Source organism: Cibotium barometz, chromosome 52 (genome assembly GCF_041138505.1).
Source record: "Cibotium barometz isolate CiBa-2024 chromosome 52, ASM4113850v1, whole genome shotgun sequence".
Classification (NCBI taxonomy): Eukaryota; Viridiplantae; Streptophyta; class Polypodiopsida; order Cyatheales; family Cibotiaceae; genus Cibotium; species Cibotium barometz.
In genome coordinates this window covers 37,914,145-38,058,323 of record NC_141097.1, presented here as the reverse complement: position 1 = coordinate 38,058,323, position 144,179 = coordinate 37,914,145, and positions in this window count along the sequence as shown.

Sequence of the window (144,179 nt, the reverse complement as noted above, 5' to 3'; positions counted from 1 at the left end):
GATCCCAATGATCCAAGTGCAAGTTTCTTCCTTGATCCGACCGAGTATCTTTATAGGTGCAGTCGGATCAGCGTGATCAATAATGATCTTGACTACGTTAGAGGAAAAAGTTATCCTGGTGGAATCGCCCGTGCTTTCCGAGTAAGGGAAGTTTTTTCGGATTTGATTTTGGAAAAACCGACGGATTAGTCTCTTGTCCGGATATCCGTTGGACGAGACCCCGAGTGTGGGTCCCTGCTCCTGCGTATGAAGTGCTACTTTCGCTGCTAGTACCATGAATCCGTCGCATGGTGGGGATAGGGATCTCACAGAATGTGGATTAAGTAAAGTGGATTATGGAGGGATAATGTAGAAAGACAAGAGTTCAATATAGAAATTGTATTTTATGACTGATTGTAAATGACTGTTTTATGTCAAGAATGCTGGGGAAGCATTTTGACCGTCTTGTGGATTAAGGTCATGGAGACCTAACTGATAAAGTTGCAACTGCTGAACGGAGAGTCAATGGAGGACGTCTCGCATAGTAAGGTCGGCTGAGGTCTTGACCCAGCCTCGGTTCGATTTAAATGGTGAGCTTTCGGCACGGTGGATTAGGGACCAAGGAAGCGGCCTATGAGTGAATCGCTAGGTATCCTGCGAAGGATCCTAGAGGGTGCTGAACCATATGGTGCTCGGGCTCTGGGTCGCCGAAGATACCCACACGTGGATTAGGGACCAAGGAAGCGGCCTATGAGTGAAGCGCTAGGTCACCTGCGGCGGTGGATTAGGGACGGTGGATTAGGGACCAAGGAAGCGGCCTATGAGTGAAGCGCTAGGTCACCTGCGAAGGATCCTAGAGGGTGCTGAACCATATGGTGCTCGGGCTCTGGGTCGCCGAAGATACCCACACGTGCATCGTGGAAGATATTAGAACAAAAGGGAAGAGTTGTTTTCTGAAACCGGGCATGGATCTCGTTGATTGACCTTGCTGGTCCTCAACGGATGAGTCCATGGCTCTTTTATATGGATCTGTGGGTTGATCTTGCTGATCTTCCACGGAGATTCCATTCTATTATATGAATATATTGCCAGTTACTATGAGCTAGGAACTATGGAAAAGGCCCCTGAGCGAACAGGTGGTGAGCGTTCTGGTTGCCAATGATGCCATAAGTATACCGATGAATGAATGACTGGAAATAAGGATTCAACCAGAGACTGAGGACTGTCATCAGTGACATAATGGTTTCATTAAAGGATTGTTTTAAAGTTAGATGATGCTAAGAAAAAGGCAATTTCATATTGGGTGTGTAAGTGGTGTGACTAGTTTTATGTTTGCATGAACTTCTAGCTAGGGGGCCTTGGAACTCTTTTCCTTGGTACCTGGGACAAAACCTAACCAAATTCTTAATTGGATCCCATCACTACAGTGGTTGGGCAGTTGGCTAACCCATGGGGCTGGATGGGGTTAGGCTGGACTGATAGATCCGTAAACCGAGATTTAAATTCTATTATTACGATAGATGAAGTAAATCCCTGATAGTAATTGTTCTATGGATAGGAATCAACGGATGTGCCTCTTGATGGGGAAAAAAACGTTGATCCCAATGATCCAAGTACAAGTTTCTTCCTTGATCTGACCAAGTACTGTTAGAGGTGCAGTCAGATCAGTTTGATCAGTAATGATCTTGACTACGTTAGAGTAAAGAGTTATCCTGGTGGAATCGCCCGTGCTTTCCAGGTAAAGGAAGTTTTTTTCTCGGTTTCGGTGTTGGATAAACCGACGGATTAGTCTCTTGTCCGGATATCCGTGTGGGCGAGGCCCCGGCGAGTGTGAGACCCCTGCCCGCGCATGATGTGCTACTTCCGCTGCTAGTACTTCGAATCCGTTGCTTGGTGGAGACCAGGATGGTATCAGAGCCAGGTTGAAAGCTAATAAAGATAATTAAATTCTTATCTGAAACTGGTAATAAGAATTCAGAAACAGCATTCTCATAATGTATTTTCATTCCGTAAGCTTCTTTAATGAAGAAATTTTAATCAAAGAAATTATTTTTATAGATGGAAGTTCCCCATTTATCTGGTATTCCCGACCTCACCCAGTCTCAAGATATGATTGCATTTGCCTTCGAGCATCTCATCTCTTCCGCTTCAACTCGAACAAGCCGAGCAAGACTCGCACGCCATTTCGAGGAATTATATTTTCCTAACCTAGTAGTGGAGAGACAACAGCATAAGTGGTTTGTAGGGCTATATATCCACGCCTCTTGCAACCGGCAAGCAATGCTGAGGTAGAACCTCTCATTGGCCATGATTTTGATAAAGCTGAAAATGACGCGTGGTGTCATTCTATATCATTCAACGCCTCAAAATTTTAGACTTGCTTGCCGAGTTTATAGACTCTGTAGTCGATTTATCCCTAAGGAGAAAATAATAGCTCCCTTTGCAATTAGAGAAATTATGTAACAGGGCATGACTATGGCCCAGTACCGTCGTCTTATGCGTCTCTCGAGGAGATTTTGAATTTTGGAGCCAAGCCACTCTATGTACTTATTGCAACTTGTATATAAATATACAAAGTGATTGTTTACGGACGATCGGATAAAGAAAAATTTGTTTATCAGACTTATGTCATAGATCTCCAATAAGATCAAGTGAGGAGCCAATTTTGTCAAAAGTTATCAAGACGCACAAAAAGGTTGTAATTGTGTGATATAATTCATACAAATTGTTAATTCAAATTGAAATTTGTAAATTAGTAATTGGGTCTTCAATTGGAAGTACCGCAATTGTAGGGAACCCTGATTTGCTTGAGGCCTAGACATGATGGTATTTACCTTATAGTTTCGAGTATCATGACTATCCGTATATACCGAGGGTATAACTGCAGCTCTTTATCGGCAGTATATATACGAGTAAATCCAAGACTTGAAATTATAAGCATTAATGCTATCCAGATGATGATTTTGAATGTAGTTGATATGATTTTTTAATTCTGTTTGAGAACTGATGAGTTGATTTGGATGTTGATTGAAAAATGATGATCCCTGAAAATGGATTGAAATGTAATAAACTGAGCGAAACCTCAATGTGGATGATTGGGACGAGTCTCTGTGATGATATTCATAACTAGAATGATGATAATGAATTCAGCAAATCACTATGAGATTAGTGGATTGTGCTGTCAAATTGCTACTGTTAACACTTGACACGGTAGATCAAGTTAAGGGATGATAAATTGAGAACGAACTTAACTGAAATTCCAGTGGAGGAATGATCAGAAGGAAATTTTTCGGTCTAATGGACCATTATCGTATGAATGATATGATCTAAATGAACTATTATTTAATAATGAGTTCTATATAAGGAATATTTATCCCAATATTCTGTTGGGTTGACCAGAATATAAGGAACCCAGAATAAATTGGATCTTAAGAAAAATAGTTGTCCTCTACTTTGCGAGATGAGGACATCTCGCACCTTTTTTAAGTGGGGTAGAAGTTTGTAAGATTCCTCCCCCCAACCTTCGAGGTATACAGGAGTAAGAATCTCTTTTTCTGATCTTATAATTATTCCCTCTCTAAATAAAAGAAAGATTCTGTTTAAAAAGGGAAGACACTTTACCCAGAATACCTTCTCAGGAGCCCACCTGTTTTAAAGATTCAGAATGATGAGTTCAAAAGTGAGAACCAGTGTTTTGGATGCCAAGGTTTTGACCATCAGTTAAAAGATTGCCCGACTCCTACCATGAAAAGGGCACAGGGAAGTCTAGAACCCAAATTCAGAGACCAATTCCTTCATACCAATCCCGTCTCTCGGACAAGATTGCTTAACTCCATTAACTAGGTCCGACCCATTGATTAGGGTCGAGATGACCAGTCAAATACTTGGCAACTTAGAGCAACAGATAGGATCGACGACAGAGATAATATACAGATAATGGGAGGACAATTAGAGAATTCAAAGAAGCAGTTATAGTCATCATTGAATACGGACCAAAAGAATTTCTTTATCTCTAGGGGAGTATAAGTAGTTATCCCCCAGATATTGTGGACCAAAGAAAGTAAATGACTTAGCCTATGAACTTCTTAGAGGGTGCTGACCATACGGTGCTCAGGCTCTGGGTCACCGAAGATACCCACACGTGCATCGTGGAAGATATTAGAACAAGGAGTAAGAGTTGTTTTCTGAAACCGGGCATGGATCTGGTTGATTGACCTTGCTGGTCCTCAACGGATGAGTCCATGGCTCTTTTATATGGATCTGTGGGTTGATCTTGTTGATCTTCCACGGAGATTCCATTCTATTATATGAATATATTGCCGGTTACTATGAGCTAGGAACTATGGAAAAGGCCCCTGAGCGAACAGGTGGTGAGCGTTCTGTTTGCCAATGATGCCATAAGTATACCGATGAATGAATGACTGGAAATAAGGATTCAACCAGAGACTGAGGATTGTCATTAGTGACATAATGGTTTCATTAAAGGATTGTTTTAAAGTTAGCTAATGCTAAGAAAAAGGCAATTTCATATTAGGTGTGTAAGTGGTGTGACTAGTTTTATGTTTGCATGAACTTCCGGCTAGGGGGCCTTGGAACTCTTTTCCTTGGTACCCGGGACAAAACCTAACCAAATTCTTAATTGGATCCCATCACTACAGTGGTTGGGCGGTTGGCTAATCCATGGAACTGGATGGGGTTAGGCTGGAGTGATGGATCCGTAAATCGAGATTTAAATTCTATTATTACGATAGATGAAGTAAATCCCGGATAGTAATTGTTCTATGGATAGGAATCAACGGCTGTGCCTCTTGATGGGGAAAAAAGCATTGATCCCAATGATCCAAGTACAAGTTTCTTCCTTGATCTGACCAAGTACCGTTAGAGGTGTAGTCGGATCAGTTTGATCAGTAATGATCTTGACTACGTTAGAATAAAGAGTTATCCTGGTGGAATCGCCCGTGCTTTCCGGGTAAAGGAAGTTTTTTTTCCGGTTTTGGTTTTGGATAAACCGACGGATTAGTCTCTTGTCCAGATATCCGTGGGCGAGGCCCCCAGTGTGAGACCCCTGCCCATGCACGATGTGCTACTTCCGTTGCTAGTACCCCGAATCCGTTGCTTGGTGGAGACCGGGATCTCACATCAATCGTGGGAATTTTGCTGGTAATAGATTTGCAAGAGAATGGACTCTTAGATTTTGCTATTTTCGTGATTTCTTGCATACTTTCTTCCTGTATTTTCTCGATATTGATGGGGAAGACGGTGTGGAAATACAAGATTCATCTTCATTTAGCCATGTTTCAGAGGTTTTTGTTCACGATTTGGGTCAATTTTTGAATTTAGGGACGAAATTTCTGGGTCGGGACCAACTTATTAAAAACATTGGGGGACCACCAGAATTGGGGGAAATGTTGTGTATACATTTTTGCTTCTTCCCTCTTCTTCTTTGAGACTTTGCATGGCTATGGAGCACATGTTTAGGGTTAGTTAGCTTCACCTTCTACAACAACCATGGGGCAAGCATGGAGCAGATTGTAAGCTTCACATCATGGAGCACCAACAAGCAAGCAAAAATCGCCATTTTTCAGCCGTGGGACGAATTTGGGTCGACTTCCTTTAAGATTTCGGTGTTGATGAAGAGGGTGTTTCAAGCATGGCAAATGATTATACAAGGTGTAAGCTTCTCAATGATACCGTCCATGCTTACTTTCATACAAGGTGTAAGCTTCCCAATGATACCTTCAATGCTTACATTTTCCCATTCCCCTCATAAAAGTCATCTAATATAGGTAAAAATCCCCATAAAGAAGTGCTTGTAAAAGCTCCATTGAAGTCTCCAAGCTCACGGCTTGCTAATCACAATTCTTTTTGGCATTAATCTTATCATTAAGATATGCGATTGGGATTAATTGAAGGTAGATTAGAAAATGGGAACTGGGTTTAGGGTCAAGAAGTCGTCACTTACATTAAAAACTCTTTTGTGTTGAGATTAGATACTGACCTTAAGTAGTACTCGAGTGTTAAGACCTTCTCAGCCGCCCTAAAATGACTACTTCATTTGTGCTTGAGAAGTTTAAAGGGGAATCCTTCCACACATGGCAAGTTAAAATCAAATCTATGTTAGTTAAGGCTATGGAGCATTGTAAATGGAAGGGGAAAATGTCCGGAGGGTGAAGGGGATGAAAAGAACATATGGTTTATCCAGAATGAAAAAAGGATTAGCCATCATTGCATTAGGATTGGGAGATGGATTTTTTCATCATATTGCATCGTAAGATACATCGAAGGGTGCTTGGGATGAGCTAGATAAATTTTTTGGGGCAAAATAAAAGAATTCAAAAAAAAACTTAAAAATATAATTCTTTGGCTTGGACATTAAAGATAGTGAATCACTTTCAACACACCTTAACAAAATGAAGAGCATGACACAACAACAATTGGTTGGCATTGGGGCACCAGTAGAGGAAGAGGATGCCATAGCCATACTGTTAAAAAGCATGACACTTGAGGAGTATGAGCCCTTAGTGGCTACTTGGAAGAACCTCCCAAGTCCCACCATTATAGGAGTGGAAGCAACACTCGCACAGGAGGAGAAGCGAACTCCGGGGAGGACAACCCAAGCTATATCAAGTGAGGAGAAAGCACTCTTCGCGAGAGGACGAGGATCAAGGACTAGAGAAGGAGCAAGGACAAAGACCTACCATCATAGTGGCAAAATCGATCACATAGAAAAGGATTGCTGGCATAAAAAGGGAGCCGAAGAAGCCAATGTAATGACGAAGAAGGAAGACAATGTGATGAGTCCTCCCACGATAGAGGCAACACGGAGCATCTTTTCTAGATGATATGATGTGCATGGCTCCTTACACCCAGTTATAACCTCACTCTCCCGATGTGTAAAATGTCAAGACCAAGCCAACATTGTAGCTCATAGAGCAACGTAGACGGACCGTGCCAGCCATATGAGTATGGAGTGTAGGCGGCCAGGTCAAAGCTAGGTGTTAAGACTCTCATCACAGGGGAGGTGTTGAGAAATGCAATGTGTCACGGTGAAACATGCGTAGAGCAAGGAGAGAATCATGCATATTATAAAAGGAATAGACTTAGGGAACATTGGCAAAGGTTGATTTGTATGATCATTCGTAAAAGTTGAAGTCAAAGGTCAAAAAGGTAGCACATGGAAAGTGCAAGGAGGCACATGGCACAAGGGTGCATATATGTATCTTGTGAGAGTAGGGAGCTCCATGAGATCTATAAAAGGATGTACCTACGTCAACTCTAATGGAATGCGGCTATGATGGTGTACTTCTTAATTGTTGTCTCATTACGTCAACTCTAATGGAATGCGGCTATGATGGTGTACTTCTTAATTGTTGTCTCATTATGTCAACTCTAATGGAATGCGGCTATAAAAAAGTACTTCTTAATTGTTGTCATTATCTTGGTACTAGCTTAATCATATTTTGTGTATTATCTTAATCGATATGCTTAATCATGTTCTCATATAGTTCTGATCCACCTTGAGCTTAATCATGCTTGATTTCTCAACAGAGTATTTGTAATGTACAACCATTTTATGTTCACTCAACAAGAACTTGATTACTTTATTGTTGATGAAGTGGGTTCCCCTATCGCTTACTAGTTCAAGTGGATATCCAAATCTAGTAACTATATCCTCGTAAAGGAATTTTGTTGTTGCCTATGTAGCATCACCCTTTAGGGTCACATGGGCCTCTACCCGCTTGATACAACAATATGTGAGGCAGAGATTATGATGAATCATGCTTGAGTACCATGGGCCACCGGAGTAATGGTCTAATAAAGTCAATTACCCCCTTTTCAAATGGTTGAAGAGACACTACAAGGTGGGGCATTTTATCACAGCAGTTATGAATACCAGCAAATCACTAACATTCATCGTAGCCTTTTACGAATTCAGCCGCCTCGCCAAACAATGTGGACCACCACAAGCCTACCAAGTAGAACTTTTTTAGCGTGTAGTCTCTGTCTGGATAAATATCCTCTAGCTACCCTGGAGTGGGCTTGCTCAAGGATGTCGACATATTTAAATTCTTGAGTGCCTCGTGATTGTACAATTGTCCTACAGTCAAGTAGAACTTTCTTGGCGGTGGTACCGGTCTGTAGAGAAATATCCTCCAAACCCCCCCCCCCCCAAAAAGTGGGCTTGGCTTGCCCAAGGATGTCGACATATTTAATTTCTTGAGGACAGTGCCTCATGATTCTGTCTTAGCCCAATCGTACAATTGCCCTACAATCAATTGGTATTGGATAGGTCAAAAAGCATACCTGCCCTATATGTATAAGTGCCCCATTTTGTGGTGGCAGATGGAGTTTTATGTTGTTCATTTGGGTCTTTTTTTACTTGGGTATAACCGGAGATCCCATGAAGGAAGCTGTATGCCTCCTTACTTGCTACTCGTTCTTCCAGCACATGCTCTATAAATGGCAATAGGTAATGTTCTTTCACCATGATTGCATTGAACTTTTAAGATTAACACAAAATCGCATCTTCCCAATTTTCTCAAGTACTATGACTATTAGGGATAGCCATTCCGTGTGCTCTATATCATAAATGAATCCAGCTTCAATGAGTTTGTCAATCTTCGAGTCCTTAACCATTCTACTAGAATACTTCATACCTTTATGCATGAAATTCAAATATGATAAAAGTCACACTTTTATAATAAAATAATCAACTTTTATGCATACCTCTATACATGAAATCTAATTATGCTAAAAGTAACACTTTTACATTAAAATAATAATCTTTTATGCATACCTCTATGCATGAAATCTAATTATGATAAAAGTAACACTTTTATGTTAAAATAATAATCTATTATGCATACCTCCATTAGGGCCAATTTGGACAAGAAAAGGGCTGTCTAAGGATCTAAAAAGGGGCAACTTAAAAAAGACCATGAAGATCTTACCAAAACTATTCAACATGGGTACTCATTGGATAGAGCTCATCAAGCGCCATCTGTGGACCATTTGAGCGCTAAATTTGGAGTTCATATGTAAAAGTTATGGCTAAAATAGTGCAAAATGTTCCAAAAGTAAGTGAAGGAGATCTTGACACGTGTACAAAAATGCCATACTTCTTGACACGTGGCTCCTCCTTGACCCTTAGATCAAGAATAGAGAAACCCTAAATAGCCCTTTTTTCATCCAAATTGGCCCTAATGTATGCATGAAAATCAATTATGCATAATATAAAAATCAATTTCTCTATGAATATCTTCAACTAATCTAGGATGATAATTCCTAGAATATGGTAGGAAGTCCTCTTTTCATGCTTTGAATGAAATTATTTTATGCGTAATTTTTATAAAAATTTTGCCATAGCTCCGTTGCTATGACTGATAAATCTCGAAGTAAAAATCAATCTTTATGCATCTTCCTATGCATAAATTCATTTTAAATGAAAATGTCACTTTTGAATTAAATTTCAATCTTTTATGCATTTTCCTATGCATAAATTCAATTTAGATGAGAATGACACTTTTGAATTAAAAACCAATCTTTTATGCATCTTCTTATTGCATAAATTCAATTTGGTAGGAATTACACTTTTAGAATAAAAGAATTTCTCTTATGCATCTAAGTTATGCATAAAATCCATTTATGATGAAAAATCACACTTTTAGTATAAAAAGAATATCTTTTATGCATACCTCTATGCATGAAATTCAATTATGCTAAAAGTAACTCTTTTATAATAAAATATTCATCTCTTATGCATACCTCTATGCATGAAATTCAATTATGCTAAAAGTAACTCTTTTATAATAAAATATTCATCTCTTATGCATACCTCTATGCATGAATTTCAATTATGCTAAAAGTAACTCTTTTATAATAAAATATTCATCTCTTATGCATACCTCTATGCATGAATTTCAATTATGCTAAAAGTAACTCTTTTATAATAAAATATTCATCTCTTATCCATACCTCTATGCATGAAATTCAATTATGATAAAAAACACTTTTATAATAAAATAATCATCTTTTATGCATACCTCTATGCATGAAATTCAAATATGATAAAAGTAACACTTTTATAATAAAATAATCAACTTTTATGCATACTTCTATGCATGAAATTCAATTGTGATAAACGTAACACTTTTATAATAAAATAATCATCTCTTATGCATACCTCTATGCATGAAATTCAATTATGCTAAAAGTAACTCTTTTATAATAAAATATTCATCTCTTATGCATACCTCTATGCATGAATTTTAATTATGCATAATATAAAAATCAATTTCTCTAGGCTTACAATGAATATCTTTCAATTAATCTAGGATGATAATTCCTAGAATATGGTAGGAAGTCCTCTTTTCATGCTTTGAATGAAATTATTTTATGTGTAATTTTTATAAAAATTTTGCCATAGCTCCGCTGCTATGACTAATAAATCTCAATTTTTCTAAGGGATAAAGCTTATCATTAAGGAAATAATTAGAATGATCCCTAATTGGATCATTAATCCATAATGGATTGAATCATCAATATTCATGAAATACATAAACTAAAAGCATAGAAAAAAGCCATTAATTTGACCTCAAGTATAGATTAATCTTGGATTAAGGATAAACTTTATGAAAAGCTTCATTTGGATTGAGAATGGGTCATGAGTATGACCATTTCTTGAGTGAGAGAGAGAAATTACATAAAAACCATTTGAATTAAATATAAATGGAAATTTATATAACTCTTAACTATCATTAATCAATTAACTTCAATAGCATTCATTAAATTATGTGACTCTTCACTACCATTCATCAATTAACTTCAATAGCATTCAAAAACCATTCCAATTAAGCTTCTCAAGCTTGAGAGGGGTTGAGAAGAGAGAAACCTTGAGAAATTATAGAAAAGATCAAAATTCACCATTTACCTTACAAATTGCTTGATTCTTTGTTTACGGGTAGAGGCCCCCAACCAATCAATTGGTTAAGTATGTTGATGGAGCCACCAATGGGGATTGAAGAAAGAGGGAAGCTCCAATTTCTTCAATTTGGAGAGAATTTTAGAGAATAGTAGAAACTAGCATTATTTCAGCATAACTCTAGTATAGTAAAATTCTTTCTTTTTTTTCAAAGGACTCATGTTCTATTTATAGGAGAGGGAAGCTCTAACCAAAGCTAACTGAATTCTAGAATTTTCTAGATTCAGTTTGGTTGAATTTGGACTAGATTTGGATCTAGTTTGGTTACTTTTTGATTCGGTTTGGTTCCATTTTGATTTGGTTTGGTTCAAGAGAGAGAAGAGATAAAAATATCACATTATTTTTTAGTTTAAAACTCATTCAAGCATGTGAAATATGCACCTCCTTTAAAGAACTCCCCTTCCTTACATATGTGTCAAAATAGAATCATTATACCCAAAATATCTCATATTTTTAATATTGCTCATAGTTTTTTTACTAATAAACCTTGTACATTTTCAACTCTTCATCTTGTGTGAGCATTTACTCATTTTTGGATACCCAAATATCTCATATTTTTAATATTTCTCATAGTTTTTTACTAATAAACCTTGTACATTTTCAACTCTTCATCGTATGTGAGCATTTACTCATTTTTGGATACCCAAAATATCTCATATTTTTTATATTACTCATAGTTTCTTACTAATAAACCTTGTACATAGTCAACTCTTCATCTTATGTGAGCATTTACTCATTTTTGGGTATCTTCTTTTACAAAATTAGATTTATCTCCTCCCTACACATGGATTGATGCTATTGGCCCATAGGAACCTTAATTGGACCATAATCCAAAAATTTCTGAAAATCTAGACCCTTAGGCTAAGGTCCTTCATACTCATTTCCAATTAATTCCAATTGCACATTGGAAAGTTCTTTTTGAATTTCTGTTTCAGGGGAACTTATTTTAATAAGATGAGAAATTTTTCTCTCTCTAGAATATTCTCTCTCTAAGTCAAAACAGTTAGAAATAAGGTCTTTTATATTTCTTAAGAGGGGATTGATTACAGGGGAAGATGCTAGACATTTTGAGAGGCTAGGGAGGAATCTTACATTCTCTCCCACTTGAAAAACGCGAGATGTCCTCATCTCGCAAACTTGGGATAATTTCGCAAGATGCACGAACATGAGACTTAGAGAAAAATTTAATTAAGATTAACCACCAAATAAAAAAGTCTCAAAGAGAGTAAGGGTCAAGACAAGAACAAGATTTAAACTTTATTCATTCTTGGAACATATACAGTAAAGATAGAAGAACTCTTTACACTTCCATAAGTCCGTCCATCATATGATCACAAAAGCAGCACTCACAAGCTGCGCACGTATAAGGTAACTCATCTATGGGAATAATTCTATTGGTTATTGCCGCACCTATCTCAGTGGTATGAGGTGATCTAACAAAAGGACCTCTGAGAGGCAAGCCAAAAACGGGGTAAAGACATATCTTCTGATGAGGAAGAAAACACGCCAGTAAGAAGACCCGCTCAGAAAACCCAAGATGTCTTGATCTCATGACGCAGTAGTATCGAGGACCCAAACCCAAAGCTTCAATAACCATGGCCAAGCGAACATTGTTACGAAAGTGCTGCTGGCCCCAGGGTGTTACCCTAGTTATGTCTTGATAGGTCCGCCATTTGGTCTGAGCTACAGAAGTTCCTAGGTGAGGAAAAAGTGAGCGCTCATACTGTTCTATAAAATTTTTCTTCACAGACTCGCTTGCATCTTGAAGGTGAGAAATCATCATGGATAAAACTAATTCTTGTTGCCAAGCCACGAAGAAGATTAAGAAGAAGGGAGATCGACGGAAGTAAGATCACTGTGAGCGATAGGTAAAAGTTACGACTTATATAAAGGAAGGAACTAGCGTAACTTATATAAAGTAAGGTTACTATGAGCTAGGAACTATGGAAAAGGTCCCTGAGTGAACAGGTGGTGAGCATTCTGGTTGCCAATGATGGCATAAGTATACCGATGAATGAATGACTAGAAATAAGGATTCAACTAGAGACTATGAGGACTGTCATCAGTGACATAATGGTTTCATTAAAGGATTGTTTTAAAGTTAGCTGATGCTAAGAAAAAGGCAATTTCATATTGGGTGTGTAAGTGGTGTGACTAGTTTTTATGTTTGCATGAACTTCCGGCTAGGGGGCCTTGGAACTCTTTTCCTTGGTACCCGGGACAAAACCTAACCAAATTCTTAATTGGATCCCATCACTACAGTGGTTGGGCGGTTGGCCAACCCATGTGACTGGATGGACTGATGGATCCGTAAATCGAGACTCAATTTCTGTTATTATGATAGATGAAGTAAGTCCCGGATAGTAATTGTTCTATGGATAGGAATCAACGGCTGTGCCTCTTGATGGGGAAAAAAGAGTTGATCCCAATGATCCAAGTGCAAGTTTCTTCCCTGATCTGACCGAGTATCTTTATAGGTGTAGTCGGATCAGTTTGATCACTAATGGTCTTGACTACGTTAGAGTAAAAAGTTATCCTGGAGGAATCGCCCGTGCTTTCCGGATAAGGGAAGTTTTTTCGGGTTCGGTTTTGGAAAAACCGACGGATTAGTCTTTTGTCCGGATATCCGTGGACAAGGCCCCGAGTGTGGGACCCTGCCTCGCGCTAGAAGTGCTACTTCCGCTACTATTACCCCGAATCCGTTGCGCAGTGGGAATAGGGATCTCACAGTATAATATAAAAATCAATTTCTCTAGGCTTACAATGAATATCTTTCAATTAATCTAGGATGATAATTTCTAGAATATGGTAGGAAGTCCTCTTTTCATGCTTTGAATGAAATTATTTTATGCGTAATTTTTATAAAAGTTTTGCCATAGCTCCGCTGCTATGACTGATAAATCTCAATTTTTCTAAGGGATAAAGCTTATCATTAAGGAAATAATTAGAATGATCCCTAATTGGATCATTAATCCATAATGGATTGAATTATCAATATTCATGAAATACATAAACTAAAAGCATAGAAAAAAGCCATTAATTTGACCTCAAGTATAGATTAATCTTGGATTAAGGATAAACTTTATGAAAAGCTTCATTTGGATTGAGAATGGGTCATGAGTATGACCATTTCTTGAGTGAGAGAGAGAAATTACATAAAAACCATTTGAATTAAATATAAATGGAAATTTATATAACTCTTAACTATCATTAATCAATTAACTTCAATAGCATTCATCAAATTATGTGACTCTTCACTACCATTCATCAATTAACTTCAATAGCATTCAAAAACCATTCCAATTAAGCTTCTCAAGCTTGAGAGGGGTTGAGAAGAGAGAAACCTTGAGAAATTATAGAAAAGATCAAAATTCACCATTTACCTTACAAATTGCTTGATTCTTTGTTCACGGTAGAGGCCCCCAACCAATCAATTGGTTAAGTATGTTGATGGAGCCACCAATGGGGATTGAAGAAAGAGAAAAGCTCCAATTTCTTCAATTTGGAGAGAATTTTAGAGAATAGTAGAAACTAGCATTATTTCAGCATAACTCTAGTCTAGTAAAATTCTTTCTTTTTTTTCAAAGGACTCATGTTCTATTTATAGGAGAGGGAAGCTCTAACCAAAGCTAACTGAATTCTAGAATTTTCTAGATTCAGTTTGGTTGAATTTGGACTAGATTTGGATCTAGTTTGGTTACTTTTTGATTCGGTTTGGTTCCATTTTGATTTGGTTTGGTTCAAGAGAGAGAAGAGATAAAAATATCACATTATTTTTTAGTTTAAAACTCATTCAAGCATGTGAAATATGCACCTCCTTTAAAGAACTCCCCTTCCTTACATATGTGTCAAAATAGAATCATTATACCCAAAATATCTCATATTTTTAATATTGCTCATAGTTTTTTTACTAATAAACCTTGTACATTTTCAACTCTTCATCTTGTGTGAGCATTTACTCATTTTTGGATACCCAAATATCTCATATTTTTAATATTTCTCATAGTTTTTTACTAATAAACCTTGTACATTTTCAACTCTTCATCGTATGTGAGCATTTACTCATTTTTGGATACCCAAAATATCTCATATTTTTGATATTACTCATAGTTTCTTACTAATAAACCTTGTACATAGTCAACTCTTCATCTTATGTGAGCATTTACTCATTTTTGGGTATCTTCTTTTACAAAATTGGATTTATCTCCTCCCTACACATGGATTGATGCTATTGGCCCATAGGAACCTTAATTGGACCATAATCCAAAAATTTCTGAAAATCTAGACCCTTAGGCTAAGGTCCTTCATACTCATTTCCAATTAATTCCAATTGCACATTGGAAAGTTCTTTTTGAATTTCTGTTTCAGGGGAACTTATTTTAATAAGATGAGAAATTTTTCTCTCTCTAGAATATTCTCTCTCTAAGTCAAAACAGATAGAAACAAGGTCTTTTATATTTCTTAAGAGGGGATTGATTACAGGGGAAGATGCTAGACATTTTGAGAGGCTAGGGAGGAATCTTACATTCTCTCCCACTTGAAAAACGTGAGATGTCCTCATCTCGCAAACTTGGGATAATTTCGCAAGATGCACGAACATGAGACTTAGAGAAAAATTTAATTAAGATTAACCACCAAATAAAAAAGTCTCAAAGAGAGTAAGGGTCAAGACAAGAACAAGATTTAAACTTTATTCATTCTTGGAACATATACAGTAAAGATAGAAGAACTCTTTACACTTCCATAAGTCCGTCCATCATATGATCACAAAAGCAGCACTCACAAGCTGCGCACGTATAAGGTAACTCAACTATGGGAATAACTCTGTTGGTTATTGCCGCACCTATCTCAGTGGTATGAGGTGATCTAACAAAAGGACCTCTGAGAGGCAAGCCAAAAACGGGGTAAAGGCATATCTTCTGATGAGGAAGAAAACACGCCAGTAAGAAGACCCGCTCAGAAAACCCAAGATGTCTTGATCTCATGACGCAGTAGTATCGAGGACCCAAACCCAAAGCTTCAATAACCATGGCCAAGCGAACATTGTTACGAAAGTGCTGCTGGCCCCAGGGTGTTACCCTAGTTATGTCTTGATAGGTCCGCCATTTGGTCTAAGCTACAGAAGTTCCTAGGTGAGGAAAAAGTGAGCGCTCATACTGTTCTATAAAATTTTTCTTCACAGACTCGCTTGCATCTTGAAGGTGAGAAATCATCATGGATAAAACTAATTCTTGTTGCCAAGCCACGAAGAAGATTAAGAAGAAGGGAGATCGACGGAAGTAAGATCACTGTGAGCGATAGGTAAAAGTTACGACTTATATAAAGGAAGGAACTAGCGTAACTTATATAAAGTAAGGTTACTATGAGCTAGGAACTATGGAAAAGGTCCCTGAGTGAACAGGTGGTGAGCATTCTGGTTGCCAATGATGGCATAAGTATACCGATGAATGAATGACTAGAAATAAGGATTCAACTAGAGACTATGAGGACTGTCATCAGTGACATAATGGTTTCATTAAAGGATTGTTTTAAAGTTAGCTGATGCTAAGAAAAAGGCAATTTCATATTGGGTGTGTAAGTAGTGTGACTAGTTTTTATGTTTGCATGAACTTCCGGCTAGGGGGCCTTGGAACTCTTTTCCTTGGTACCCGGGACAAAACCTAACCAAATTCTTAATTGGATCCCATCACTACAGTGGTTGGGCGGTTGGCCAACCCATGTGACTGGATGGACTGATGGATCCGTAAATCGAGACTCAATTTCTGTTATTATGATAGATGAAGTAAGTCCCGGATAGTAATTGTTCTATGGATAGGAATCAACGGCTGTGCCTCTTGATGGGGAAAAAAGAGTTGATCCCAATGATCCAAGTGCAAGTTTCTTCCTTGATCTGACCGAGTATCTTTATAGGTGTAGTCAGATCAGTTTGATCACTAATGGTCTTGACTACGTTAGAGTAAAAAGTTATCCTGGAGGAATCGCCCGTGCTTTCCGGATAAGGGAAGTTTTTCCGGGTTCGGTTTTGAAAAAACCGACGGATTAGTCTTTTGTCCGGATATCCGTGGACAAGGCCCCGAGTGTGGGACCCTGCCTCGCGCTAGAAGTGCTACTTCCGCTACTATTACCCCGAATCCGTTGCGCGGTGGGAATAGGGATCTCACAGTATAATATAAAAATCAATTTCTCTAGGCTTACAATGAATATCTTTCAATTAATCTAGGATGATAATTTCTAGAATATGGTAGGAAGTCCTCTTTTCATGCTTTGAATGAAATTATTTTATGCGTAATTTTTATAAAAGTTTTGCCATAGCTCCGCTGCTATGACTGATAAATCTCAAATTTTCTAAGGGATAAAGCTTATCATTAAGGAAATAATTAGAATGATCCCTAATTGGATCATTAATCCATAATGGATTGAATCATCAATATTCATGAAATACATAAACTAAAAGCATAGAAAAAAGCCATTAATTTGACCTCAAGTATAGATTAATCTTGGATTAAGGATAAACTTTATGAAAAGCTTCATTTGGATTGAGAATGGGTCATGAGTATGACCATTTCTTGAGTGAGAGAGAGAAATAAAAACCATTTGAATTAAATATAAATGGAAATTTATATAACTCTTAACTATCATTAATCAATTAACTTCAATAGCATTCATCAAATTATGTGACTCTTCACTACCATTCATCAATTAACTTCAATAGCATTCAAAAACCATTCCAATTAAGCTTCTCAAGCTTGAGAGGGGTTGAGAAGAGAGAAACCTTGAGAAATTATAGAAAAGATCAAAATTCACCATTTACCTTACAAATTGCTTGATTCTTTGTTCACGGTAGAGGCCCCCAACCAATCAATTGGTTAAGTATGTTGATGGAGCCACCAATGGGGATTGAAGAAAGAGAAAAGCTCCAATTTCTTCAATTTGGAGAGAATTTTAGAGAATAGTAGAAACTAGCATTATTTCAGCATAACTCTAGTCTAGTAAAATTCTTTCTTTTTTTTCAAAGGACTCATGTTCTATTTATAGGAGAGGGAAGCTCTAACCAAAGCTAACTGAATTCTAGAATTTTCTAGATTCAGTTTGGTTGAATTTGGACTAGATTTGGATCTAGTTTGGTTACTTTTTGATTCGGTTTGGTTCCATTTTGATTTGGTTTGGTTCAAGAGAGAGAAGAGATAAAAATATCACATTATTTTTTAGTTTAAAACTCATTCAAGCATGTGAAATATGCACCTCCTTTAAAGAACTCCCCTTCCTTACATATGTGTCAAAATAGAATCATTATACCCAAAATATCTCATATTTTTAATATTGCTCATAGTTTTTTTACTAATAAACCTTGTACATTTTCAACTCTTCATCTTGTGTGAGCATTTACTCATTTTTGGATACCCAAATATCTCATATTTTTAATATTTCTCATAGTTTTTTACTAATAAACCTTGTACATTTTCAACTCTTCATCTTATGTGAGCATTTACTCATTTTTGGATACCCAAAATATCTCATATTTTTGATATTACTCATAGTTTCTTACTAATAAATCTTGTACATAGTCAACTCTTCATCTTATGTGAGCATTTACTCATTTTTGGGTATCTTCTTTTACAAAATTGGATTTATCTCCTCCCTACACATGGATTGATGCTACTGGCCCATAGGAACCTTAATTGGACCATAATCCAAAAATTTCTGAAAATCTAGACCCTTAGGCTAAGGTCCTTCATACTCATTTCCAATTAATTCCAATTGCACATTTGAAAGTTCATTTTGAATTTCTGTTTCAGGGGAACTTATTTTAATAAGATGAGAAATTTTTCTATCTACAAATATTCAAAATTTGAATATTCTCTCTCTAGAATATTCTCTCTCTCTAAGTCAAAACAGTTAGAAACAAGGTCTTTTATATTTCTGAAGAGGGGATTGATTACAAGGGAAGATGCTGGACATTTTGAGAGGCTGTGGAGGAATCTTACATAGTTTTATCCATGATGATTTCTCACCTTCAAGACACAAGTGAGTCTGTGAAGAAAGATTTTATAGAACAGTATGAGCGCTCACTCTTTCCTCACTTGGGAACATCTGTAGCTCAGACCAAATGGCGGACCTATCAAGACATAACTAGGGTAACACCTTGGGGTCAGCAGCACTTTCGTAACAATGTCCGCTTGGCCATGGTTATTGAAGCCTTGGGTTTGGGTCCCCGATACTACTGCATCATGAGATCAAGACATCTGGGTTTTCTGAGCGGGTCTTCTTACTGGCATGTTTTCTTCCTCATCAGAAGATATGCCTTTGCCCCGTTTTTGGCTTGCCTCTCAGAGGTCCTTTTGTTAGATCACCTCATACCACTGAGATAGGTGCGGCAATAACCAACGGAATTATTCCTATAGATGAGTTACCTTATACGTGCGCAGCTTGTGAGTGCTACTTTTGTGATCATATGATGGACGGGCTTATGAAAGTGTAAAGAGTTCTTCTATCTTTACTGTATATGCTCCAAGAATGAATAAAGTTTAAATCTTGTTCTTGTCTTGACCCTTACTCTCTTTGAGACTTTTTTAATTGGTGGTTAATCTTAATTAAAAATTTTCTCTCAGTCTCATACTTGTGCATCTTGCGAAATTACCCCCAGTTTGCGAGATGAGGGCATCTCGCATTTTTCAAGTGGGAGAGAATGTAAGATTCCTCCCCAGCCTCTCAAAATATCGAGCATCTTCCCCTGTAATAATCAATCCCTCTTCAGAAATATAAAAGACTTGTTTCTAGAGAGAGAAAATATTCTAGAGAGAGAAAATATTCTAGAGAGAGAATATTCAGATTTTAAATATTTTTGGATAGAAAATTATCTCATCTTATTAAAATAAGTTCCCCTGAAACAGAAATTCAAAAAGAACTTTCCAATGTGTAATTGGAATTAATTGGAAATGGGTAGTATAAAGGACCTTAGCCTAAGGGTCTAGATTTTTAGAAATTTTTGGATTATGGTCCAATTAAGGTTCCTATGGGCCAATAGCATCAATCCATGTGTAGGGAGGAGATAAATCCAATTTGTAAAAGAAGATACCCAAAAATGAGTAAATGCTCACATAAGATGAAGAGTTGAAAATGAACAAGGTTTATTAGTAAAAAAACTATGAGCAATATTAAAAATATGAGATATTTTGGATATCCAAAAATGAGTAAATGCTCACATAAGATGAAGAGTTGAAAATGTACAAGGTTTATTAGTAAAAAACTATGAGCAATATGAAAAATATGAGATATTTTGGGTATAATGATTCCATTTTGACACATATGTAAGGAAGGGGAGTTCTTTAAAGGATCAGGTGCATATTTTACATAAGATGAAGAGTTGAAAATGTACAAGGTTTATTAGTAAAAAACTATGAGCAATATTAAAAATATGAGATATTTTGAGTATAATGATTCCATTTTGACACATATGTAAGGAAGGGGAGTTCTTAAAAGGAGGTGCATATTTCACATGCTTGAATGAGTTTTAAACTCATAAAAATTGAGATATTTCATCTCTCCTCTCTCCTCATTCAAGTCTAGTTCCAAAAAGTTAGCTTAATTGACCTAAAAATGGTCAAATATTGACCAAACTGATTTAGAAAATTCTAGAATCAGTTTTTTTGGTTAGGAGCTCAATTTTTCCTATAAATAGAAGCCTCCCCCTTGTTGAAAAATATATAGTGTTTATGCATCGTTACTCTACTCCACCTAAGCCAAGAACTGTGAATTCATTAATAATTCACTAGTTTTTTGGAGCTTCCCTCTTTCTTCAATCCCCATTGGTAGCTCCATCAACATACTTAACCAATTGATTGGTTGGGGGCCTCTACCGTGAACAAAGAATCAAGCAATTTGTAAGGTAATTAGTGAATTTTGATCATTTTCTATAATTTCTCAATGTTTCTCTCTTCTCAACCCCTCTCAAGCTTGAGAAGCTTAATTGGAATGGTTTTTGAATGTTATTGAAGTTAATTGATGAATGGTAGTGAAGAGTTACATAATTTGATGAATGCTATTGAAGTTAATTGATTAATGATAGTTAAGAATTACATAAATTTCTATTTATGCTTAATTTACATGGTTTCTATGAAATTTCTCTCTCTCACTCAAGAAATGGTCATACTCATGACCCATTCTCAATCCAAATGAAGCTTTTCATAAAGCTTTTCCTTAATCCAAGATTAATCTATACTTGAGGTCAAATTAATGGCTTTTTTCTATGCTTTTAGTTTATGTATTTCATGAATATTGATGATTCAATCCATTATGGATTATTGATCCAATTAGGGATCATTCTAATTATTTCTTAATGATAAGATTTATCCCTTAGAAAACATTCTCCTTAAATAGAATTTATGCATAAATAAATGTGTAAAGAAATCTTATATCAAATATAAGAATTCTCTTGTATTCTATAAACAGATATGAGATGTGATAGGATGTGATAAGAGGTCTTTATAAGATGTGATAAGAGGTGATAAGATGCTTATGAAATAAGTTAGGAGGTGATAAGATGAATTAAGATGTGTATGGGATGAGGTAAGAAGTGTATGTGATAGGATAAGATGTATATGGGTTGTGATAGGGCGAGAATGGATGTGATGTAAAAGATTAGATGTGAAGGCATATGGGGTTATATGAATGTGGGAATGTGGAAATGGATGTATGTATGTGGATGTGAGGATGTGGAGATGGGAGTGTGGATGTATGAATGTGAAAATGGATGTATGCATGAAGATGTATATGCATAGATGTGAATGTGGATGTAGATGTGGATGTATAGATGTGAATGGGAATGTGGATGTGGATGTATGTGAATGTGGATGTAGATGTGGATGTATAGATGTGAATGTGGAAATTGGATGTGGATGTGGATGTATGTATGTATGTATGTGGATGTAGATGTGGATGTATAGATGTGAATGGGAATGTGGATGTGGATGTATGTGAATGTGGATGTATAGATGTGAATGTGGAATGTGGATGTGGATGTATGTATGTATGTGGATGTAGATGTGGATGTATAGATGTGAATGGGAATGTGGATGTGGATGTATGTATGTATGTGGATGTGGATGTATGAATGAGGATGTGATAGTGGATGTATGCATGTGGATATGGATGTATGGATGTGGATATGGATGTGTATGTATGAATGTGGATATGGGATGTGGATGTATAAATGAGGATGTGAAAATGGAGGTAAGCATGTAGATGTGGATGTATGGATGTGAATGTGGATGTGGACGTGGATGTGGATGTATGGATGTGGATACGGATGTGTATGTATGAATGTGGATATGGGATGTGGATGTATAAATGAGGATGTAAAAATGGATGTATGCATGTAGATGTGGATGTATGGATGTGAATGTGAATGTGTATGTGAATTAATGTGTCGTCGATATGAGGAAATGGATGAGAATGAGTACACATTGAATGGAATGTGGAATAAGTAATGTGGACTAAGGAGGGATAATGTGGAAAGACGACAGTTCGATTTAGAAACTGTATTTTGTGACTGTCTGTAAATGACTGTTTTATGTCAAGAATGCTGGGGAAGCATTTTGACCGTCTTGTGGATTAAGGTCGTGAAGACCTAATTGTTAAAGTTGCAACTGCTGATGGAGAGTAAATGGAGGACGTCTCGCGTAGCAAGGTCGACTGAGCTCTTGACCAGCCTCGGTTCGATTTAAATGGTGAGCTTCCGGTACGGTGGATGAGGGACTAAGGAAGCGGCCTATGAGTGAAGCGCTAGGTCACCTGCGAAGGATCCTAGAGGGTGCTGACCATATGATGCTCGGGCTCTTGGTCACCGAAGATACCCACACGTGCATCGTGGAAGATATTGGAACAAGGAATAAGAGTTGTTTTTTGAAACTGGGCATGGATCTGGTTGATTAACCTTGCTGGTCCTCAACGGATGAGTCCATGGCTCTTTTATATGGATCTATGGGTTGATCTTGCTGATCTTCCACGGAGATTCCATTCTGTTATATGAATATATTGCCGGTTACTATGAGCTAGGAACTATGGAAAAGGCCCCTGAGTGAACAGGTGGTGAGCGTTCTGGTTGCCAATGATGCCATAAGTATACCGATGAATGAATGACTGGAAATAAGGATTCAACCAGAGACTATGAGGATTGTCATCAGTGACATAATGGTTTCATTAAAGGATTGTTTTAAAGTTAGCTGATGCTAAGAAAAAGGCAATTTCATATTGGGTGTGTAAGTGGTGTGACTAGTTTTTATGTTTGCATGAACTTCCGGCTAGGGGACCTTGGAACTCTTTTCCTTGGTACCCGGGACAAAACCTAACCAAATTCTCAATTGGATCCCATCACTACAGTGGTTGGGTGGTTGGCTAACCCATGGGACTGGATGGGGTTAGGCTGGACTGATGGATCCATAAATCGAGACTCAATTTCTGTTATTATGATAGATGAAGTAAGTCTCAGATAGTAATTGTTCTATGGATAGGAATCAACGGCTGTGCCTCTTGATGGGGAAAAAAGCGTTGATCCCAATGATCCAAGTACAAGTTTCTTCCCTGATCTGACCGAGTATCTTTATAGGTGTAGTCGGATCAGTTTGATCACTAATGGTCTTGACTACGTTAGAGTAAAAAGTAATCCTGGAGGAATCGCCCGTGCTTTCCGGATAAGGGAAGTTTTTCCGGGTTCGGTTTTGGAAAAATCGACGGATTAGTCTTTTGTCCGGATATCCGTGGACGAGGCCTCGAGTGTGGGATCCTGCCTCGCGCTAGAAGTGCTACTTCCACTGTTAGTACCCCGAATCCGTTGCGCAGTGGGAACAAGGATCTCACAAACTAATTCGTGTTGCCAAGCCATGAAAGAGATTAAGAAGAAGGGAGATCGGTGAAAGTAAGATTACTGTGAGCGATAAGTAAAAGTTACGACTTATATAAAGGAAGGAGCTAGCGTAACCTAGAAGCCAACGGTATCTTGCCACTGAAGTTTCACTGTCTTTCCATGATTTGGGTTTGGCACATATTTCTATAGAAGGCATTAAGAACTTCGAGATGAGGAGATAAAAGAAGTTCGTACGCTAAGTCACTTACTTTCTTTGGTCCACAATATCTGGGGGATAACTACTTATACTCCCCAAGAGATAAAGAAATTCTTTTAATCCGTATTCAAATGAAGACTATAACTGCTTCTTTGAATTCTTTGATTGTCCTCTTCTTATCTGTATATTGTCTCTGTCCATCCTGGGCAGCGTTTATATCTTTATGAATTGCCTACATCTGTTGCTCTAAGTGGCCAAGCATTTGACTGGTCATCTCGACCCTAATCAATGGGTCGGACCTAGTTAACGGAGTTAAGCAATCTTGTCCGAGACGGACCCTGATTAGATTAGTATGAAGGAATTGATCTCTGAATTTGGGTTCTAGACTTCCCTGTGCCCCTTTCATGGTAGGAGTCAGGCAGTCTTTTAACTGATGGTCAAAACCTTGGCAACCAAAACACCGGTTCTCACTTTTGAATTCATCGTTCTGAATCTTTAAAATAGGTGGGCTCCTGAAAAGGTATTCTGGGTAAAGTGTCTTCCCTTTTTTTTAAAACAGAGTCTTTCTTTTATTTTGGAGAGGGAATAATTTATAAAATCAGAAAAGGAGGTTCTTACTCCTGCATACCTCGAAGGCTGGGGAGGAATCTTACATTCTACCCCACTTAAAAAGTGCGAGATGTCCTCATCTCGTAAAGTAGAGGACAACTCTTTTTCCAATTTATTATGGGTTCCTTATATTCTGGTCAACCCAACAGAATACTGGGATAAATATTCCTTATATAGAACTCATCATTAAATAATAATTTATTTAGATCATATCATTCATACGATAATGGTCCATTAGACCAAAAAATTTCCTTCTGAACATTCCTCCACGGGAATTTCCGTTAAGTAAGTTCTCAATTTATCATCCCTTAACTTGATCTACCGTGACAAGTGTTAACAGTAGCACTTTGACAGCACAATCCACTAATCTCATAGTGATTTGCTGAAATCATTATCATCATTCCAGTTATGAATATCATCACAGGGACTCGTCCCATTCATCCTCATTGAGGTTTCGCTCAGCTTATTACATTTCAACCAATTTTCAGGGATCATCATTTTTCAATCAGAATCCAAATCAATTCATCAATTCTCAAACAGAATTAAAAATCATATCAACCACATTCGAAATCATCCTCTGGATAGCATTAACGCTTATAATTTCAAGTCTTAGATTTACTCGTATATACTGTCAGTAATGAGCTGCAGTTATACTCTCAGTATATACGGGTAGTCACGGCCCTTGGAATTATAAGGTAATTACCATCATGTCTAGGCCTCAAGCAAGTCAGGGATTCTATATAATTGCGGTACTTCCATTTGAAGACCCAATTACTAAATTACGAATTTTTTAGTTTGAATATCAAATTGTATGAATTATATCACACAATTACAACCTTTTTGTGTTTCTTGATAAATTTTTGACATATTTGGCTTCTCAGTTGATCTTTATTAGCCAATTGCTCTAATGATTGTATCTTGTGATGTTAAAATACTCTTCCAAGGCTTCCACCCATTTCTCCACAGTCTCGGCCAGGTTCTCCCCTTCTCCTTTGAAGGGTCCTGGCTGAGTCCTATGAAGAGCCTTGCGAACATCAAGTTCAAGCTCGTCATCTTCAGAGACAGGGTCTGGCTGATGACCACGATTTCCTCGTCTCATGATTCTGCCAAAATTTATATATTATTAAATTTTTATTTTGATATTATTCACGAGATCCTAAGACTTAAGAGTTCGGAAAACAATTTCTTATACAAGACAAGATCTTAATGGAGATCTATGACATATGTCCGATAAAAGTTTTTTTTTTTAAAAAAAAATCAATGTGGCAGGTCGTCCGCCATAAACAATCATTTATCCAACATGATTTTTTTAACGGAAAAACGTTTCTTTATTTATATAAAAGTTGCAATATGTACATAGAGCAACTCGGCTCTGAGTTCAAAATCTCCTCGGAAGACATATAAGAGGACCATACTGGGCCATAGTCATGCCCTGTTACATAAGTTCTCTACCTGCGAAGGGAGTTATTATTTTCTCCTTATTAGGGATAAATCGACTAAGAAGTCTATAAATTCGACATGAAAGTTTGAAATTTCGAGGCGTCGAATGATATAGAATGACACCACGCACCATTTTCAGCTTTAACAGGATCATAGTCAATGAGAGATTCTGCCACAGCATTGTACGGCGGTCGCAAGGGGCGTGGACATATTGCCCTGCAAACGACTTATGCTATATTCTCTCCGCTGGGGTAGGAAAATATAAATCCGCGAAATGGCGTGCGAGTCTTGCTCGGCTTGATTGAGTTGAAGCGGAAGAGATGAGATGTTCGAAGGCGAACGCAGTCATATCTTGAGACTGGGTGAGGTCGGGAATACCAGATAAGTGGGGAACTTCCATCTATAAAAACAATTTCTTTGATTAAAATTTCTTTATTAAAGAAGCTTACAGAATGAAAATACATTATGAAAATGCTGTCTCTGAATTCTTATTACTAGTTTCAGATAAGAATTTAATTATCTTTATTAGCTTTCAATTTGGCTCTGATACCAACTGTGAGATCCCTATCCCTACCATGCGACGGATTCGGGGTACCAGCAGAGCGGAAGTAGCACTTCATGCACGAGGCAGGGTCCCACACTCGGGGCCTCGTCCACGGATATCCGGACAAAAGACTAATCCGTCGGTTTTTCCAAACTGAACCCAGAAAAACTTCCCTTATCCGGAAAGCACGGGCGATTCCTCCAGGATAACTTTTTACTCTAATGTAGTCAAGACCATTAGTGATTAAACTGATCCGACTGCACCTATAAAGATACTCGATCAGATCAAGGAAGAGACTTGCACTTGGATCATTGGGATCAATGATTTTTTCCCCCATTAAGAGGCACAGCCGTTGATTCCTATCCATAGAACAATTACTATCCGGGATTTACTTTATCTACCGTAGTAACAAAAATTGAGTCTGGATTTACGGATCCATCAGTCCAGCCTAACCCCATCCCCATCCCATGGGTTAGCGAACCACCCAACCACTGTAGTGATGGGATCCAATTTGGAATTTGGTTAGGTTTTGTCCCGGGTACCAAGGAAAAGAGTTCCAAGGCCCCCTAGCCGAAAGTTCATGCAAACATGAAACTAGTCACACCACTTACATACCCAATATGAAATTGCTTTTCTCTTAGCATCAGCTAAGAGAAAAGCTAACCTTAGCATCAGCTAACCTTAAAACAATCCTTTAATGAAACCATTATGTCACTGATGACAATCCTCAAAGTCTCTAGTTGAATCCTTATTTCCAGTCATTCATTCATCGGTATACTTATGGCATCATTGGCAACCAGAACGCTCACCACCTGTTCGCTCAGGGGCCTTTTCCATAGTTCCTAGCTCATAGTAACCAGCAATATATTCATATAATAGAATGGAATCTTTGTGGAAGATCAGCAAGATCAACCCACAGATCCATATAAAAGAGCCATGGACTCATCCGTTGACCAGCAAGGTCAATCAACCAGATCCATGCCCAGTTTCAGAAAGCAACTCTTACTCCTTGTTCCAATATCTTCCACGACGCACGTGTGGGTATCTTCGGCGACCCAGAGCCCGAGCATCGTATGGTCAGCACCCTCTAGGATCCTTCGCAGGTGACCTAGTGCTTCACTCATAGGCCGCTTCCTTGGTCCCTCATCCACCGTACCGGAAGCTCATCATTTAAATCGAACCGAGGCTGGTCAAGACCTCGGTCGACCTTTCTACGCGAGACGTCCTCCATTGACTCTCTGTCCAGCAGTTGCAACTTTAACAATTAGGTCTTCATGACCTTAATCCACAAGACGGTCAAAATGCTTCCCCAGCATTCTTGACATAAAACAGTCATTTACAGACAGTCACAAAATACAGTTTCTAAATCGAACTGTCGTCTTTCCACATTATCCCTCCTTAGTCCACATTACTTATTCCACATTCCATTCAATGTGTACTCATTCTCATCCATTTCCTCATATCGACGACACATTAGTTCACATACACATTCACATTCACATCCATACATCCACATCTACATGCATACATCCTCATTTATACATCCACATCCCATATCCACATTCATACATACACATCCATATCCACATCCATACATCCACATCCACATCCACATTCATACATCCACATCCACATTCTCATTCACATCTATACATCCACATCTACATCCACATACATACATACACATCTACATGCATACATCCACATCCACATTCATACATCCACACTTCCATTTCCACATCCACACATCCATATTCATATTCATACATCCACATTCACATACATAGATACACATCCGTATCTACATTCATACATTCACATTCATACATACACATCTACATGTATACATCCACATCACATTCATACAACCATATTACATCCATTCTCGTCCTAGCACATCCCATATACATCTTAACACATCCTAACTCATCTTATTACATTCTATCACATCTCATACACCTCTTATCATATCTTATCGTATCTCATACACATCTTATCACATCTTTTCACATCTCATACACCTCTTATCACATCATATCACTTTCCATACGCATCTTATCACATCTTATCACATCTCATACACCTCTTATCACATCTTATCACATTTCATATCTTTTTATAGAATACAAGAGAATTCTTATATTTGATATAAGATTTCTCTACATATTTATTTATGCATAAATTCCATTTAAGGAGACTAACACCTTCGAAATAAAAATCAATCTTTTATGCATCTTCTTATGCATAAATTCAATTTGGTAGGAATTACACCTTTTAGAATAAAAGAATTTCTCTTATGCATCTAAGTTATGCATAAAATCCATTTATGATGAAAATCACACTTTTAGTATAAAAGAATATCTTTTATGCATACCTCTATGCATGAAATCCAAATATAATAAAAGTCACACTTTTAAAATAAAATAATCAACTTTTATGCATACCTTTATGCATGAAATTCAAATATAATAAAAGTCACACTTTTATAATAAAATAATCAACTTTTATGCATACCTTTATGTATGAAATCCAAATATGTTAAAAGTCACACTTTTATAATAAAATAATCAACTTTTATGCATACCTCTATGCATGAAATCCAATTATGATAAAAGTAACCTTTTTACAATAAAATAATCATCTTTTATGCATACATCTATGCATGAAATCCAAATATGATAAAAGTAACACTTTTATAATAAAATAATCAACTTTTATGCATACCTTTATGCATGAAATTCAAATATGATAAAGTCACACTTTTATAATAAAATAATCAACTTTTATGCATACCTCTATACATGAAATCCAATTATGCTAAAAGTAACACTTTTACATTAAAATAATAATCTTTTATGCATACCTCTATGCATGAAAAAGTAACACTTTTATGTTAAAATAATAATCTATTATGCATACCTCTATGCATGAAAATCAATTATGCATAATATAAAAATCAATTTCTCTATGAATATCTTCAATTAATCTAGGATGATAATTCCTAGAATATGGTAGGAAGTCCTCTTTTCATGCTTTGAATGAAATTATTTTATGCGTAATTGTTATAAAAATTTTGCCATAGCTCCGCTGCTATGGTTGATAAATCTCAATTTTTTCTAAGGGATAAAGCTTATCATTAAGAAATAATTAGAATGATCCCTAATTGGATCAATAATCCATAATGGATTGAATCATTAATAATTATGAAATACATAAACTAAAAGCATAGAAAAAAGCCATTAATTTGACCTCAAGTATAGATTAATCTTGGATTAAGGAAAAGCTTTATGAATTTCATTTGGATTGAGAATGGGTCATGAGTATGACCATTTCTTGAGTGAGAGAGAGAAATTTCATAAAAACCATGTGAATTAAGCATAAATAAAAATTTATGTAATTCTTAACTATCATTAATCAATTAACTTCAATAGCATTCATCAAATTATGTAACTCTTCACTACCATTCATCAATTAACTTCAATAACATTCAAAAACCATTCCATTTAAGCTTCTCAAGCTTGAGAGGGGTTGAGAAGAGAGAAACATTGAGAAATTATAGAAAATGATCAAAATTCACTAATTACCTTACAAATTGCTTGATTCTTTGTTCACGGTAGAGGCCCTCAACCAATCAATTGGTTAAGTATGTTGATGGAGCTACCAATGGGGATTGAAGAAAGAGGGAAGTTCCAAAAAACTAGTGAATTATTAATGAATTCACAGTTCTTGGCTTAGGTGGAGTAGAGTAACGATGCATAAACACTATATATTTTTCAACAAGGGGGAGACTTCTATTTATAGGAAAAATTGAGCTCCTAACCAAACAAACTGATTCTAGAATTTTCTAAATCAGTTGGTCAATATTTGACCATTTTTAGGTCAGTTAAGCTAACTTTTTGGAACTAGACTTGAATGAGGAGAGAGGAGAGATGAAATATCTCAATTTTTATGAGTTTAAAACTCATTCAAGCATGTGAAATATGCACCTCCTTTAAAGAACTCCCCTTCCTTACATATGTGTCAAAATGGAATCATTATACTCAAAATATCTCATATTTTTAATATTGCTCATAGTTTTTTACTAATAAACCTTGTACATTTTCAACTCTTCATCTTATGTGAAATATGCACCTCCTTTAAAGAACTGACATGGGTTTTACATACCTCACAAGCTCGCCCATCTTATAAATACATTTTTGCAAACTCTTATTTGCACAATGGTCGATGTAGGTAGTATGAATTGCGCACATAAGAGCACATGTATGTATGGTTTATGGCATTACAAAATTTAATTTCAACGTACAAGACTTGGAAAACACTTACTTGGAGCATCTTGTGCCAATCGTGGGACTTCAACCCATATAGTTGCTCAAAGCCTCTTTTCTTAGTGGTTGTAAAGGCTCCCTTCAATGATCTCATGCATCCAGTGGGAGTACGCAAAGTGGTGATGGCCTACTTTACCTGCTTCTCCTCTTTCTTTGATATAATCCATGGTGCAGGCGGAAGACGAACGTGCCCACCCTCCTCTCATGGCCAAGCTTGATGCATACATCCTGCGACCCGCGCAAGTCCTCCCATACGCTAACATTGTCTCGTTTATCAATAACATGTTCCCAAATACCAGGTCCCACATTCTTGAAGATGTGCATGGGATCAAGAAGATGGTTGATCTTAAGATGGGTCCAATTTGGTAGCCGAAAAAAATGGAGTACCTACACAAGGGATTGCTCTATGTGATCTTTAATCCAATTAGAGACTACACAAAACAAGATTGAAAAACATTACTATACCTGTTCATGCCATCCTACAGGAAGAATATTTGTAGACTCCCAAATACGCTTGCAATCTTTTGCACGAAGTGTTTGTGGAGGAATGTTACTCTTACTAGCAACATATTTAGGATGATCTGACGGGAGAAATCGATGATGATTATCGAATATAGTCTTACACAAACCGTCAGCATACTCATGTACTAACAAAGGGCCACAAACAGGACATGCATGTTTACCTGATGTTTTCAAACCTGTTAAAATATAAATATAAGTTAGAATAATAAAGTCAATAGTTATAATTAATATAGCCAATAGTATTAGAGTAGGGAGGTAATTAGAATTCTTACCAGAACAATCGTTGTATCCTGGAAAGTCATGCATTGTCCACATCAACACTACTTTTTTAAGTCGAAGTGTCGAGAGGAGGGAGGCCTACTAATGTCCACCACCACCGCAACATCTCTCCATAGTTCCTCCAACTCATCAATCAACGGTTCGAGATAAACATCCATATGCTTGACTTTATGTTTCCCTCGAATTAGAAGGGATAACATAAGATGTCCCTTCTTGATTGCCATTGATGGTGGAAGGTTGTAATTCACCAACACAACTGGCCACACGCTGTATGCGGTGCTTTTGAAACCAAATGGATTCACTCCATCCATACCTAGGCCAAGTCTCAAGTTTCTGGGCTCTATTTTAAAGCTAGGCCACTCATCTTCAATATGCTTCCAAGCAAGAGTGTCTGCGGGAATTATCCACATGCCATCATCCGATCGATGTGAGGAATGCCATGACATGAGCTCTGCTATGGATTTGCACTTGAACATGTGTTTGATGCGAGGAATTATAGGAAAGTGTCGCAAGACTTTACGAGGTACATCAAAACTCTTCACATCTGTTCTATACCTTGCTTCACCACAAGTGGGTCAATGTCGAGCCTCCTTATGCGTCCTACGAAAGAGAATGCAATCATTGACGCATGCATGTATGCGATCATAATCCAATCCTCCAAGAGATGTCACATAGCACCTCGTTATGTCTCTTGAGGTGGGTAGTCTATTCCCCTTTGGAAGCATGTTTGATAATAGCCTGCATCCAATATCATCAATTAGTCCTAAACCCTAAACCCTAAACCACTAGTTCAAATTTGCAAGTTAGAATGCTTACTTCAATAATGCGTCAAGACTTGCATTGCTCCATCCATAAATTGTTTGTATATTGAGTAGTTCAAGTGAAGCACGTAAAATAGAGAATGTGCACCCTTCAAAAACCAGTGTCGATGAAGCCTTGTAAAGATGCTCTTGTTCCATATCATCGTCGTCCATACCTTTGGGATCATCCCTAAAAAGATACCTTACCATATCATCAAACACTTCCTCTTCCACAACTTCGTGGGGTGCAGGGCTATTGTCATCCATTTCCCACTCATCTCTGACAATAGATCCGCTTTGTGTGCTCTCACTGCACGTAGGGCACCATGTTAGGGTGTGGTACTCCATCCTGATCCTGCTTCAATTACAGTATATATATTACAACTCCATTAATTTAATTCGGATACCATGACTCATGAGTCATTTGAATACTATCAATTTACATGTACTCACCTCTAAACCTATTTGATTCCATTATTCCATTCTCCATACATGGAAATGTGATTCAAGGTAATTCGACGCGCTTGTACAATGCATCCTTGACATCGATTACACATACACTTGATCCTTTGTGTCCCAACCACACATCGCGATTACGATGATGCATTGTCTCATCCTCACCAGAACTGCTTGAGGGGATTGATGACATCCTATGTACAAAAGAGCAAACACAAAATCATAATCAATTTTTAATGAAAGTATAAAAATTTCTATAAATCGCGTGTAACAGCGCATCTATATCCTTAAAATTGCGTGTATCAGCGCATCTACATCCTTAAAATTACGTGTATCAACGCGTCTACATCCTTAAAATCGCATGTATCAATGCGGCTACATATTAAAATCGCGTGTATAAACGCGGCTACATCCTGAAAATCGTGTGTATAAACGCGGCTACATTTTAAAATCATGTGTATAAATGCGGCTGATTTATTATACACGCAAAAATACATGTGCTGCTACACGCGACAACCTGTCTATACCTAAAATAACCTGCCTTCTCCAAATAAACATTTTCAAACTAAGATTTCCTCTCCTTCGTCGTCGCCTCTTCCAACAGAGCACTAAACCTAAGTGCAAGGAGCAGACAAGGGGCAGACACGGGTGAAGGAAACCAGCCAAAAAGAAGACTCACTTTTTCAGAGGTGAGTCACTTTGTCTTTTGTCCTGTCTCTTTCCTTCCATTTGTTTATGCTATTGTCTCTTTTCTTTATGAGATTGTCTCCATTCTCTGGTAGTACTTTTGTGAACGATTGTGACAATGGGTCTTTTTTATAAGGACAATTTGTCGGAGGTTGGTCGCTTTCAAAAATTTTTTTGCACAGGCCGCGTGTAGGAAAGCGTGTATGTCTGCGTGTATGCTGTTTTCATAGACGTTCACGCGCATATACACGCATTTTTGGACGGGTGTATGCACGCGACTGTGTTTCACCCATGCTTGTGATCCAGGTTCTTCAGAGAGATGATCCCATCTGCATATGGCTTGCCTTCACAAAATCATATGTGCTAGCTTGCATTTGTGCTTTGATGCAATCATGTATATACTTTTATTTTTACAGATTCTTCATGGATCCAGGTTCTTCATCCGATCCATTTGCATATGGCCCTTGGATGATGGAGATGCTAAATCATTTTGGGTGCCATCCTAGTCCAGTTGAGCTTACAGAGTACATGTATGCCCATCCCCTTCCTGGATTGCCTGGTATCTATACCCCCCCCCCCCCCCGAGTATCCATGTCACTCCACTGCTGTCTATGCCTATGAGTCCGACGAGACGGCATGCAGCTTCTCCTCTTCCACGCCCACCGAGGAGACATACCCCGCACACCCTCCCAGGCACCATCACGTACTCCCTCACAGCAGCCACCATCACGTACTCCCTCATAGCCACAGTCACGTAGACAATCCCCCAGTCATGACTCCACCCACAGTACAGAGGAGAGCAAACGTCGCAATAGGAAGAGTGGGAGTGGAGGATACGGCGGGTGCTTTGGTGGGGGAGGTAGTAGGGCACGCGGTGAGAGAGGAGATAGAGGGAGAAGAGTTAGAGGAGACAGTGAGGATGAGGAGGAGGTGAGAGAGGTGGAGGGAGTGATCTGCTATGATGTGACGGATAGGGGCGGGGTAGTGATGAATGCGAGGGGAAAAGAGGTAATGGAGTACATGCATGGGGTAGTATCAAACTTGTATAGAAATTGTTTTATTAGATTTAAAGATTAAAATAGCCGATTAGTTGGGGAGGTGATAGATGCTGTACATAGTCGGTACCCAATCCCCCACATGCGACATTCTCGGATGTATGGGGAAGGACGCAAATAAGGGAGATCTTAAGTAATAAAAGATCTCACCTTAAGAAACTCGCGTATGATGATGGGCTAAATGTAGCTACGAGTGGCTATCCTGCCGAGAAACCTGCCCCACTGCGCACAAACGCGAGTGGAAGGAGGCAAAGAAACGAGCAGAGGGTGGCGTGAAGAGCAAGCAGCATGTGGAGGCATGACGGATCCAAATGGAGACCATTGGATCTTCGCATTTCGGATCTGGCAGCGTCGAGTCATGGGAGGTAGAGTTCGTAAGTATCTTGCCACTTTATTTAATTGTTTACCTAATTCGTTAATTCTATGATTGTTTTAATCTTACAAATTGTGTTGATTATGATATAGCGACGGGTTATGGGGAGGAAGCCCATAGCCCACGATACTGGGTATGCTTGTCAGCATAGCAGACGTGACACGTGGACCCTCTTCAGAGCCGAGGGACGTATTACGGATGCGCAGTTTGAGATGGCCATGAAACCATACGGTCGACAGGTACTTGAAAACTCTAAACGAATGATTTTGGTGTATTGAATTACATATTTATATACTTATATACTATATATTACTTGAACAGGCACAAGCTGCTACTGCACCTACTGATGATCCTGCCGCCGTTGCTGATGATCCACCTGCCGCCCCGCCGCCACTGCAGAGGGTGGACGTGAGCACTACTCATCGGACATTCCGACCGATGTGAGCTCATTTGATCATGGAGGGAGCAGCGAGTCATCATCTGATCATGGAGGGAGCAGCTCATCTGATCATGGAGGGAGCAGCGAGTCATCATCTGGGTCTGAGTAGTACTCAGACTTATAGTATCACATTCCATATTGAGGATGTGGATGTATATATATTTTTGTAACTGAAGCCATGGGATACTTTGACATATGGACTCCCTTGTATATATGTGTACACATAAAATTTTGACAGTAATATTGAAACGTGAATTGATAGTATTGCATTCATGTCTGTCTTGAATCGTGTATTGACAATGTATGCATTCATGTCGTTCTTGTCTTAAATCTTCCTCGTGGATGGTGCAATGCACCCAAAAAAAAATCCAGAGAGTGCTATTGGGTGTTGGAATGCTGGAACAGCGTTCAGGTACCAAATAGCACTCTCTGGATTTTTTTTTTGCTCTCTATTCACGTGTATAGACGCGTTAACTCTGCAAAAGTCACGTGTATATACACGGATACTCTGTGAAATGTGCGTGTATAAGCACAGCTAAAATGATAAAACGTGTGTATACACCCTTGTATCAACACGTCTAAGCGCAGCTAAACTGACAAAACGCGTGTATACGCCCTCGTATCAGCACGTCTGACTGCTTCGATACATGCACTTTTACACGCATGTCTCTGGCTGCGATGATACACGTGCTGATACACAAGCCCGTTACTTTTTTTCCACAAGTCATTTTTAGCGGCTAGGAGCGCAAGTATGAGCCTGATCCCTTGTAGTGATCCTTCAAGCCAAGCCCACTTTGGGGGGGGGTGTTGGAGGATATTTCTCTGCAGACTGGTACCACCGCCAAGAAAGTTTTACTTGACTATAGGACAACTGTACAATCACGAGGCACTCAAGAATTTAAATATGCCGACATCCTTGAGCAAGCCCAATCCGGGGTAGCTAGAGGATATTTCTCCATAGACACTACATGCTAAAAAAGTTCTACTTGGTATGCTTGTAGTGGTCCACACTGTATGGAGAGGCGGCTGAATTCGTAAAAGGCTACGATGAATGTCAGTGATTTGCTGGTATTCATAACCGCTCGTGATAAAATGCCCCACCTTATAGAGTCTCTTCAACCATTTGAAAAGAGGGGAATTGACTTTATTAGACCATTAGTCCGGTGGCCCATGGTACTCAAGCGTGATTCATCATGGTCTCTACCTTTCACATACTGTTGTATCAAGCGGGTAGAGGCCCATGTGACCCAAAAGGGTGATGCTACATAGGCAACAACCAAATTCCTTTACGAGAATATAGTTACTAGAGATTTGGATATCCACTTAAACTAGTAAGCGATAGGGGAACCCACTTCATCAATAACGTAATCAAGTTCCTTTTTAGTGAACTTATGGTTGTACATTACAAATACTCTGTTAAGAAATCAAGCATGATTTGGATTAGAACTATATGAGAACATGATTAAGCATATCGCGATTACGATAATACATAGAATAAGATTAAGCCAGTACTACGAAGATAATGACAATAATTAAGTACACCATCATAGCCGCATTCCATTGGAGTTGATGCAGGTACATCCTTTTATAGCTCTCATGGAGCTCCCTACTCACCACAAGATACATATGTGCACCCTTGTGCCACGTGCCTCCTTGGACTTTCCATGTGCTACCGTTTTGACCTTTGACTTCACCTTTTACGAATGATCATACAAATCAACCTTTGCCAATGTTCCCTAAGTCTATTCCTTTTATAATATGCATGATTCTCCCCTTGATCTTCTACGCATGTTTCACCCTGACACATTGCATTTCTCAACACCTCCCCTCAGTGTGATGAGAGTCTTAACACCTAGCTTTGACGTGGCCTACAATGTTGGCTTGGTCTTGACATTTTACACATCGCGAGAGTGGGGTTATAACTAGGTGTAAGGAGCCATAATATCATCTAGAAAAGATGCTCGGTGTTGCCTCCATCCTGGGAGGCCTCATCACATTGTCTTCCTTCTTCGTCATTACATTGGCTTCTTCGGCTCCCTTTTTATGCCAGCAATCCTTTTCTATGTGATCAATTTCGCCACTATGATGGTAGGTCTTTGTCCTTGCTCCTTCTCTAGTCCTTGATCCTAGTCCTCTCGAGAAGAGTGCTTTCTCCTCACTTGATATAGATTGGGTTGTCCTCCCCCGAGTCTGCTTCTCCTCTTCTACGAGACCGAGTGTTGCTTCCACTCCTACAATGGTCGGATTTGGGAGGTTCTTCCAAGTAGCCACTAAGGGCTCATACTCCTCAAGTGTCATGCTTTTTAACAGTATGGCTATGGCATCCTCTTCCTTTGCTGGTGCCCCAATGCCAACCAATTGTTGTTGTGTCATTCTCTTCATTTTGTTAAGGTGTGCTGAAAGCGATTCACTACTATCTTTAATGTCCAAGCCAAAGAATTATATTTTTAAGCTTATTTTTGAATTCTTTTATTTTGCCCCAAAAAATTTATCTAGCTCATCCCAAACACCCTTCGATGTATCTTACGATGTAATGATGAAAAAATCCATCTCCCAATCCTAATGCAATGATGGCTAATCCTTTTTTCATTCTGGCTTAACCATCTGTTCTTTTCATCCCCTTCATCCTCCGAACATTTTCCCCTTCCATTTACAATGCTCCATAGACTTCACTAACATAGATTTGATTTTAACTTGCCATGTGTGGAAGGATTCCCCTTTAAACTTCTCAAGCAAAAATGAAGCAATCATTTTAGGGTTGAGAAGGTCTTAACACTCGAGTACTACTTAAGGTCAGTATCTAATCTCAACACAAGAGAGTTGTTAATGCAAGTGACGACTTCTTGACACTAAACCCAGTTTCCATTTTCTAATCTACCTTCAATTAATTGCAATCGCATATCTTAATGAATAGATTAATGCCGAAAAGAATTGTGATTAGCAAGCCATGAGCTTGGAGACTTCAATTGAGCTTGTAGGAGCACTTCTTTATGGGGATTTTTACCTATATTAGATGACTTTTATGAGGGGAATGGGAAAATGTAAGCATTGAAGGTATCACTGGAAGCTTACACCTTGTATGAAAGTAAGCATGGACGGTATCATTATGAAGCTTGCACCTTGTATAATCATTTGCCATGCTTGAAACACCCTCTTCATCACCACCGAAATCTTAAAGGAAGTCGACCCAAATTCATCCCATGGCTGAAAAATGGCAATTTTTGCTTGCTTGTTGGTGCTCCATGTGAAGCTTACAATCTGCTCCATGCTTGCCCCATGGTTGTTGTAGAAGGTGAAGCTAACTAACCCTAAACATGCTCCATAGCCATCATGCAAAGTCTCAAAGAAGAAGAGGGAAGAAGCAAAAATGTAGACACAACATTTTTTCCAATTCTGGTGGTCCAATGTTTTTAATAAGTTGGTCCGGACCCAGAAATTTGGTCCCTAAATTCAAAAATTGGCCCAAATCTCACACAAAAACCTCTGAAACATGACTAAATGAAGATGAATCTTGTATTTCCACCATCTTCCCCATCAATATCAAGAAAATACAGGAAGAAAGTATGCAAGAAATCAAGAAAATAGCAAAATCACAAATAAGAGTCCATTCTCTTGCAAATCTATTACCAGCAAAATTCCAACGATAGAGATCAGAGCTCTGAGACCAATTGAAATGGGTGCCTCACTAACGCCAAACAGGTCAACCTAGTAGGACCTGATGAGAGGATCCCAAACCTGTATACATTGGGAAGGGTAGGCATATCTCTTGAAGAAGAAAAAGACCTCATTGACGTAGCTACTCACAGAATTCCACGGTTGCTTTGCTTGGAAATATATGAATATGAACAGCATGCAGGGGTAGAGGTGGTTAAATCACACCATTCCCATTGTGGAAGGAGTGTGGCCATCAAGGCATAGAACCTACAAAATGAATCCAAAGTATTCTAGTAGAATGGTCAAGGACTCGGAGATTGACAAACTCATTGAAGCCGGATTCATTTATGATATAGAGCACACGGAATGGCTATCCCTAATAGTCATAGTACGTGAGAAAATCAAGAAGATGCAATTTTGTGATAATCTTAAAAGTTCAATGCAACCATGGTGAAAGAACATTACCTATTGCCATTTATAGAGCATGTGCTGGAAGAACGAGTAGCAGGTAAGGAGGCATACAGCTTCTTCATGGGATCTCCGATTATACCCAAATAAAAATAGACCCGAATGAACAACATAAAACTCCATTTGCCACAAAATGGGGCACTTATACATATAGGGCAGGTATGCTTTTCCACCTATCCAATACCAATTGATTGTAGGGTAGGTATGCTTTTCCACTTATCCAATACCAATTGATTGTAGGGCAACCGTACGATTGGGCTAAGACAGAATCATGAGGCACTATCCTCAAGAATTTAAATATGTCGACATCCTTGAGCAAGCCAAGCCAACTTTGGGAGGGAGGGGGTTGTTGCAGGATATTTCTCTGCAGACTGGTACCACCGCCAAGAAAGTTCTACTTGATTGTAGGACAACTGTACAATCAGGAGGCACTCAAGAATTTAAATATGCCGACATCCTTGAGCAAGCCCAATCCGGGGTAGCTAGAGGATATTTCTCCGCAGACACTATATGTTAAAAAAGTTCTACTTGGTAGGCTTGTGGTGGTCCACATTGTTTGGAGAGGTAGATGAATTCATAAAAGGCTACGATGAATGTTAGTGATTTGCTGGTGTTCATAACCACCATGATAAAATGCCCCACCTTGTAGTGTCTCTTCTACCATTTGAAAAGGGGGGAATTGACTTTATTAGACCATTAGTCCGGTGGCCCATGGTACTCAAGTGTGATTCATCATGGTCTCTACCTCTCACATACTGTTGTATCAAGCAGGTAGATGCCCATGTGACCCAAAAGGGTGATGCTACATAGGCAACAACCAAATTCCTTTACGAGAATATAGTTACTAGATTTGGATATCCACTTAAACTAGTAAGCAATAGGGGAACCCACTTCATCAATAACGTAATCAAGTTCTTGTTGAGTGAACTTATGGTCGTACATTACAAATACTCTGTAAAGAAATCAAGCATGATTAAGCTCAAGGTGGATCAGAACTATATGAGAACATGATTAGGCATATCGCGATTACGATAATACACAGAATAACATTAAGCCAATATCAAGATAATGACAACACTCACAAGATACATATTAGCACCCTTGTGCCACGTGCCTCCTTGGACTTTCCATGTGCTACCGTTTTGACCTTTGACTTCACCTTTTACGAATGATCATAGAAATCAACCTTTGCCAATGTTCCCTAAGTCTATTCCTTTTATAATATGCATGATTCTCCCCTTGCTCTTCTACGCATGTTTCACCCTGACACATTGCATTTCTCAACACCTCCCCTGAGGGTGATGAGAGTCTTAACACCTAGCTCTGACCTAGCCTCCTACACTCCATACTCATATGGTTGGTGCGGTCCGTCTTGGTTGCTCTATGAGCTACAATGTTGGCTTGGTCTTGACATTTTACACATCGGGAGAGTGGGGTTATAACTAGGTGTAAGGAGCCATGTTCCTCATATCATCTAGAAAGATGCTCGGTGTTGCCTCCATTCTGGGAGGCCTCATCACATTGTCTTCCTTCTTCGTCATTACATTGGCTTCTTCGGCTCCCTTTTTATGCCAGCAGTCCTTTTCTATGTGATCGATTTCGCCACTATGATGGTAGGTCTTTGTCCTTCCTCCTTCTCTTGTCCTTGATCCTAGTCCTCTCGAGAAGAGTGCTTTCTCCTCACTTGATATAGCTTGGGTTGTCCTCCCCCGAGTTCGCTTCTCCTCTTCTGCGAGAGTGTTGCTTCCACTCCTACAATGGTCGGATTTGGGAGGTTCTTCCAAGTAGCCACATTAAGGGCTCATACTCCTCAAGTGTCATGCTTTTTAACAGTATGGCTATGGCATCCTCTTTCTTTGCTGGTGCCCCAATGCCAACCAATTGTTGTTGTGTCGTGCTCTTCATTTTGTTAAGGTGTGCTGAAAGTGATTCACTATCTTTAATGTCCAAGAAGCCAAAGAATTATATTTTTAAGCTTATTTTTGAATTCTTTTATTTTTTCCCAAAAAATTTATCTAGCTCATCCCAAGCACCCTTCAATGTATCTTATGATGATGCAATATGATGAAAAAATCCATCTCCCAATCCTAATGCAATGATGGCTAATCCTTTTTTCATTCTGGCTTAACCATGTGTTCTTTTCATCCCCTTCATCCTCCGGACATTTTCCCCATCCATTTACAATGCTCCATAGCCTTCACTAACATAGATTTGATTTTAACTTGCCATGTGTGCAAGGATTCTCAGGTACTATGACTATTAGGGATAGCCATTCCGTGTGCTCTATATCATAAATGAATCCAGCTTCAATGAGTTTGTCAATCTCCGAGTCCTTGACCATTCTACTAGAATACTTTGGATTCATTTGGTAGGCTCTATGCCTTGATGGCCACACTCCTTCCACAATGGGAACCTGCATGCTCTTCATATTCATATATTTCCAAGCAAAGCAACCGTGGAATTCTGTGAGTAGCTACGTCAATGAGGTCTTTTTCTTCTTCAAGAGATAGGCCTACCCTTCCCAATAAATACAGGTTTGGTGTAAGATTCCTCCCCAACCTCTCAAGATGTCCAGCATCTTCCCCTGTAATCAATCCCCTCTTCAGAAATATAAAAGATCTTGTCTCTGCCTCTATTTTGACATAGAGAGAGAAAATATTCTAGAGAGAGAATATTCAGGTTTTGAATATTTTTAGATAGAGAAATTTCTCATATTATTAAAATGAATTCCCTTGAAACAAAAATTCAAAAAGAACTTTCCAATGTGCAATTGAAATTTATTGGAAATGGGTATAAAGGACCTTAGCCTAAGGGTCTAGATTTTCAGAAATTTTTGGATTATGGTCCAATTAAGGTTCCTATGGGCCAATAGCATCAATCCATGTGTAGGGAGAAGAACCCGGGGGGTGCACCTAAAAAAATGTAAGTGTAGCACGTGAGTTCATCAGGAGGGTTTTTTTAATTGACAAAACCTACAGGATTACATCTACAAGAGGGGGTTTTTTATTACACTTTTGAAAAAAACCCGTAGGTTCCTTAAGAAAGAGGGGTAATTTTATTCGTTGATAGCATGTAGATAGAGGGGGTTTTTTATTATCCCTTGAACGCACGTGATACATATGATTTCTTAGTGGTGGACCCCCCGAGGAGGAGAATTTTACTATATTAGAATTATGCTGAAATAATGCTAATTTTTACTATTCTCTAAAATTCTCTCCAAATCCCCATTGGTGACTCCATTAACATACTAAACCAATTGATTGGTTGGGGGCCTCTACCGTGAACAAAGAATCAAGCAATTTGTAAGGTAAATGGTGAATTTTGATCTTTTCTATAATTTTTCAATGTTTCTCTCTTCTCAACCCCTCTCAAGCTTGAGAAGCTTAATTGGAATGGTTTTTGAATGCTATTGAAGTTAATTGATGAATGGTAGTGAAGAGTTACATAATTTGATGAATGCTATTGAAGTTAATTGATTAATGATAGTTAAGAATTACATAAATTTCCATTTATGCTTAATTCTAATGGTTTTTATGTAATTTCTCTCTCTCACTCAAGAAATGGTCATACTCATGACCCATTCTCAATCCAAATGAAGCTTTTCATAAAGCTTTTCCTTAATCCAAGATTAATCTAGGCTTGAGGTCAAATTAATGGCTTTTTTCTATGCTTTTAGTTTATGTATTTCATGAATATTGATGATTCAATCCATTATGGATTAATGATCCAATTAGGGATCATTATTTTTATTCCCTTAATGATAAAATTTATCCTTCAAAATAAATTTAGATTTATCAGTCATTGTAGCGGAGCTATGGCAAATTTTTTATAAAAATTACACATAAAATAATTTCATTCAAAGCATGAAAAGAGGACTTCCTACCATATTCTAGGAATTATCATCCTAGATTAATTGAATGAATTTTATTGTAATCATGGAGAAATTGATTTTTATGTTATGCATAATTGATGATTATTTTATTGTAAAAGTGTTACTTTTATCATATTTGGATTTCATGCATAGAGGTATGTATAAAAGATTATTATATTAATGTAAAAGTGTTACTTTTATCATATTTGGATTTCATGCATAAAGGTATGCATAAAAGATTATTATTTTAACATAAAAGTGTTACTTTTATCATATTTGGATTTTATGCATAGAGGTATACATAAAAGATTATTATTTTAATGTAAAGTGTTACTTTTATCATATTGGATTTCATGCATAAAGATATTCTTTTTATACTAAAAGTGTGATTTTCATCATAAATGGATTTTATGCATAACTTAGATGCATAAGAGAAATTCTTTTATTCTAAAAGTGTAATTCCTACCAAATTGAATTTATGCATAGGAAGATGCATAAAAGAATGGAATTTCAATTCAAAAGTGTTATTCTCATCCAAATTGAATTGATGCATAGGAAGATGCATAAAAGATTGAATTTTAATTCAAAAGTGTCATTTTCATTTAAAATGAATTTATGCATAGGAAGATGCATAAAAGATTGATTTTATTTCGAAAGTGTTAGTCTCCTTAAATGGAATTTATGCATAAATAAATGTGTAGAGAAATCTTATATCAAATATAAGAATTCTCTTGTATTCTATAAATAGATATGGGAAGTGATAGGATGTGATAAGAGGCATATGAGATGGGATGTGATAAGAGGCAGATGAGATGGGATGTGATAAGATGTGTATGAGATGTGATAAGATGTGATAAGAGGTGTATGAGATGTGATAAGATGCATAAGAGATGAGTTAGGATGTGATAAGATGTGTATGAGATGTAATAGGATGTGATAAGAGGTGTATGAGATGTGATAAGATGCATATGAGATGAGTTACGATGTGACAAGAGGAGTTTAGATGTGATAAGATGTGTATGGGATGAGGTAAGAAGTGTATGTGATGGGATAAGATGTATATGGGTTGTGATAGGGCGAGAATGGATGTTATGTAAAAGAATAGATGTGAAGGCGTATGTGGTTATATAAATGGGAATGTGAAAATGGATGTATGAATTTGAATGTGGATGTGGATGTATGAATGAATGTGGATATGGATGTAGATACGGATGTGGATGTATACATGTATGTGGATGTGGATGTATGAATGAGGATGTGAGAATGGATGTATGCATGTAGATGTGTATGTATGAATGTGAATGTGGATGTGAATGTATGGATGTAGATACGGATGTGGATGTGAATGTATGGATGTAGATACGGATGTGGATGTATGTATGTGGATGTGGATGTATGAATGAGGATGTGAAAATGGATGTATGCATGTAGATGTGGATGTATGGATGTGAATGTGGATGTGGATGTGGATGTATGGATGTGGATATGGATGTGTATGTATGAATGCGGATATGGGATTGGATGTATGATGTGGATGTACGAACATGGATGTGTATGTAGAATAATGAGTGTGAATGTGTATGTGAAATAATGTGTCGTCGATATGAGTGAATGGATGGATCTGGTTGATTGACCTTGCTGGTCCTCAACGGATGAGTCCATGGCTCATTTATATGGATCTGTTGGGGGGTCGATCTTGCTGGTCCTCAATGGATGAGTCCATGGCTCATTTATATGGATCTGTTGGGGTCGATCTTGCTGATCTTCCACGGAGATTCCATTCTGTTATATGAATATATTGCTGGTTACTATGAGCTAGGAACTATGGAAAAGGCCCCTGAGTGAATAGGTGGTGAGCGTTCTGGTTGCCAATGATGCCATAAGTACACCGATGAATGAATGACTGGAAATAAGGATTCAACTAGAGACTTTGAGGATTGTCATCAGTGACATAATGGTTTCATTAAAGGATTGTTTTAAAGTTAGCTGATGCTGAGAAAAAGGCAATTTCATATTGGGTGTGTAAGTGGTGTGACTAGTTTTATGTTTGCATGAACTTCCGACTAGGGGGCCTTGGAACTCTTACCCGGAACAAAACCTAACGAAATTCCTAATTGGATTGCATCACTACAGTGGTTGGGTGGTTGGCTAATCCATGGGACTGGATGGGGTTAGGCTGGACTGATGGATCCGTAAATCGAGACTCAAATTCTGTTATTACGATAGATGAAGTAAATCTCGGATAGTAATTGTTCTATGGATAGGAATCAACGGCTGTGCCTCTTGATGGGGAAAAAAGCGTTGATTTTCCAATGATCCAAGTGCAAGTTTCTTTCTCAAACTGACCGAGTACCTTTAGAGGTGTAGTCGGATAAGTTTGATCAGTAATGGTCTTGACTACGTTAGAGTAAAAAATTATCCTGGTGGAATCGCCCGTGCTTTTCCGGATAAAGGAAGTTTTTCCGGGCTCGGTTTTGGAAAAATCGACAGATTAGTCTCTTATCCGGATATCCGTGGTGGTGGACGAGGCCTCGAGTGTGGGACCCTCCCTCACGTAAGAAGTGCTACTTCCACTGTGCTAGTACCTCGAATCCGTTGCGCGGTGGGAACAGGGATCTCACAGTTGGTATCAGAGCATTTGGTTAATGAGGATCAACCGAGAAGCCAAATATGTCAAAAATTTATCAAGAATCACAAAAAGGTTGTAATTGTGTGATATAATTCATACAAATTGATATTCAAACTAAAAATTCATAAATTAGTAATTGGGTCTTCAAATGGAAGTACCGCAATTATATGGAATCTCGAACTTGCTTGAGGCCTAGACATGATGGTATTTACCTTATAGTTCCAAGTACCATGACTACCTGTATATACCTGCAGCTCTTTACCGGCAGTATGTACGAGTAAATCTAAGACTTGAAATTATAAGCATTAATGCTATCCAGTTGATGAATTCGAATGTGGTTGATATGATTTTTAATTCTGTTTGAGAACTGATGAATTGAATTAGATTCTGATTGAAAAATGATGATTTCTGAAATTTAGTTGAAATATAATAACCTGAGCGAAACCACAATGAGGATGAATGGGACGAGTCCCTGTGATGATATTCATAACTAGAATGATGATTAATGATTTCAATAAATCACTATGAGATTAGTGGATTGTGCTGTCAAATTGCTACTGTTAACACTTGACACAGTAGATCAAGTTAAGGGATGACAAATTGAGAACTTACTTAACTGAAATTCCCATGGAGGAATGTCTAGAAGGAAAATTTTCGGTCTAATGGACCATTATCGTATGAATGATATGATCTAAATGAATTGTTATTTAATGATGAGTTCTATATAAGGAATATTTATCCCAGTATTTTGTTGGGTTGACCAGAATATAAGGAACCCCAGAATAAATTGGATCTTAAGAAAAAGAGTTGTCCTCTACTTTGCGAGATGAGGACATCTCGCACCTTTTTAAGTGGAGTAGAATGTAAGACTCCTCCCCCAACCTTCGAGGTATACAGGAGTAAGAATCTCCCTTTCTGATCTTAAAATTATTCCCTCTCTAAAATAAAAGAAAGATTTTGTTTAAAAAGAGAAGACACTTTCCCCAGAATACCTTATCAGGAGCCCACCTGTTTTAAGGATTCAGAACAATGAGTTCAGAAGTGAGAACCGGTGTTTTGGATGCCAAGGTTTTGGTCATCAGTTAAAAGACTACCCGACTCCTGCCATGACAAGGGCACAGGGAAGTCAAGAACCCAAATTCAGAGACCAATTCCTTCATACCACCCTAATCAGGGTCCGTCTCTCGGACAAGATTGCTTAACTCCATTAACTAGGTCCGACCCATTGATTAGGGTCGAGATGACCAGTCAAATGCTTGACGACATGGAGCAGCAGATGCAGGCAATTCATAAAGATATAAAAGCTACCCAAGATCGACAGAAACAATATACAGATAAGAAGAGGACAGTGAGAGAATTCAAAGAAGCAAATATGGTCTTCATTCGAGTACGGCCCAAAAGAAGTTCTCTATCTCTCGGGGAGTATAAGTAGTTATCCCCTAGATAATTGTGGGCCATATCTGAATTCAATGAAAGTAGGTGACTTAGCCTATGAGCTTCTTTTACCTCCTCATCTCAAAGTTCTTAATGTATTTCATGTAAACCTTCTATAGAATTATGTGCCAAACCCGAATCATGGAAAGACGGTAAAACTTCAGTGGCAAGATACCCGTTGGCTTCTAGGTTACGCTAGCTCCTTCTTTTATATAAGTCGTAACTTTTACTTCTCGCTCACAGTAATCTTACTTCCATCGATCTCCTTTCTTTCTTAATCTCCTTTATGGCTTGGCAGCAGAAATTGGTTTTATCCATGATGATTTGTAAGATTCCTCCCCCACCCCCTTTTTGATGTCTAGTATCTTTCCCTGTAATCAATCCCTCTTCAGAAATATAAAGACCTTGTTTCTAACTGTTTTAACCTAGAGAGAAAAAATATTCTAGATTATGAATATTTTTGGATAGAAAAATAACTCATCTTATTAAAATAAGTTCCCCTAAAACAGAAATTCAAAAAGAATTTTCCAATGTGCAATTGGAATTAATTGGAAATGTGTATAAAGGACCTTAGCCTAAGGGTCTAGATTTTCAGAAATTTTTGGATTATGGTCCAATTATTAAGGTTCCTATGGGCCAATAGCATCAATCCATGTGTAAGGAGGAGATAAATCCAATTTGTAAAAAAAGATACCAAAAAATGAGTAAATGCTCACATAAGATGAAGAGTTGAAAATGTACAAGGTTTATTAGTAAAAAAAACTATGACACATATGTAAGGAAGAGGAGTTCTTTAAAGGAGGTGCATATTTCACATAAGATGAAGAGTTGAAAATGTACAAGGTTTATTAGTAAAAAACTATGAGCAATATTAAAAATATGAGATATTTTGGGTATCCAAAAATGAGTAAATGCTCACATAAGATGAAGAGTTGAAAATGTACAAGGTTTATTAGTAAATAAATACATATGTAAGGAAGGGGAGTTCTTTAAAGGAGGTGCATATTTCACATAAGATGAAGAGTTGAAAATGTACAAGATTTATTAGTAAAAAAACTATGACACATATGTAAGGAAGAGGAGTTCTTTAAAGGAGGTGCATATTTCACATAAGATGAAGAGTTGAAAATGTACAAGGTTTATTAGTAAAAAACTATGAGCAATAAAATTTTGACACATATGTAAGGAAGGGGAATTATTTAAAGGAGGTGCATATTTCACATGCTTGAATGAGTTTTAAACTCAAAAATAATGTGATATTTTTATCTCTCATCTCTCTTGAACCAAACCAAATCAAAATGGAACCAAATCGAATCAAAAAGTAACCAAACTAGGTCCAAATCTAGTCCAAATTCAACCAAACCGACTTGGAAAATTCTAGAATCAGTTTGTTTGGTTAGGAGCTCAATTTTTCCTATAAATAGAAGCCTCCCCTTGTTGAAAAGAATATAGTGTCTTATGCTTTGTTACTCGACTCGACCTAAGCCAAGAACTGTGAATTCTTTAATAATTCACTAGTTTTTGACACTTCTCCCTTTCTTCAATCCCCATTGGTGGCTCCATCAACATACTAAACCAATTGATTGGTTGGGGGCCTCTACCGTGAATAAAGAATCAAGCAAATTATAAGGTAAGTATATTGAATTTTGATCTTTTCTATAATTTCTCAATGATTCTCTCTTCTCAACCCCTCTCAAGCTTGAGAAGCTTAATTGGTATGGTTTTTAAATGCTATTGAAGTTAATTGGTGAATAGTAGTGAAGAGTTACATAATTTAATAAATGCTATTGAAGTTAATTTCCATTTATGTTTAAATTCTAATGGTTTTTATGTAATTTCTCTCTCTCACTCAAGAAATGGTCATACTCATGACCCCTTTCTCAATCCAAATGAAGCTTTTCATAAAGCTTTTCCTTAATCCAAGATTAAGCTATGCTTGAGGCCAAATTAATGGCTTTTTTCTATGCTTTTAGTTTATGCATATTGATGATTCAATCCATTATGGATTGATGATCCAATTAGAGACCATTCTAATTATTTCCTTAATGATAAGCTTTATCCCTTAGAAAAAATTGAGATTTATCAGTCATAGTAGCGGAGCTATGGCAAAATTTTTATAGAAATTACACATAAAATAATTTCATTCAAAGCATAAAAAGAGGACTTCCTACCATATTCTAGGAACTATCATCCTAGATTAATTAAAAGAATTTTATTATGCATGGAGATGTGGATGTTTGCATGTAGATGTAGATGTATGGATGTGAGTGTGAATGTGGAGGTGGAGGTGGATGTATGCATGTAGAGTAGATGTATAGATGAGGATGTAAATAGAGATGTGGATGGATGCATGTAGATGTAGATGTATAGATGTGGATGTGAATGGAGATGTAGATGTATGCATGTAGATGTAGAGGTATAGATGTGGATGTGGATGTATGCATGTAGATGTAGATGTATGGAGGAGAATGTGGATGTGGATGTATGCATAGAGATGTGGATGTATGCATGTAGATGTGAATGTACGCATATAGATGTGGATGTATGGATGTGAATGTGCATGTAGATGTGGATGTATAGATGTGGATGCATGAATGTGCATGTAGATGTGGATGTGAAAATAGATGTATGGATGTAGATGTGGATGTATGGATGTGAATGTGGATGTGGATGTAGATATATGTATGGATGTGAATATATGATATGTGATGTGAAGGAATCTGAAGTGAATATATGTATGGATGTGAATATATGATATGTGATGTGAAGGAATCTGAAGTGATGAGATGGAAAATGATGTGATGGGATGAGTACACATATAACTGGAATGTGGAATAAGCAATGTGGATTGATGAGGGATAATGTGGAAAAATGAGAGTTAATATAGAAACTGTATTTTGTGACTGTTTGTAAATGTTGTTTGTAAATGGCTGTTTTATGTCAAGATTGCTGGGAAAGCATTGTGACCATCTTGTGATTAAGGTCGTGGAGACCTAACTGATAAAGTTGCAACTGCTGAGACGGAGAGTCAATGAAGGACGTCTCGCGTAGCAAGGTTGGCCGAGGTCTTGACCAGCCTCGGTGCGATTAAAATGGTGAGCTTCCGGTACGGTGGATGAGGGGCCAAGGAAGCGGCCTATGAGTGAAGCGCTAGGTCACCTGTGAAGGATCCTAGAGGGTGCTGACCATATGGTGCTCGGGCTCTGGGTCACCTAGGATACCCACGCGTGCGTCGAGCAAGATATTGGAACAAGAGTAGAAGTTGTTTTCTGAAATCGGGCATGGATCTGGTTGATTGACCTTGCTGGTCTTCAATGGATGAGTCCATGGCTCTTTATATGGATCTGTTGGTTGATCTTGCTGATCTTCAACGAGAGTCCATCTTGATAAGTGATTATATTGCCGAGTATTATGGGCTAGGAATTAGGAAACGGCCCCTGAGTGGACAGGTGGTGAGCGTCCTAGTGGCCAATGATGCCATAGATACTCTGATGAAGGAATGATGGAAAAATTAAGAATCAACTGGATAAATTGGAAGATGGTGATCAGTGATACTATGGTTTTATTAAAGGATTGTGTTAAATTGGTTGAATCTGTGAAAAGGCAATTTCATATTGGGTGTGTGAGTGGTGTGACTAGTTTTATTTTGCATGAACATCTGGCTAGGGGGCCTTGGAACTCTTTTCCTTGGTACCCGGGACAAAACCTAACCAAATTCTTCATTGGATCCCATCACTACAGTGGTTGTGGGCGGTTGGCTAACCCATGAGACTGGATGGGGTTAGACTGGACTGATGGATCCGTAAATCGAGACTCAAACTTTTGTTTTTACGATAGATAAAATAAATCCCGGACAGTAACTGTTCTATGGATAGGAATCAACGGCTGTGCCTCTTGAATGGGGAAAAAAGCGTTGATCCCAATGATCCAAGTGCAAGTTTCTTCCTTGATCTGACCAAGTATCTTATAGATGTAATTGGATCAGCTCGATCAGAAATGATCTTGACTACGTTAGAGAAAAAAAAGTTATCCTGGAGGAATCGCCTGTGATTTCCGGTAAAGGAAGTTTTTGCGGGTTCGGTTTTGGAACAACCGACGGATTAGTCTCTTATCCAGATATCCGTGGGTGAGGCCCCGAATGTGGGACCCCTTACCCGCGCGAGGAGTGCTACTTCTGCTGGCTAGTATCCCGAATCTGTTGCTCGGTGGGAACAGGGATCTTACAGTTGGTATCAGAGCATTTGGTTAATAAAGATCAACCGAGAAGACAAATATATCAAAAATTTATCAAGAAACACAAAAAGGTTATAATTGTGTGAGATAATTCATACAATTTGATATTCAAACTGAAACTCGTAATTTGGAAATTGGGTCTTCAGATGGAAGTACCGCAATTATATAGAATCCTTGACTTGCTTGAGGCCTAGACATGATAGTATTTACCTTATAATTCCAAGGGCCGTGATTACCCGTATATACCGAGAGTATACTGCAGCTCTTTACTGACAGCATATACGAGTAAATCTAAGACTTAAAATTATAAGCGTTAATGCTATCCAGATGATGATTTCGACGAATGTGATTGATATGATTTTTAATTCTGTTTGAGAATTGATGAATTGATTTGGATTCTGATTGAAAATGCTGATTGAAAATGCTGATTGAAAAATGCTGATTTTTAAAAATTAGTTGAAATATAATGAAACTACAATGAGGGGGAATGGGACGAGTCCCTGTGATGATATTCATAACTAGAATGATGATAATGAATTCAGCAAATCACTATGAGATTAGTGGGTTGTGCTGTCAGATTGCTACTGTTAATACTTGACCGGTAGATCAAGTTAAGGGATGTCAAATTGAGGACTAACTTAACTGGAATTCCCGTGAAGGAAGGTTCCGAAGGAAATTTTTCGGTCTAATGGACCATTATCATGTTAAAAATATGAATGATATGATCTGAATGAATTGTTATTTAATGATGAGTTCTATATAAGGGATATTTATCCCAGTGTTCTGTTGGGTTGACCAGAATATAAGGAACCCCAGAATAAAATTGGATGTTAAGAAAAAGAGCTGTCCTCTACCTTGCGAGATGAGGACATCTCGCACTTTTTAAGTGGGGTAGAATGTAAGATTCCTCCCCAGCCTTCGAGGTATACAGGAGTAAGAATCTCCCTTTCTGATCTTATAATTATTCCCTCTCTAAAATAAAAGAAAGTTTCTGTTTAAAAAAGGAAGACCCTTTCCCTAGAATACTTCTCAGGAGTCCCACCTGTTTTAAGGATTTAGAACAATGAGTTCAGAAGTGAGAATCGGTGTTTTGGATACCAAGGTTTTGGTTTTCATTCGAGTACGGCCCTTTTTAAAGAAGTTCTTTATCTCTTGGGGAGTATAAGAAGTTATCCCCCAGATATTGTGACCTCTATATCTGAATTCAATGAAAGTAGGTGACTTAGCCTACAAGCTTCTTTTATCTCCTCATCTCAAAATTGTTAAGGCCTTCTATAGAAAAATGTGTCAAACACAAATCATGGAAAGACGGTAAAACTTCAGTGGCAAGTTACCGTTGGCTTCTAGGTTACGCTAGCTCCTTCCTTTATATAAGTCGTAACTTTTACTTGTCGCTCACAGTAATCTTACTCCCATCAATCTCCTTTCTTTCTTAATCTCCTTCATGGCTTGGCAACAGGAATTAGTTTTATCCATGATGATTTCTCACCTTCAAGATGCAAGAGAGTCTGTGAAGAAAGACTTTATAGAACAGTATGAGCGCTCACTTTTTCCTCACCTAGGAACTTCTGTAGCTCAGACCAAATGGCGGACCTATCAAGACATAACTAGGGTAACACCCCCTGGGGTCAGCAGCACTTTCGTAACAATGTCCGCTTGGCCATGGTTATTGAAGCTTTGGGTTTGGGTCCGCGATACTACTGCGTCATGAGATCAAGGCATCTTGGGTTTTCTAAGCGGGTCTTCTTACTGGCGTGTTTTCTTCCTCATGAGAAGATATGCCTTTACCCCGTTTTCGGCTTGCCTCTCAGAGGTCCTTTTGTTAGATCACCTCATACCGCTGACATAGGTGTGGCAATAACCAGCAGAATCATTCCCATAGATGAGTTACCCTATACTTGTGCAGCTTGTGAGGACTGCTTTTGTGACCATATGATGGACGGGCTTATGGAAGTGTAAAGAGTTCTTCTATCTTTACTGTATAAGTTTTGAGAATGAATAAAGTTTAAATCTTGTTCTTATTTTGAATCTTGCTCTCTTTAAGACTTTTCTTGGTGGTTAATCTTGATTAAATTTTTTCTCTAAGTCTCATATTCGTGCATCTTGCGAAATTATCCCAAGTTGCGAGATGAGGACATCTCGCGTTTTTTAAGTGGGGTAGAATGTAAGATTCCTCCCCCAACCCGTTTTTGATGTCTAGTATCTTCCCCTGTAATCAATCCCTCTTCAGAAATATAAAGACCTTGTTTCTAACTGTTTTAACCTAGAGAGAGAAAATATTCTAGAGAGAGAATATTTAGATTATGAATATTTTTGGATAGAAAAATAACTCATCTTATTAAAATAAGTTTCCCTAAAACAGAAATTCAAAAGGAATTTTCCAATGTGCTAATTGGAATTTATTGGAAATGTGTATAAAGGACCTTAGCCTAAGGGTCTAGATTTTCAGAAATTTTTGGATTATGATCCAATTAAGGTTCCTATGGGCCAAAAGCATCAATCCATGTGTAGGGAGGAGATAAATCCAATTTGTAAAAAAAGATACCCAAAAATGAGTAAATGCTCAGATAAGATGAAGAGTTGAAAATGTACAACGTTTATTACTAAAAAAAAACTATGACACATATGTAAGGAAGAGGAGTTCTTTAAAGGAGGTGCATATTTCACATAAGATGAAGAGTTGAAAATGTACAAGGTTTATTAGTAAAAAACTATGAGCAATATTAAAAATATGAGATATTTTGGGTATCCAAAAATGAGTAAATGCTCACATAAGATGAAGAGTTGAAAATGTACAAGGTTTATTAGTAAATAAACACATATGTAAGGAAGGGGAGTTCTTTAAAGGAGGTGCATATTTCACATAAGATGAAGAGTTGAAAATGTACAAGGTTTATTAGTAAAAAAACTATGACACATATGTAAGGAAGAGGAGTTCTTTAAAGGAGGTGCATATTTCACATAAGATGAAGAGTTGAAAATGTACAAGGTTTATTAGTAAAAAACTATGAGCAATAAAATTTTGACACATATGTAAGGAAGCGGAATTCTTTAAAGGAGGTGCATATTTCACATGCTTGAATGAGTTTTAAACTCAAAAATAATGTGATATTTTTATCTCTCATCTCTCTTGAACCAAACCAAATCAAAATGGAACCAAACCGAATCAAAAAGTAACCAAACTAGGTCCAAATCTAGTCCAAATTCAACCAAACTGACTTGGAAAATTCTAGAATCAGTTTGTTTGGTTAGGAGCTCAATTTTTCCTATAAATAGAAGCCTCCCCTTGTTGAAAAGAATATAGTGTCTTATGCTTTGTTACTCGACTCGACCTAAGCCAAGAACTGTGAATTCTTTAATAATTCACTAGTTTTTGACACTTCTCTCTTTCTTCAATCCCCATTGGTGGCTCCATCAACATACTAAACCAATTGATTGGTTGGGGGCCTCTACCGTGAATAAGGAATCAAGCAAATTATAAGGTAAGTATATTGAATTTTGATCTTTTCTATAATTTCTCAATGATTCTCTCTTCTCAACCCCTCTCAAGCTTGAGAAGCTTAATTGGTATGGTTTTTAAATGCTATTGAAGTTAATTGTGAATAGTAGTGAAGAGTTACATAATTTAATAAATGCTATTGAAGTTAATTTCCATTTATGTTTAAATTCTAATGGTTTTTATGTAATTTCTCTCTCTCACTCAAGAAATGGTCATACTCATGACCCCTTTCTCAATACAAATGAAGCTTTTCATAAAGCTTTTCCTTAATCCAAGATTAAGCTATGCTTGAGGCCAAATTAATGGCTTTTTTCTATGCTTTTAGTTTATGCATATTGATGATTCAATCCATTATGGATTGATGATCCAATTAGAGACCATTCTAATTATTTCCTTAATGATAAGCTTTATCCCTTAGAAAAAATTGAGATTTATCAGTCATAGTAGCGGAGCTATGGCAAAATTTTTATAGAAATTACGCATAAAATAATTTCATTCAAAGCATAAAAAGAGGACTTCCTACCATATTGTAGGAACTATCATCCTAGATTAATTCAAAGAATTTTATCATGCATGGAGATGTGGATGTTTGCATGTAGATGTAGATGTATGGATGTGAGTGTGAATGTGGAGGTGGATGTATGCATGGAGATGTGGATGTATGCATGTAGATGTAGATGTATAGATGTGGATGTGAATGGAGATGTAGATGTATGCATGTAGATGTAGAGGTATAGATGTAGATGTCAATGTATGCATGTAGATGTAGATGTATGGAGGAGAATGTGGATGTGGATGTATGCATAGAGATGTGGATGTATGCATGTAGATGTGAATGTATGCATAGGATCCTAGAGGGTGCTGACCATACGGTGCTCGGGCTCTAGGTCACCTAGGATACCCACGCGTGCGTCGAGGAAGATATTGGAACAAGAGTAGGAGTTGTTTTCTGAAATCGGGCATGGATCTGGTTGATTGACCTTGCTGGTCTTCAATGGATGAGTCCATGGCTCTTTATATGGATCTGTTGGTTGATCTTGCTGATCTTCGACGAGAGTCCATCTTGATAAGTGATTATATTGCCGAGTATTATGGGCTAGGAATTATGAAACGGCCCCTGAGTGGACAGGTGGTGAGCGTCCTAGTTGCCAATGATGCCATAGATACTCTGATGAAGAAATGATGGGAAAATTAAGAATCAACTGGATAAATTGGAAGATGGTGATCAGTGATACTATAGTTTTATTAAAGGATTGTTTTAAACTGTTTGAATCTGTGAAAAGGCAATTTCATATTGGGTGTGTGAGTGGTGTGACTAGTTTTGTTTTGCATGAACATCTGGCTAGGGGGCCTTATAACTCTTTTCCTTGGTACCCGGGACAAAACCTAACCAAATTCTTAATTGGATCCCATCACTACAGTGGTTGGGTGGTTGGCTAACCCATGGGACTGGATGGGGTTAGGCTGGACTGATGGATCCGTAAATCGAGACTCAAACTTTTGTTTTTACGATAGATAAAATAAATCCCGGACAGTAACTGTTCTATGGATAGGAATCAACGGCTGTGCCTCTTGAATGGGAAAAAAAGCGTTGATCCCAATGATCCAAGTGCAAGTTTCTTCCTTGATCTGACCAAGTATCTTATAGATGTAATTGGATCAGCTCGATCAGAAATGATCTTGACTACGTTAGAGAAAAAAAAGTTATCCTAGAGGAATCGCCCGTGCTTTCTGGTAAAGGAAGTTTTTCCGGGTTCCTTTTTGGAACAACTGACGGATTAGTCTCTTATCCGGATATCCGAATGTGGGACCCCTGTCCCGTGGGAGGAGTGCTACTTCCGCTGCTAGTATCCCGAATCTGTTGCTCGGTGGGAACAGGGATCTTACTGTTGTACTTCCGCTGCTAGTATCCTGAATTTGTTGCTCGGTGGGAACAGGGATCTTACATGATTTCTCACCTTCAAGACGCAAGTGAGTCTATGAAGAAGGATTTTATAGAACTGTATGAGCGCTCACTTTTCCCTCACTTGGGAACTTCTGTAGCTCAGACCAAATGGTGGACCTATCAAGATATAACTAGGGTAACACCGTGGGGTCAGCAGCACTTTCGTAACAATGTCCGCTTGGCTATGGTTATTGAAGCTTTGGGTTTGGGTCCCCAATACTATTGCGTGATGAGATCAAGGCATGTTGGGTTTTCTGAGCGGGTCTTCTTATTGGCGTGTTTTCTTCCTCATCAGAAGATATGCCTTTATCCCGTTTTTGGCTTGCCTCTCAGAGGTCCTTTTAATAGGTCACCTCATACCAGTGAGATAGGTGTTGCAATAACCGGCCAAATTATTCCCATAGATGAATTACCTTATACATGTGCAGCTTGTGAGTGCTGCTTTTGTGACCATATGATGGACGGGCTTATGGAAGTGTAAAAAGTTCTTCTATCTTTACTGTATATGTTCCAAGAAATGAATAAAGTTGAAATCTTTGTTCTTGTCTTGCGTCTTGCTCTCTTTGAGACTTTTCTTGGTGGTTAATCTTAATTAAAAGTTTTATCTCAGTCTCATATTCGTGCATCTTGCGAAATTATCCCCAATTTGCGAGATGAGGACATCTCGCGTTTTTCAAGTAGGAGAGAATGTAAGATTCCTCCCCAGCCTCTCAAGATGTCCAGCATCTTTCCCTGTAATCAATCCCCTCTTCAGAAATATAAAATATCTTGTCTCTGCCTATTTTGACATAGAGAGAGAAAATATTCTAGAGAGAGAATATTCAGATTTTGAATATTTTTAGATAGAAAAATTTGTCATATTATTAAAATGAATTCCCCTGAAATAGAAATTCAAAAAGAACTTTCCAATGTGCAATTGAAATTTATTGGAAATGGGTATAAAGGACCTTAGCCTAAGAGTCTAGATTTTCAAAAAAAATTAGATTATGGTCCAATTAAGGTTCCTATGGGCCAATAGCATCAATCCATGTGTAGGGAGGAGAATTTTACTATATTAGAATTATGCTGAAATAATGCTAATTTCTACTATTCTCTAAAATTCTCTCCAAATTGATGAAATTGGAGCTTCCCTCTTTCTTCAATCCCCATTGGTGACTCCATCAACATACTAAACCAATTGATTTGTTGGGGGCCTCTACCGTGAACAAAGAATCAAGCAATTTGTAAGGTAAATGATGAATTTTGATCTTTTCTATAATTTCTCAATGTTTCTCTCTTCCCAACCCCTCTCAAGCTTGAGAAGCTTAATTGGAATGGTTTTTGAATGCTATTGAAGTTAATTGATGAATGGTAGTGAAGAGTTACATAATTTGATGAATGCTATTGAAGTTAATTGATTAATGATAGTTAATCATTAATGCTATTGAAGTTAATTGATGAATGGTAGTGAAGAGTTACATAATTTGATGAATGCTATTGAAGTTAATTGATTAATGATAGTTAAGAATTACATAAATTTCTATTTATGCTTAATTCTAATGGTTTTTATGTAATTTCTCTCTCTCACTCAAGAAATGGTCATACTCATGACTCATTCTCAATCCAAATGAAGCTTTTCATAAAGCTTTTCCTTAATCCAAGATTAATCTATGCTTGAGGCTAAATTAATGGCTTTTTTCTATGCTTTTAGTTTATGTATTTCATGAATATTGATGATTCAATCCATTATGGATTAATGATAATAACGTGAGCAAAACTACAATGAGGATGAATGGGACGAGTCCCTGTGATGATATTCATAACTAGAATGATGATTAATGATTTCAGCAAATCACTATGAGATTAGTGGATTGTGCTGTCAAATTGCTACTGTTAACACTTGATACGGTAGATCAAGTTAAGGGATGACAAATTGAGAACTTACTTAACTGCAATTCCCATGGAGGAATGTCTAGAAGGAAATTTTTCGGTCTAATGGACCATTATCGTATGAATGATATGATCTAAATGAATTGTTATTTAATGATGAGTTCTATATAAGGAATATTTATCCCAGTATTCTGTTGGGTTGACCAAAATATAAGAAACCCCAGAATAAATTGGATCTTAAGAAAAAGAGTTGTCCTCTACTTTGCGAGATGAGGACATCTCGCACCTTTTTAAGTGGGGTAGAATGTAAGATTCCTCCCCCAACTTTCGAGGTATATAGGAGTAAGAATCTCCCTTTCCGATCTTAAAATTATTCCTTCTCTAAAATAAAAGAAAGATTCTGTTTAAAAAGGAAAGACACTTTCCCCAGAATACCTTATCAGGAGCCCACCTGTTTTAAGGATTCAGAACAATGAGTTCAGAAGTGAGAACTGGTGTTTTGGATGCCAAGGTTTTGGTCATCAGTTAAAAGACTGCCCGACTCCTGCCATGACAAGGGCACAGGGAAGTCAAGAACCCAAATTCAGAGACCAATTCCTTCATACCAACCTAATCAGGGTCCGTCTCTCGGACAAGATTGCTTAACTCCATTAACTAGGTCCGACCCATTGATTAGGGTCGAGATGACCAGTCAAATGCTTGACGACATGGAGCAGCAGATGCAGGCAATTCATAAAGATATAAAAGCTACCCAGGATCGATAGAAACAATATACAGATAAGAAGAGGATAGTCTGAGAATTCAAAGAAGCAAATATGGTCTTTATTCGAGTACGGCCATAAAGAAGTTCTTTATCTCTCGGGGAGTATAAGTAGTTATCCCCCAGATAATTGTGGGCCATATGTGAATTCAATGAAAGTAGGTGACTTAGCCTACGAGCTTCTTTTACCTCCTCATCTCAAAGTTCTTAATGTATTTCATGTAAACCTTTTATAGAATTATGTGCCAAACCCGAATCATGGAAAAACGGTAAAACTTCAGTGGCAAGATACCCGTTGGCTTCTAGGTTACGCTAGTTCCTTCTTTTATATAAGTCGTAACTTTTACTTGTCGCTCACAGTAATCTTACTTCCATCGATCTTCTTTTTTTCTTAATATCCTTTATGGCTTGGCAGTAGGAATTGGTTTTATCCATGATGATTTCTCACCTTCAAGATGCAAGTGAGTCTGTGAAGAAGGATTTTATAAAACTGTATGAGCGCTCACTTTTCCCTCACTTGGGAACTTCTATAGCTCACACCAAATAACGGACCTATCAAGACATAACTAGAGTAACACCGTGGCGTCAGCAGCACTTTCGTAACAATGTCCGCTTGGCTATGGTTATTGAAGCTTTGGGTTTGGGTCCCCGATACTATTGCGTGATGAGATCAAGGCATGTTGGGTTTTCTGAGCGGGTCTTCTTACTGGCGTGTTTTCTTCCTCATCAGAAGATATGCCTTTATCCCATTTTTGGCTTGCCTCTCAGAGGTCCTTTTAATAGGTCACCTCATACCAGTGAGATAGGTGCTGCAATAACCGGCCAAATTATTCCCATAGATGAATTACCTTATACGTGTGCAGCTTGTGAGTGCTGCTTTTGTGACCATATGATGGACGGGCTTATGGAAGTGTAAAAAGTTCTTCTATCTTTACTGTATATGTTCCAAGAAATGAATAAAGTTGAAATCTTTGTTCTTGTCTTGTGTCTTGCTCTCTTTGAGACTTTTCTTGGTGGTTAATCTTAATTAAAAGTTTTATCTCAGTCTCATATTCGTGCATCTTGCGAGATTATCCCCAATTTGCGAGAGGAGGACATCTCGCGTTTTTCAAGTGGGAGAGAATGTAAGATTCCTCCCCAGCCTCTCAAGATGTCCAGCATCTTTCCCTGTAATCAATCCCCTCTTCAGAAATATAAAAGATCTTGTCTCTGCCTATTTTGACATAGAGAGAGAAAATCTTCTAGAGAGAGAATATTTAGATTTTGAATATTTTTAGATAGAAAAATTTCTCATATTATTAAAATGAATTCCCCTGAAATAGAAATTCAAAAAGAACTTTCCAATGTGCAATTGGAATTTATTGGAAATGGATATAAAGGACCTTAGCCTAAGGGTCTAGATTTTCAAAAAAATTTGGATTATGGTCCAATTAAGGTTCCTATGGGCCAATAGCATCAATCCATGTGTAGGGAAGAGAATTTTACTATATTAGAATTATGCTGAAATAATGCTAATTTTTAGTATTCTCTAAAATTCTCTCCAAATTGATGAAATTGGAGCTTCCCTCTTTCTTCAATCCCCATTGGTGACTCCATCAACATACTAAACCAATTTTTTGGTTGGGGGCCTCTACCGTGAACAAAGAATCAAGCAATTTGTAAGGTAAATGGTGAATTTTGATCTTTTCTATGATTTCTCAATGTTTCTCTCTTCTCAACCCCTCTCAAGCTTGAGAAGCTTAATTGGAATGGTTTTTGAATGCTATTGAAGTTAATTGATGAATGGTAGTGAAAAGTTACATAATTTGATGAATACTATTGAAGTTAATTGATTAATGATAGTTAAGAAGTACATAAATTTCTATTTATGCTTAATTCTAATGGTTTTTATGTAATTTCTCTCTCTCACTCAAGAAATGGTCATACTCATGACCCATTCTCAATCTAAATGAAGCTTTTCATAAAGCTTTTCCTTAATCCAAGATTAATCTATGCTTGAGGCCAAATTAATGGCTTTTTTCTATGCTTTTAGTTTATGTATTTCATGAATATTGATGATTCAATCCATTATGGATTAATCATCCAATTAGGGATCATTCTTTTTATTCCCTTAATGATAAGATTTATCCTTCAGAATAAATTGAGATTTATCAGTCATAGTAGCGGAGCTATGGCAAAATTTTTATAAAAATTACACATAAAATCATTTCATTCAAAGCATGAAAAGAGGACTTCCTACCATATTCTAGGAATTATCATCCTAGATTAATTAAAAGAATTTTATTGTAATCATGGAGAAATTGATTTTTATGTTATGCATAATTGATGATTATTTTATTGTAAAAGTGTTACTTTTATCATATTTGGATTTCATGCAGAGGTATGCATAAAAGATTATTATATTAATGTAAAAGTCCACGGATATCCGGACAAGAGACTAATCCGTCGGTTTTTCCAAAACCGAACCCAGAAAAACTTCCCTTTCTCGAAAAGCACGGGCAATTCCACCAGGATAACGTTTTACTCTAACGTAGTCAAGATCATTACTGATCATGCTGATCTGACTGCACCTATAAAGATACTCGGTCGGATCAAGGAAGAAACTTGCACTTGGATCATTGGGATCAACACTTTTTTCCCCATCAAGAGGCACAGCCGTTGATTCCTATCCATAGAACAATTACTATCTGGGATTTACTTTATCTATCGTAATAATAGAAATTGAGTCTTGATTTACGGATCCATCAGTCTAGCCTAACCCCATCCAGTCCCATGGGTTAGCCAACCGCCCAACCACTGTAGTGATGGGATCCAATTAAGAATTTGGTTAGGTTTTGTCCCGGGTACCAAGGAAAAGAGTTCCAAGGCCCCCTAGCCAGAAGTTCATGCAAACATAAAACTAGTCACACCACTTACACACCCGATATGAAATTACCTTTTTCTTAGCATCAGCTAACTTTAAAACAATGCTTTAATGAAACCATTATGTCACTGATGACAATCCTGAAAGTCTTTGGTTGAATCCTTATTTCCAGTCATTCATTCATCGATATACTTATGGCATCATTGGCAACCAGAACGCTCATCACTTGTTCACTCAGGGGCCTTTTCCATAGTTCCTAGCTCATAGTAACCGGCAATATATTCATATAATAGAATGGAATCTCCGTGGAAGATCAGCAAGATCAACCCACAGATCCATATAAAAGAGCCATGGACTCATCCGTTGAGGACCAGCAAGGTCAATCAACCCGATCCATGCCCGGTTTCAGACTCTTACTCCTTGTTCCAATATCTTCCACGACGCACGTGTGGGTATCTGCGGGCGACCCAGAGCCCAAGCACCATATGGTCAGCACCCTCTAGGATCCTTTGCAGGTGACCTAGCGCTTCACTCATAGGCCGCTTCCTTGGTCCCTAATCCACCGTACCGGAAGCTCACCATTTAAATCGAACCGAGACTGGTCAAGACCTCGGTCGACCTTGCTACGCGAGACGTCCTCCATTGACTCTCCGTCACAGCAGTTGCAACTTTATTAGTTAGGTCTCATTGACCTTAATTTACATTCATTTACAAACAGTTCACAGAATACAGTTTCTATATCGAGAGTCTCGTCTTTTCCATTTTATCCTCCTTAGTCCACATTACTTTTTCCACATCCCATTCATATGTATTAATCATCATCCATTCACTCATATCGACGACACATTATTTTTCATACACATTCACATTCATTATTCTACATACACATCCATGCATACATCCATTTTCACATCCTCATTCATACATCCACTTCCACATACATACATCCACATCCGTATCTACATCCATACATCCACATCCACATCTACATTCATATCCATACATCCACATCCACATCCACATTCACATTCATACATACACATCCACATCCACATTCACATTCATACATACATTCCCGTATCTACATCCATACATCCATATTACATCCATTCTTGCCCTACACATTCCATATACATCTTATCATATCCTATCACATCTCATACACATCTTATCACATCTCATACTTCTCTTATCACATCTTATCACTTCCCATACGCATCTTATCACATATTATCACATCTCATACACCTCTTATCACGTCTTATCACATTTCATATCTTTTCATAGAATATAAGAGAATTTTTATATTTGATATAAGATTTCTCTACATTTTTATTTATGCATAAATTCCATTTAAGGAGACTAACACTTTCGAATTAAAAATCAATCTTTAATGCATCTTCCTATGCATAATTTCATTTTAAATGAAAATGACACTTTTGAATTAAAATTCAATCAATTTGGATGAGAATTGACATTTTTGAATTAAAAATCCATCTTTTATGCATCTTCCTATGCATAAATTCAATTTGGATGCGAATAACGCTTTTGAATTGAAATCTTATTCTTTTATGCATCTTCCTATGCATAAATTCAATTTACATGAGAATGACACTTTGAATTAAAAATCAAACTTTTATGCATCTTCTTATGCATAAATTCAATTTGGTAGGAATAACACTTTTAGAATAAAGGAATTTCTCTTATGCATCTAAGTTATGCATAAAATCCATTTATGATGAAAATCACACTTTTAGTATAAAAAGAATATCTTTTATGCATACCTCTATGCATGAAATCCAATATGATAAAAGTAACACTCTTACAATAAAATAATCAACTTTTGCATGAAATTCAATATAATAAAAGACACACTTTTATAATAAAATAATCAACTTTTATGCATACCTTTATGCATGAAATTCAATTATGATAAAAGTCACACTTTTATAATAAAATAATCAGCTTTTATGCATACCTTTATGCATAAAATTCAATTATAATAAAAGTCACACTTTTATAATAAAATAATCAACTTTTATGCATACCTTTATGCATGAAATTCAAATATGATAAAAGTAACACTTTTGATATAAAAATTTATCCATTATACATACTTCTATGCATGAAATAAAAATGATAAAAGTAACACTTTTGATATAAAAATTTATCCTTTATGCATACTTCTATGCATGAAAAAAAAATGATAAAAGTAACACTTTTGATATAAAAATTTATCCTTTATGCATACTTCTATGCATGAAAATAAAAATAATAAAAATAACACTTTTGATATAAAAACTTATCCTTTATGCATACTTCTATGCATGAAAATAAAAATTGATAAAAGTAACACTTTTGATATAAAAATTTATCCTTTATGCATACTTCCATGCATGAAAATAAAAATGATAAAAATAACACTTTTGATATAAAAATTTATCCTTTATGCATACTTCTATGCATGAAAATAAAATTTGATAAAAGTAACACTTTTGCATACTTTTATGCATGAAAATAAAAATCATAAAAAATAACACTTTTGATATAAAAATTTATCCTTTATGCATACTTCTATGCATAAAAATAAAAATTGATAAAAGTAACACTTTTGATATAAAAATTTATCCTTTATGCATACTTCTATGCATGAAAATAAAAATGATAAAAGTAACACTTTTGATATAAAAATTTATCCTTTATGCATAATATAAAAATTCAATTTCTCCACGATTACAATGAAATTCTTTTAATTAATCTAGGATGATAATTCCTAGAATATGGTAGGAAGTCCTCTTTTCATGCTTTGAATGAAATTATTTTATGTGTAAATTTTTATAAAATTTTGCCATAGCTCCGCTGCTATGACTGATAAATCTCAATTATTTTAAAAGATAAAGCTTATCTTTAAGAGAATGATTAGAATGATCCCTAATTGGATCATTAACCCATAATGGATTGAATTAAAAATAATCATGAAATACATAAACTAAAAGCATAGAAAAAAAATCATTAATTTAGTCTCAAGCATAGATTAATCTTGGATTAAGGAAAAGCTTTATGAGAAGCTTCATTTGGATTGAGAATGGGTCATGAGTATGACCATTTCTTGAGTGAGAGAGAGAAATTACATAAAAACCATTAGAATTTAAACATAAATGAAAATTTATGTAATTCCTTACTATCATTTATTAATTAACTTCAATAGCAATTATCAAATTATGTAACTCTTCACTACTATTCATCAATTAACTTCAATAGCATTTAAAAACCATACCAATTAAGCTTCTCAAGCTTGAGAGGGGTTGAGAAGAGAGAAACATTGAGAAATTATAGAAAAGATCAATATTCACTGATTACCTTACAAATTGCTTGATTCTTTATTCACGGTAGAGGCCCCCAACCAATCAATTCGTTTAGTATGTTGATGGAGCCAACAATGGGGATTGAAGAAAGAAGGAAGTGTCAAAAACTAGTGAATTATTAATGAATTCACAGTTCTTGGCTTAGGTGAAGTAGAGTAACAATGCATTAAACATTGTTGAGTTTCAACAAAGGGGAAGGCCTCTATTTATAGGAAAAAGTGAGTTCCTAACCAAACAAACTGATTCTAGAATTTTCCAACTCAGTTTGGTCAATTTTTGACCATTTTTAGGTCAGTTGAGCTAACTTTTTGTAACTAGACTTGAATTAGGAGAGAGGAGAGATGAAATATCTCAATTTTTATGAGTTTAAAACTCATTCAAGCATGTGAAATATGCACCTCCTTTAAAGAACTCCCCTTCCTTACATATGTGTCAAAATGGAATCATTATACCCAAAATATCTCATATTTTTAATATTGCTCATAGTTTTTTACTAATAAACCTTGTACATTTTCAACTCTTCATCTTACGTGAAATATGCACCTCCTTTAAAGAACTCCCCTTCCTTACATGTGTCAAAATGGAATCAATATACCCAAAATATCTCATATTTTTAATATTGCTAATAGTTTTTTACTAATAAACCTTGTACATTTTCAACTCTTCATCTTATGTGAAATATGCACCTCCTTTAAAGAACTCCCCTTTCTTACATATGTGTCAAAATGGAATCATTATACCCAAATATCTCATATTTTTAATATTGCTCGAAGTTTTTTACTAATAAACCTTGTACATTTTTAACTCTTCATCTTATGTGAGCATTTACTCATTTTTGGGTATCTTCTTTTACAAATTGGATTTATCTCCTCCCTACACATGGATTGATGCTATTGGCCCATAGGAACCTTAATTGGACCATAATCCAAAAAATTTTAAAAATCTAGACCCTTAGGCTAAGGTCCTTTATACCCATTTCCAATTAATTCCAATTGCACATTGGAAAGTTCTTTTTGAATTTCTGTTTCAGGGGAACTTATTTTAATAAGATGAGATAATTTTCTATCCAAAAATATTAAAAATCTGAATATTCTCTCTCTAGAATATTTTCTCTCTCTAGGTTAGAACAGTTAGAAACAAGTCTTTTATATTTCTGAAGAGGGATTGATTACAGGGGAAGATGCTGGACATTTTGAGAGACTGGGGAGGAATCTTACATTGATGCACAAGTATGAGACTGAGAGAAAATTTTTAATTAAGATTAACCACCAAGAAAAGTCTCAAAGAGAGTAAGGGTCAAGACAAGAACAAGATTTAAACTTTATTCATTCTTGGAACATATACAATAAAGATAGAAGAACTCTTTACACTTCCATAAGCCTGTCCATCATATGATCACAAAAGCAACACTCACAAGCTGCGCACATATAAGGTAACTCATCTATGGGAATAATTCTGTTGGTTATTGCTGCACCTATCTTAGTGGTATGAGGTGATCTAACAAAAGGACCTCTGAGAGGCAAGCCAAAAACGAGGTAAAGGCATATCTTTTGAGTGATGAGGAAGAAAACACGCCAGTAAGAAGACCCGCTCAGAAAACCCAAGATGTCTTGATCTCATGATGCAGTAGTATCGGGGACCCAAACCCAAGGCTTCAATAACCATGGCCAAGCGGACATTGTTACGAAAGTGCTGCTGACCCCCCCAAGGTATTACCCTAGTTATGTCTTGATAGGTCCGCCATTTGGTCTGAGCTACAGACGTTTCCAAGTGAGGAAAAAGTGAGCACTCATACTGTTCTATAAAATCCTTCTTCACAAACTCGCTTGCATCTTGAAGGTGAGAAATCATCATGGATAAAACTAATTCCTGTTGCCAAGCCATGAAGGAGATTAAGAAGAAGGGAGATCGATGGAAGTAAGATTACTGTGAGCAATAAGTAAAAGTTACGACTTATATAAAGGAAGGAGTTATCGTAACCTAGAAGCCAACGGTATCTTGCCACTGAAGTTTTACCGTCTTTCCATGATTTGGTTTTGGCACATATTTCTATAAGAGGCATTAAGAACTTTGAGATGAGGAGATAAAAGAAGTTCGTAGCGTAAGTCACCTACTTTCTTTGATCTACAATAGCTGGGGGATAACTACTTATACTCCCCTAGAGATAAAGAAATTCTTTTGGTCCGTATTCAAATGAAGACTATAACTGCTTCTTTGAATTCTCTGACTGTCCTCTTCTTATCTGTATATTGTCTCTGTCGATCTTGGGCAGCGTTTATATCTTTATGAATTGCATGCATCTGTTGCTCTAAGTCGCCAAGCATTTGACTGGTCATCTCGACCCTAATCAATGGGTCGGACCTAGTTAATGGAGTTAAGCAATCTTGTCCGAGAGACGGACCCTGATTAGATTGGTATGACAGAGTTGGTCTCTGAATTTGGGTTCTAGACTTTCCTGTGCCCTTTTTATGGTAGGAGTCAAGCAGTCTTTTAACTGATGTCAAAACCTTGGCATCCAAAACACTGGTTCTCACTTCTGAACTCATCGTTCTGAATCTTTAAAACAGGTGGGCTCCTGAGACGGTATTCTGAGTAAAGTGTCTTCCCTTTTTAAACAGAATCTTTCTTTTCTTTAGAGAGGGAATAATTATAAGATCAGAAAAGGAGATTCTTACTCCTGTATACCTCGAAGGTTGGGGGGAGGAATCTTACAAACTTCTACCCTACTTAAAAAGGTGCGAGATGTCCTCATCTCGCAAAGTAGAGGACAACTCTTTTTCCTAAGATCCAATTTATTCTGGGTTCCTTATATTCTGGTCAACCCAACAGAATACTGGGATAAATATTCCTTATATAGAACTCATCAATAATAATTCATTTAGATCATATCATTCCTACGATAATGGTCCATTAGACCGAAAAATTTTCTTCTGAACATTCCTCCACGGGAATTTTAGTTAAGTTATCAATTTGTCATCCCTTAACTTGATCTACCGTGACAAGTGTTAATAGTAGCAATTTAACAGCACAATCCACTAATCTCATAGTGATTTGCTGAATTCATTATCATCATTCTAGTTATGAATATCATCACAGGGACTCGTCCCAATCATCCACATTGTGGTTTCGCTCAGTTTATTACATTTCAATCCATTATCAGGGATCGTCATTTTTCAATCAGAATCCAATTCAACTCATCAGTTCTCAAACAGAATTAAAAAATCATATCAACCACATTCGAATTCATCATCTGGATAGCATTAATGCTTATAATTTCAAGTCTTGGATTTACTCATATATACTACCGGTAAAGAGCTACAGTTATACTATCGATATATACGGATAGTCATGATACTCGAAACTATAAGGTAAATACCATCATGTCTAGGCCTCAAGCAAGTCAGGGTTCCATACAATTGCGGTACTTCCAATTGAAGACCCAATTACTAATTTATGAATTTCAATTTGAATTAACAATTTGTATGAATTATATCACACAATTACAACCTTTTTGTGCGTCTTGATAACTTTTGACATAATTGGCTCCTCAGTTGATCTTATTGGAGATCTATGACATAAGTCTGATAAACAGATTTTTCTTTATCCGATCGTCCGTAAACAATCACTTAAATAAAAAAAACATTTGTATATTTATATACAAGTTGCAATAAGTACATAGAGTGGCTCGGCTGCAAAATTCAAAATCTCCTCGAGAGACGCATAAGACGATGGTACTGGGCCATAGTCATGCCCTGTTACATAATTTCTCTAATTGCGAAGGGAGCTATTATTTTCTCCTTAAGGATAAATCGACTAAAGAGTCTATAAACTCGGCAAGCAAGTCTGAAATTTTGAGGCGTTGAATGATATAGAATGACACCACGCGTCATTTTCAGCTTTATCAAAATCATGGCCAATGAGAGGTTCTGCCTCAGCATTGCATGCCGGTTGCAAGAGGCATGGATATATAGCCCTACAAACCACTTATGCTGTTGTCTCTCCACTAGGTTAGGAAAATATAATTCCTCGAAATGGCATGCGAGTCTTGCTCGGCTTGTTTGTGTTGAAGCGGAAAAGATGAGATGCTCGAAGGCAAATGCAATCATATCTTGAGAGTGGGTGAGGTCGGGAATACTAGATAAATGGAAAACTTCCATCTACTATAAAAAACAATTTCTTTGATTAAAATTTCTTCATTAAAGAAGCTTACGGAATGACAATACGTTATGAAAATGCTGTTTTCGAATTCTTATTACTAATTTCAGATAAGAATTTAATTATCTTTATTAGCTTTCAATTTTGCTTTGATACCAACTGTGAGATCCCTGTCCCCACCATGCGACGGATTCGGGGTACTAGCAGCGGAAGTAGCACTTCATGCGCGGGGTAGGGACCCACACTCTGGGCCTCGTCCACGGATATCCGGACAAGAGACTAATCCGTCGGTTTTTCCAAAATCGAACCCGAAAAAACTTCCCTTTCTCGGAAAGCATGGGCGATTCCACCAGGATAACGTTTTACTCTAACGTAGTCAAAATCATTACTGATCACGCTGATCCGACTGCACCTATAAAGATACTCGGTCGGATCAAGAAAGAAACTTGCACTTGGATCATTGGGATCAACGCTTTTTTCCCCATCAAGAGGCACAGCCGTTGATTCCTATCCATAGAACAATTACTATCCGGAATTTACTTTATCTATCGTAATAACAAAAACTGAGTCTCGATTTACGGATCCATCAGTCCAGCCTAACCCCATCCAGTCCCATGGGTTAGCCAACCGCCCAACCACTGTAATGATGGGATCCAATTAAGAATTTGGTTAGGTTTTGTCCCGGGTACCAAGGAAAAGAGTTCCAAGGCCCCCTAGCCGGAAGTTCATGCAAACATAAAACTAGTCACACCACTTACACACCCAATATGAAATTACCTTTTTCTTAGCATCAGCTAACTTTAAAACAATGCTTTAATGAAACCATTATGTCACTGATGACAATCCTCAAAGTCTTTGGTTGAATCCTTATTTCCAGTCATTCATTCATCGGTATACTTATGGCATCATTGGCAACCAGAACGCTCACCACCTGTTCACTCAGGGGCCTTTTCCATAGTTCCTAGCTCATAGTAACCGGCAATATATTCATATAATAGAATGGAATCTCCGTGGAAGATCAGCAAGATCAACCCACAGATCCATATAAAAGAGCCATGGACTCATCCGTTGAGGACCAGCAAGGTCAATCAACCCGATTCATGCCGGTTTCAGAAAACAACTCTTACTCCTTGTTCCAATATCTTCCACGACGCACGTGTGGGTATCTTCGGCGACCCAGAGCCCGAGCACCGTATCATTCAGCACCCTCTAGGATCCTTTGCAGGTGACCTAGCGCTTCACTCATAGGCCGCTTCCTTGGTCCCTAATCCACCATATACCGAAAGATCAAACCGAGGCTGGTCAAGACCTCGGTCGACCTTGCTATGCAAGACGTCCTCCATTGACTCTCCGTCAGCAGTTGCAACTTTATTAGTTAGGTCTCCTTGACCTTACTCCACAAGACGGTCAAAATGCTTCCCCAGCATTCTTGACATAAAACATTCATTTACAAACATATCACAAAATACAGTTTCTATATCGAACTCTCATCTTTTCCATTTTATCCTCCTTAGTCCACATTACTTATTCCACATCCCATTCATATGTATTCATCATCATCCATTCACTCATATCGACGACACATTATTTCCCATACACATTCACATTCATTATTCTACATACACATCCATGCATACATCCATTTTCACATCCTCATTCATACATCCACTTCCACATACATACATCCACATCCGTATCTACATCCATACATCCACATCCACATCTACATTCATATCCATACATCCACATCCACATCCACATCCACATTCACATTCATACATACACATCCACATCCACATTCACATTCATACATACATTCCCGTATCTACATCCATACATCCATATTACATCCATTCTCGCCCTACACATTCCATATACATCTTATCATATCCTATCACATCTCATACACATCTTATCACATCTCATACACCTCTTATCACATCTTATCACTTCCCATACGCATCTTATCACATATTATCACATCTCATACACCTTTTATCACGTCTTATCACATTTTATATCTTTTTATAACATACAAGAGAATTCTTATATTTGATATAAGATTTCTCTACATTTTTATTTGCATAAATTTCATTTAAGGAGACTAACACTTTCAAATAAAAAACCAATTTTTTATGCATCTTCTTATGCATAATTTCATTTTAAATGAAAATGACACTTTTGAATTAAAATTCAATCTTTTATGCATCTTCCTATGCATAAATTCAATTTGGATGAGAATTGACATTTTTGAATTAAAAATCCATCTTTTATGCATCTTCCTATGCATAAATTCAATTTGGATGAGAATAACGCTTTTGAATTGAAGTCTTATTCTTTTATGCATCTTCCTATGCATAAATTCAATTTAGATGAGAATGACACTTTGAATTAAAAATCAAACTTTTATGCATCTTCTTATGCATAAATTCAATTTGGTAGAAATTACACTTTTAGAATAAAAGAATTTCTCTTATGCATCTAAGTTATGCATAAAATCCATTTATGATGAAAATCACACTTTTAGTATAAAAAGAATATCTTTTATGCATACCTCTATGCATGAAATTCAATATGATAAAAGTAACACTCTTACAATAAAAAAATAAACTTTTATACATACCTCTATGCATGAAATTCAATTATGATAAAAGTCACACTTTTATAATAAAATAATCAACTTTTATACATACCTCTATGCATGAAATTTAATATAATAAAATACACACTTTTATAATAAAATAATCAGCTTTTATGCATACCTTTATGCATGAAATTCAATTATGATAAAAGTCACACTTTTATAATAAAATAATCAGCTTTTATGCATACCTTTATGCATGAAATTCAATTATAATAAAAGTCACACTTTGATAATAAAATAATCAATAAATATGCATACCTTTATGCATGAAATTCAAATATGATAAAAGTAACACTTTTGATATAAAAATTTATCCATTATGCATACTTCTATGCATGAAATAAAAATGATAAAAGTAACACTTTTGATATAAAAATTTATCCTTTATGCATACTTCTATGCATGAAAATAAAAATGATAAAAGTAACACTTTTGATATAAAAATTTATCCTTTATGCATACTTCTATGCATGAAAATAAAAATGATAAAAATAACACTTTTGATATAAAAACTTATCCTTGATGCATACTTCTATGCATGAAAATAAAAATAATAAAAATAACACTTTTGATATAAAAACTTATCCTTTATGCATACTTCTATGCATGAAAATAAAAATTGATAAAAGTAACACTTTTGATATAAAAATTTATCCTTTATGCATACTTCTATGCATGAAAATAAAAATGATAAAAATAACACTTTTGATATAAAAATTTATCCTTTATGCATACTTCTATGCATGAAAATGAAATTTGATAAAAGTAACACTTTTGCATACTTTTATGCATGAAAATAAAAATCATAAAAAATAACACTTTTGATATAAAAATTTATCCTTTATGCATACTTCTATGCATAAAAATAAAAATTGATAAAAGTAACACTTTTGATATAAAAATTTATCCTTTATGCATACTTCTATGCATGAAAATAAAAATGATAAAAGTAACACTTTTGATATAAAAATTTATCCTTTATGCATAATATAAAAATTCAATTTCTCCATGATTACAATGAAATTCTTTTAATTAATCTAGGATGATAATTCCTAGAATATGGTAGGAAGTCCTCTTTTCATGCTTTGAATGAAATTATTTTATGTGTAAATTTTTATAAAATTTTACCATAGCTCTGCTGCTATGACTGATAAATCTCAATTATTTTAAAAGATAAAGCTTATCTTTAAGGGAATGATTAGAATGATCCCTGTGAGTAGCTATGTCAATGAGGTCTTTTTCTTCTTCAAGAGATAGGCCTACCCTTCCCAATGTATACAGGTTTGGGATCCTCATCAGGTCCTGCTAGGTTGACCTCTTTGACGTTAGTCGGGAGCCCATTTCAATTGGTCTCAGAGCTTTGATCTCAATCGTGGGAATTTTGCTGGTAATAGATTTGCAAGAGAATGGACTCTTATGTGTGATTTTGCTATTTTCTTGATTTCTTGCATACTTTCTTCCTCTATTTTCTCGATATTGATGGGGAAGATGGTGGAAATACAAGATTCATCTTCATTTAGCCATGTTCAGAGGTTTTTGTGTAAGATTTGGGTCAATTTTTGAATTTAGGAACCAAATTTCTGGGTCGGGACCAACTTATAAAAAACATTGGACCACCTGACTTGGAGGAAATGTTGTGTCTACATTTTTGCTTCTTCCCTCTTCTTCTTTGAGACTTTGCATGGCTATGGAGCATGTTTAGGGTTAGTTAGCTTCACCTTCTACAACAACCATGGGGCAAGCATGGAGCAAATTGTAATCTTCACATGGAGCACCAACAAGCAAGCAAAAATCGCCATTTTTCAGCCGTGGGATGAATTTGGGTCGACTTCCTTTAAGATTTTGGTGGTGATGAAGAGGGTGTTTCAAGCATCGCAAACGATTATAGAAGGTGTAAGCTTCTCAATGATACTGTCCATGCTTACTTTCATACAAGGTGTAACTTCCCAATGATACCTTCAATGCTTACATTTTCCCATTCCCCTTATAAAAGTCATCTAATATAGGTAGAAATCCCCATAAAGAAGTGGTTCTACAAGCTCAATTGAAGTCTCCAAGCTCACGCGGCTTGCTAATCATAAGTCTTTTCGGCATTAATCTTATCATTAAGATATGCGATTGGGACTAATTGAAGATAGATTAGAAAATGGGAACTAGGTTTAGTGTCAAGAAGTCGTCACTTGCATTAAAAACTCTCTTGTGTTGAGATTAGATACTGACCCTAAGTAGTACTCGAGTGTTAGGACCTTCTCAGCCCTAAAATGACTGCTTCATTTATGCTTGGGAAGTTTAAAGGGGAATCCTTCCACACATGGCAAGTTAAAATCAAATCTATGTTAGTGAAGGCTATGGAGCATTGTAAATGGAAGGGGAAAATGTTTGGAGGATGAAGGGGATGAAAAGAACAGATGGTTAAGCCAGAATGAAAAAAGGATTAGCCATCATTGCATTAGGATTGGGAGATGGATTTTTTCATCATATTGCATCGTAAGATACATCGAAGGGTGCTTGGGGTGCTTCGGATGAGCTAGATAAATTTTTTGGGGCAAAATAAAAGAATTCAAAAATAAGCTTTAAAATATAATTCAAAATAAAAGAATTCAAAAATAAGCTTAAAAATATAATTCTTGAATCACTTTCAGCACACCTTAACAAAATGAAGAGCATGATACAACAACAATTGGTTGGCAGTGGGGCACCAGGAGAGGAAGAGGATGCCATAGCCATACTGTTAAAAAGCATTACACTTGAGGAGTATGAGCCCTTAGTGTGGCTACTTCGAAGAACCTCCCAAATCTGACAATTGTAGGAGTGGAAGCAACACTCGTAGAAGAGGAGAAGCAACACTCGCAGAAGAGGAGAAGCGGACTCGGGGGAGGAAAACCCAATCTATATCAAGTGAGGAGAAAGCACTCTTCTTGAGAGGACTAGGATCAAGGGCTAGAGAAGGAGCAAGGACAAAGACCTACCATCATAGTGGCAAAATCGATCACATAGAAAAGGATTGCTGGCATAAAAAGGGAGCCGAAGAAGCCAATGTAATGATGACCAAGAAGGAAGACAATGTGATGAGGCCTCCCAAGATGGAGGCAACATCGAGCATCTTTTCTAGATGATATGAGGAGCATGGCTCCTTACACCTAGTTATAACCCCACTCTCCGGATGTGTAAAATGTCAAGACCAAGCCAACATTATAGCTCATAGAGCAACCTAGACAGACCGCGCCAACCATATGAGTATGGAGTGTAGGAGGCCAGGTCAAAGCTAGGTGTTAAGACTCTCATCACATTGACGGGAGGTGTTGAGAAATGCAATGTGTCAGGGTGAAACATGCGTAGATGAGCAAGGGGAGAGTCATGCATATTATAAAAGGAATAGACTTAGGGAACATTGGCAAAGGTTGATTTGTATGATCACTCGTAAAAGGTGAAGTCAAAGGTCAAAACGCTAACACTCGTAAAAGGTGAAGTCAAAGGTGAAGTCAAAGGTGTTAAGACTCTCATCACATTGACGGGAGGTGTTGAGAAATGCAATGTGTCAGGGTGAAACATGCGTAGATGAGCAAGGGGAGAGTCATGCATATTATAAAAGGAATAGACTTAGGGAACATTGGCAAAGGTTGATTTGTATGATCACTCGTAAAAGGTGAAGTCAAAGGTCAAAACGCTAACACATGGAAAGTCCAAGGAGGCACGTGGCACAAGGGTGCACATATATATCTTGTGAGTAGGGAGCTCCATGAGAGCTATAAAAGGATGTACCTGCATCAACTCCAATAGAATGCGGCTATGATGGTGTACTTCTTAATTGTTGTCATTATCTTGGTTCTGGCTTGATCTTATTCTGTGTATTATCTTAATCGCGATATGCTTAATCATGTTCTCATATAGTTCTGATCCACCTTGAGCTTAATCATGCTTGATTTCTTAACAGAGTATTTGTGATGTACGACCATAAGTTCAGTCAACAAGGACTTGATTACGTTATTGATGAAGTGGGTTCCCCTATCGCTTACTAGTTTAAGTGGATATCCAAATCTAGTAACTATATTGTTGTAAAGGAATTTGGTTTGTTGCCTGTGTAGCATCACTCTTTTGGGTCACATGGGCCTCTACCCGCTTGATACAACAGTATCTGAGAGGTAGAGACCATGATGAATCACGCCTGAGTACTGTGGGCCACCGGACTAATGGTCTAATAAAGTCAATTCCCCCCTTTTCAAATGGTTGAAGAGACACTACAAGGTGGGGCATTTTATCACGGCGGTTAGGAGTACCAGCAAATCACTGACATTCATCGTAGCCTTTTACAAATTCATCCGCCTCTCCAAACAGTGTGGACCACCACAAGCCTACCAAGTAGAACTTTCTTAGCGTGTAGTGTCTGTGGAGAAATATCCTTTAGCTACCCCGGATTGTGGGCTTTCTCAAGGATGTTGGCATATTTATATTCTCGAGTGCCATGTGATTGTACAGTTGTCCTACAGTCAAGTAGAACTTTCTTGGCGGTGGTACCAGTCTGCAAAGAAATATCCTCCACCAACAACCCCCCCAAGCAGGCTTGGCTTGCTCAAGGATGTCGACATATTTAAATTCTTGAGGACAGTGCCTCATGATTCTATCTTATCCCAATCGTACGATTGCCCTACAATCAATTGGTATTGGATAGGTCAAAAAGCATACCTGCCCTATATGTATAAGTGCCTTATTTTATGGTAGATGGAGTTTTATGTTGTTCATTCGGGTCTATTTTTACTTGGGTATAACCGGAGATCCCATGAAGGAAGCTATATGCCTCCTTACCTACTACTCGTTCTTCCAGCACATGCTCTATAAATGGCAATAGGTAATGTTCTTTCACCATGGCTGCATTGAACTTTTAAGATTATCACAAAATCGCATCTTCTCGATTTTCTCAGGTACTATGACTATTAGGGATAGCCATTCGGTGTGCTCTAAATCATAAATGAATCCAGCTTCAATCTCCGAGTCCTTGACCATTCTACTAGAATACTTTGGATTCATTTGGTAGGCTCTATACCTTGATGGCCACACTCCTTCCACAATGGGAATGGTGTGATTTAACCACCTCTAGGGGCATGCTCTTCATATTCATATATTTCCAAGCAAAGCAACCGTGGAATTCTGTGAGTAGCTATGTCAATGAGGTCTTTTTCTTCTTCAAGAGATAGGCCTACCCTTCCCAATGTATATAGGTTTGGGATCCTCATCAGGTCCTGCTAGGTTGACCTCTTTAATGTTAGTCGAGTGCCCATTTCAATTGGTCTCAGAGCTCTGATCTCGATCGTGGGAATTTTGCTGGTAATAGATTTGCAAGAGAATGGACTCTTATGTGTGATTTTGCTATTTTCTTGATTTCTTGCATACTTTCTTCTTGTATTTTCTTGATTTCTTGCATACTTTCTTCTTGTATTTTCTCGATATTGATGGGGAAGACGGTGGAAATACAAGATTCATCTTTATTTAGCCATGTTTCAGAGGTTTTTGTGTGAGATTTGGGCCAATTTTTGAATTTAGGGACCAAATTTCTGGGTTGAGACCAACTTATTAAAAACATTGGACCAAATTTTTGGGTCGAGACCAAATTTCTGGGTCGAGACCAACTTATTAAAAACATTGGACCACCAGATTTGGGGGAAATGTTGTGTCTACATTTTTGCTTCTTCCCTCTTCTTCTTTGAGACTTTGCATGGCTATGGAGCATGTTTAGGGTTTGTTAGCTTCACCTTCTACAACAACCATGAAGCAAGCAAGGAGCAGATTGTAAGCTTCACATGGAGCATCAACAAGCAAGCAAAAATCGCCATTTTTCAGCCGTGGGACGAATTTGGGTCGACTTCATTTAAGATTTCGGTGGTGAATGAAGAGGGTGTTTCAAGCATGGCAAATGATTATACAAGGTGTAAGCTTCTCAATGATACCGTCCATGCTTACTTTCATACAAGGTGTAAGCTTCCCAATGATACCTTCAATGCTTACATTTTCCCATTCCCCTTATAAAAGTCATCTAATATAGGTAAAAATCCCCATAAAGAAGTGCTCCTACAAGCTCGATTGAAGTCTCCAAGCTCACATGGCTTGCTAATCATAGGTCTTTTTGGCATTAATCTTATCATTAAGATATGCAATTGGGATTAATTGAAGGTAGATTAGAAAATGGGAACTGGGTTTAGTCTCAAGAAGTCATCCTTTGCATTAAAAACTCTCTTGTGTTGAGATTAGATACTGACCCTAAGTAGTACTCGAGTGTTAAGACCTTCTCAGCCCTAAAATGACTGCTTCATTTGTGCTTGAGAAGTTTAAAGGGGAATCCTTCCACACATGGCAACTTAAAATCAAATCTATGTTAGTGAAGGCTATGGAGCATTGTAAATGGAAGGGGAAAATGTCTGGAGGATGAAGGGGATGAAAAGAATAGATTAAGCCAGAATGAAAAAAGGATTAGCCATCATTACATTAGGAGAGATGGATTTTTTCATCATATTGCATTAGGATTGGGAGAGATGGATTTTTTCATCATATTGCATCGTAAGATACATCGAAGGGTGCTTGGGATGAGCTAGATAAATTTTTTGGGGCAAAATAAAAGAATTCAAAAATAAGCTTAAAAATATAATTCTTTGGCTTGGACATTAAAGATAGTGAATCACTTTCAGCACACCTTAACAAAATGAAGAGCATGACACAACAACAATTGGTTGGCATTGGGGCACCAACAGAGGAAGAGGATGCCATAGCCATACTGTTAAAAAGCATGACACTTGAGGAGTATGAGCCCTTAGTGGCTACTTAGAAGAACCTCCCAAATCCGACCATTGTGGAACCAACACTCGCAGAAGAGGAGAAGCAGACTCGGGGGACGACAACCCAAGCTATATCAAGTGAGGAGAAAGCACTCTTCTCGAGAGGACTAGGATCAATGACTAGAGTAGGAGCAAGGACAAAGACCTACCATTATAGTGGCAAAATCGATCACATAGAAAAGGACTGCTGGCATAAAAAGGGAGCCGAAGAAGCTAATGTAATGACGAGGAAGGAAGACAATGTGATGAGGCCTCCGAGGATGGAGGCAACACCGAGCATCTTTTCTAGATGATATGAGGAGCATGGCTCCTTACACCTAGCCAACATTGTAGCTCATAGAGCAACCTAGAAGGACCGTGCCAACCATATGAGTATGGAGTGTAGGAGGCCAGGTCAAAGCTAGGTGTTAAGACTCTCATCACATTGAGGGGAGGTGTTGAGAAATGCAATGTGTCAGGGTGAAACATGCATAGAGCAAGGGGAGAATCATGCATATTATAAAAGGAATAGACTTAGGGAACATTGGCAAAGGTTGATTTGAATGATCATTCGTAAAGGGTGAAGTCAAAGGTCAAAACAGTAGCACATGGAAAGTCCAAGGAGGCACGTGGCACAAGGGTGCACATATGTATCTTGTGAGTGGGGAGCTCCATGAGAGCTATAAAAGGATGTACCTGCATCAACTCCAATGGAATGCGGCTATGATGGTGTACTTCTTAATTGTTGTCATTATCTTGGTAGTGGCTTAATCTTATTCTGTGTATTATCTTAATTGTGATATGCTTAATCATGTTCTCATATAGTTCTGATCCACCTTAATCTTAATCATGCTTGATTTCTTAACAGAGTATTTATAATGTACGACCATAAGTTCACTCAACAAGAACTTGATTACGTTATTGATGAAGTGGGTTCCCCTATCACTTACTAGTTTAAGTGGATATGGATATCCAAATCTAGTAACTATATTCTCGTAAAGGAATTTGGTTGTTGCTTATGTAGCATCACCCTTTTGGGTCACATGGGCCTCTACCCACTTGATACAACAATATGTGAGAGGTAGAGACGATGATGAATCACGCTTGAGTACCGTGGGCCACCGAACTAATGGTCTAATAAAGTCAATTCCCCCCCTACAAGGTGGGGCATTTTATCACGGTAGTTATGAATACCAGCAAATCATTGACATTCATCATAGCCTTTTTTACAAATTGAGCCACCTCTCCAAACAATGTGGACCACCACAAACCTACCAAGTAGAACTTTTTTAGCGTGTAGTGTCTGCAGAGAAATATCCTCTAGCTACCTCGGATTGTGGGCTTGCTCAAGGATGTCGGCATACTTAAATTCATGAGTGCCTCGTGATTGTACAGTTGTCCTACAGTCAAGTAGAACTTCTTGCCGGTGGTACCAGTCTGTAGACAAATATCCTCCAACAACCCCCCCTAAGTGGGCTTGGCTTGCTCAAGGATGTCGACATATTTAAATTCTTGAGGACAGTGCCTCATGATTCTGTCTTAGCCCACCCAACCGTACAGTTACCCTACAATCAATTGGTATTGGATAGGTCGAAAAGCATACCTTCCCTATATGTATAAGTGCCCCATTTTATGGCAGATGGAGTTTTATGTTGTTCATTCGGGCCTATTTTTACTTGGGTATAAGCGGAGATCCCATGAAGGAATCTGTATGCCTCCTTACCTGCTAATCGTTCTTCCAGCACATGCTCTATAAATGGCAATAGGTAATGTTCTTTCACCATGGTTGCATTGAAGTTTTAAGATTATCACAAAATTGCATCTTCCTGATTTTCTCAGGTACTATGACTATTAGGGATAGCCATTCCGTGTGCTCTATATCTGTAAGATTCCCCCCCAGCCTTTGAGGTATACAAGAGTAAGAATCTCCCTTTTTGATCTTATAATTATTCCCTCTCTAAAATAAAAGAAAGATTCTGTTTAAAAAAGGAAGACCCTCTCCCTAGAATACTTCTCAGGAGTCACACCTATTTTAAGGATTCAGAACAATGAGTTCAAGAAGTGAAAATCGGTGTTTTGGATACCAAGGTTTTGGTTTTCATTCGAGAACGGCCCAAAAGAAGTTCTTTATCTCTTGGTAGGGAGTATAAGAAGTTATCCCCCAGATATTGTGAGCCTACAAGCTTCTTTTATCTCTTCATCTCAAAGTTCTTAAAGCCTTCTATAGAAAAATGTGCCAAACCCAAATCATGGAAAGACGGTAAAACTTCAGTGGCAAGACACCGTTGGCTTCTAGGTTACGCTAGCTCCTTCCTTTATATAAGTCGTAACTTTTACTTGTCGCTCACAGTAATCTTACTTCCATCGATCTCCTTTCTTTCTTAATCTCCTTCATGGCTTGGCAACAAGAATTAGTTTTATCCATGATGATTTCTCACCTTCAAGACGCAAGCGAGTCTGTGAAGAAGGATTTTATAGAACAGTATGGGCGCTCACTTTTTCCTCACCTAGGAACTTATGTAGCTCAGACCAAATGGCGGACCTATCAAGACATAACTCGGGTAACACCCTAGGGTCATCAGCACTTTCGTAACAATGTCCGCTTGGCCATGGTTATTGAAGATTTGGGTCTGGGTCCCCGATACTACTGCATCATGAGATCAAGACATCTTGGGTTTTCTGAGCGGGTCTTCTTAGTGGCGTGTTTTCTTCCTCATCAGAAGATATGCCTTTACCCCGTTTTTGGCTTGCCTCTCTCAGAGGTCCTTTTTTTAGATCACCTCATACCACTGAGATAGGTGCGGCAATAACCAACAGAATTATTCCCATAGATGAGTTACCTTATACGTGCGCAGCTTGTGAGTGCTGCTTTTGTGATCATATGATGGACGGACTTATGGAAGTGTAAAGAGTTCTTCTATCTTTACTGTATATGTTCCAAGAATGAATAAAGTTTAAATCTTGTTCTTGTCTTGACCCTTACTCTCTTTGAGACTTTTTTATTTGGTGGTTAATCTTAATTAAATTTTTCTCTAAGACTCATGTTCGTGCATCTTGCGAAATTATCCCAAGTTTGCGAGATAAGGACATCTCGCATTTTTCAAGTGGGAGAGAATGTCTCAAAATGTCCAGCATATTCCCCTGTAATCAATTCCCTCTTCAGAAATATAAGAGATCTTGTCTCTGCCTGTTTTGGCATAGAGAGAGAAAATATTCTAGAGAGAGAACATTCAGATTTTGAATATTTTTGGATAGAAAAATATCTCATCTTATTAAAATGAATTCCCTTGAAATAGAAATTCAAAAAGAAATTTCCAATGTGCAATTGGAATTAATTGGAAATGGGTATAAAGGACCTTAGCCTAAGGGTCTAGATTTTCAGAAATTTTTGGATTATGGTCCAATTAAGGTTCCTATGCGCCAATAACATCAATCCATGTGTAGGGAGGAGATAAATCCAATTTTGTAAAAGAAGATACCCAAAAATGAGTAAATGCTCACATAAGATGAAGAGTTGACTATGTACAAGGTTTATTAGTAAGAAACTATGAGTAATATCAAAAATATGAGATATTTTGGGTATCCAAAAATGAGTAAATGCTCACATAAGATGAAGAGTTAAAAATGTACAAGGTTTATTAGTAAAAAACTATGAGAAATATTAAAATTATGAGATATTTTGGGTATCCAAAAATGAGTAAAAGCTCACACAAGATGAAGAGTTGAAAATGTACAAGGTTTATTAGTAAAAAACTATGAGCAATATTAAAAATATGAGATATTTTGGGTATAATGATTCCATTTTGACACATATGTAAGGAGGGGAGTTCTTTAAAGGAGGTGCATATTTCACATGCTTGAATGAGTTTTAAACTCAAAAATAATGTGATATTTTTTTCTCTCCTCTCTCTTGAACCAAACCAAATCAAAATGGAACCAAACCGAATCAAAAAGGAACCAAACTAGGTCCAAATCTAGTCCAAATTCAACCAAACTGAATTTGGAAAATTCTAGAATTTAGTTAGCTTTGGTTAGAGCTTCCCTCTCCTATAAATAGAACATGAGTCCTTTGAAAAAAATAGAAGAATTTTACTATACTAGAGTTATGCTGAAATAATGCTAATTTCTACTATTCTCTAAAATTCTCTCCAAATTGAAGAAATTGGAGCTTCCCTCTTTCTTCAATCCCCATTGGTGGCTCCATCAACATACTTAACCAATTGATTGGTTGGGGGCCTCTACCGTGAACAAAGAATCAAGCAATTTGTAAGGTAATTAGTGAATTTTGATCATCTTCTATAATTTCTTAATGTTTCTCTCTTCTCAACCCCTCTCAAGCTTGAGAAGCTTAATTGGAATGGTTTTTGAATGCTATTGAAGTTAATTGATGAATGGTAGTGAAGAGTTACATAATTTGATGAATGCTATTGAAGTTAATTGATTAATGATAGTTAAGAATTACATAAATTTCTATTTATGCTTAATTCTAATGGTTTTTATGTAATTTATCTCTCTCACTCAAGAAATGGTCATACTCATGACCCATTCTCAATCCAAATAAAGCTTTTCATAAAGCTTTTTCTTAATCCAAGATTAATCTATGCTTGAGGTCAAATTAATGGCTTTTTTCTATGCTTTTAGTTTATGTATTTCATGAATATTAATGATTCAACCCATTATTGGGTTAATGATCCAATTAGGGATCATTCTAATCATTTTCTTAATGATAAGCTTTATCCTTCAAAATAAATTGAGATTTATCAGTCATAGTAGCGGAGCTATGGCAAAATTTTTATAAAAATTACACATAAAATAATTTTATTCAAAGCATGAAAAGAGAACTTCCTACCATATTCTAGCAATTATCATCCTAGATTAATTGAAAGAATTCTATTGTAATCATGGAAAAAATATTTTTATGTTATGTATAATTGATGATTATTTTATTGTAAAAGTGTTACTTTTATCATGTTTGGATTTCATGCATAGAGGTATGCATAAAAGAATTATTATTTTAATATAAAAGTGTTTCTTTTATCATATTTGGATTTCATGCATAGAGGTATGCATAAAAGAATTATTATTTTAATATAAAAGTGTTTCTTTTATCATAATTGAATTTCATGCATAGAGGTATGCATAAAAGTTGATTATTTTATTATAAAAGTGTGACTTTTATCATATTTGGATTTCATGCATAGAGGTATGCATAAAAATTGATTATTTTATTATAAAAGTGTGACTTTTATCATATTTGGATTTCATGCATAGAGGTATGCATAAAAGTTGATTATTTTATGATGAAAGTGTGACTTTTATCATATTTGGATTTCATGCATAGAGGTATGCATAAAAGTTGATTATTTTATTATGAAAGTGTTGCTTTTATCATATTTGGATTTCATGCATAGAGGTATGCATAAAAGTTGATTATTTTATTATAAAAGTGTTGCTTTTATCATATTTGGATTTCATGCATAGAGGTATGCATAAAAGTTGATTATTTTATTATAAAAGTGTTGCTTTTATCATATTTGGATTTCATGCATAGAGGTATGCATAAAAGTTGATTATTTTATTGTAAAAGTGTTACTTTTATCATATTGAATTTCATGCATAGAGGTATGCATAAAAGATATTCTTTTTATACTAAAAGTGTGATTTTCATCATAAATGGATTTTATGCATAACTTAGATGCATAAGAGAAATTGTTTTATTCTAAAAGTGTAATTCCTACCAAATTAAATTTATGCATAGGAAGATGCATAAAAGAATGGAATTTCAATTCAAAAGTGTTATTCTCATCCAAATTGAATTGATGCATAGGAAGATGCATAAAAGATTGAATTTTAATTCAAAAGTGTCATTTTCATTTAAAATGAATTTATGCATAGGAAGATGCATAAAAGATTGATTTTATTTCGAAAGTGTTAGTCTCCTTAAATGGAATTTATGCATAAATAAATGTGTGGAGAAGTCTTATATAAGAATTCTCCTGTATTCTATAAATAGATATGGGAAGTGATAGGATGTGATAAGAGGTGTATGAGATGTGATAAGATGTGTATGGAAAGTGATAGGATGTGATAAGAGGTGTACGAGATGTGATAGGATGTGAAAAGAGATGTATGAGATGTGATAGGATGTGATAAGAGGTGTATGAGATGTGATAGGATGTGATAAGATGTGTATGAGATGTGATAGGATGTGATAAGAGGTGTATGGGATGTGATAAGATGCATATGAGATGAGTTAGGAAGTGATAAGATGAGTCAAGATGTGATAAGATGTGTATGGGATGAGGTAAGAAGTGTATGTGATGGGATAAGATGTATATGGGTTGTGATAGGGCAAGAATGGATGTAGATACGGATGTGGATGTATGTATGAATGAGGATGTGAAAATGGATGTATGCATGTAGATGTGGATGTATGCATGTGAAAGTGGAAGTGGATGTGGGTGTAGATACGGATATGGATATATGTATGTGGATGTGGACGTATCAATGAGGATGTGAAAAATGATATGTGCATGTAGATGTGGATGTATGGATGTGAATGTGGATGTGGATGTGGATGTATGGATATGGATGTGTATGTATGAATGTGGATATGGAATGTGGATGTGTATGTATGAATCTGGATATGGATATGGATGTGTATGTATGAATGTGGATATGGGATGTGGATGTATAAATGAGGATGTGAAAATGAAGGTAAGCATGTAGATGTGGATGTATGGATGTGAAAATGGAGGTAAGCATGTAGATGTGGATGTATGGATGTGAATGTGGATGTGGATGTGGATGTGGATGTATGGATGTGGATATGGATGTGTATGTATGAATGTGGATATGAGATGTGTATGTATGAATGTGGATATGAGATGTGGATGTATAAATGAGGATGTAAAAATGGATGTATGCATGTAGATGTGGATGTATGGATGTGAATGTGAATGTGTATGTGAATTAATGTGTCGTCGATATAAGAAAATGGATGAGAGTGAGTACACATTGAATGGAATGTGGAATAAGTAATGTGGACTAAGGAGGAATAATGTGAAAAGACGAGAGTTCGATTTAGAAACTGTATTTTGTGACTGTTTGTAAATGACTGTTTTATGTCAAGAATGCTGGGGAAGCATTTTGACCGTCTTGTGGATTAAGGTCATGAAGACCTAACTGTTAAAGTTGCAACTGCTGACGGAGAGTCAATGGAGGACGTCTCCCGTAGCGAGGTTCGACCGAGGTCTTGACCATCGATTTAAATGGTGAGCTTCTGGTACGGTGGATGAGGGACCAAGGAAGCGGCCTATGAGTGAAGCGCTAGGTCACCTGCGAAGGATCCTAGAGGGTGCTGACCATACGGTGCTCAGGCTCTGGGTCACCGAAGATACCCACACGTGCATCGTGGAAGATATTGGAACAAGGAATAAGAGTTGTTTTCTGAAACCGGGCATGGATCTGGTTGATTGACCTTGCTGGTCCTCAACGGATGAGTCCATGGCTCTTTTATATGGATCTGTGGGTTGATCTTGCTGATCTTCCACGGAGATTCCATTCTGTTATATGAATATATTGCCGATTACTATGAGCTAGGAACTATGGAAAAGGCCCTTGAGTGAACAGGTGGTGAGCATTCTGGTTGCCAATGATGCCATAAGTATACCGATGAATGAATGACTGGAAATAAGGATTCAACCAGAGACTATGAGGATTGTCATAAAGGATTGTTTTAAAGTTAGCTGATGCTAAGAAAAAGGCAATTTCATATTGGGTGTGTATGTGGTGTGACTAATTTTATGTTTGCATGAACTTCCAGCTAGGGGGCCTTGGAACTCTTTTCCTTGGTACCCGGGACAAAACCTAACCAAATTCTTAATTGGATCCCATCACTACAGTGGTTGGGCGGTTGGCTAACCCATGGGACTGGATGGGGTTAGTAGGCTGGACTGATGGATCCGTAAATCGAGACTCAATTTCTGTTATTACGATAGATGAAGTAAGTCCCGGATAGTAATTGTTTATGGATAGGAATCAATGGGTGTGCCTCTTGATGGGGAAAAAAGCATTGATCCCAATGATCCAAGTGCAATTTTCTTCCCTGATCTGATCGAGTGTCTTTATAGGTGCAGTCGGATCAGTTTGATCACTAATGGTCTTGACTACGTTAGAGTAAAATTTTATCTTGGAGCAATCGCCCGTGCTTTCTGGATAAGGGAAGTTTTTCCGGGTTCCGTTTTGGAAAAACCGACGGATTAGTCTTTTGTCCGGATATCCGTGGGGACGAGGCCCCGAGTGTGGGACCCTACCTCGCGCTAGAAGTGCTACTTCCGCTGCTAGTACCCCGAATCCGTTGCGCGATGGGAACAGGGATCTCACAGTTGGTATCAGAGCTTTTTGGTCAATGAGGATCAACCGAGAAGCCAAATATATCAAAAATTTATCAGAGAATCAAAAAGGTTGTAATTGTGTGATATAATTCATACAAATTGATATTCAATCTGAAAATTCATAAATTAGTAATTGGGTCTTCAAATGGAAGTACCGCAATTGTATGGAACCCTGACTTGCTTGAGGCCTAGACATGATGGTATTTACCTTATAGTTCCAAGTATTATGACGACCCGTATATACCGAGGATATAACTGCAGCTCTTTACCGGTAGTATATACGAGTAAATCTAAGACTTGAAATTATAAGCGTTAATGCTATCCAGATGATGATTTCGAATGTGGTTGATATGATTTTAATTTTGTTTGAGAACTGATGAATGAATTTGGATTCTGATTGAAAAATGATGATTTTTGAAATTTAGTTGAAATATAATAACCTGAGCAAAACTACAATGAGGATGAATGGGAGGAGTCCCTGTGATAAATGATGATAATGATTTCACCAAATCACTATGAGATTAGCGGATTGTGCTATAAAATTGTTACTGTTAACACTTGACCGATAAGTTAAGGGATGACAAATTGAGAACTTACTTGACTGAAATTCTCGTGGAGGAATGTTCAGAAGGAAATTTTTCAGTCTAATGGACCATTATCATGTTAAAGATATGAATGATATGATCTAAATGAATTGTTATTTAATGATGAGTTCTAAGGGATATTTATCCCAGTATTCTGTTGGGTTGACCAAAATATAAGGAACCCCAGAATAAAATTGGATCTTAAGTAAAAGGGTTGTCCTCTTCCTTGCGAGATGAGGACATCTCGCACTTTTTTAAGTGGGGTAGAATGTAAGATTCCTCCCCAGCCTTCAAGGTATACAAGAGTAAGAATCTCCCTTTTTGATCTTATAATTGTTCCCTCTCTAAAATAAAAGAAAGATTCTGTTTAAAAAAGGAAGACCCTCTCCCTAGAATACTTCTCAGGAGTCATGCCTGTTTTAAGGATTCAGAACAATGAGTTCAAGAAGTGAAAATCGGTGTTTTGGATACCAAGGTTTTGGTTTTCATTCGAGAATGGCCCAAAAGAAGTTCTTTATCTCTTGGTGGGGAGTATAAGAAGTTATCCCCCAGATATTGTGAGCCTTATATCTGAATTCAATGAAAGTAGGTGACTTAGCCTACAAGCTTCTTTTATCTCTTCATCTCAAAGTTCTTAAAGCCTTCTATAGAAAAATGTGCCAAACCCAAATCATGGAAAGACGGTAAAACTTCAGTGGCAAGATACCGTTGGCTTCTAGGTTACGCTAGCTCCTTCCTTTATATAAGTCGTAACTTTTACTTGTCGCTCACAGTAATCTTACTTCCATCGATCTCCTTTCTTTCTTAATCTCCTTCATGGCTTGGCAACAAGAATTAGTTTTATCCATGATGATTTCTCACCTTCAAGATGCAAGCAAGTCTGTGAAGAAGGATTTTATAGAACAGTATGGGCGCTCACTTTTTCCTCACCTAGGAACTTCTGTAGCTCAGACCAAATGGCGGACCTATCAAGACATAACTAGGATAACACCCTGGGGTCAGCAGCACTTTCGTAACAATGTCCGCTTGGCCATGGTTATTGAAGCTTTGGGTTTGGGTCCCCGATACTACTGCGTCATGAGATCAAGACATCTTGGGTTTTCTGAGCGGGTCTTCTTACTAGCGTGTTTTCTTCCTCATCAGAAGATATGCCTTTACCCCATTTTTGGCTTGCCTCTCAGAGGTCCTTTTGTTAGATCACCTCATACCACTGAGATAGGTGCGGCAATAACTAATAGAATTATTCCCATAGATGAGTTACCTTATACGTGCGCAGCTTGTGAGTGCTGCTTTTGTGATCATATGATGGACGGACTTATGGAAGTGTAAAGAGTTCTTCTATCTTTACTGTATATGTTCCAAGAATGAATAAAGTTTAAATCTTGTTCTTGTCTTGACCCTTACTGTCTTTGACACTTTTTTATTTGGTGGTTAATCTTAATTAAATTTTTCTCTAAGTCTCATGTTCGTGCATCTTGTGAAATTATCCCAAGTTTGCGAGATGAGGACATCTCGTGTTTTTCAAGTGGGAGAGAATGTAAGATTCCTCCCCAGCCTCTCAAAATGTCCAGCATATTCCCCTGTAATCAATTCCCTCTTCAAAAATATAAGAGATCTTGTCTCTGCCTGTTTTGGCATAGAGAGAGAAAATATTCTAGAGAGAGAATATTCTGATTTTGAATATTTTTGGATAGAAAAATATCTCATCTTATTAAAATGAATTCCCTTGAAACAGAAATTCAGAAAGAATTTTCCAATGCGCAATTGGAATTAATTGGAAATGGGTATAAAGGACCTTAGCCTAAGGGTCTAGATTTTTAGAAATTTTTGGATTATGGTCCAATTAAGGTTCCTATGGGCCAATAGCATCAATCCATGTGTAGGGATGAGATAAATCCAATTTTGTAAAAGAAGATACCCAAAAATGAGTAAATGCTCACATAAGATGAAGAGTTGACTATGTACAAGGTTTATTAGTAAGAAACTATGAGTAATATCAAAAATATGAGATATTTTGGGTATCCAAAAATGAGTAAATGCTCACATAAGATGAAGAGTTGAAAATGTACAAGATTTATTAGTAAAAAACTATGAGAAATATTAAAATTATGAGATATTTTGGGTATCCAAAAATGAGTAAATGCTCACACAAGATGAAGAGTTGAAAATGTACAAGGTTTATTAGTAAAAAACTATGAGCAATATTAAAAATATGAGATATTTTGGGTATAATGATTCCATTTTGACACATATGTAAGGGGAAGGGGAGTTCTTTAAAGGAGGTGCATATTTCACATGCTTGAATGAGTTTGAAACTCAAAAATAATGTGATATTTTTTTCTCTCCTCTCTCTTGAACCAAACCAAATCAAAATGGAACCAAACCGAATCAAAAAGGAACCAAACTAGGTCCAAATCTAGTCCAAATTCAACCAAATTGAATTTAGAAAATTCTAAAATTTAGTTAGCTTTGGTTAGAGCTTCCCTCTTCTATAAATAGAACATGAGTCCTTTGAAAAAAATAGAAGAATTTTACTATACTAGAGTTATGCTGAAATAATGCTAATTTCTACTATTCTCTAAAATTCTCTCCAAATTGAAGAAATTGGAGCTTCCCTCTTTCTTCAATCCCCATTGGTGGCTCCATCAACATACTTAACCAATTGATTGGTTTGGGGCCTCTACCGTGAACAAAGAATCAAGCAATTTGTAAGGTAATTAGTGAATTTTGATCATTTTCTATAATTTCTTAATGTTTCTCTCTTCTCAACCCCTCTCAAGCTTGAGAAGCTTAATTGGAATGGTTTTTGAATGCTATTGAAGTTAATTGATGAATGGTAGTGAAGAGTTACATAATTTGATGAATGCTATTGAAGTTAATTGATTAATAATAGTTAAGAATTACATAAATTTCCATTTATGCTTAATTCTAATGGTTTTTATGTAATTTCTCTCTCTCACTCAAGAAATGGTCATACTCATGACCCATTCTCAATCCAAATAAAGCTTTTCATAAAGCTTTTTCTTAATCCAAGATTAATCTATGCTTGAGGTCAAATTAATGGCTTTTTTCTATGCTTTTAGTTTATGTATTTCATGAATATTAATGATTCAACCCATTATTGGGTTAATGATCCAATTAGGGATCATTCTAATCATTTTCTTAATGATAAGCTTTATCCTTCAAAATAAATTGAGATTTATCAGTCATAGTAGCGGAGCTATGGTAAAATTTTTATAAAAATTACACATAAAATAATTTTATTCAAAGCATGAAAAGAGAACTTCCTACCATATTCTAGCAATTATCATCCTAGATTAATTGAAAGAATTTTATTGTAATCATGGAGAAATTATTTTTATGTTATGTATAATTGATGATTATTTTATTATAAAAGTGTTACTTATATCATATTTGGATTTCATGCATAGAGGTATGCATAAAAGAATTATTATTTTAATATAAAAGTGTTTTTTTATCATATTTGGATTTCATGCATAGAGGTATGCATAAAAGAATTATTATTTTAATATAAAAGTGTTTCTTTTATCATATTTGGATTTCATGCATAGAGGTATGCATAAAAGTTGATTATTTTATTATAAAAGTGTGACTTTTATCATATTTGGATTTCATGCATAGAGGTATGCATAAAAGTTGATTATTTTATTATGAAAGTGTTACTTTTATCATAATTGGATTTCATGCATAGAGGTATGCATAAAAGTTGATTATTTTATTATAAAAGTGTTGCTTTTATCATATTTGGATTTCATGCATAGAGGTATGCATAAAAGTTGATTATTTTATTATAAAAGTGTTGCTTTTATCATATTTGGATTTCATGCATAGAGGTATGCATAAAAGTTGATTATTTTATTGTAAAAGTGTTACTTTTATCATATTGAATTTCATGCATAGAGGTATGCATAAAAGATATTCTTTTTGTACTAAAAGTGTGATTTTCATCATAAATGGATTTTATGCATAACTTAGATGCATAAGAGAAATTCTTTTATTCTAAAAGTGTAATTCCTACCAAATTGAATTTATGCATAGGAAGATGCATAAAAGAATGGAATTTCAATTCAAAAGTGTTATTCTCATCCAAATTGAATTTATGCATAGGAAGATGCATAAAAGATTGAATTTTAATTCAAAAGTGTCATTTTCATTTAAAATAAATTTATGCATAGGAAGATGCATAAAAGATTGATTTTATTTCGAAAATGTTAGTCTCCTTAAATGGAATTTATGCATAAATAAATGTGTGGAGAAATCTTATATAAGAATTCTCCTGTATTCTATAAATAGATATGGGAAGTGATAGGATGTGATAAGAGGTGTATGAGATGTGATAATATGTGTATGGAAAGTGATAGGATGTGATAAGAGGTGTATGCGATGTGATAAGATGTGATAAGATGTGTATGAGATGTGATAGGATGTGATAAGAGGTGTATGGGATGTGAAAAGATGTGATAAGATGCATATGAGATGAGTTAGGAAGTGATAAGATGAGTCAAGATGTGATCAGATGTGTATGGGATGAGGTAAGAAGTGTATGTGATGGGATAAGATGTATATGGGCTGTGATAGGGCAAGAATGGATGTAGATACGATGTGGATGTATGTATGAATGAGGATGTGAAAATGGATGTATGCATGTAGATGTGGATGTATGCATGTGAAAGTGGAAGTGGATGTGGGTGTAGATACGGATATGGATATATGTATGTGGATGTGGACGTATGAATGAGGATGTGAAAAATGATATATGCATGTAGATGTGGATGTATGGATGTGAATGTGGATGTGGATATGGATGTATGGATATGGATATGGATGTGTATGTATGAATGTGGATATGGGATGTGGATGTATAAATGAGGATGTGAAAATGGAGGTAAGCATGTAGATGTGGATGTATGGATGTGAAAATGGAGGTAAGCATGTAGATGTGGATGTATGGATGTGAATGTGGATGTGGATGTGGATGTATGGATGTGGATATGGATCTGTATGTATGAATGTGGATATGAGATGTGGATGTATAAATGAGGATGTAAAAATGGATGTATGCATGTAGATGTGGATGTATGGATGTGAATGTGAATGTGTATGTGAATTAATGTGTCATCGATATAAGGAAATGGATGAGAATGAGTACACATTGAATGGAATGTGGAATAAGTAATGTGGACTAAGGAGGAATAATGTGGAAAGACGAGAGTTCGATTTAGAAACTGTATTTTGTGACTATTTGTAAATGATTGTTTTATGTCAAGAATGCTGGGGAAGCATTTTGACCGTCTTGTGGATTAAGGTCATGAAGACCTAACTGTTAAAGTTGCAACTACTGACGGAGAGTCAATGGAGGACGTCTCGCATAGCGAGGTCGACCGAGGTCTTGACCAGCCTCGGTTTGATTTAAATGGTGAGCTTCCGATACGTTGGATGAGGGACCAAGGAAGTGGCCTATGAGTGAAGCGCTAGGTCACCTACGAAGGACCCTAGAGGGTGCTGACCATACGGTGCTCGGGGCTCTGGGTCACCGAAGATACCCACACGTGCATTGTGGAAGATATTGGAACAAGGAATAAGAGTTGTTTTCTGAAACCGGGCATGGATCTGGTTGATTGACCTTGCTGGTCCTCAACGGATGAGTCCATGGCTCTTTTATATGGATCTGTGGGTTGATCTTGCTGATCTTCCACGGAGATTCCATTCTGTTATATGAATATATTGCGGGTTACTATGAGCTAGGAACTATGGAAAAGGCCCCTGAGTGAACAGGTGGTGAGCGTTCTGGTTGCCAATGATGCCATAAGTATACCGATGAATGAATGACTAGAAATAAGGATTCAACTAGAGACTATGAGGATTGTCATCAGTGACATAATGGTTTCATTAAAGGATTGTTTTAAAGTTAGCTGATGCTAAGAAAAAGGCAATTTCATATTGGGTGTGTAAGTGGTGTGACTAGTTTTATGTTTGCATGAACTTCCGGCTAGGGGGCCTTGGAACTCTTTTCCTTGGTACCCGGGACAAAACCTAACCAAATTCTTAATTGGATCCCATCACTACAGTGGTTGGGCGGTTGACTAACCCATGGGACTGGATGGGGTTAGGCTGGACTGATGGATCCGTAAATCGAGACTCAATTTCTGTTATTACGATAGATGAAGTAAGTCCCGGATAGTAATTGTTCTATGGATAGGAATCAACGGCTGTGCCTCTTGATGGGGAAAAAAGCGTTGATCCCAATGATCCAAGTGCAAGTTTCTTCCCTGATCTGACCGAGTATCTTTATAGGTGCAGTCGGATCAGTTTGATCACACTAATGGTCTTGACTACGTTAGAGTAAAAAGTTATCCTGGAGGAATCGCCCGTGCTTTCCGGATAAGGGCAGTTTTTCCCGGTTCGGTTTTGGAAAAACCGACGGATTAGTCTTTTGTCCGGATATCCGTGGGACGAGGCCCCGAGTGTGGGACCCTGCCTCGTGCTAGAAGTGCTACTTCCGCTGCTAGTACCCCGAATCCGTTGCGCGGTGGGAACAGGGATCTCACAATATCATAAATGAATCCAGCTTCAATGAGTTTGTCAATCTCCGACTCCTTGACCATTCTGCTAGAATACTTTGGATGCATTTGGTAGGCTCTATGCCTTGATGGCCACACTCCTTCCACAATGGGAACCTGCATGCTCTTCATATTCATATATTTCCAAGCAAAGCAACCGTGGAATTCTGTGAGTAGCTACGTCAATGAGGTCTTTTTCTTCTTCAAGAGATAGGATTACCCTTCCCAATGTATACAGGTTTGGGATCCTCATCAGGTCCTACTAGGTTGACCTCTTGGACGTTAGTCGGGCGCCCATTTCAATTGGTCTCAGAGCTTTGATCTCGATCGTGGGAATTTTGCTGGTAATAGATTTGCAAGAGAATGGACTCTTATGTGTGATTTTGCTATTTTCTTGATTTCTTGCATACTTTCTTCCTGTATTTTCTCGACATTGATGGAGAAGACAGTGGAAATACAAGATTCATCTTCATTTAGCCATGTTTCAGAGGCTTTTGTTCATGATTTGGGCCAATTTTTGAATTTAGGGACCAAATTTTTGGGTCGGGACTAACTTATTATAAACATTGTTGGGGGAAATGTTGTGTCTACATTTTTGCTTCTGCATGGCTATGGAGCATGTTTAGGGTTAGTTAGCTTCACCTTCTACAACAACCATGGGGCAAGCATGGAGCAGATTGTAAGCTTCACATGGAGCACCAACAACAAGCAAGCAAAAATCGCCATTTTTCAGCCGTGGGACGAATTTGAGTCGACTTAAGACTTCGGTGGTGGTGAAGAGGGTGTTTCAAGCATGGCAAATGATTATACAAGGTGCAAGCTTCATAATGATACCGTCCATGCTTACTTTCATACAAGGTGTAAGCTTCCCAATGATACCTTCAATGCTTACATTTTTCCATCCCCCTCATAAAAGTCATCTAATATAGGTAAAAATCCCCATAAACAGGTGCTTCTACAAGCTCGTTGAAGTCTCCAAGCTCATGGCTTGCTAATCACAAGTCTTTTCGGCATTAATCTTATCATTAAGATATGCGATTGGGATTAATTGAAGGTAGATTAGAAAATGGGAACTGGGTTAAGTGTCAAGAAGTCGTCACTTGCATTAAAAACTCTCTTGGGTTGAGATTAGATACTGACCTTAAGTAGTACTCGAGTGTTAGGACCTTCTCAGCCCTAAAACGACTGCTTCATTTGTGCTTGAGAAGTTTAAAGGGGAATCCTTCCACACATGGCAAGTTGATATCAAATCTATGTTAGTGAAGGCTATGGAGCATTGTAAATGGAAGGGGAAAATGTCCGAAGGATGAAGGGGATGAAAAGAACAGATGGTTAAGCCAGAATGAAAAAAGGATTAGCCATCATTGCATTAGGATTGGGAGATGGATTTTTTCATCATATTGCATCGTAAGATACATCAAAGGGTGCTTGGGATGAGCTAGATAAATTTTTTGGGGTAAAATAAAAGAATTCAAAAATAATCTTAAAAATATAATTCTTTGGCTTGGACATTAAAGATAGTGAATCACTTTCAGCACACCTTAACAAAATGAAGAGCATGACACAACAACAACTGGTTGGCATTGGGGCACCAGAGTAGAGGAAGAGGATGCCATAGCCATACTATTAAAAAGCATGACACTTGAGGATTATGAGCCCTTAGTGTGGCTACTTGGAAGAACCTCCCAAATCTGACCATCGTAGGAGTGGAAGCAACACTCGCAGAAGAGGAGAAGTGGACTCGGGGGAGGACAACCCAAGCTATATCAAGTGAGGAGAAAGCACTCTTCTCGAGAGGACTAGGATCAAGGACTAGAAAAGGAGCAAGGACAAAGACCTACCATCATAGTGGCGAAATCGATCACATAGAAAAGGATTGCTGGCATAAAAAGGGAGCCGAAGAAGCCAATGTAATGATGACCAAGAAGAAAGACAATGTGATGAGGCCTCCCAGGATGGAGGCAACACCGAGTATCTTTTCTAGATGATATGAGGAGCATGGCTCCTTCCTCCTCCTAGTTATAACCCCACTCTCCTGATGTGTAAAATGTCAAGACCAGGCCAACATTGTAGCTCATAGAAAAACCTAGACAGACCGCACCAACCATATGAGTATGGAGTGTAGGAGGCGAGGTCAAAGCTAGGTGTTAAGACTCTCATCACATTGAGGGGAGGTGTTGAGAAATGCAATGTGTCAGGGTGAAACATGCGTAGAAGAGCAAGGGGAGAATCATGCATATTATAAAAGGAATAGACTTAGGGAACATTGGCAAAGGTTGATTTGTATGATCATTCGTAAAAGGTGAAGTCAAAGGTCAAAATGCTAGCACATGGAAAGTCCAAGGAGGCACATGGCACAAGGGTGCACATATGTATCTTGTGAGTAGGGAGCTCCATGAGAGCTAAAAAAGGATGTACCTGCATCAACTCCAATGGAATGAGGCTATGATGGTGTACTTCTTAAATGTTGTCATTATCTTGGTTCTGGCTTAATCTTATTCTGTGTAATATCTTAATCGCGATATGCTTAATCATGTTCTCATATCATTTCTCATCCACCTTGAGCTTAATCATGCTTGATTTCTTAACAGAGTATTTGTAATGTAGGACCATAAGTTCACTCAACAAGAACTTGATTACGTTATTGATGAAGTGGGTTCCTCTATCGCTTACTAGTTTAAGTGGATATCCAAATCTAGTAACTATATTCTCGTAAAGGAATCTGGTTTGTTGCCTGTGTAGCATCACCCTTTTGGGTCACATGGGCCTCTACCCGCTTGATACAACAGTATGTGAGGTAGAGACCATGATGAATCACGCCTGAGTACTGTGGGCCACCGGACTAATGGTCTAATAAAGTCAATTCCCCCCTTTTCAAATGGTTGAAGAGACACTACAAGGTGGGGCATTTTATCACGGCGGTTAGGAGTACCAGCAAATCACTGACATTCATCGTAGCCTTTTACAAATTTAGCCACCTCTCCAAACAGTGTGGACCACCACAAGCCTACCAAGTAGAACTTTCTTAGCGTGTAGTGTCTGCGGAGAAATATCCTTTAGCTACCCCGGAATTTGGGCTTGCTCAAGGATGTCGGCATATTTATATTCTTTAGTGCCATGTGATTGTACAGTTGTCCTACAGTCAAGTAGAACTTTCTTGGCGGTGGTACGAGTCTGCAGAGAAATATCCTCCAACAACCCCCACCAAAGCGGGCTTGGCTTGCTCAAGGATGTCGACATATTTAAATTCTTGAGGACAGTGCCTCATGATTCTGTCTTATCCCAATCGTACGATTGCCCTACAATCAATTGGTATTGGATAGGTCAAAAAGAATACCTGCCCTATATGTATAAGTGCCTTATTTTATGGTAGATGGAGTTTTATGTTGTTCATTCGAGTCTATTTTTACTTGGGTATAACCAGAGATCCCATGAAGGAAGCTGTATGCCTCCTTACCTGCTACTCGTTCTTCCAGCACATGCTCTATAAATGGCAATAGGTAATGTTCTTTCACCATGGTTGCATTGAACTTTTAAGATTATCACAAAATGGCATCTTCTCAATTTTCTCAGGTACTATGACTATTAGGGATAACCATTCCGTGTGCTCTATATCATAAATGAATCCAGCTTCAATCTGCAAGTCCTTTACCATTCTACTAGAATACTTTGGATTCATTTGGTAGGCTCTATGCCTTGACGGCCACACTCCTTCAACAATGGGAATGGTGTGATTTAACCACCTCTAGGGGCATGCTCTTCATATTCATATATTTCCAAGCAAAGCAACCGTGGAATTCGGTGAGTAGCTACGTCAATAAGGTCTTTTTCTTCTTCAAGAGATAGGCCTACCCTTCCCAATGTATATAGGTTTGGGATCCTCATCAGGTCCTGCTAGGTTGACCTCTTTAACGTTAGTCGAGTGCCCATTTCAATTGGTCTCAGAGCTCTGATCTCGATCGTGGGAATTTTGCTGGTAATAGATTTGCAAGAGAATGGACTCTTATGTGTGATTTTGCTATATTCTTGATTTCTTGCATACTTTCTTCTTGTATTTTCTCGATATTGAAGGGGAAGACGGTGGAAATACAAGATTCATCTTCATTTAGCCATGTTTCAGAGAGGTTTTTGTGTGAGATTTGGGCCAACTTTTGAATTTAGGAACCAAATTTCTGGGTCGGGACCAACTTATTAAAAACATTGGTGGACCACCAGAATTGGGGGAAATGTTGTGTCTACATTTTTGCTTTTTCCCTCTTCTTCTTTGAGACTTTGCATGGCTATGGAGCATGTTTAGGGTTAGTTAGCTTCACCTTCTACAACAACCATGGGGCAAGTAGCATGGAGCAGATTGTAAGCCTAACATGGAGCACCAACAAGCAAGCAAAAATCACCATTTTTCAGCCGTGGGATGAATTTGGGTCGACTTCCTTTAAGATTTTGGTGGTGATGAAGAGGGTGTTTCAAGCATGGCAAATGATTATACAAGGTGTAAGCTTCTCAATGATACCATCCATGCTTACTTTCATACAAGGTGTAAGCTTCCCAATGATACCTTCAATGCTTCCATTTTCCCATTCTCCTTATAAAAGTCATCTAATATAGGTAAAAATCCCCATAAAGAAGTGCTCCTACAAGCTCAATTGAAGTCTCCAAGCTCATGCGGCTTGCTAATCACAAGTCTTTTCGGCATTAATCTTATCATTAAGATATGCAATTGGGATTAATTGAAGGTAGATTAGAAAATGGGAATTGGGTTAAGTGTCAAGAAGTCGTGACTTGCAGTAAAAACTCTCTTGTGTTGAGATTAGATACTGACCCTAAGTAGTACTCGAGTGTTAAGACCTTCTCAGCCCTAAAATGTCTGCTTCATTTGTGCTTGAGAAGTTTAAAGGGGAATCCTTCCACACATGGCAACTTAAAATCAAATCTATGTTAGTAGATACTGACCCTAAGTAGTACTCGAGTGTTAAGACCTTCTCAGCCCTAAAATGTCTGCTTCATTTGTGCTTGAGAAGTTTAAAGGGGAATCCTTCCACACATGGCAACTTAAAATCAAATCTATGTTAGTGAAGGCTATGGAGCATTGTAAATGGAAGGGGAAAATGTCCGGAGGATGAAGGGGATGAAAAGAACAGATGGTTAAGCCAGAATGAAAAAAGGATTAGCCATCATTGCATTAGGATTGGGATGAAGGGGATGAAAAGAATAGATGGTTAAGCGAGAATGAAAAGAGGATTAGCCATGATTGCATTAGGATTGGGAGAGATGGATTTTTTCATCATATTGCATCGTAAGCTACATCAAAGGGTGCTTGGGATGAGCTAGATAATTTTTTGGGGTAAAATAAAAGAATTCAAAAATAAGCTTAAAAATATAATTCTTTGGCTTGGACATTAAAGATAGTGAATCACTTTCAGCACACCTTAACAAAATGAAGAGCATGACACAACAACAATTGGTTGGCATTGGGGCACCAGCAGAGGAAGAGGATGCCATAGCCATACTGTTAAAAAGCATGACACTTGAGGAGTATGAGCCCTTAGTGGCTACTTGTTGGAAGAACCTCCCAAATCTGACCATTGTAGGAGTGGAAGCAACACTCGCACAAGACGAGAAGAAGACACGGGGGAGGAGAACCCAAGCTATATCAAGTGAGGAGAAAGCACTCTTCTCGAGAGGACTAGGATCAAGGACTAGAGAAGGATCAAGGACAAAGACCTACCATCATAGTGGCAAAATCGATCACATAGAAAAGGATTGCTGGCATAAAAAGGGAGCCGAAGAAGCCAATGTAATGACAAAGAAGGAAGACAATGTGATGAGGCCTCCCAGGATGGAGGCAACACCGAGCATCTTTTCTAGATGATATGAAGAGCATGGCTCCTTACACCTAGCCAACATTGTAGCTCATAGAGCAACGTAGACGGACTGCGCCAACCATATGAGTATGGAGTGTAGGAGGCCAAGTCAAAGCTAGGTGTTAAGACTTTCATCACATTGAGGGGAGATGTTGAGAAATGCAATGTGTCAGGGTGAAACATGCATAGAGGAAGGGGAGAATCATGCATATTATAAAAGGAATAGACTTAGGGAACATTGGCAAAGGTTGATTTGTATGATCATTCGTAAAAGGTGAAGTCAAAGGTCAAAATTGTAGCACATGAAAAGTCCAAGGAGGCACATGGCACAAGGGTGCACATATGTATCCTGTGAGTAGGGAGCTCCATGAGAGCTGTAAAAGGATGTACCTACGTCAACTCCAATGGAATGCGGCTATGATGGTGTAATTCCTAATTGTTGTCATTATCTTGGTAGTACTGGCTTACTCTTATTCTGTGTATTATCTTAATCATGATACGCTTAATCATGTTCTCATATAGTTCTGATCCACCTTGAGCTTAATCATGCTTGATTTCTTAACAGAGTATTTATAATGTACGACCGTAAGTTCACTCAACAAGAACTTGATTATGTTATTGATGAAGTGGGTTCCCCTATCGCTTACTAGTTTAAGTGGATATCCAAATCTAGTAACTATATTCTCGTAAAGGAATTTGGTTGTTGTCTGTGTAGCATCACCCTTTTGGGTCACATGGGCCTCTACCCGCTTTTGATACAACAGTATGTGAGAGGTAGAGACCATGATGAATCACGCTTGAGTACGATGGACCACCGGACTAGTGGTCTAATAAAGTCGATTTCCCCCTTTTCAAATGGTTGAAGAGACACTACTACAAGGTGGGGCATTTTATCACGGCGGTTATGAATACCAGCAAATCAGTGACATTCATCATAGCTTTTTTTACAAATTCAGCCACCTCTCCAAACAGTGTGGACCACCACAAGCCTACCAAGTACAACTTTTTTAGCGTGTAGTAGTGTCTGCGGAGAAATATCCTCTAGCTACCCCGGATTGTGGGCTTGCTCAAGGATGTCGGTATATTTAAATTCTTGAGTGCCTCATGATTGTACAGTTGTCCTATAGTCAAGTAGAACTTTCTTGGCGGTGGTACCAGTCTGCAGACAAATATCCTCCAACAACCCCCCCTCAAAGCTGGCTTGGCTTGCTCAAGGATGTCGACATATTTAAATTCTTGAGGACAGTGCCTCATGATTCTATCTTAGCCCAACTGTACAGTTGTCCTACAATCAATTGGTATTGGATAGGTCGAAAAGCATACCTTCCCTATATGTATAAGTGCCCCATTTTGTGGCAGATGGAGTTTTATGTTCTTCATTCGTGTCTATTTTTACTTGGGTATAACCGGAGATCCCATGAAGGAAGCTGTGTGCCTCCTTACCTACTACTCGTTCTTCCAGCACATGCTCTATAAATGGCAATAGATAACGTTCTTTCACCATGGTTGCATTTAACTTTTAAGATTATCACAAAATAGCATCTTCCCAATTTTCTCAGGTACTATGACTATTAGGGATAGCCATTCCGTGTGCTCTATATCAGAAAGGAATCCAACTTCAATGAGTTTGTCAAGCTCTGAGTCCTTGACCATTCTGCTAGAATACTTTGGATTCATTTGGTAGGCTCTATGCCTTGATGGCCACACTCCTTCCATAATGGGAACCTGCATGCTCTTCATATTCATATATTTCCAAGCAAAGCAACCGTGGAATTCTGTGAGTAGCTACGTCAATGAGGTCTTTTTCTTCCTCAAGAGATATGTGAGATCCCTGTTCCCACCGAGCAACGGATTCGGGGTACTAGCAATGGAAGTAGCACTTCTCGCGCGGGACAGGGGTCCCACACTCGGGGCCTCACCCACGGATATCTGGATAAGAGACTAATCCGTCGGTTGTTCCAAAACCGAACCCGGAAAAACTTCCTTTACCGGAAAGCACGGGCGATTCCACCAGGATAACTTTTTACTCTAACGTAGTCAAGATCATTTCTGATCAAACTGATCCAATTGCATCTATAAGATATTTGGTCAGATCAAGGAAGAAACTTGCACTTGGATCATTGGGATCAACACTTTTTTCCCCATTCAAGAGGCACAGCCGTTGATTCCTATCCATAGAACAATTACTGTCCGGGATTTACTTTATCTATCGTAATAACAAAAGTTGAGTCTCGATTTATGGATCCATCAGTCCAGCCTAACCCCATCCAATCCCATGGGTTAGCCAACCGCCCAACCACTGTAGTGATGGGATCCAATTTGGAATTTGGTTAGGTTTTGTCTCGGGTACCAAGGAAAAGAGTTCCAAGGCCCCCTAGCCGGAAGTTCATGCAAACATAAAACTAGCCACACCACTTACACACCCAATATGAAATTGCCTTTTTCTTAGCGTCAGCTAACTTTAAAACAATCCTTTAATGAAACCATAGTACCACTGATTCACAATCTTCCAATTTATCCGGTTGATTCATAATTTCCCATCATTCCTTCATCAGAGTATCTATGGCATCATTGGGAACTAGAACGCTCACCACTTGTCCACTCAGGGGCCTTTTCAATAGTTCCTAGCCCACAATACTCGGCAATATAATCACTTATAAAAATCAAGATGGACTCTCGTTGAAGATCAGCAAAATCAACCAACAGATCCATAAAAAGAGCCATGGACTCATCCATTGAAGACCAGCAAGGTCAATCAACCAGATCCATGCCCGGTTTCAGAAAACAACTCTTACTCCTTGTTCCAATATCTTCCTCGATGCACGCGTGGGTATCCTAGGCGACCCAGAGCCCGAGCACCATATGGTCAGCACCCTCTAGGATCCTTCGCAGGTGACCTAGCGCTTCACTCATAGGCCGCTTCCTTGGTCCCTCATCCACCGTACCGGAAGCTCGCCATTTTAATCGAACCGAGGCTGGTCAAGACCTCGGTCGACCTTGCTACGCGAGACGTCCTCCATTGACTCTCCGTCTCAGCAGTTGCAACTTTATCAGTTAGGTCTCCACGACCTTAATCACAAGACGGTCAAAATGCTTCCCCAGCATTCTTGACATAAAACAGCCATTTACAAACAGCATTTACAAACAGTTTACAAATACAATTTCTATATTAACTCTCATTTTTCCACATTATCCCTCATTAATCCACATTACTTATTCCACATTCCATTTATATGGTACTCATCCAATCACATCATTTTCCATCTCTTCACTTCAGATTCCTTCACATCACATATCATATATTCACATCCATATCCACATCCATACATCCACATCCACATCCACATTCACCATCCATACATCCACATCCACATCCACATTCACATCCATACATCCATATCCACATCCATACATCCACATCCACATCCACATTCACATCCATACATTCACATCCACATCCACATTCACATCCATACATCCACATCTACATGCTTACCTCCATTTTCACATCCTCATTTATACATCCACATCCCATATCCACATTCATACATACACATCCACATCCACATTCACATCCATACATCCACATCTACATGCTTACCTCCATTTTCACATCCTCATTTATACATCCACATCCCATATCCACATTCATACATACACATCCATATCCACATCCACACGCATACATCCACTATCACGTCCTCATTCATACATCCACATCCACATACATACATACATCCACATCCACATTCCCATTCACATCTATACATCCACATCTACATCCACATACATACATACATCCACATCCACATTCCACATTTACATCTATACATCCACATCTATATCCACATTCCCATTCACATCTATACATCCACATCTACATCCACATACATACATACATCCACATCCACATTCAACATTTACATCTATACAGCCACATCTACATCCACATTCACATCTATACATCCACATCTACATCCACATTCACATACATCCACATCCACCTTCCCATTCACATCTACATCCACATTCACATCTATGCATATACATCTTCATGCATACATCCCTTTCCATATTCATACATCCACACTCCCATCTCCACATCCACACATCCACATACATACATCCATTTCCACATTCCCATTCATATAACCCCATATGCCTTCACATCTAATCTTTTACATCACATCCATTCTCGCCCTATCACAACCCATATACATCTTATCCTGTCACATACACTTCTTAGCTCATCCCATACACATCTTATCAAATCTTGATTCATCTTATCACCTCATAACTTATTTCATAAGCATCTTATCACCTCTTGTCACATCTTATACACCTCTTATCACATCCTATCACATCTCATATCTATTTATAGAATACAAGAGAATTCTTATATTTGATATAAGATTTCTTTACACATTTATTTATGCATAAATTCTATTTAAGGAGATTAATACTTTCGAAGTAAAAATCAATCTTTTATGCATCTTCTTATGCATAAATTCAATTTGGTAGGAATTACACTTTTAGAATAAAAGAATTTCTCTTATGCATCTAAGTTATGCATAAAATCCATTTATGATGAAAATCACACTTTTAGTATAAAAGAATATCTTTTTTTGCATACCTCTATGCATGAAATCCAAATATAATAAAAGTCACACTTTTAAAATAAAATAATCAACTTTTATGCATACCTTTATGCATGAAATTCAAATATAATAAAAGTCACACTTTTATAATAAGATAATCAACTTTTATGCATACCTCTATGCATGAAATCCAATTATGATAAAAGTAACACTTTTACAATAAAATAATCATCTTTTATGCATACTTCTATGCATGAAATCCAAATATGATAAAAGTAACACTTTTATAATAAAATAATCAACTCTTATGCACACTTCTATGCATGAAATTCAATTGTGATAAAAGTAACACTTTTATAATAAAATAATCAACTTTTATGCATACCTCTATGCATGAAATTCAAATATTATAAAAGTAACACTTTTGATATAAAAATTTGTCCATTATGTATACTTCTATGCATGAAATAAAAATGATAAAATTAACACTTTTTATATAAAAATTTATCCTTTATGCATACTTCTATGCATGAAAATAAAAATGATAAAAATAACACTTTTGATATAAAATTTATCCTTTATGCATACTTCTATGCATGAAATAAAAATGATAAAAGTAACACTTTTGATATAAAAATTTATCCATTATGCATAATTCTATGCATGAAAATAAAAATAATTAAAAATAACACTTTTGATATAAAAATTTATCCATTACGCATACTTCTATGCATGAAAATAAAAGTAATAAAGATAACACTTTTGATATAAAAATTTATCCATTATGCATACTTCTATGCATGAAAAAAAAAATGGTAAAAATAACACTTTTGATATAAAAACTTATCCTTTATGCATGATATTAAAATTCAATTTCTCCATGATTATAATGAAATTCTTTCAATTAATCTAGGATGATAATTCTTAGAATATGGTAGGAAGTCCTCTTTTTATGCTTTGAATGAATTTATTTTATGCATAATTTTTATAAAAATTTTCCCATTTCTCCGTTGCTATGACTGATAAATCTCAATTTTTCTAAGGGATAAAGCTTATCATTAAGGAAATAATTAAAATGATCTCTAATTGGATCATTAATCCATAAAGCTTATCATTAAGGAAATAATTAAAATGATCTCTAATTGGATCATTAATCCATAATGGATTGAATCATCAATATACATAAACTAAAAGCATAGAAAAAAGCCATTAATTTGGCCTCAAGCATAGCTTAATCTTGGGTTAAGGAAAAGCTTTATGAAAAGCTTGATTTGGATTGAGAATGGGTCATGAGTATGACCATTTCTTGAGTGAGAGAGAGAAATTACATAAAAACCATTAGAATTTAAACATAAATGGAAATTAACTTCAATAGCATTTATTAAATTATGTAACTCTTCACTAACATTCATAAATTCACTTCAATAGCATTCAAAAAGACCATACCAATTAAGCTTCTCAAGCTTGAGAGGGATTGAGAAGAGAGAAACATTGAGAAATTAGAGAAAAGATCAATATTCACTAATTACCTTACAAATTGCTTGATTATTTGTTCACGGTAGAGGCCCCAAACCAATCAATTGGTTAAGTATGTTGATGGAGCCACCAATGGGGATTGAAGAAAGAGGGAAGCTCCAAAAACTAGTGAATTATTAATGAATTCATAGTTCTTGGCTTAGGTGGAGTAGAGTAACGATGCATAAACACTATATATTTTTCAACAAGGGGAAGGCTTCTATTTATAGGAAAAATTAAGCTCCTAACCAAACAAACTGATTCTAGAATTTTCTAAATCAGTTTGGTCAATATTTGACCATTTTTAGGTCAGTTAAGCTAACTTTTTGAAACTAGACTTGAATGAGGAGAGAGGAGAGATGAAATATCTCAATTTTTATGAGTTTAAAACTCATTCAAGCATGTGAAATATGCACCTCCTTTAAAGAACTCCCCTTCCTTACATATGTGTCATAATGGAATCATTTTAATATTGCTCATAGCTTTTTACTAATAAACCTTGTACATTTTCAACTCTTCATCTTATGTGAAATATGCACCTCCTTTAAAGAACTCGCCTTCCTTACATATGTGTCATAATGGAATCATTTTAATATTGCTCATAGTTTTTTACTAATAAACCTTGTACATTTTCAACTCTTCATCTTATGTGAAATATGCACCTCCTTTAAAGAACTCCCCTTCCTTACATATGTGTCATAATGGAATCATTTTAATATTGCTCATAGTTTTTTACTAATAAACCTTGTACATTTTCAACTCTTCATCTTATGTGAGCATTTACTCTTTTTGGGTATCTTCTTTTATAAATTGGATTTATCTCCTCCCTACACATGGATTGATGCTATTGGCCCATAGGAACCTTAATTGGACCATAATCCAAAAATTTTTGAAAATCTAGACCCCTAGGCTAAGGTCCTTTATACACATTTCCAATTAATTCCAATTGCACATTGGAAAATTCTTTCTGAATTTCTGTTTCAGGGGAATTCATCTTAATTATAAGAGATATTTTTCTATCCAAAAATATTCAAAATCTGAATATTCTCTCTCTAGAATATTTTCGCTCTCTAGGTTAAAATAGTTAGAAACAAGGTCTTTATATTTCTGAAGAGGGATTGATTACAAGGAAAGATACTAGACATCAAAAAGGGAGTGGGGGAGGAATCTTACATTCTACCCCACTTAAAAAACGCGAGATGTCCTCATCTCGCAAACTAGGGTAATTTCGCAAGATGCACGAATATGAGACTTAGAGAAAAATTTTAATCAAGATTAACCACCAAGAAAAGTCTCAAAGAGAGCAAGATAAGAACAAGATTTAAACTTTATTCATTCTCGGAACTTATACAGTAAAGATAGAAGAACTCTTTACACTTCCATAAGCCCATCCATCATATGGTCACAAAAGCAGCACTCATCACAAGCTGCACAAGTATAAGGTAACTCATCTATGGGAATAATTCTGTTGGTTATTGCCGTACCTATCTCAGTGGTATGAGGTGATCTAACAAAAGGACCTCTGAGAGAGGCAAGCCAAAAATGGGGTAAAGGCATATCTTCTCATGAGGAAGAAAACACGCTAGTAAGAAGACCCGCTCAGAAAACCCAAGATGCCTTGATCTCATGACGCAGTAGTATCGGGGACCCAAACCCAAAGCTTCAATAACCATGGCTAAGCGGACATTGTTACGAAAGTGCTGCTGACCCCAGGGTGTTACCCTAGTTATGTCTTGATAGGTCCACCATTTGGTCTGAGCTACAGAAGTTCCCAAGTGAGGAAAAAGTGAGCGCTCATACTGTTCTATAAAATCCTTCTTCATCACAGACTCACTTGCGTCTTGAAGGTGAGGAATCATTATGGATAAAACTAATTCTTGTTGCCAAGCCATGAAGGAGATTAAGAAAGAAAGGAGATCGATGGGAGTAAGATTACTGTGAAGGACAAGTAAAAGTTACGACTTATATAAAGGAAGGAGCTAGCGTAACCTAGAAGCCAACGGTAACTTGCCACTGAAGTTTTACCGTCTTTCCATGATTTGGGTTTGGCACATTTTTCTATAGAAGGCATTCAGAACTTTGAGATGAGGAGATAAAAGAAGTTTGTAAGCTAAATCACCTACTTTCTTTGGTCCACAATATCTGGGAGATAACTTCTTATACTTCCCAAGAGATAGAGAACTTCTTTTGGGCCGTACTCGAATGAAGACCAAAACCTTGATATCCAAAACATCGATTCTCACTTCTGAACTCATTGTTCTGAATCCTTAAAATAGGTGGGACTCTTGAGAAGTATTCAGGGAAAAGGTTCTTCCTTTTTTAAATAGAATCTTTCTTTTATTTTAGAGAGAGAATAATTATAAGATCAGAAAGGGAGATTCTTACTCCTGTATACCTCGAAGGCTGGGGGAGAATCTTACATTCTACCCCACTTAAAAAGTGCGAGATGTCCTCATCTTTTTTCTTAAGATCCAATTTTTTTCCTGGGTTCCTTATATTCTGGTCAACCCAACAGAATACTGGGATAATTATCCCTTAAATGGAACTCATCATTAAATGACAATTTATTCCAATCATATCATTCATATCTTTAACATGATAATGGTCCATTAGAACAAAAATTCCCTTCTGAAGATTCCTCCACGGAAATTTCAGTTAAGTAAGTTCTCAATTTGTCATCCCTTAACTTGATCTACGGGTCAAGTGTTAACAATAGCAATCTGACAGCACAATCCACTAATCTCATAGTGATTTGCTGAAATCATTATTATCATTCCAGTTATGAATATTATCACTGGGACTCGTCCCATTCATCCTCATTGTGGTTTCGCTAAGCTTATTACATTTTAACTAAATTTCACAAATCATCATTTTTCAATCAGAATCCAAATCAATTTCATCAGTTCCCAAACAGAATTTTGGTCAATATTTGACCATTTTTAGGTCAGTTAAGCTAACTTTTTGGAACTAGACTTGAATGAGGAGAGAGGAGAGATGAAATATCTCATTTTTTATGAGTTTAAAACTCATTCAAGCATGTGAAATATGCACCTCCTTTAAAGAACTCCCCTTCCTTACATATGTGTCATAATGGAATCATTTTAATATTGCTCATAGTTTTTTACTAATAAACCTTGTACATTTTCAACTCTTCATCTTATGTGAAATATGCGCCTCCTTTAAAGAACTCCCCTTCCTTACATATGTGTCATAATGGAATCATTTTAATATTGCTCATAGTTTTTTACTAATAAACCTTGTACATTTTCAACTCTTCATCTTATGTGAAATATGCACCTCCTTTAAAGAACTCCCCTTCCTTACATATGTGTCATAATGGAATCATTTTAATATTGCTCATAGTTTTTTACTAATAAACCTTGTACATTTTCAACTCTTCATCTTATGTGAGCATTTACTCATTTTTGGGTATCTTCTTTTATAAATTGGATTTATCTCCTCCCTACACATGGATTGATGCTATTGGCCCATAGGAACCTTAATTGGACCATAATCCAAAAATTTCTGAAAATCTAGACCCTTAGGCTAAGGTCCTTTATACACATTTCCAATTAATTCCAATTGCACATTGGAAAATTCTTTTTGAATTTCTGTTTCAGGGGAATTCATCTTAATTATAAGAGATATTTTTCTATCCAAAAATATTCAAAATCTGAATATTCTCTCTCTAGAATATTTTCTCTCTCTAGGTTAAAATAGTTAGAAACAAGGTCTTTATATTTCTGAAGAGGGATTGATTACAAGAGAAGATACTAGACATCAAAAAGGGGGTGGGGGAGGAATCTTACATTCTACCCCACTTAAAAAACGCGAGATGTCCTCATCTCGCAAACTAGGGTAATTTCGCAAGATGCACAAATATGAGACTTAGAGAAAAATTTTAATCAAGATTAACCACCAAGAAAAGTCTCAAAGAGAGCAAGATAAGAACAAGATTTAAACTTTATTCATTCTCGGAACTTATACAGTAAAGATAGAAGAACTCTTTACACTTCCATAAGCCCGTCCATCATATGGTCACAAAAGCAGCACTCACAAGCTGCACAAGTATAAGGTAACTCATCTATGGGAATAATTCTGTTGGTTATTGCCGCACCTATCTCAGTGGTATAAGGTGATCTAACAAAAGGACCTCTGAGAGAGGCAAGCCAAAAACGGGGTAAAGGCATATCTTCTCATGAGGAAGAAAACACGCCAGTAAGAAGACCCGCTCAGAAAACCCAAGATGCCTTGATCTCATGACGCAGTAGTATCGGGGACCCAAACCCAAAGCTTCAATAACCATGGCTAAGCGGACATTGTTACGAAAGTGCTGCTGACCCCAAGGTGTTACCCTAGTTATGTCTTGATAGGTCCGCCATTTGGTCTGAGCTATAGAAGTTCCCAAGTGAGGGAAAAGTGAGCGCTCATACTGTTCTAAAAAATCCTTCTTCACAGACTCACTTGCGTCTTGAAGGTGAGGAATCATTATGGATAAAACTAATTCTTGTTGCCAAGCCATGAAGGAGATTAAGAAAGAAAGGAGATCGATGGGAGTAAGATTACTGTGAACGACAAGTAAAAGTTACGACTTATATAAAGGAAGGAGCTAGCGTAACTTAGAAGCCAACGGTAACTTGCCACTGAAGTTTTACCGTCTTTCCATGCTTTGGGTTTGGCACATTTTTCTATAGAAGGCATTCAGAACTTTGACATGAGGAGATAAAAGAAGTTTGTAAGCTAAATCACCTACTTTCTTTGGTCCACAATATCTGGGAGATAACTTCTTATACTTCCCAAGAGATAGAGAACTTCTTTTGGGCCGTACTCGAATGAAGACCAAAACCTTGATATCCAAAACATCGATTCTCACTTCTGAACTCATTGTTCTGAATCCTTAAAACAGGTGGGACTCTTGAGAACTATTCAGGGAAAAGGTTCTTCGTTTTTTAAATAGAATCTTTCTTTTATTTTAGAGAGAGAATAATTATAAGATCAGAAAGGGAGATTCTTACTCCTGTATATCTCGAAGGCTGGGGGAGAATCTTACATTCTACCCCACTTAAAAAGTGCGAGATGTCCTCATCTTTTTTCTTAAGATCCAATTTTTTTCCTGGGTTCCTTATATTCTGGTCAACCCAACAGAATACTGGGATAATTATCCCTTAAATGGAACTCGTGATTAAATGACAATTCATTCCAATCATATCATTCATATCTTTAACATGATAATGGTCCATTAGAACAAAAAATTCCCTTCTGAAGATTCCTCCACGGAAATTTCAGTTAAGTAAGTTCTCAATTTGTCATCCCTTAACTTGATCTACGGGTCAAGTGTTAACAATAGCAATCTGACAGCACAATCCACTAATCTCATAGTGATTTGCTGAAATCATTATTATCATTCCAGTTATGAATATTATCACTGGGACTCGTCCCATTCATCCTCATTGTGGTTTCGCTAAGCTTATTACATTCCAAATCAATTTCATCAGTTCCCAAACAGAATTTTGGTCAATATTTGACCATTTTTAGGTCAGTTAAGCTAACTTTTTGGAACTAGACTTGAATGAGGAGAGACGAGAGATGAAATATCTCATTTTTTATGAGTTTAAAACTCATTCAAGCATGTGAAATATGCGCCTCCTTTAAAGAACTCCCCTTCCTTACATATGTGTCATAATGGAATCATTTTAATATTGCTCATAGTTTTTTACTAATAAACCTTGTACATTTTCAACTCTTCATCTTATGTGAAATATGCGCCTCCTTTAAAGAACTCCCCTTTCTTACATATGTGTCATAATGGAATCATTTTAATATTGCTCATAGTTTTTTACTAATAAACCTTGTACATTTTCAACTCTTCATCTTATGTGAAATATGCACCTCCTTTAAAGAACTCCCCTTCCTTACATATGTGTCATAATGGAATCATTTTAATATTGCTCATAGTTTTTTACTAATAAACCTTGTACATTTTTAACTCTTCATCTTATGTGAGCATTTACTCATTTTTGGGTATCTTCTTTTATAAATTGGATTTATCTCCTCCCTACACATGGATTGATGCTATTGGCCCATAGGAACCTTAATTGGACCATAATCCAAAAATTTCTGAAAATCTAGACCCTTAGGCTAAGGTCCTTTATACACATTTCCAATTAATTCCAATTGCACATTGGAAAATTCTTTTTGAATTTCTGTTTCAGGGGAATTCATCTTAATTATAAGAGATATTTTTCTATCCAAAAATATTCAAAATCTGAATATTCTCTCTCTAGAATATTTTCTCTCTCTAGGTTAAAATAGTTAGAAACAAGGTCTTTATATTTCTGAAGAGGGATTGATTACAAGAGAAGATACTAGACATCAAAAAGGGGGTGGGGGAGGAATCTTACATTCTACCCCACTTAAAAAACGCGAGATGTCCTCATCTCGCAAACTAGGGTAATTTCGCAAGATGCACGAATATGAGACTTAGAGAAAATTTTTAATCAAGATTAACCACCAAGAAAAGTCTCAAAGAGAGCAAGATAAGAACAAGATTTAAACTTTATTCATTCTCGGAACTTATACAGTAAAGATAGAAGAACTCTTTACACTTCCATAAGCCCGTCCATCATATGGTCACAAAAGCAGCACTCACAAGCTGCACAAGTATAAGGTAACTCATCTATGGGAATAATTCTGTTGGTTATTGCCGCACCTATCTCAGTGGTATAAGGTGATCTAACAAAAGGACCTCTGAGAGAGGCAAGCCAAAAACGGGGTAAAGGCATATCTTCTCATGAGGAAGAAAACACGCCAGTAAGAAGACCCGCTCAGAAAACCCAAGATGCCTTGATCTCATGACGCAGTAGTATCGGGGACCCAAACCCAAAGCTTCAATAACCATGGCTAAGCGGACATTGTTACGAAAGTGCTGCTGACCCCAGGGTGTTACCCTAGTTATTTCTTGATAGGTCCGCCATTTGGTCTGAGCTACAGAAGTTCCCAAGTGAGGGAAAAGTGAGCGCTCATACTGTTCTATAAAATCCTTCTTCACAGACTCACTTGCGTCTTGAAGGTGAGGAATCATTATGGATAAAACTAATTCTTGTTGCCAAGCCATGAAGGAGATTAAGAAAGAAAGGAGATCGATGGGAGTAAGATTACTGTGAACGACAAGTAAAAGTTACGACTTATATAAAGGAAGGAGCTAGCGTAACTTAGAAGCCAACGGTAACTTGCAACTGAAGTTTTACCATCTTTCCATGATTTGGGTTTGGCACATTTTTCTATAGAAGGCATTCAGAACTTTGAGATGAGGAGATAAAAGAAGTTCGTAAGCTAAATCACCTACTTTCTTTGGTCCACAATATCTGGGAGATAACTTCTTATACTTTCCAAGAGATAGAGAACTTCTTTTGGGCCGTACTCGAATGAAGACCAAAACCTTGATATCCAAAACATCGATTCTCACTTCTGAACTCATTGTTCTGAATCCTTAAAAGAGGTGGGACTCTTGAGAAGTATTCAGGGAAAAGGTTCTTCCTTTTTTAAACAGAATCTTGAGAAGTATTCAGGGAAAAGGTTCTTCCTTTTCTAAACAGAATCTTTCTTTTATTTTAGAGAGAGAATAATTATAAGATCAGAAAGGGAGATTCTTACTCCTGTATACCTCGAAGGCTGGGGGAGAATCTTACATTCTACCCCACTTAAAAAGTGCGAGATGTCCTCATCTTTTTTCTTAAGATCCAATTTTTTTCCTGGGTTCCTTATATTTTGGTCAACCCAACAGAATATTGGGATAATTATCCCTTAAATGGAACTCATCATTAAATGACAATTCATTCCAATCATATCATTCATATCTTTAACATGATAATGGTCCATTAGAACAAAAACATCCCTTCTGAAGATTCCTCCACAGAAATTTCAGTTAAGTAAGTTCTCAATTTGTCATCCCTTAACTTGCTCTACGGGTCAAGTGTTAACAATAGCAATCTGACAGCACAATCCACTAATCTCATAGTGATTTGCTGAAATCATTATTATCATTCCAGATATGAATATTATTACTGGGACTCGTCCCATTCATCCTCATTGTGGTTTCGCTCAGCTTATTACATTTTAACTAAATTTCAGAAATCATCATTTTTCAATCAGAATCCAAATCAATTTCATCAGTTCCCAAACAGAATTAAAAATCATATCAACCACATTCGAATTCATCATCTGGATAGCATTAACGCTTATAATTTCAAGTCTTAGATTTACTCGTATATACTGTCAGTAAAGAGCTGCAGTATACTCTCAGTATATACGGGTAGTCACGGCCCTTGGAATTATAAGGTAAATACCATCATATCTAGGCCTCAAGCAAGTCAGGGATTCTATATAATTACGGTATTTCCATCTGAAGACCCAATTACCAAATTACGAATTGCAGTTTGAATATCAAATTGTATGAATTATATCACACAATTATAACCTTTTTGTGCTTCTTGATAAATTTTTGACATATTTGGTTTCTCAGTTGATCTTTATTAGCCAAATGCTCTGATACCAACTGTGAGATCCCTGTTCCCACACCGAGCAACGGATTCAGGGTACTAGCAGCGGAAGTAGCACTTCTCGCGCGGGACAGGGGTCCTCCACTCGGGGCCTCACCCACGGATATCCGGATAAGAGACTAATCCGTCGGTTGTTCCAAAACCGAACCCGGAAAAACTTCCTTTACCGGAAAGCACAGGCGCTTCCACCAGGATAACTTTTTACTCTAACATAGTCAAGATCATTTCTGATCAAAGTGATCCAATTGCATCTATAAGATATTTGGTCGGATCAAGGAAGAAACTTGCACTTGGATCATTGGGATCAACGCTTTTTTCCCCATTCAAGAGGCACAGCCGTTGATTCCTATCCATAGAACAATTACTGTCCGGGATTTACTTTATCTATCGTAATAACAAAAGTTGAGTCTCGATTTATGGATCCATCAGTCCAGCGCCTAACCCCATCCAATCCCATGGGTTAGCCAACCGCCCAACCACTGTAGTGATGGGATCCAATTTGGAATTTGGTTAGGTTTTGTCCCAGGTACCAAGAAAAAGAGTTCCAAGGCCCCCTAGCCGGAAGTTCATGCAAACATAAAACTAGCCACACCACTTACACACCCAATATGAAATTGCCTTTTTTTTAGCATCAGCTAAAAAAAACAATATGAAATTGCCTTTTTTTTAGCATCAGCTAACTTTAAAACAATCCTTTAATGAAACCATAGTACCACTGATTCACAATCTTCCAATTTATGCGGTTGATTCATAATTTCCCATCATTCCTTCATCAGAGTATCTATGGCATCATTGGGAACTAGAACGCTCACCACCTGTCCACTCAGGGGCCTTTTCAATAGTTCCTAGCCCACAATACTTGGCAATATAATCACTTATAAAAATCAAGATGGACTCTCGTTGAAGATCAGCAAGATCAACCAACAGATCCATAAAAAGAGCCATGGACTCATCCATTGAAGACCAGCAAGGTCAATCAACCAGATCCATGCCCGGTTTCAGAAAACAACTCTTACTCCTTGTTCCAATATCTTCCTCGATGCACGCGTGGGTAACCTAGGCGACCCAGAGCCCGAGCACCGTATGGTCAGCACCCTCTAGGATCCTTCGCAGGTGACCTAGCGCTTCACTCATAGGCCGCTTCCTTGGTCCCTCATCCACCGTACACCGGAAGCTCACCATTTTAATCGAACCGAGGCTGGTCGAGACCTCGGTCGACCTTGCTATGCGAGACGTCCTCCATTGACTCTCCGTCAGCAGTTGCAACTTTATCAGTTAGGTCTCCAGGACCTTAATCACAAGACGGTCAAAATGCTTCCCCAGCATTCTTGACATAAAACAGCCATTTACAAACAGTTTACAAATACAATTTCTATATTAACTCTCATTTTTCCACATTATCCCTCATTAATCCACATTACTTATTCCACATTCCATTTATATGTGTACTCATCCAATCACATCATTTTCCATCTCTTCACTTCAGATTCCTTCACATCACATATCATATATTCACATCCATATCCACATCCATACATCCACATCCACATCCACATTCACCATCCATATATCCACATCCACATCCACATCCACATTCACATCCATACATCCATATCCACATCCATACATCCACATTCACATCCACATCCACATTCACATCCATACATCCACATCCACATCCACATTCACATCCATACATCCACATCTACATGCTTACCTCCATTTTCACATCCTCATTTATACATCCACATCCTATATCCACATTCATACATACACATCCACATCCACATTCACATCCATACATCCACATCTACATGCTTACCTCCATTTTCACATCCTCATTTATACATCCACATCCCATATCCACATTCATACATACACATCCATATCCACATCCACATCCACATCCACATGCATACATCCACATCCATTCATACATACACATCCATATTCACATCCACATGCATACATCCACTATCACGTCCTCATTCATACATCCACATCCACATACATACATACACCCACATCCACATTCCCATTCACATCTAGGGTGAAACATGCATAGAGCAAGGGGAGAATCATGCATATTATAAAAGGAATAGACTGAGGGAACATTGGCAAAGGTTGATTTGTATGATCATTCGTAAAAGGTGAAGTCAAAGGTCAAAACGGTAGCACATGGAAAGTCCAAGGAGGCACGTGGCACAAGGGTGCACATATGTATCTTGTGAGTAGGGAGCTCCATGAGAGCTATAAAAGGATGTACCTACGTCAACTCCAATGGAATGCGGCTATGATGGTGTAATTCCTAATTGTTGTCATTATCTTGGTAGTGCTGGCTTACTCTTATTCTGTGTATTATCTAAATCGTGATACGCTTAATCATGTTCTCATATAGTTCTGATCCACCTTGAGCTTAATCATGCTTGATTTATTAACAGAGTATTTATAATGTACGACCGTAAGTTCACTCAACAAGAACTTGATTACGTTATTGATGAAGTGGGTTCCCTTATCGCTTACTAGTTTAAGTGGATATCCAAATCTAGTAACTATATTCTCGTAAAGGAATTTGGTTGTTGCCTGTGTAGCATCACCCTTTTGGTTGTTGCCTGTGTAGCATCACCCTTTTGGGTTACATCATTAGGACCTCAATGGAAGGCTTCTTGGGCCCTTTTATTTGGCAGTTTAAGGAGTCAAACCTTTTCTCTTAAGAAGAAACGTTTTCTAATTAGAAGCTTCAAAACGGCTACTTTATTCGAATTTGAATTTTGGAGGGAAAATGGAATTTAAAATCTAGCGGACAAAACCATATCATGTAACATATCTATGGAAAGCTCTTGATGCGTAGATCACAGATCTATAATCTTCGCTCAAATCAGAGCTTGTATGTAGAAATTATGGAGGTCCGAAAATTGTAAAATTGCCTCCTCCCTTTTTGGGGAGAAAAGTTTTGACCACTCTTACACCTCTCTTACAAACCCAACATTTCAGTCCACATGGAAACCCCCCATTTGGCTATTCCTTAATCACCTTGATTAGGCTTGGGCAAATTAAAGGGCCCAAGAAGACCCCATTCACTTCCTAATGGGGCCTCTACCCGCTTGATACAAGAGTATGTGAGAGGTAGAGACCATGATGAATCATGCTTGAGTACCGTGGGCCACCGGACTAATGGTCTAATAAAGTCGATTCCCCCCTTTTCAAATGGTTATAGAGACACTAATACAAGGTGGGGCATTTTATCACGGTGATTATGAATACCAGCAAATCATTGACATTCATCATAGCCGCCTCTTCAAACAGTGTGGACCATGACAAGCCTACCAAGTAGAACTTTTTTAGCGTGTAGTGTCTGCGGAGAAATATCCTCTAGCTACCTCGGATTGTGGGCTTGCTCAAGGATGTCGGCATATTTAAATTCTTGAGTGCCTCGTGATTGTACAGTTGTCCTATAGTCAAGTAGAACTTTCTTGGCGGTGGTACCAGTCTGCAGACAAATATCCTCCAACAACCTTCCCCCCCAAAGTGGGCTTGCCAAAGTGGGCTTGGCTTGCTCAAGGATGTCGACATATTTAAATTCTTGAGGACAGTGCCTCATGATTCTGTCTTAGCCCAACCGTACAGTTGCCCTAATCAATTGGTATTGGATAGGTTGAAAAGCATACCTGCCCTATATGTATAAGTGCCCCATTTTGTGGCAGATGGAGTTTTATGTTGTCCATTCGGGTCTATTTTTACTTGGGGGTATAACTGGAGATCCCATGAAGGAAGTTGTATGCCTCCTTACCTACTACTCGTTCTTCCAGCACATGCTCTATAAATGGCAATAGGTAATGTTCTTTCACCATGGTTGCATTGAACTTTTAAGATTATCACAAAATGGCATCTTCCCAATTTTCTCAGGTAGTACTATGACTATTAGGGATAGCCATTTCGTGTGCTCTATATCATAAAGGAATCCAGCTTCAATGAGTGTCTCTCCGAGTCCTTGACCATTCTGCTAGAATACTTTGGATTTATTTGGTAGGCTCTATGCCTTGATGGCCACACTCCTTCCACAATGGGAGCCTGCATGCTCTTCATATTCATATATTTCCAAGCAAAGCAACCGTGGAATTCTGTGAGTAGCTACGTCAATGAGGTCTTTTTCTTCTTCAAGAGATAGGTGTAAGATTCCTCCCCAGCCTCTCAATGAATTCTTTTATTTTGCCCCAAAAAAATCTATCTAGCTCATCTCAAGCACCCTTCAATGTATCTTACGATGCAATATGATGAAAAAATCCATCTACCAATCCTAATGCAATGATGGCTAATCCTTTTTTCATTCTGGCTTAACCATCTGTTCTTTTCATCCCCTTCATCCTCCGGACATTTTCCCCTTTCATTTACAATGCTCCATAGCCTTCACTAACATAGATTTGATTTTAACTTGCCATGTGTGCAAGGATTCTCACGTACTATGACTATTAGGGATAGCCATTCCCTGTGCTCTATATCATAAATGAATCCAGCTTCAAGGAGTTTGTCAATCTCCGAGTCCTTGACCATTCTACTAGAATACTTTGGATTCATTTGGTAGGCTCTATGCCTTGATGGCCACACTCCTTCCACAATGGGAACCTGCGTGCTCTTCATATTCATATATTTCCAAGCAAAGCAACTGTCGAATTTTGTGAGTAGCTATGTCAATGAGGTCTTTTTCTTCTTCAAGAGATAGGCCTACCCTTCCCAATGTATATAGGTTTGGGATCCTCATCAGGTCCTACTAGGTTGACCTCTTTGACGTTAGTAGGGCACCCATTTCAATTGGTCTCAAAGCTCTGATCTCGATCGTGGGAATTTTGCTGGTAGATTTGCAAGAGAATGGACTCTTATGTGTGATTTTGCTATTTTCTTGATTTCTTGCATACTTTCTTCCTGTGTTTTATCAATATTGATGGGAAAGACAGTGGAAATACAAGATTCATCTTCATTTAGCCATGTTTCAGAGGCTTTTGATCATGATTTGGGTCAATTTTTGAATTTAGGGACCAAATTTCTGCGTCGGGACCAACTTATTAAAAACATTGGACCACTTGAATTGGGGGAAACATTGTGTCTACATTTTTGCCTCTTCCCTCTTCTTCTTTGAGACTTTGCATGGCTATGGAGCATGTTTAGGGTTAGTTAGCTTCACCTTCTACAACAACCATGGGGCAAGCATGGAGCAGATTGTAAGCTTCACATGGAGCACCAACAAGCAAGCAAAAATCACCATTTTTCAGTCGTGGGACGAATTTGGGTCGACTTCCTTTAAGATTTCGGTGGTGATGAAGAGGGTGTTTCAAGCATGGCAAATGATTATACAAAAGGTGCAAGCTTCATAATGATACCGTCCATGCTTACTTTCATACAAGGTGTAAGCTTCCCAATGATACCTTCAATGCTTACATTTTCCCATTCCCCTCATAAAAGTCATCTAATATAGGTAGAAATCCCCATAAAGAAGTGCTCCTACAAGCTCGATTGAAGTCTCCAAGCTCATGCAGCTTGCTAATCACAATTCTTTTTGCCATTAATTTTATCATTAAGATATGCGATTGGGGTTAATTGAAGGTAGATTAGAAAATGGGAACTGGGTTTAGTGTCAAGAAGTTGTCACTTACATTAAAAACTCTCTTGGGTTGAGATTAGATACTGACCCTAAGTAGTACTCAAGTGTTAAGACCTTCTCAGCCCTAAAATGACTGCTTCATTTGTGCTTGAGAAGTTTAAAGGGGAATCCTTCCACACATGGCAAGTTAAAATCAAATCTATGTTAGTGAAGGCTATGGAGCATTGTAAATGGAAGGGGAAAATGTCCAGAGGATGAAGGGGATGAAAAGAACAGATGGTTAAGCCAGAATGAAAAAAGGATTAGCCATCATTGGATTAGGATTGGGAGATGGATTTTTTCATCATATTGCATTGTAAGATACATTGAAGGGTGCTTGGGATGAGCTAGATAAATTTTTGGGGCAAAATAAAAGAATTCAAAAAGAAGCTTAAAAATATAATTCTTTGGCTTGGACATTAAAGATAGTGAATCACTTTCAGCACACCTTAACAAAATGAAGAGCATGACACAACAACAATTGGTTGGCATTGGGGCACCAGCAGAGGAAGAGGATGCCATAGCCATACTATTACAAAGCATGACACTTGTTTGGTCCCATTAGAGAGCATGTTTGGGTACGATGGTATGGGAAAGACCCGGATTTACCATGGCCTCTTAATAAGCACCAATTGAGATTTATCAATCATAGCAGCGGAGCTATGGCAAAATTTTTATAAACATTGCATAAATTCCATTTAAGGATACTAACACTTTCGAAATAAAAATCAATCTTTTATGCATCTTTCTATGCATAAATTCATTTTAAATGAGGATGACACTTTGAATTAAAATTCAATCTTTTATGCATCTTCCTATGCATAAATTCATTTTAGATGAGAATGACACTTTTGAATTAAAATCAATCTTTTATGCATCTTCTTATGCATAAATTCAATTTAGATGAGAATGACACTTTTGAATTAAAATCAATCTTTTATGCATCTTCTTATGCATAAATTCAATTTAGTAGGAATTACACTTTTAGAATAAAAGAATTTCTCTTATGCATCTAATTTATGCATAAAATCTATTTATGATGAAAATCACACTTTTAGTATAAAAATATCTTTTGTGCATAACTCTATGGATGGAGGCAACACCGAGCATCTTTTCTAGATGATATGAGGAGCATGGCTCCTTACACCTAGTTATAACCCCACTCTCCCAATGTGTAAAATGTCAAGACCAAGCCAACATTGTAGCTCATAGAGCAACCTAGACAGACCGCGCCAACCATATGAGTATGGAGTGTAGGAGGCCAGATCAAAGCTAGGTGTTAAGACTCTCATCACATTGAGGGGAGGTGTTGAAGAGCAAGGGGAGAATCATGCATATTATAAAAGGAATAGACTTAGGAGAGAACATTGGCAAAGGTTGATTTGTATAATCATTCGTAAAAGGTGAAGTCAAAGGTCAAAATGGTAGCACATGGAAAGTCCAAGGAGGCACGTGTGGCACAAGGGTGCACATATGTATCTTGTGAGTAGGGAGCTCCATGAGAGCTATAAAAGGATGTACCTGCATCAACTCCAATGGAATGCGGCTATGATGGTGTACTTCTTAATTGTTGTCATTATCTTGGTACTCACTTAATCTTATTCTGTGTATTATTTTAATCGCTATATGCTTAATCATGTTCTCATATAGTTCTGATCCACCTTGAGCTTAATCATGCTTGATTTCTTAACAGAGTACTTGTAATGTACGACCATAAGTTCACTCAACAAGAACTTGATTACGTTATTGATGAAGTGGGTTCCCCTATCGCTTACTAGTTTAAGTGGATATCCAAATCTAGTAACTATATTCTCGTAAATGAATTTGGTTGTTGCCTGTGTAGCATCACCGTTTTGGGTCACATGGGCCTCTACCCGCTTGATGCAACAGTATGTGAGAGGTAGAGACCATGATGAATCACGCTTGAGTACCGTGGGCCACCGGACTAATGGTCTAATAAAGTTGATTCCCCCCTTTTCAAATGGTTGAAGAGACACTACAAGGTGGGGCATTTTATCACGGCGGTTATGAGTACCAGCAAATCACTGACATTCATTGTAGCCTTTTAAAAATTCAGCCGCCTCTCCAAATAGTGTGGACCACCACAAGCCTACCAAGTAGAACTTTTTTAGGGTGTAGTGTCTGCGGAGAAATATCCTCTAGCTACCCCGGATTGTGGGCTTGCTCAAGGATGTCAGCATATTTAAATTCTTGAGTGCCATGTGATTGTACAGTTGTCCTACAGTCAAGTAGAACTTTCTTGGCGGTGGTACCAGTCTGCAAAGAAATATCATCCAACAACTCCCCCCAAAGTGGGCTTGGCTTGCTCAAGGATGTCGACATATTTAAATTCTTGAGGACAGTGCCTCATGATTCTATCTTAGCCCAATCGTACGATTGCCCTACAATCAATTGGTACTGGATAGGTCGAAAAGCATACCTGCCCTATATGTATAAGTGCCCCATTTTGTGGCAGATGGAGTTTTATGTTGTTCATTCGGGTCTATTTTTACTTGGGTATAACCGGAGATCCCATGAAGGAAGCTGTATGCCTCCTTACTTGCTACTCGTTCTTCCAGCACATGCTCTATAAATGGCAATAGGTAATGTTCTTTCACCATGGTTGCATTGAACTTTTAAGATTATCACAAAATCGCATCTTCCCGATTTTCTCAGTTACTATGACTATTAGGGATAGCCATTCTGTGTGCTCTATATCATAAATGAATCCAGCTTCAATCTCCGAGTCCTTGACCATTCTACTAGAATACTTTGGATTCATTTGGTAGGCTATGACTTGATGGCCACACTCCTTCCACAATGGGAATGGTGTGATTTAACCTCCTCTAGGGGCATGCTCTTCATATTCATATATTTCCAAGCAAAGCAATCGTGGAATTCTGAGTAGCTACGTCAATGAGGTCTTTTTCTTCTTCAAGAGAAAGGCCTACCCTTCCCAATGTATATAGGTTTGGGATCCTCATCAGGTCCTGCTAGGTTGACCTCTTTGACGTTAGTCGGGTGCCCATTTCAATTGGTCTCAGAGCTCTGATCTCAATCGTGGGAATTTTGCTGGTAATAGATTGCAAGAGAATAGACTCTTATGTGTGATTTTGCTATTTTCTTGATTTCTTGCATACTTTTTTCTTGTATTTTCTCGATATTGATGGGAAAGATGGTGGAAATACAAGATTCATCTTCATTTAGCCATGTTTTAGAGGTTTTTGTGTGAGATTTCGGCCAATTTTTGAATTTAGGGACCAAATTTCTGGGTCGGGACCAACTTATTAAAAACATTGAACCACCAGAATTGGGGAAAATGTTGTGTCTACATTTTTGCTTCTTCCCTCTTCTTCTTTGAGACTTTGCATGGCTATGGAGCATGTTTAGGGTTAGTTAGCTTCACCTTCTACAACAACCATGGGGGCAAGCATGGAGCAGATTGTAAGCTTCACATGGAGCACCAACAAGCAAGCAAAAATCGCCATTTTTCAGCCGTGGGATGAATTTGGGTCGACTTCCTTTAAGATTTTGGTGGTGATGAAGAGGGTGTTTCAAGCATGGCAAATGATTACACAAGGTGTAAGCTTCTCAATAATACCGTCCATGCTTACTTCATTCATACATACACATCCACATCCACATCCACATCCACATCCTCATTCACATCCATACATCCACATCTACATGCATACATCCATTTTCACATCCTCATTCATACATCCACATCCACATCCACATACATACATCCACATCCGTATCTACATCCATACATCCACATCCACATCCACATTCACATCCATACATCCACATTCACATCCATACATCCACATCTACATGCATACATACACATCCACATCCACATACATACATCCACATCCGTATCTATATCCATACATCCACATCCATATCCACATTCTCATTCACATTCATACATACACATCACATCCATTCTTGCCCTATCACAACCCATATACATCTTATCCCATCAGATACACTTCTTACCTCATCCCATACACATCTTATCACATCCTAACTCCTCTTAGCACATCCTATCACATCTTATACACCTCTTATCACATCCTATCACATCTCATACACATCTTATCACATCCTATCACATCTCAAACACCTTTTATCACATCCTATCACTTTCCATACGTATCTTATTACATCCTATCACTTCTCATACGCATCTTATCACATCCTAATATCTATTTATAGAATACAAGAGAATTCTTATATTTGATATAAGATTTCTTTATGCATCTATTTATGCATAAATTCCATTTTAAAGAGAATAACACTTTCGAAATAAAAATCAATCTTTTATGCATCTTCCTATGCATAAATTCATTTTAAATGAGAATGACACTTTTGAATTAAAAATCAATCTTTTATGCATCTTCCTATGCATAAATTCATTTTAAATGAGAATGACACTTTTGAATTAAAAATCAATCTTTTATGCATCTTCCTATGCATAAATTCAATTTAGTAGGAATTACACTTTTAGAATAAATGAATTTCTCTTATGCATCTAATTTATGCATAAAATCTATTTATGATGAAAATCACACTTTTAGTATAAAAAAATATCTTTTATGCAACCATTTATGCATAAAAATCAAATATGATAAAAGTAACACTTTTATAATAAAAAAATAATCTTTTATGCATACCTCTATGCATGAAATTCAAATATGATAAAAGTAACACTTTTACATTAAAATAATAATCTTTTACGCATACCTCTGCATGAAATTCAAATATGATAAAAGTAACACTTTTACATTAAAATAATAATCTTTTATGCATACCTCTATGCATGAAATTCAAATATGATTGTAAGATTCCTCCCCAGCCTCTCAAAATATCCAGCATCTTTCCCTGTAATCAATCCCCTCTTCAGAAATATAAAAGATCTTATTTCTAATTGTTTTAACCTAGAGAGAGAAAATATTCTAGAGAAAGAATATTCAGATTTTTAATATTTTTGGATAGAAAATTATCTCATCTTATTAAAATACGTTTCCCTGAAATAGAAATTCAAAAAGAACTTCCAATGTGCAATTGGAATTAAATGGAAATGGGTATAAAGGACCTTAGCCTAAGGGTCTAGATTTTCAAAAAAATTTGGATTATGGTCCAATTAAGGTTTCTGTGGTCCAATTAAGGTTTCTGTGGGCCAATAGGATCAATCCATGTGTGGGGAGGAGATAAATCCAATTTTGTAAAAGAAGATACCCAAAAATGAGTAAATGCTCACATAAGATGAAGAGTTGACTATGTACAAGGTTTATTAGTAAGAAACTATGAGCAATATTAAAATATGAGATATTTTGGGTATAATGGTTCCATTTTGACACCTAGGTAAGGAAGGTGAGTCCCTTCAATGTTCACATAAGATGAAGAGTTGAAAATGTACAAGGTTTATTAGTAAGAAACTATGAGTAATATAAAAATATGAGATATTTTGGGTGTAATGATTCCATTTTTTACACATCTGTAAGGAAGAGGAGGGCCTTCAATGAGGCACCTAATTCACATGCTTGAATGAGTTTTAAACTCATAAAAATTAAGATATTTCATCTCTCTCTCCTCATTCAAGTCTAGTTCCAAAAAGTTAACTTAGCTGACCTAAAAATGGTCAAATATTGACCAAACTGATTCGGAAAATTCTAGAATCAGTTTGTTTGGTTAGGAGCTCAATTTTTCCTATAAATAGAAGCCTCCCCCTTGTTGAAAAAATATAGTGTTTTATGCATTGTTACTCTACTCCACCTAAGCCAAGAACTGTGAATTCATTAATAATTCACTAGTTTTTGACACTTCCTTCTTTCTTCAATCCCCATTGGTGGCTCCATCAACATACTTAACCAATTGATTGGTTGGGGGTCTCTACCGTGAACAAAGAATCAAGCAATTTGTAAGTAAATGGTGAATTTTGATCTTTTCTATAATTTCTCAATGCTTCTCTCTTCTCAAAAAGATCTTGTCTCTGCCTGTTTTGACTTAGAGAGAGAATATTCAGATTTTGAATATTTTTAGATAGAAAAATTTCTCATATTATTAAAATGAATTTCCCTGAAACATAAATTCAAAAAGAACTTTCCAATGTGCAAATGGAATTAATTGGAAATGGGTATAAAGGACCTTAGCCTAAGGGTCTAGATTTTTAAAAATATTTGGATTATGGTCCAATTAAGGTTCTTGTGGGCCAATTTGTAAAAGAAGATACCCAAAAATGAGTAAATGCTCACATAAGATGAAGAGTTGACTATGTACAAGGTTTATTAGTGTAAGAAACTATGAGTAATATAAAAAATATCAGATATTTTGGGTATAATGATTCCATTTTGACACATATGTAAGGAAGGGGAGTCCCTTTAATGAGGCGCCTACTTCACATGTGCAATTGACTTTTAAATCTTCAAAATTTGTGATATTTTTATCTCTCCTCTCTCTTGAACCAAACCAAATAAAAAAGGAACCAAACCGAATCAAAAAGGAACCAAACTAGGTCCAAATCTAGTCCAAATTCAACCAAACTAAAATCTAAAAAATTCTAGAAATCAGTTAGCTTTGGTTAGAGCTTCCCTCTCCTATAAATAGAACATGAATCCTTTGAAAAAAAAGAGGACAATTTAACTATATTAGAATTATGCTAATTTTTACTATTCTCTAAAATTCTCTCCAAATTGGAGACATTGGAGCTTCCCTCTTTCTTCAATTCCCATTGGTGGCTCCATCAACATACTAAACCAATTGATTGGTTGGGGGCCTCTACCGTGAACAAAGAATCAAGCAATTTGTAAGGTAAATGGTGAATTTTGATCTTTTCTATAATTTCTCAATGTTTCTCTCTTCTCAACCCCTCTCAAGCTTGAGAAGCTTAATTGGAATGGTTTTTGAATGCTATTGAAGTTAATTGATGAATGGTAGTAAAGAATTACATAAATTGATGAATGCTATTGAAGTTAATTGATGAATAATAGTAAAGAATTACATAAATTTCCATTTATGCTTAATTCTAATGGTTTTTATGTAATTTCCCTCTCTCACTCAAGAAATGGTCATACTCATGACCTATTATCAATCCAAATGAAGCTTTTCATAAAGCTTTTCCTTAATCCAAGATTAATCTATGCTTGAGGCCAAATTAATGGCTTTTTTCTATGCTTTAGTTTATGTATTTCATGAATATTGATGATTCAATCCATTATGGGTTAATGATCCAATTAGGGATCATTCTAATCATTTTCTTAATGATAAGCTTTATCCTTCAAAATAATTTGAGATTTATCAGTCATAGCAGCGGAGCTATGGCAAAAATTTTATAAAAATTACACATAAATTAATTTCATTCAAAGCATGAAAAGAGGACTTCCTACCATATTCTAGGAATTATCATCCTAGATTAATTGAAAGAATTTTATTGTAATCATGGAGAAATTGATTTTTATGTTATGCATAATTGATGAATTAAGAAAAAGAGGATTTCTAGTAATTAAATTTTATGCTAAAAGAGTAATTCCTATCAATTCTATACTCTAAAAGTATCTTTTTATGCATAGAAGATGCATATTGATTATTATATTTGATTTTCATGCATAGAGATATGCATAAAAGATTATTATTTTAATATAAAAGTGTTACTTTTATCGTATTTGATTTTCATGCATAGAGGTATGCATTAAAGATTATTATTTTAATGTAAAAGTGTTACTTTTATCATTGTGAGATCCCTGTCCCCCACCGCGCAATGGATTCGAGTACTAGCAGCGGAAGTAGCACTTCTTGCGCAGGGCAGGGTCCCACACTCGGGGCCTCGTCCCCCACGGATATCCGGACAAGATACTAATTCGTCGGTTTTTCCAAAACCGAACCCGGAAAAACTTCCTTTATCAGAAAGCATGGGCGATTCCACCAGGATAACTTTTTACTCTAACGTAGTCAAGATCATTACTGATCACGCTGATCCGACTGTACCTATAAAGATACTCGGTCGGATCAAGGAAGAAACTTGCACTTGGATCATTGGGATCAACGCTTTTTTTCCCATCAAGAGGCACAGCCGTTGATTCCTATCCATAGAACAATTACTATCCGGGATTTACTTTATCTATCGTAATAACAAAAATTGAGTCTCGATTTACGGATCCATCAGTCCTGCCTAACCCCATCCAGTCCCATGGGTTAGCCAACCTCCCAACCACTGTAGTGATGGGATCCAATTAGGAATTTGGTTAGGTTTTATCCCGAGTACCAAGGAAAAGAGTTCCAAGGCTCCCTAGCCGGAAGTTTCATGCAAACATAAAACTAGTCACACCACTTACACACCCAATATGAAATTGCCTTTTTCTCAGCATCAACTAACTTAAAACAATCCTTTAATGAAACCATTATGTCACTGATGACAATCCTTGAATTCTCTGGTTGAATCCATATTTCCAATCATTCATTCATTGGTGTACTTATGGCATCATTGGCAACCAGAACGCTCACCACCTGTTCACTCAGGGGCCTTTTCCATAGTTCCTAGCTCATAGTAACCGACAATATATTCATATAACAGAATGAAATCTCCGTGGAAGATCAGCAAGATCAACCCACAGATCCATATAAAAGAGCCATGGACTCATCCGTTGAGGACCAGCAAGGTCAATCAACCAGATCCATGCCCGGATTCAGAAAACAACTCTTATTCCTTGTTCCAATATCTTCCTCGACGCACGTGTGGGTATCCTAGGCGACCCAGAGCCCGAGCACCGTATGGTCAGCACCCTCTAGGATCCTTCGTAGGTGACCTAGCACTTCATTCATAGGCCGCTTCCTTGGTCCCTCATCCACCGTACCAGAAGCTCACCATTTTAATCGAACCGAGGAGGCTGGTCAAGACCTCGGCCAACTTTGCTACGTGAGATGTCCTCCATTGACTCTCCAGACAGCAGTTGCAACTTTATCAGTTAGGTCTCCACGACCTTAATCACAAGACGGTCAAAATGCTTCCCCAGCATTCTTGACATAAAACAGCCATTTACAAATAGTTTACAAATACAATTTCTATATTAACTCTCATTTTTCCACATTATCCCTCATCAATCCATTTTACTTATTCCACATTCCTTTTATATGTGTACTCATCCAGCCACATCATTTTCCATCTCGTCACTTCAGATTCCTTCACATCACATATCATATATTCACATCCATACATATATCCACATCCACATCCGCATTCACATCCATATATCCACATCTACATCCATGCATCCATTTTCACATCCACATACATACTTCCACATCCACATCTATTTGCATACATCTCATCACTTCAGATTCCTTCACATCACATATCATATATTCACATTCATACATATATCCACATCCACATCCGCATTCACATCCATACATCCACATCTACATCCATGCATCCATTTTTACATCCACATACATACTTCCACATCCACATCTATTTGCATACATCCATTTTCACATCCTCATTCATACATCCACTTCCACATACATACATCCACATCCGTATCTACATCCATACATCCACATCTACATCCACATTCATATCCATACATCCACATCCACATCCACATTCACATTCATACATACACATCCACATCCACATTCACATTCATACATACATATCCGTATCTACATCCATACATCCATATTACATCCATTCTTGCCCTAACACATTCCACATACATCTTATCATATCCTATCACATCTCATACACATCTTATCACATCTCATACACCTCTTATCACATCCTATCACTTTTCATACGCATCTTATCACATATTATCACATCTCATACACCTCTTATCACGTCTTATCACATTTCATATCTTTTTATAGAATACAAGAGAATTCTTATATTTGATATAAGATTTCTCTACATTTTTATTTATGCATAAATTCCATTTAAGGAGACTAACACTTTCGAATGAAAAATCAATCTTTTATGCATCTTCCTATGCATAATTTCATTTTAAATGAAAATGACACTTTTGAATTAAAATTCAATCTTTTATGCATCTTCCTAAGCATAAATTCAATTTGGATGAGAATTGACATTTTGAATTAAAAATCTATCTTTTATGCATCTTCCTATGCATAAATTCAATTTGGATGAGAATAACGCTTTTGAATTGAAATTTTATTCTTTTATGCATCTTCCTATGCATAAATTCAATTTAGATGAGAATGACACTTTGAATTAAAAAATAAACTTTTATGCATCTTCTTATGCATAAATTCAATTTGGTAGGAATTACACTTTTAGAATAAAAGAATTATTCTTATGCATCTAAGTTATGCATAAAATCCATTTATGATGAAAATCACACTTTTATTATAAAAAGAATATCTTTTATGCAACTCTCTATGCATGAAATCCAATATGATAAAAGTAACACTTTTACAATAAAATAATCAACTTTTATGCATACCTCTATGCATGAAATTCAATTATGATAAAAGTCACACTTTTATAATAAAATAATCAACTTTTATGCATACCTCTATGCATGAAATTCAATTATGATAAAAGTCACACTTTTATAATAAAATAATCAACTTTTATGCATACCTCTATGCATGAAATTCAAATATGATAAAAGTAACACTTTTATATTAAAATAATCAACTTTTATGCATACCTCTATGCATGAAATTCAATTATGATAAAAGTCACACTTTTATAATAAAATAATTAACTTTTATGCATAATGAAATTCAAATATGATAAAAGTAACACTTTTATAATAAAATAATCAACTTTTATGCATACCTCTATGCATGAAATTCAAATATGATAAAAGTAACACTTTTATAATAAAATAATCATCTTTTATGCATACCTCTATGCATGAAATTCAAATATGATAAAAGTAACACTTTTATATTAAAATAATTATCTTTTATGCATACCTCTATGCATGAAATCTAATTATGATAAAAGTAACACTTTTATACTAAAATAATAATCTTTTATGCATACCTCTATGCATGAAAATCAATTATGCATAATATAAAAATCAATTTCTCTAGGATTACAATGAATATCTTTCAATTAACCTAGGATGATAATTCCTAGAATATGGTAGGAAGTCCTCTTTTCATGCTTTGAATGAAATTACTTTATGCGTAATTTTTATAAAAATTTTGTCATAGCTCCGCTGCTATGACTGATAAATCTCAATTTTTCTAAGGGATAAAGCTTATCATTAAGGAAATAATTAGAATGATCCCTAATTGGATTATTAATCCATAATGGATTGAATCATCAATATTCATGAAGTACATAAACTAAAAGCATAGAAAAAAGCCATTAATTTGGCCTCAAGCATAGATTAATCTTGGATTAAGGAAAAGCTTTATGAAAAGCTTCATTTGGATTGAGAATGGGTCATGAGTATGACCATTTCTTGAGTGAGAGAGAGAAGTTACATAAAAACCATTTGAATTAAGCATAAATGAAAATTTATGCAATTCTTAACGATCATTAATCAATTAACTTCAATAACATTCATCAAATTATGTAACTCTTCACTACCATTCATCAATTAACTTCAATAGCATTCAAAAACCATTCCAATTAAGCTTCTCAAGCTTCGGTTCGATTTAAATGGTGAGCTTCTAGTACGGTGGATGAGGGACCAAGGAAGCGGCATATGAGTGAAGCGCTAGGTCACCTGTGAAGGATCCTAGAGGGTGCTGACCATACGGTGCTCGGGCTCTGGGTCGTCGAAGATACCCACACGTGCGTCGTGGAAGATATTGGAACAAGGAGCAAGAGTTGTTTTCCGAAACCGGGCATGGATCTGGTTGATTGACCTTGCTGGTCCTCAACGGATGAGTCCATGGCTCTTTTATATGGATTTGTGGGTTGATCTTGCTGATCTTCCATGGAGATTCCATTCTATTATATGAATATATTGTCGGTTACTATGAGCTAGGAACTATAGAAAAGGCCCCTGAGTGAACAGGTGGTGAGCGTTCTGGTTGCCAATGATGCCATAAGTATACCGATGAATGAATGATTGGAAATAAGGATTCAACCAGAGACTTTGAGGATTGTCTCATCAGTGACATAATGGTTTCATTAAAGGATTGTTTTAAGTTAGCTGATGCTAAGAAGAAGGCAATTTCATATTGGTGTGTAAGTGGTGTGACTAGTTTTATGTTTGCATGAACTTCCGGCTAGGGGGCCTTGGAACTCTTTTCCTTGGTACCCGGGACAAAACCTAACCAAATTCTTAATTGGATCCCATCACTACAGTGGTTGGGCGGTTGGCTAACCCATGGGACTGGATGGGGGTTAGGCTGGACTGATGGATCCGTAAATCGAGTCTCAAATTCTATTACTACGATAGATAAAGTAAATCCAGGATAGTATTTGTTCTATGGATAGGAATCAACGGCTGTGCCTCTTGATGGGAAAAAAAGCGTTGATCCCAATGATCCAAGTGCAAGATTATTCCTTGATCTGACCAAGTATCTTTATAGATGCAGTCGGATCTGTTTGATCAGTAAGGGTTTGACTACGTTAGAGTAAAAGTTTTTCTGGTGGAATCACCCGTGCTTTTCGGTAAAGGAAGTTTTTTCGGGTTTGGTTTTGGAATAACTGACGGATTAGTCGCTTATCCGGATATCCGTGGGTGAGGCCCCGAATGTGGGACCCCTGTCCCGCGTGATAAGTGCTACTTCCGCTGCCAGTATCCTGAATCCGTTGCTCGGTGGGAACAGGGATCTTACAGTTGGTATCAGAGAAAATTGAAATAAAGAGCAACTAAGAAGCCAAAGATATCAAAAATTTATCAAGAAGCACAAAAAGGTTATAATTGTGTGATATAATTCATACAATTTGATATTCAAACTGAAATTCGTAATTTAGTAATTGGGTCTTCAGATGGAAGTACCGCAATTATATAGAATCCCTGACTTGCTTGAGGCCTAGACATGATGGTATTTACCTTATAATTCCAAGGGCCGTGACTACCGTATATACCGAGAGTATAACTGCAGCTCTTTATTGACAGTATATACGAGTAAATCTAAGACTTTAAATTATAAGCGTTAATGCTATCTAGAGGATGATTTTGAATGTGGTTGATATGATTTTTAATTCTGTTTGAGAATTGATGAATTGATTTGGATTCTCATTGAAAAATGATGATCCCTGAAAATTGGTTGAAATGTAATAAGCTGAGTGAAACCTCAATGAGGATGAATGGGACGAGTCCTTGTGATGATATTCATAACTGGAATGATGATAAAATGAATTCAGCAAATCACTATGAGATTAGTGGATTGTGATATCAAAGTGCTACTGTTAACACTTGACTCGGTATATCAAGTTAAGGGATGACAAATTGAAAACTTGCTTGACTGAAATTCCCGTGGAGGAATGTTCAGAAAGAAAAATTCTGGATCTGATGGACCATTATCGTTTTAAAGATATGAATGATATGATCTGAAATGAATTGTTATTTAATGATGAGTTCTATATAAGGGATATTTATCCCCGTATTCTGTTGGGTTGACCAAAATATAAGGAACCCCATAATAAATTGGATCTTAAGAAAAAGAGTTGTCCTCTACTTTACGAGATGAGGACATCTCACACTTTTTAAGTGGGGTAGAATGTAAGTGAAAATCGATGTTTTGGATACCAAGGTTTTGGTTTTCATTCGAGTACGGCCCAAAAGAATTCCTTTATCTCTTGGGAAGTATAAGAAGTTATCCCCCAGATATTGTGAACCTTATATCTGAATTTAATGAAAGTAGGTGACTTAGCCTACAAGCTTCTTTACCTCCTCATCTCAAAGTTCTTAATGTATTTCATAGAAATATGTGCCAAACCCAAATCATGGAAAGATGGTAAAACTTCAGTAAGACAAGATACCGCTGGCTTCTAAGTTACGCTAACTCCTTCCTTTATATAAGTCGTAACTTTTACCTGTCGCTCACAGTAATCTTACTTCCATCGATCTCCCTTCTTATTAATCTCCTTCATGGCTTGGCAACAGGAATTAGTTTTATCCATGATGATTTCTCACCTTCAAGACGCAAGAGAGTCTGTGAAGAAAGATTTTATAGAACAGTATGAGCGCTCACTTTTTCCTCACCTAGGAACTTCTGTAGCTCAGGCCAAATGGCGAACCTATCAAAACATAACTAGGGTAACACCCTGGGGTCAGCAGCACTTTCGTAACAATGTCCGCTTGGCCATGGTTATTGAAGCTTTGGGTTTGGGTCCCCGATACTACTGCGTCATGGATCAAGACATCTTGGGTTTTCTGAGCGGGTCTTCTTACTGGCGTGTTTTCTTCCTCATGAGAAGATATGCCTTTACCCCGTTTTTGGCTTACCTCTAAAAGGTCCTTTTGTTAGATCACCTCATACCACTGAGATAGGTACGGCAATAACCAACAGAATTATTCCCATATATGAGTTACCTTATACATGCGCAGCTTGTGAGTGCTGCTTTTGTGATCATATGATGGACGGGCTTATGGAAGTGTAAAGAGTTCTTCTATCTTTACTGTATATGTTCCAAGAATGAATAAAGTTTAAATCTTGTTCTTGTCTTGATCCTTACTCTCTTTGAGACTTTTTTAATTGGTGGTTAATCTTAATTAAAAATCTTCTCTCAGTCTCATACTTGTGCATCTTGCGAAATTACCCCCAGTTTGCGAGATGAGGGCATCTCGCATTTTTTCAAGTGGGAGAGAATGTAAGATTCCTCCCCAGCCTCTCAAAATGTCCAGCATCTTCCCTTGTAATCAATCCCTCTTCAGAAATATAAAAGACTTGTTTTTAACTGTTTTAACTTAGAGAGAGAAAATATTCTAGAGAGAGAATATTCAGATTTTTAATATTTTTGGATAGAAAATTATCTCATCTTATTAAAATAAGTTCCTATGAAATAGAAATTTAAAAAGAACTTTCCAATGTGCAATTGGAATTAATTAGAAATGGGTATAAAGGACCTTAGCCTAAGGGTCTAGATTTTCAGAAATTTTTGGATTATGGTCCAATTAAGGTTCCTATGGGCCAATAGCATCAATCCATGTGTAGGGAGGAGATGAATCCAATTTGTAAAAGAAGATACCCAAAAATGAGTAAATGCTCACATAAGATGAAGAGTTGAAAATGTACAAGGTTTATTAGTAAAAAACTATGAGCAATATTAAAAATATGAGATATTTTGGGTATCCAAAAATGAGTAAATGCTCACATAAGATGAAGAGTTGAAAATGTACAAGGTTTATTAGTAAAAAACTATAAGCAATATTAAAAATATGAGATATTTTGGGTATAATGATTCCATTTTGACACATATGTAAGGAAGGGGAGTTCTTTAAAGGAGGTGCATATTTCACATAAGATGAAGAGTTGAAAATGTACAAGGTTTATTAGTAAAAAACTATGAGCAATATTAAAAATATGAGATATTTTGAGTATAATGATTCCATTTTAAAGGAGGTGTATATTTCACATAAGATGAAGAGTTGAAAATGTACAAGGTTTATTAGTAAAAAACTATGAGCAATATTAAAAATATGAGATATTTTGAGTATAATGATTCCATTTTGACACATATGTAAGGAAGGGGAGTTCTTTAAAGGAGGTGCATATTTCACATGCTTGAATGAGTTTTAAACTCATAAAAATTGAGATATTTTATCTCTCCTCTCTCCTCATTCAAGTCTAGTTCCAAAAAGTTAGCTTAACTGACCTAAAAATGGTCAAACATTGACCAAACTGATTTAGAAAATTCTAAAATCAGTTTGTTTGGTTAGGAGCTCAATTTTACCTATAAATAGAAGCCTCCCCCTTGTTGAAAAATATATAGTGTTTATGCATCGTTACTCTACTCCACCTAAGCCAAGAACTGTGAATTCATTAATAATTCACTAGTTTTTGGAGCTTCCCTCTTTTTTCAATCCCCATTGGTAGCTCCATCAACATACTTAACCAATTGATTGATTGGGGACCTCTACCGTGAACAAAGAATCAAGCAATTTGTAAGGTAATTAGTGAATTTTGATCATTTTCTATAATTTCTCAATGTTTCTCTCTTCTCAACCCCTCTCAACCTTGAGAAGCTTAATTGGAATGGTTTTTAAATGTTATTGAAGTTAATTGATGAATGGTAGTGAAGAGTAACATAATTTGATGAATGCTATTGAAGTTAATTAATTAATGATAGTTAAGAATTACATAAATTTCTATTTATGCTTAATTCAAATGGTTTTTATGAAATTTCTCTCTCTCACTCAAGAAATGGTCATACTCATGACCCATTCTCAATCCAAATGATGCTTTTCATAAAGCTTTTCCTTAATCCAAGATTAATCTATACTTGAGGTCAAATTAATGGCTTTTTTCTATGCTTTTAGTTTATGTATTTCATGAATATTGATGATACAATCCATTATGGATTATTGATCCAATTAGGGATCATTCTAATTATTTCTTAATGATAAGCTTTATCCCTTAGAAAAAATTAAGATTTATCAGTTATAGCAACGAAGCTATGACAAAATTTTTATAAAAATTACGTATAAAATAATTTCATTCAAAGCATGAAAAGAGGACTTCCTACCATATTCTAGGAATTATCATCCTAGATTAATTGAAGATATTCATAGAGAAATTGATTTTTATATTATGCATAATTGATTTTCATGCATAGAGGTATGCATAATAGATTATTATTTTAACATAAAAGTGTTACTTTTATCATAATTAGATTTCATGCATAGATGTATGCATAAAATATGATTATTTTATTGTAAAAGTGTTACTTTTATCATAATTGGATTTCATGCATAGAGGTATGCATAAAAGTTGATTATTTTATTATAAAAGTGTGACTTTTAACATATTTGGATTTCATGCATAAAGGTATGCATAAAAGTTGATTATTTTATTATAAAAGTGTGACTTTTATCATATTTGAATTTCATGCATAAAGGTATGCATAAAAGTTGATTATTTTATTATAAAAGTGTGACCTTTATTATATTTGAATATCACGCATAAAGGTATGCATGAAAGTTGATTATTTTATTTTAAAAGTGTGACTTTTATTATATTTGGATTTCATGCATAGAGGTATGCATAAAAGATATTCTTTTATACTAAAAGTGTGATTTTCATCATAAATGGATTTTATGCATAACTTAGATGCATAAGAAAAATTCTTTTATTCTAAAAGTGTAATTCCTACCAAATTGAATTTATGCATAAGAAGATGCATAAAAGATTGATTTTTATTTCGAAGGTGTTAGTCTCCTTAAATGGAATTTATGCATAAATAAATGTGTAGAGAAATCTTATATCAAATATAAGAATTCTCTTGTATTTTATAAAAAGATATGAAATGTGATAAGATGTGATAAGAGGTGTATGAGATGTGATAAGATGCGTATGGGAAGTGATAGGATGTGATAAGAGGTGTATGCGATGTGAAAAGATGTGAAAAGATGTGTATGAGATGTGATAAGATATGATAAGAGGTGTAGAAGATGTGATAGAATGTGTTAAGATGAGTTAGGATGTGTTAAGATGTATATGGGATGTGTTAGGACGAGAATGGATGTAATATGGTTGTATGAATGTGATGTGGATGTATACATGTAGATGTGTATGTATGAATGTGAATGTGGATGTATGAATGTAGATACGGATGTGTATCTATGTATGTGAATGTGGATGTATGAATGTAGATACGGATGTGTATCTATGTATGTGAATGTGGATACGGATGTGTATCTATGTATGTGAATGTGGATGTATGAATATGAATGTGGATGTGTGGATGTGGAAATAGAAGTGTGGATGTATGAATGTGGATGTGGATGTATGCATGTAGATGTGTATGTATGTATGTGGATGTATAGATGTGAATGTATGTATGTGGATGTATAGATGTGAATGGGAATGTGGATGTGGATGTATGAATGTGAATGTGGATGTGGATGTGGATGTGGATATATGGATGTGGATGTATGAATGTGAATGTGGATGTGGATGTGGATGTGGATGTATGGATGTGGATATGGATGTAATGTATGAATGTGGATATGGGATGTGGATGTATAAATGAGGATGTGAAAATGGATGTATGCATGTAGATGTGGATGTATGGATGTGAATGTGAATGTGTATGTGAATTAACGTGTCGTCGATATGAGGAAATGGATGAGAATGAGTACACATTGAATGGAATGTGGAATAAGTAATGTGGACTAAGGAGGGATAATGTGGAAAGACGAGAGTTCGATTTAGAAACTGTATTTTGTGACTGTTTGTAAATGACTGTTTTATGTCAAGAATGCTGGGGAAGCATTTTGACCGTCTTGTGGATTAAGGTCATGAAGACCTAACTGTTAAAGTTGCAACTGCTGACGGAGAGTCAATGGAGGACGTCTCCCGTAGCAAGGTCGACTGAGGTCTTGACCAGCCTCGATTCGATTTAAATGGTGAGCTTCCTGTACGGTAGATGAGGGACCAAGGAAGCGGCCTATGAGTGAAGCGCTAGGTCACCTGTGAAGGATCCTAGAGGGTGCTGACCATACGGTGCTCGGGCTCTGGGTCACCGAAGATACCCACACGTGCGTCGTGGAAGATATTGGAACAAGGAGCAAGAGTTGTTTTCCGAATCCGGGCATGGATCTGGTTGATTGACCTTGCTGGTCCTCCAACGGATGAGTCCATGGCTCTTTTATATGGATTTGTGGGTTGATCTTGCTGATCTTCCACGGAGATTCCATTCTATTATATGAATATATTGTCGGTTACTATGAGCTAGGAACTATGGAAAAGGCCCCGAGTGAACAGGTGGTGAGCGTTCTGGTTGCCAATGATGCCATAAGTATACCGATAAATGAATGATTAGAAATAAGGATTCAACCAGAGACTTTGAGGATTGTCATCAGTGACATAATGGTTTCATTAAAGGATTGTTTTAAGTTAGCTGATGCTAAGAAAAAGGCAATTTCATATTGGGTGTGTAAGTGGTGTGACTAGTTTTATGTTTGCATGAACTTCCGGCTAGGGGGCCTTGGAACTCTTTTCCTTGGTACCCGGGACAAAATCTAACCAAATTCTTAATTGGATCCCATCACTACAGTGGTTGGGCGGTTGGCTAACCCATGGGACTGGATGGGGGTTAGGCTGGACTGATGGATCCGTAAATCGAGTCTCAAATTCTGTTACTACGATAGATAAAGTAAATCCAGGATAGTATTTGTTCTATGGATAGGAATCAACGGCTGTGCCTCTTGATGGGAAAAAAAGCGTTGATCCCAATGATCCAAGTGCAAGTTTATTCCTTGATCTGACCAAGTATCTTTATAGATGTAGTCGGATCTGTTTGATCAGTAAGGGTTTAACTACGTTAGAGTAAAAGTTTTTCTGGTGGAATCACCGGTGCTTTCCGGTAAAGGAAGTTGTTCCGGGTTTGGTTTTGGAATAACCGACGGATTAGTCGCTTATCCGGATATCCGTTGGTGAGGCCCCGAATGTGGGACCCCTGTCCCGCGTGAGAAGTGCTACTTCCGCTGCCAGTATCCTGAATCCGTTGCTCGGTGGGAACAGAGATCTTACATTTGGGATCCGCATCAGGTCCTGCTAGGTTGACCTCTTTAATGTTACTCGGGCGCCCATTTCAATTGGTCTCAGAGCTCTGATCGCGATCGTGGGAATTTTGCTGGTAATAGATTTGCAAGAGAATGGACTCTTATGTGTGATTTTGCTATTTTCTCGAATTCTTGCATACTTTCTTCCTATATTTTCTCCATATTGAAGGGGGGAAGACAGTGAAAATACAAGATTGATCTTCATTTAGCCATGTTTCAGAGGTTTTTGTGTGAGATTTGAGCCAATTCTTGAATTTAGGGACCAAATTTGTGGGTCGGGGACCAACTTATTAAAAACATTGGACCACCAGAATTGGGGAAAATGTTGTGTCTACATTTTTGCTTCTTCCCTCTTCTTCTTTGTTAGGGATAGTTAGCTTCACCTTCTACAACAACCATGGGGCAAGCATGGAGCAGATTGTAAGCTTCACATGGAGCACCAACAAGCAAGCAAAAATTGCCATTTTTCAATCGTGGGACAAATTTGGGTCGACTTCCTTTAAGATTTCGGTGGTGATGAAGAGGGTGTTTCAAGCATGGCAAATGATTATACAAGGTGTAAGCTTCTCAATGATACCGTCCATGTTTACTTTCATACAAGGTGTAAGCTTCCCAATGATACCTTCAATGCTTACATTTTCCCATTCCCCTCATAAAAGTCATCTAATATAGGTAAAAATCCCCATAAAGAAGTGCTCCTACAAGCTCCATTGAAGTCTCCAAGCCCACATGGCTTGCTAATCACAAGTCTTTTTGGCATTAATCTTATCATTAAGATATGCGATTGGGATTAATTGAAGGTAGATTAGAAAATGGGAACTGGGTTTAGTGTCAAGAAGTCGTCACTTGCATTAAAAGCTCTCTTGTGTTGAGATTAGATATTGACCTTAAGTAGTACTCGAGTGTTAAGACCTTCTAAGTCCTAAAATGATTGCTTCAGTTGTGCGTGGGAAGTTTAAAGGGGAATCCTTCCACACATGGCAAGTAGAAATCAAATCTACGTTAGTGAAGGCTATGGAGCATTGTAAATGGAAGGGGAAAATGTCCGGAGGATGAAGGGGATGAAAAGAACAGATGGTTAAGCCAGAATGAAAAAAGGATTATCCATCATTGCATTAGGATTGGGAGATGGATTTTTTCATCATATTGCATCATAAGATACATCGGAAGGTGCTTGGGATGAGCTAGATAAATTTTTTGGGGCAAAATAAAAGAATTCAAAAATAAGCTTAAAAATATAATTCTTTGGCTTGGACATTAAAGATAGTGAATCACTTTCAGCACACCTTAACAAAATGAAGAGCATGACACAACAACAATTGGTTGGCATTGGGGCACCAGTAGAGGAAGAGGATGCCATAGCCATAGTATTAAAAAGCATGACACTTGAGGAGTATGAGCCCTTAGTGTGGCTACTTGGAAGAACCTCCCAAATCCGACCATTGTAGGAGTGGAAGCAACACTCGCAGAAGAGGAGAAGCGGACTCGGGGGAGGACAACCCAAGCTATATCAAGTGACTCAGGAGAAAGCACTCTTCTTTCAAGAGGACTAGGATCAAGGACTAGAGAAGGAGCAAGGATAAAGACCTACCATCATAGTGGCGAAATCGATCACACACATAGAAAAGGATTGCTGGCATAAAAAGGGAGCCGAAGAATCCAATGTAATGATGACCAAGAAGGAAGACAATGTGATGAGGATGGAGGCAACAACGAGCATCTTTTCTAGATGATATGAGGAGCATGGCTCCTTACACCTAGCCAACATTGTAGCTCATAGAGCAACCTAGACGCACCGTGCCAACCATATGAGTATGGAGTGTAGGAGGCTAGGTCAAAGCTAGGTGTTAAGACTCTCATCACATTGACGGGAGGTGTTAAGAAATGCAATGTGTCAGGGTGAAACATGCTTAGAGCAAGGGGAGAATCATGCATATTATAAAAGGAATAGACTTAGGGAATATTGGCAAAGGTTGATTTGTATGATCATTCCTAAAAGGTGAAGTCAAAGGTCAAAATGGTAGCACATGGAAAGTCCAAGGAGGCACGTGGCACAAGGGTGCACATTAGTATCTTGTGAGTAGGGAGCTTCATGAGAGCTATAAAAGGATGTACCTGCGTCAACTCCGATGGAATGCGGCTATGATGGTGTACTTCTTAATTGTTGTCATTATCTTGGTACTAGCTTAATCTTATTCTGTGTATTATCTTAATCGTGATATGCTTAATAATGTTCTCATAGAGTTCTGATCCACCTTGAGCTTAATCATGCTTGATTTCTTAACAGAATGTATGACCATAAGTTCACTCAACAAGAACTTGATTACGTTATTGATGAAGTGGGTTCCCCTATCGCTTACTAGTTTAAGTTGATATCCAAATCTAGTAACTATATTCTCGTAAAGGAATTTGGTTGTTGCCTGTGTAGCATCACCCTTTTGGGTCACATGGGCCTCTACCCGCTTGATACAATAGTATGTGAGAGGTAGAGACCATGATGAATCACGCTTGAGTACCAAGGGCCACCGAATTCCCCCCTTTTCAAATGGTTGAAGAGACACTACTACAAGGTGGGGCATTTTATCACGGTGGTTATGAATACGAGCAAATCATTGACATTCATCATAGCCTTTTACAAATTCAGCCGCCTCTCCAAACAGTGTGGACCACCACAAGCCTACCAAGTAGAACTTTTTTAGCGTGTAGTGTCTATGGAGAAATATCCTCTAGCTACCCCGGATTGTGGGCTTGCTCAAGGATGTCAGCATATTTAAATTCTTGAGTGCCTCGTGATTGTACAGTTGTCCTACAGTCAAGTAGAACTTTCTTGGTAGTGGTACCAGTCTGGAGACAAATATCCTCCAACAACCCCCCCCAAAGTGGGCTTGGCTTGCTCAAGGATGTCGACATATTTAAATTCTTGAGGACAGTGCCTCATGATTCTATCTTCGCCCAACCGTACAGTTGCCCTACAATCAATTGGTATTGGATAGGTGGAAAAGCATACCTGCCCTATATGCATAAGTGCCCCATTTTGTG